The 144,179-nt window shown below is 35.4% G+C and overlaps 2 protein-coding genes across 3 annotated transcripts; one reads left to right on the top strand and one right to left on the bottom strand.

The window, feature by feature from the left end:
• Positions 1 to 51,351: 51,351 nt before the first annotated feature.
• On the bottom strand, positions 51,352 to 103,715 carry C4H17orf67 (chromosome 4 C17orf67 homolog). 2 transcript variants are annotated; one of them, XM_051994243.1, is made up of 4 exons: positions 86,193 to 86,297; positions 85,323 to 85,423; positions 57,321 to 57,455; positions 51,352 to 51,807 (listed from the first exon to the last, which is right to left on the bottom strand). In XM_051994243.1, exons 1-3 carry the CDS (start codon positions 86,245 to 86,247, stop codon positions 57,339 to 57,341), a joined length of 273 nt encoding a protein of 90 aa, XP_051850203.1. In that variant the 5' UTR covers positions 86,248 to 86,297; the 3' UTR covers positions 51,352 to 51,807; positions 57,321 to 57,338. The 2 variants fall into 2 exon arrangements, 1 of the variants encoding a protein (XP_051850203.1); XR_007953250.1 differs by lacking the exons at positions 51,352 to 51,807; positions 57,321 to 57,455; positions 86,193 to 86,297 and adding exons at positions 103,010 to 103,062; positions 103,165 to 103,715 and having other exon boundaries at positions 85,076 to 85,423.
• On the top strand, positions 102,650 to 129,720 carry DGKE (diacylglycerol kinase epsilon). Its single transcript, XM_051994240.1, has 12 exons — positions 102,650 to 102,764; positions 104,938 to 105,409; positions 113,674 to 113,830; positions 115,270 to 115,389; positions 116,541 to 116,684; positions 117,843 to 118,000; positions 119,543 to 119,594; positions 119,898 to 120,011; positions 121,752 to 121,823; positions 122,950 to 123,077; positions 123,353 to 123,464; positions 125,396 to 129,720. Exons 2-12 carry the CDS (start codon positions 104,952 to 104,954, stop codon positions 125,591 to 125,593), a joined length of 1,713 nt encoding a protein of 570 aa, XP_051850200.1. The 5' UTR covers positions 102,650 to 102,764; positions 104,938 to 104,951; the 3' UTR covers positions 125,594 to 129,720.
• Positions 129,721 to 144,179: the final 14,459 nt, after the last annotated feature.

The raw sequence follows: 144,179 nt of genomic DNA, 5'->3' as shown, positions 1-144,179 counted from the left end.
CTGGTAGATTATTTCAATTTCTATTTTGCCTTCCAGTTCTAACATATCTGGGCATTTTTCTTTGATAATTTCTTGAAAGATATTATCTAGTCTTTTTTATCCTAGTTTTCAGGTAGTCCAATAATTCTTATATTATCTCTCCTGGATCCATTTTCTAGGTCAATTGTTATTCCAATGATTAAATTTCATATTTTCTTTTATTTTTGTTTTGCTTTTTCAATTATTTTCATCATATGTCTCATAGACATATAATGTCTCATAGATGACATCATTAGTTTCCACTTGTCCAGTTCTAATTTTTGGGAATTTTTTTCAGTGAGTTTTTGCACATCTTTTTCCCATTTGGTCATTTCTAATTTTTCTTCTATATTTTTTTCTATAAATTTTTGTATATCTTTTCCCATGCTATTGACTTTTTTTCATGATTTTCTTGCAATGCTTTCATTTCTTTTCCCAATTTTTCTTCTTCTCTAATTTGCTTCTTAAAATCTTTCTAAAGCTTTTTCAGGAATTCTTTTTAGCCTTGAGACCATTTACAATTTTTCTTCAAGGCTTCACTTGTAGTTATTTTGTCTTTTAAGTTTATGCCTTGATCCTCCTTATTATTATAGTAACTTCTATAATCAAGTTCTTTTGTTATTATTGTTGGTTTAATCATTTTTCTCCCCTTTTTTGGTGATTTGGTCTTTTTATATGAGAGTAGGGCTCCAGTCATATACTTACCTGTTATTGTTATTACCTCATGTGACTAGATACACCAGGGCACTGAGAGAAATGATTATTTTCTTATATATTAATGACTCATTATTAATTAGGATCCAAGATTTTTTATTTCAAAATTCAGGGACCAGCCCCTGTAAATCAGCCAGTTTCTGAAGGACAAGGCTGATAGCTGAAATTACTCTACCATCTTGGGCAAACCACATCCAACTGGGTAGTTGTTACAAAATAGATGTAAGATCTATTTTGAATATAAACAGAATCTAATATATTTGAATTACAGCTCCAAAGCATCAAGTCTATGCCCTGGTACTCCTCCAGCGAAGTTCACAGTAAACCAATTCATGAAGAAGAAAAATAGCCAGAGTGGTCTGAGTAAAGATGGATTCCTTTGTCCATATAGCTAGAGGCTGCTAAGTCTAATGATCAAGTCACATTCTCAGCAGGAGGAGCTAAAGACATTTAGTCTACCTCTTCATTTAGATGCAATCCCCTCATTAATTGTTCACCAATCAGGGTTGATTTCTCCTGTCTGGGATATTCCATTTCAACAAAATATTTAAGACAATTGCTGTCTTTAGTTACCAAGAGAAACCACCAACCATCAATTTGTTAATTATCAACTAGCCTAAATAATTGATTGATTATTAATTACCCAGAAATTCTATCTCAGATTTGTCATTCATTTCAACACCTAGACTAGCGTCATGTATTTAGGATTAGAGATAGAGCTGAAAGGCCACTGAGAACACAGACTAATGTCACTAAGTCATATAGAACAACTTCTTCATTTTACAGAAGGGAACACTGGGATCAAATGACTTTCTCATCTGGCATATCCCACTAGTATGTCAAACATAATACACACTTTTCTCCTAAACATGCTCCCCTTCCACCTTCCCTATGTCCATTGTTAGCTCAATCATTCTCCCATTTTTCCAAATTTCAGAATATTCTTTGATTCTTTCCCTTCTCTTCCCCATATCCCCCCATATCCAATCTTTTGTCAACCAATCAATTATTTATCAAGTACCTGCTATGTTCCAGGGGTCGTATTAGGCATTGGAGACACAAATCCAATGAAAAAAAAACAGAGTTTGCATTCTAATGGGAAAAATAACAAGGAGATCCATATATGCATGCATATAGAATCAATTTTGGACGATAGACAATAGATAGATGATTGATAGACAGACAGCCTTCATTAATAGCTTGCTATGTTCCAGACACTGCATAAACACTGGAAACACAAATATAAGTAAGCAAGATGATCTCTACTCTCAAGGAGCTTACATTTTAATAATTCATATAACCCATAGAATAAAGCTTGAAGAAAAGAAGAGGTTCATATTCAGTGTAATAATTTAAAACTAAGGACTAGAAATTAAAGTGAAATCTTCATTCTGGGTAAGACAAAATGAAAGCCTTCCTATCAGAGAACTAAGTAGTTCTAGGGGCAGAGTCCAAGATTCTAGTGAGAAGAAGGAAGAGATGATCACCAGAACATTGACACCCTGGTTTGGAGCGAGCATGTCCTTAGTACTATTTCCACTAAGAGCATTAACATCTCTAAGTTAACCAAGCATGTAATGGCAGAACCATATTTGATCTTTCTTTCTGTCTCATTCTCCTTATCCAATCAGTTGTCCAATTCAATCAATTCTATTACACTGTTCTGTTCTCCCCATTCACATGGCCTCTTTAGATCAGACCTTCATTAGCTCTCACTTAAATTATTATGATGCTCCTAATTGTTCTGTCTACTTCCAGTCTCTTTCTTCCTCAAGATGCCTAAACAACGTTCCTGAGATCTAACCAGGGCAGCTTGGGGGCATAGTGAATAGAATGCTGGGCCTAGAGTTAAGAATGCTCATTTTCTTGAGTCTAAATCTACCCTTAGACACTTAATAACTGTGTGACAAAGATGTAATTGCATTATTGCCCTGCTCAAATACAAATTCCTGAGCCTGAAATTTAAAAATAGATAAATATAATGTAGTTTGAGAAGAAGACTCTGGAAGAAAAATGGATCTAGAAAGGTTTCATGTAAAAGACAATGTGAACTGCATCTTGAAAAATAGAAGGATTTTGTGGATCAGAGATGAGGAAGCAGTATATTCCAGCAGGAAAACAGCCAGTGCTAAGGCAGAAAGCCAAGTTGGAGATCCATTTTTTTAGGATGTAAGTAAGTGAGAAAAGGCCTGTTTGACTAGATGATCAATTATTGGAGGGAAAGTAATGTATGATAAGATTGGAAAGATAGGTTGGGTCAACTTTTAAATATCTTTAAACCCTAAAGAGGTTGTTAATATTTGAGTCTAAAGACAGTAAAAATTCATTGGAGTTTATTTAATAGGAAAGTGACACAATCTAGATCTGCCCTTAGCAAAGACAGATGATGGCAGCAAGATAGAGGATGGACTAGAGTGAGGAAAAAATCTTGAGTTAGGGATACTAATTAGAAAGCCTTTGAAATAATTTAGCAATCATTTTAAAATTAATTATTTAAATTAATTTAAAATTTAATTTTTATTATTTAAATTATTTTATAATTATTTAAAATATAGAATGCAATACAAATCACAAAATACAAATATATAAGACAAAAATATAATCCAATTATTTAAAGTATAAGACAAATGATATAATATAATTAATATCTAAATATATAATATATGTAGAAAACACTTAAAATTAAAATGTAAACATCAAAATTTTTAATTAATCTAAATTTTAATTTAATTAATTCATGTAATTTTAAATTAGTTTAATATCAGAATATTATCAGAAGTCATGAAGGCTGTGTGAGATGGGTCTGAGAGACAGATGATGTGGAGAAAAAAACAGCAAGATTTGGCAATTGATTTGAATATATAGGATGAAGGAGAATGAGGAACAAAAGATAACAGCAAGTTTACAAATCCAGGAGTCTGGAAAAGTGGTGGTGTCATTGTCATAAGGAAGTTTGGAAGAGGAGTGTAGGAGGGAAAAGATTAAAGAATTCTGTTTGGGACACACTAAGTTTGAAATGTCTCTAGGACATGTTAAGTTTGAAATATCCAGTAAGTAATTGGTAATGTGAGACTAAGGTTCAGGGTAAAGACTGAGGCTGGATACGTAGAGAACTCATTGACACAGAAATGATCATTAAACTCAGGGGAGCTGATAAGATTACCAAGCAAGAAAGTCAAGCCAAATCAACAAACATTTATTGAGTGTTTACTATGTGCTAGGTACTGTGCTAAGCACTAATTATATAAAGAAAAAACAGTGTAAAGAAAAAAGCCTTAGGAATCCAGTGTAGAGCATTGGTGGAACTCTAAGTGAGGGAAAGGTATCTCGGAAGAGCTACTCAACAAAGGTCAAATGATGTAGAAATGGCAAAAAGAATAAGGATGGAAAAAAATCATCAGATTTGATGAGGTTATTTCTTTTGGAGAAAACAGATTGGGTTTCATGATGAAGTTGGAAACCATCTTCTAAGGAGGTGAGAAATCAATTCTACTTCCATAAGGTTGAAGGCAATATCAGGCCTGGTCAAGAAGATCTGAATTCAAATCTGATCTCAGAATACTTACTATTTATAAGTCATTTAGCCTCTGTTTATCTCAGTTCCTCACCTGTAAAATGAAGATAACAATGTCTACCTCATAAAGTTGTATTGAGGATCAAATGAGATAATAATGTAAAACATTTTACACTGTACTTGGCACATAGTAAGTGTTTAATAAATGCTTATTTTCTCCATTCCGTAGGATACTTTACATCCAGTGACCTTTCTATACTCATATTGCACTACCCTAGCTCAGGTTCTTACTGTTTCTCACCTGAACTATTATAAAAGTTTCTAACTGGTCTTCCTGCCTTTAGTATCTCCCTTCTCAAATCCTTCCCACCCTGACAAAATAAACTCCCTGATAAACAGATCCAACCAAATTATTTTATTGCAAAAATAATAATAATAAAATTCTATAGTGATTTTAAATAAAACAGATTCTTTATCTTAACCTATAAGTTCTTTATAATCTGGCTGCAGCTTTATTCCCTCATTATTTCCCACTATCTCTTTCACACATGCAATATTCCAGTCAAATGGGACTCCCTGAACTCATACCACTCTCTTCTGCCACATTCACATGAGCTGCATCTCCCCCTTTCCTGGAATGTTCTGCCTTCAAGTTTCAGTCCTAGACTCCCATGAAGTTTCCTCTCATGTCACAGGGAAGGGTTACAGCCATAAATGTCTCCAGGAAGACTTAGGCTTTGGTCCATGAAAAGAGGGAAAAGTTGTTGGTATCTTTACAAACTGTTAAGTCATTAGAGTTGATAGAGACAAATAATTATCTAATTTAACATGGTTCAGTATCATTGATCTGATCTTACAAGGAGATGTTTTGGGCCAGGACCTGAAACAAGGTACTAAGTAGAATTAATAGAAACAGTGCTTGTGTTCACACCTTTAGAGAAATCATATAAGCAAGAAGTATTTAAGTACTCATTGGAGTTCACAAGTGTGGAAGCTTCACAAAGTAAACTATGTAACTTTGTGAATTCACATCTCCCCTGAAGATCTTAGGGCCAGAGAGCACTATGGGAGAAAACCCATAATCCCTCTCTCAAAGAAGGAGCATAAATAGAGCTTCAGTGAGCCCAGTCAGGGAGTTCAGCTGAAGATTGAGAGGGGAGCATCAGTTCAGTTGAGGAGAAGCACTCTCTCAGAGGCGCAACCAGATTCATCTTCATCTCACATCGCTGTGGTGGCTGGGCTCCTGCCCTTCCCCCACTGAGACCAAGCTGGTCTGAAAGGCTCTCCAGAAAGCTAGCCGAGCCCCAAGTGAAGGAGACAAGAGATTCATTCCATCTTTGTGCTGGCTGGAGGCTGAAGAAAGCAAAGGACAATCTGCAAGAGCTCTTGGAACCAAGCAGAGAGATAGGCCTCAACTAACCAAGCTATTTTGGAAGGAGAAAATAAACATTTGAACTTTTATCACCTGTCTGCATTTGGGTGATTATTACTTTCAACTGAAACTAAGACTGCCTCCAGAAAACCTCCCTGAGAGACCTGCTTTCTCCCAGAGAGAACTATTATATTTTAAAGAAGAAAAACACCACAAAAGTTCACAGTGGTCTTATGAGAAGTGGTTGTATTAAATCTCCAGATGAAACTGTTATTTTCCTCCTCAAATTTTATAGCTAGAAAGACTTGGATGAAGACTTGGAATGGAACCCTAACTGCTAGTTCTTCACTAGGTGATCTGAAACAGGACACTCTCTCTTTCCAAGCTTCAGTTCTCTGTCTGTTTAAAAAAAAAGGAAAGAACAGGGGCTAGATAACATCTAATATCATTCCATCACGATTATAGATTATAGAATCATTCCACTCATGATTCTATGATTCCTAGAGCATCTTATTTGGATTTCTCCTCTTTTCTTGTTGTTGAATCTTTTTTCAATCACGACCAAGTCTTTGTGACCCCATTTGGGGTTTTCTTGACAAAGATACTGGTGCAGTTTGCTATTTCCTTTTCCAATTCATTTTACAGATGGGGAAACTGAAGCAAACAGGGTTAAATGATTTGCCCAGCTAGTATCTGAGGCTACTTTGAATTCAGGAAGATTGGTCTTTTTTAGTCTGATTTCATATCCAGTACTCCATCCACTTAGCCACCTAACTATCCTCAGCTTACTCTACCTTTTTAATAAGTTACTTTAGGATTAAAAAAATTGTAATTATTGATTTTATCCAGGACACCTAATCAACACTTACCCATTAGGCATTTAGTAAATTCTTTTGAATCAAATTGCTTTAACTTACTCAAATTCACATAGTTAATAAGTAATATCAAGAATCTAGCCCAAGTATTCTTACTTCTAATCCAGTGTTCCTTCTACTACACTACAGTGCCATCCTTATGTAATCAATGCTTGTTACATGAGCTATGGCATAGAGGATAAAAAGATCACCTCAGGGCCAGAAAAACCTGGTTTCAAGTTCAACGTTTGACACATACTGGCTATGTGACTCAGCATGTCAATGTTCTAGGTAACTCTCTAAGGCTATACATTGCAAAAAAAAAAAAAAAATGCTAGCTCACACGGGTGAAGGGAGTTACCTCATCAGAATTGCTTATATAAATGAAATCACAAGCCCAATCCATTTCTTTATATTCTAGAGGCCTAAAGTGTTAGCAAAAAATACATGTTAGAAGAGGTGAAATTTGTGATGGGAAGGAAGTATAACTGGGTGAAAAGCATTTTGAGTCCATTTCCAGTACTAAAGAAACCTAACAAAAGAATTAGTTGCACCAGGCAATGCTGAAATATCTAGATCATTTAATATATCACATTTAAGAGAATCCCAAGTAACCAAATTAGAGACATCCAAAAGAATATAGATAGAGAGGCTAGAACAAGGCAACAAAGGAAGGATCTCAGGGCATTCCCATCAATAGAGGGAAGGACTGACACTTAGGGAAGATATTTGATAACCTACACGGGGACTAGGACTAATCTTTACAAAGAAGAAACAGGAAAATCAGAGAAAGGCTACAACCAGTAATGTTTACAAAGAATGGAAACTGAGTGGATGCCCATAAATTGGAGAATGGCTGAATAAATTGTAGTATATAAATATTATGGAATATTATTCGGTAAGAAATGACCAACAGGATGATTTCAGAAAGGCCTGGAGAGACTTAAAACTGATGCTGAGTGAAATGCTCAGGACCAGGAGATCATTGTATACCTTAACAACAATACTATATGATGATCAATTTTGATGGACGTGGCTCTCTTCAACAATGAGATGAACTAAAACAGTTCCAATGGAGCAGTAATGAACTGAACCAGCTACACCCAGCAAAAGAACTCTGGGAGATGACTAAACCATTACATAGAATTCCCAATCCCTATATTTTTGCCTGCCTGCATTTTGGATTTCCTTCACAGGCTAATTGTACAATATTTCAGAGTCCAATTCTTTTTGTACAGCAAAATAACGGTTTGGACATGTATACTTATTTTGTATTTAATTTATACTTTAACATATTTAACATGTATTGGTCATCCTGCCATCTAGGGGAGGGGATGGGGGAAAGGAGGGGAAAAATTGGAATGAAAGGTTTGGCAATTGTCAATGCTGTAAAATTACCCATGCATATAACTTGTAAATAAAAGCTACTAAAATTTTAAAAACTGTTTACAAAGAAGTTTAGTCTTTATTCTATGGCCAAAAAAAAAAAAGGAATCCAAAATGGTCTTTTGAGATGATACATCTAGGGTACAATAAACGGTTCTACCAAGATCTTCCTGAAAGTCCTAAATCCATCTTCATCCCACATACCAAGATAGTTGAGAAATCTGGGCACCTCAAATATTTTCCAACAATGGTGGGTCTAGTTATTTCCTACCCTTAAGATACAGAGAATTAGTGATCATTTAGAAAACCAGAAGTTTCTAACTTTGAAGTTTCCCTTTTGACTCACTCACTCAATCCCCCTCCGTATTGAACTGACAGATTAGATCCCCAGAAAGTAATTGTCTATTCATCTCCTCAGGATTATAATGCTAATATTGAGGGATTGGAAATTTTTAATATTATAATTTTCAAAACTCTATTGGGTATATTCCTTTAAGGCTATTTACCGAGAAAGTATAGCAAGGACAGAAAAAAAAATAATAACTAAAACATGCCTTTAGATTTATGCACACTTTAGCTTTTGCACATACTCAGCCCTAGGGTAATTGACTTAAATTTAAATTAGACACCCTCCTATCTGAACTCAGTATATACTCTTTCTCTTGCACAGACATAAGATCCTTTGGGAGAGTGGGCTCAGGCTTAAAGAAAAACGGTACTCTATTAAACATACATTTAGGAAATGCATGTGGCTGAGGAGTACCTCTGATCATGGGAATCATTTCTTCCCTTCAGAGAGTTGTGACCAAATTTATTTCTAGGTGCAGTACAGCTGAAAAACAGGAATCTACCTTTGCCAGTGATTTCATTATAGGACTTGACTGCTGTAGCTACCTGCAAATTTCATTATTATCTGCCATTGCTAAATCTCTAATGACTGTTCAGAATTGACACAGAATAATCTAGTCCATCTTCACATATTACCTGACCAAAGATCAGGAAAGAAAAAAATATATGAGACATAAGAAACATGCACTATGTATTCATGGACCCATGGCAATCAGATAGGAGATATGACCCAATATCCTCTCTTCACCTGGATACCTACAGCAATTCTTCCTTATCACAAAGACAGCAGGGAAGAAAATAAGACATTGTCTCCTAAAATCTTTGATTTGCACCCTCTATTTCAGCTCTTATGGAAATGCAATATGCCAACAAAAAATAGTCAAAGGACATTTTGGATGTGGTCTGAAGTAAGATAAAAGAATTCCCTATTAGACATTCCCAGCAGCAGATTCGCCAAACTTTCATGGGAATTAGAATCAGGCAGGGAATTTTTTTCATGCTTTTGAGTCCAAAGTTCTCAAAGATAGATTTCAGATGGGGGCTTCTAGAAAAAAGGCAATAGGATACCACTCATTATACAGAACTAAAGCTACAATATGGACAGTTTATTGAATAATTATTTATCTCCAATAATCACAAGTTTTCTGAACCATCACAAAAGCCATGTGGAATAGTGATAGAGTAGTTATGTGAGTTCCAAACCTAAGTAGGAGTAGTATGAAGAAATCTGTCTGATGGATGTGACATTGTTTCCTGGAAGACACTGTGTATAGCCCATCTCTAATCCTTAAATAATCATATTCACAGAGTCTCAGAGTTAGAAAGGATTTCTAAGGCCACCTAGTACAAATAATACTTGACCAAGAATGCCCCCTACAAAGTACTCATCCATTGACTATCTCCATTGAACCTATTACCTTCTTAAGCAGCTCATTCCACTTTTGAATAATAAATCAATCAATAATACATTTACTAAGCACCTACTATGTGCCAAGCATTGCTCTAAGTGTTGGAGATACAAAAAGAGGGGAAAAAAGTGTGACCTGCAGGAGTTTACTATCTAATGAGGAAGACAATATGCAAAGGAATACCTACCAAACAAACTATATACAGAATAAATGGAAAATAATAGAGAGAAGGCACTAGAATTGAGTGGGTTTGGGGAAGACTTCCAATAAAAGAAGGGGTTTTATTTGGAACTTCAATGAAGCCAGGGAAGTCAGTAGCCATAGTAAAAGAAGAAGAGCATTCTAAGCATGGGGGCAGCCAGAGAAAATACCTGTTGCTGAGTGGGAATGTCTTGTTCATGGACCAGCCAAGAGGCCAATGACACTAGATTGAAGAGAACTTGGAGAGTTTTATTTTGTATTTGGTCCTGGAGTCAACAGGGAACAGACCACTGGAGTTTATTAATTAGGAAGTAATATGACCAGACCTTAGCTTTAGGAAAATCCCTTAAGTGGCTGAATGGAGGATGACTAGAGTGGAAAGAGACTTGAGGGAGGCTGACCCAATAGCAGACTATTACAGTAGTCCAGTTATGAAGTGATGAAGGTCTGTATTGGAGTGCTATCTGTATAAAAGGGCATAAGAAGGCTTATTTAAGAGACGTTGCAAAATTGAAATCAACTGGCTTTGACAACAGATTGGATATTGGGAATGGATTCCTAGCTATGAGAATGGTATTGCTTTCTATGTAGTAATTGGGAAGCTAAGGGGGTTGAGGTTAGGGGAAAAGATAATGAGTTCCATTTTGGATATATTGAGTTTAAAATGTCTACTGGACATTCAGTTTGTGGTGATTGAAAGGCATTTGGAGATGCAAGATTTGGATCTGATGAGATCATCAAGTAAATATTATAGAGAAGAAGAAAAGAGCTATTATTGGAAACTAGAAACACCTGGCATAAAAAAGTGACAGAGTGAAACAAATTGAAAAAAAAAGAATGCTCTGAATGATTATAATAAAAATAAAAGAGTATCAAAAACAACAAATCTTTTCCTCTTTAGCAGTAATTCCAGAATTACTCATTTGTATCTTGCTAAATGATTTTCAAAATATTAGGACATGGAAGGCTCAAGACTGCCCATGTACAATATATTTACCCTGCCCTATATCCACTGTTTATTCTTACTTTCAACTTTTTTTTTTCAAACTAACTGAACTTATTTCCCCCTGGAAGGTAATTGAAGAAAAAAAAAGTCAAGTCCCCAAATTTGAATTTTTATGAATGAACTATCAGACCAAGAAAACTTTTCCTATCTTATTGGATTAGATAAGGAAAGAAACCAGGATTATAAGTAAGGTAGTACACTCAGGAGAAGAATCAGCTGGGTATATCCTTAGAGTGCTAGGCACTAGGGAGGCAATCCCAAAGTATCAGCCAGGCTGTGTCTCAATTAAAAATGCATCTTGGTTCCTGAACTTTTTTGGGGGGATTGGAAGAGAGTGGTTTCTATGACTCTTTGTTCAGTCACAAATCCCAGTAGTATAAAGGAACCCTATCACCTTGCAATTTATAAAGATCCTCCTAGATCTTTCCCTCTTCCTCATCCCTAGTCTGTAATGATTCATGGCAACTCATGATATTTCTTTAAAATTTTTTTTTAAATTTCTTTTTTTTCTCACTTACATGTAAAAACAAACTCATCATAATTCAACATTTCCTCTAAGTCCCTGTACAATGCTATTCTTACCTCTATCAGTATTCTCTATAATCTAGACTTGGAAGAGCACTCAACTCTCTTTCCCATTGTGTGTCACTTTCTTTGAGAAGCCCAATAGTACATTTAGGTGGGTTTATTAAAATTACCTGGGACGGCATCTTAAAACTTCTAAGAGATTCAGCTGGAATCAATTTAGGTCAATTTTATTTGGTCAATTTCATTTCTATCCTAGGAAAAGATTTAGTCAGATGTTACCTTTTTTCTTCCCAATAAAATGGCAAAGTCAAAGTATCAATTTGCTTACTCTTTCCTGTTTCCACAATCCTACTATGAATGCAGTAGAGATATCAGATTAGGGCCTTTTGGTATGAGGGAGAAACTAAGTAGGAGTCAGAAGATTCTATAATGGCATTCTGGACATCTGGGTTCAAGTCCTATTTCAGTCAATAGCCTTATGACCTTGAGCTTGTCACTTCCTGATAAAAGGTACTTTCCAGTTCTGACTTCTCTATCACTACTTGTATGATTTTGAAGCAAAATTTTTTATTTCTCTGGTCTTCAGTTTTTGAATCTATAGAATAAGAATGGGAAATAGAATGGTGTAATGAATAAGAATACCAGGACTAGAATCAGGAGTTCAAATCCAGCCTCAGACACTTACTAAATGTGTGACTCTAGACAAATCACTTAACTCTGTTTCCCTCAGTTTCCTCATCTGTAAAATGAGCTGGAGAAGGAAATGGCAAACCAGTCCCATATCCTTGACAAGAAAAACTCAAATGGGGTAACAAAGAATCAGGCATAACTAAAACAACTGAATAGCAATAATAGAATAGGAACCTATAACATCTCCTCCTAACTTTTTTCCTAGAGTTGTTCAAAGGGATCATAAGTTTAGAAGTGATACAATCATCTCATTTTGGATATATGGACACTAAGACTTTGACTTATCCAAAGTCACACAAGTAATAAATAGCAGATGAGATAGAAAATGAGAAAGTACTTAGGGAGAAGGGGAGTGTAAAAACATTCAAGCTTTAAAAATAATTAAACTTTAATTAATTTAAATTTAAATTAATTAAAATAAAACATACTTTAAAAATAATTAAACCTTCCAAAATCTCTCCCTTCTAAAACATACCACAACCCTCACTGCCTTGGAATTCAACAGCTGTAATCTAGGTGAGAGGGAAGCTCAGCCCACCCATGCAACTTAGCTCTCTCAGAAAACGGACATATAAGTTGTCAGTCCAAAGCCAATTCCTAGGACTAGTGCTAACTCTTTTCTGCAATTTTTATCCCAAAAGTTTCTTATTTCAACTCTATTTTTTAATCTTTTTCATCCCAGGAAGATTGTGTTGTAATAAAACTCATCTCTAAGGTCTGATCATTCTCTTGCAAGACTGAGAAGTTTTGTTGTATTTTGTTTTCTACATGGGATAATTTTCTGTGGATTACATGATCTTGCAGTTTACTTAACTGTTTGTTGAGCCAAGAGGATGATGTGACAGTGTGACTCTCACTGCTGTAAAACTGATGTTACAAACTAAGAGAACATTGTATACAGTAACAGCATTTGCTGTTGTATGTGTGCTATGAGATGACCATTTGCAATGGACTTGGCTCTTCTCAGAAATGCAGTGATTCAAAATAATTTTAATAGATATGGGATGGAAAATGTCATCTACATCCAGAAAGAGAACTATGGATTGTGAATATGGATCAAAGCATAATATTTTCACGTTTATTTGCTTGCTTGCTTTTTCTTTCATGTAGTTTTTTTCCCCTTTTGGTATGACTTTTCTTGCACAACATGACAAATATAGAAATAGGTTTTTAAAAATTGTACATTTTTAAGCTATATCAGATTGTTTGCTGTACCATATGGGGATAAGGAAGGAAGGGGAAAAAACTGGAACTCAAAATCTTACAAAAATGAATGTTGAAAACTGTCTTTACAGGGTAATGGAAAAATAAAATACTCTTGAGGGGAAAAAATATTGCCTCAGAAAATATTCTCCTTAATCTCAAAGAATGTATTTTCCCCTGTCAGGCCCAGTTTAGGGCATACAAATTTCAATTTAGTTAGCATATATTAATCATCTATTGTGTGTCAGGCAACATGGTAGAATGCTCTTCTCAAGAATCAAGAAGACCTCAATTTATATCCTTTCTCTGACCTACACTGGTTTTACAATTCTGGTCAAGTCTCTTAACCCAAACAAACCATCCAGTCTATAAATTTCAGAGAAGGTTTTGATCTGTATTAGTAGATGGAATTAACTGGAGGAAAAGAGATCTGTGTTCTGACTCAATTTGTAATGTTGGACAAGGATCTGTGGTGCTCTAGGAATTAGTTTCCTTCTAGGCAAGAGCTCTAGCATTCTTTACTGTCGTGCATAGTTGAGTTTCTAAATCTAAATAAGGTTAAGGGAAGGTGTTATCATAATCCCATGGGATTCTGAGAGAAGACTCTCTTAAGGGCAAAAAGATGCAAAAATAAGTTTCATTGCAGTACTTCCTGTGAATTTTCTCCATGGATGATAATCACACCCTGCCCATTCCTTCTCATTTCATATAAGTCTTGTCCATATCCTTTCACATATTATCCATAAAGGATTTACCACTGCACAATATTTCACAATCCCAGAATAGCACTGAGCTATTCACCCATTATCCCTTCTCTTTCCTTACAACTGATTAATTTCTTTTGAATATTTGTTCTTGATGACTTCATCAAAGGCAAGCCATCATTGAATACATTTCTGTCTACTTACACTCACCATGTATTTTTTCACTGCCCTTTGGGTCACCTGCAATTTTTATTTCTCGAAACAAACACAAATGATTGGAAAATACCCTACTTATGGGAGAAAGAGCCAAAGTGAATCTCAAATGGAGGAAAACTTTTAGTTGCCTCCATCAGAAGGAATGCTATTTCCTGCAGGATTTAAACTCCTGGCTCCTACTCCAATACTCTTCCTCCCTTAGAGTATAGTTGATTTAAAATGTAGGAGACTTTATCCTCATTTGTATCTGAGAAAACTGACATAGAAAAGTTAAATGTCTTGCTCAAGATCACAAAGCTAGTAATTGTGTGAAGTCATATTTGAACCCAGGTTTTTCTCACTTTAAGATTAGTACTCTATCTGCTTCTTGTATCCTCTCCACTCATGAATTAAAGGGAAAGAGGAAAGAGCATAAGTTAGACACAGACAAATAAATTGGGAGAATTTTTAAACGACGGACATAGGCAGAGGCAGAGGGGAGAAAGTCAGAGTTAGACAGTAACAGAAAGAGATTCAAAAATCCAAAACTCTACACTTTGATATTCAAAGTTTGTAGTCTCTATTTGAAAGGATCATAAATTAATAAGCACTGTTAATAGAACAAGGCAGGTCTTGTGAATAGATCATTTCAATGTTCCCTTGAATTGTTAATTCAGTAGTTTCTTCTTTCAGAAGAAACTCTTTTGGGGAAAGTTTTGTTTGGTGAGAGTTTGAGGAAGGGAAGGGAAAGGAGAAAGAGGGCAGGAGCTCAACTAAAAGTCAAGTTGCTGTTACAGATAGACTTGGGATGGAACCTCTGTTGTTTCTTGCCTATTTTGTCTTATGAGATGGATCAAAGCATAGTGTGTGTGCCAGGGAAGGAGAGTCATTAGACAGCCTCAAGAAATGCTGTAGAGAAAGAAACTTTCTTTTGTTTAATTTCCTTTCACCACGTAGGCTGATATTTGGTTCCTTAGCTGTTCCATTTTGTCTTTTCATTGCTTATTCATGGCCCTTGTAAAAGAATGTCAAATAATTTCTCCAAGTCCAGGAGTTTATGTTGTTACATTTTGTTCTGAAGACCAGACTTCAAAATACCAGGGTCCATGTTAGGGAGAGGAGAGGAAAAGTGGAGGGAGAAAAAAGATAGCATTGTTGGGGAGGTGAGAGAGAAATGTGATGCTTGTGATATAAAACTTAGGTTCAAGATCTCTTTCATAAGATTATAGTGTTAGATCTGGAAGGAATCTTGGAAGATTATTGAGTCTAAGCCTCTTACTGCATAGATAAGGAAACTGAGGAACTGAGAAGTTAAGGGGGAGGTTAAATGACTTTGCCAGGTCACATAACTAGAAACTGAGGCAAAATTTGAACTATTGTATGGTCTTCCTGACTCCAACTTTATTCCCCTATCCATTATGTCATGCTGCCTTTTAAATGGTGTTGCCACTTACTACCTATGTGATTGTGGGTAAACCTTTTCCACTCTCTGGACCTCAGTTTCTCTTTCTATAAAATGATAAGATTAGACTAGAAGAGAGTCCGTAAGTTCCCTTCTACCAACAATTTTCTAGGATATCCTACTGCTAGAAAGGGAAAAATAAGGGGAGTCATTTGAAGCAGCTATGTGGTGTATTAGCTATATTTAGAGTTAAGAAATCATGAGTTCAATTTCAACCTCAGATACTTACTATGTGACATTGGACAAGTCACTTACTCTCAGTCTTACTTTCCTCACTTATAAAGATCATAATCACATCTACCACAAAGGATTGTTGTGAAGATTAAATAAAATGTTAAAGACTCTGCAAACTCTAAAATATTCTATTATCATTATCACTATTATTATTATAATTAAACACAACCAGCCTCTATTTCCAATATTTATTAATAATTCCAAGACAACAAAGTGTCCTTTCTTTGTCTTTAAAATAGAAGTCCTGCAGAAGCCACAAATGAGTTACACTCTCTCTTGAGTCCAGTAATTTTTATTCTTGAGTGTCTGGACATAAAAATTTATGAAGAATCAATGTCTGCTATTAAACATTACACTGGCTTGGTACAACCAGAACAAGAATCAATTTTATCTTCCTATCCTGTTTTGGCACATTACTAAAAAGAATAAACCAGGATTTGTTCACAATACTTCTGTAGATTCCTTGCTATCTCTTTGAGATCCAAGAAAGTCCCTGATCATTCCCTCTGCTCTTTTCTTTTTAGATGGGATTTGGAAATTTGGTTGAGATGAGAAAAAAACTGAAATCTAGACAGAGAAGCAGATGAAAAGAAAAATTGCTAGATCACTCTGTATAGAAATCCCTCTCTTAATGCATAAGATAGTAGCAGAAATTTAAGTTAGACCTGGAAAAGCATTTCTGGACCCTTGCAAATTACTAAATGCTCCAGTGGGTTATTGAGGGGAGCTGAGAAATCTCCATTTCTAGAGTTCTTCTCAAATAGGAGAAAACTTCCATCAGTCTGAGTGTTATGTAGAGGAAGGGGAGATAACAGAACTAAAATGTCTATCACAACCCTTACTCTATTGAGAAATCTTTTGAAAAAATAGTGAATTCCCATTCCCTTAGGAAGGAAGGTTGTCCCAACTTATGGTGCAAATGTTGCATTAGATATTAAAGTAGTCCTTTGGATGAACCAAATCAGTTCCATTTGTGTAATAATGAAGAATGTGTAATACACCCAGTGAAAGAACTCTGGGAAATGAGTATGAATCACAACATAGCATTTCCACTCTTTTTTTTTTGTCCACTTGCATTTTTTATTTCCTTCTCATTTTTTTTACCTTATTTCTAAGTCTGATTTTTCTTGTGCAGCAAAATAATTGTATGGGTATGTATACATATATTGTATTTAACATATACTTTAACATGGTTAACATGTATTGATCTATCTGCCATCTAGGGAAGGGGGGAGGAGAAGGAGGGGGAAAGTTGGAAAAGAAGATTTTGCAAGGGTCAATGCTGAAAAATTACCCATGCATATATCTTGTAAATAAAAAGCTATAATAAAAAAAGTAGTCCTTTGCATCTTGAGACAGTATCCAAAATTCATGGAGCATGTGGCACAAAGTGTACCTTTATTTATTAGAAATAGGAGAGGGAAGCAGACAAAGCATTCATGCCAGCCCTCCATCTTTTAGCTTCCTATTTTAATTGATCATTCTTACTAACTAGGTTCTAAACACTATTGTTTTTAGAGTAATACTAGATTGTGGCTGCTCTTGGCACCTTATTAAGATATCACTCTGGAGCAAAAACCTATTTATCTTTTCTTAGTTATAATTTCAATGGTAGTGACCATCTATGTAAACTGAACCTCAGTTTCCCTACTTGTAAAATGGAGGTAGGGGGATGGGAGGCAGGAATTAAGTTTTCTTTCAGTTCTAAGTGTTGTAGCTCCTTTGAGCCTAAACCCAGTGTGAGGACATACTGCTGCTAATAAAGTCTCTGCAGTAAGGTAATGATCCTTTGGAAGAACAAAATGTAAAGGCCAGGTTTTAAGAAAACTCAATGAAGCCAAATTCTTTTTTGAAGATGGTTCAGCAAAACTGCTGCTTTATTCATTGGAATCCACTGGGATTAGTTCAAACCATGTGCCTATCTAATGGAATTTTTGAACCCATAAGACCAGAGGATGAGCATTAAAATAATGCATTAAAGACTTAGGGGGAACATAAGGAAAATTTAGAAGGATTGTTCAACTAGAGAAAGTTATCATCCCAGTAGACATTTTTTCTAAATGTTTCTGAAGTTCTTTCTCTAGAAAATGTGGATGAAACCCAACATTTGGGCACAGAGTTGGGAGAAAAATCCTCTTGATGAATACTCTAGTGAGGAGCCTACCATTAAAGGTTTAATAACCAGCTCTCCAGAAGAAAGAAGAAGGAGGAGGAAGAGGAGGAAAAGAAAGAAGAAGAAGGAGAGAAGATGCAGGTTCTTATAATTCTTTTCCCTCCTCACAGTTCCATCATCATATGCTTTTTTTTTCTTTTCTTTGATAATAGGACAATCATCTCAGGATATAATAGATAGATGAGCTGGTCATAAGTACTTACAGGGGATAATACATTTTCTTTAGTTATTCTTTCCAATTTCTCATACAGGCAAAGTATTGGGTTCATTCCTTTTTTCCTGATTTTATTTTTTAAAGATGAGTAGCTGAGTAGCAAGCTCTGCATCTTCAAGTGCTGAATAAGAAATATTCTCAGCCCCAAAGCCATCTTAATATGTTAAATGTGTGTGTGTGTGTTTTCTCCAGCTTTACAACAGCTGTAGGATGTAAAATAGAATCCATTTCTCTCTCAGTCCCTGGGCAACACTGAAGTATCAAATGATCAGTCAGGGTGGTGGATGGATAGGCGGGGGAGAAGGAGAAGGGGTGGGGATTGCATTTTCTTCATGTTATGGAACTTTTCTAAAATATCAGATATTAACCCCACAGGTTCCCTTGAGAGCCATAGATTTTCGATTAGCAGGACTTCTTGGATCACCAAAGAGCTTAGGGTAGTTCCAAGATTCAAAAACAAGTTTCTTGGGTGACACGATAAGGCTCTGACAAACTCTGCCTTTTGACAGCTGAATACTAAAGTTCTCTAGCTCAGACCAGAGAAAAACCATTCACTGGAATTATACTCCTTTTGTATTCTGTTTCGGGACAGTTCATCCCCAACTGGGTCATTCCAAAGAAGTGTTAGAACAAAACAAACACCATACTGAGTTGGAAGCATGAACACATTTTGTTCCTAAGGTGGCACCTGACAATGGCACTAAGAGGACATTTGTGGGGAAACTCTTCCAAGTTCTTATGATAATAGAATCTAGAGGAAAAAGAAATCTTGGAAATCTTACAATTATAGATTTGGACCTGAAAGGAATTTTAGAAGTCACAAAGTTCAAGCTCCTCATTTTAGAATTGATAAAAATGAGGTACAGAAAACTGATGGGATTTGCCCACATTCATACAAAATAATAAACAGCAGAGCTAGGATTTAAGCCCAGTGTTTCTGACTATAGAACCATACTTTTGTCATTATGCCACACAAGTTGCTGCCTTCAGATTTTAAGAATGTTCTCTGACATGATTCCCAGAAAGCCTGGGAAGACATATAAACTGCTGCAGAGTAAAGAGAGCAGAAACAGGAGAACAAGATATACAATAATAACATTGTATGCACATTTTAAATTTTATAAGCAATATAAATATTTGCAAAGTGTTTTGCAAACTATAAAAGTGATATGTAAATGCTAACTATCAGGATGGTGGTGATGATGATGATGATGGTGATGAAGATGATAATAACAACAAAAGACCGAAGATGATGTGGTAGAAAAAACCCTAGATATACAGTCCAAAGAGCTGAGTTCAGATCTAAACTCTACAACTTTTACCTGTGTAATCTTGAGCACTTCTATTGGCCCTCTTTTGGATTTTAGTTTTTTCATCTATAAAATGAGAAGGGCAAACTAGATATTCTCCAACTATGATATAAATGAAATGAGAAAGGAACTTGTCCAGATAGTCCTCATCCCCTTGCCAACATTTATTAATGTAAGTTTATTAACTTTTTTATCTTTACACATGTAAAGTTTTTTGTGAGTTATATGCTCTCAGTCTCATTCCCTACTGAAGATACTGGACTAGAGTCTCTCCCGTCCTATCCTCCCCCAGAAGGATAATGATGCTTAGGCATCAGCAGGACTTTTTTACATTTCTCAAGGGATGTGGAGCAAGCAGAAATGAACTCAGTTCCTTAGCAATTCTGCCTAGTGACCTAGCATCCTAGGAACAAGCCCAATCTGCTTTGGGAAGATCACCAGACCTTGACTATGAGACTGTGGAGCATGGAGTTCCCAGTCAAGAACTATGCAAGATTTTAGGTCACTTGCCTCTTTGGCCTCCCTCCCCTTCCTGTTGGCAGGCCTGAGATTCAGTCATCTGAGAAACATGGTCCCAACAATGGCACTTTGTCATTTCAGACCATTGGAAGACAGGCTGAGGCCTGCCAGAGCTGGACTTGCTCTGAGTGTGGTCACACTCTTGCTTTGGGTGAGGTTGGTTGCGGGCAGAGTAGAGCCATGATCTATTCGGGCATGGCGGCAGTCCTTTTTCTGATGACGCTTTTTGTATTTTCATTATCAAACCAAAAACTGGATCTGGGAGAACCAAGAGGCAATTGGGGTTTGGCAGAGCCTCCAAAACGGGCTTTTTAATGTTTTGGGTTCAGCAAAACTGACAGTGCACTTTGCCCTGGGCTCCTTCTTTCCCTTCATTTCCAAAGCCACATATATTTCAAGGGAAATTTAATCAGTCTGGTTTTGATTCATTTACACTTAATTCCTCAAGACTCTGTTTTGTAAGATGCGGGGGATGTCCAAGATGCCTCCTGTGTCTCTCTTAGACAGTGTCTTGTTTTGAATCAGGAAATCGTACTTTGCCAGGACTTTATGTTCAAGTTCAATATTAATGTCAGAACCCACGAAATGTGAGTGGGTTCTAAATTTGGAAAAACATGTTCTCCCATCCCTTCCCAATGCATTCCTTCTGCTATTGACTTTGGATGTGGCTTCTCTATATCGTGAGGATTTTTGATGTTTGCTCAAAATGACACTCTGATACCTAATCCATGCAAGGAGTTGTTCACAAATCAATACAGAAGCCCCCAGCAGACCCGCACCCTTACCCCTGGCCAGCTGTCAACTCTGGAAGAATTCTGCAAAATAAGATTGATTTATATCCAACCAAATGACCAGTTCAGACTCTGGGTAAAAATGCACTATTAGATTTAATTTCTGTGCAAGAGGTCTGCCCTGACTTAAACTTTAACTACCTGCCAGTGTCTTTCCAGGCCTATTTGCTCTGTGAACATAGAGCTTTAAAAGATTTATTAAAAAGTGGGGGAGGGGAGAAGCTAGCAAAGTTTCATTTTTAGAAAATGCGAGACACCCAACACATCCTACTCTGAGTAGCCTTCTTTGATGGCCCGTGATGCTGCATGAATGGTAAATATACCCTCAGACTCAGAGTAAATAGTCAATGGCATGTAACCTGGGTATAAAAGCGGAAATTTTACACAACTTGGCCACAGACGCCTTGTCATTTCCCAGAAAATTAGAGGGTCTTCCATGGACCCTGTAAATTTATCACACTGTACTCTTCCATGACTACAGAAACAGATGAACCCTGTTTTGATAATGTTTTTCAATCCCCATAGATAACGAGTCCCCTACTATTTGTATGCATGTAAGTATGACTGCTGTGGTCTCCATAAATTGATAGCCTAATATTTCTGCTCTTGGTCTCTGTGTGTCCCTGTTTGACTAAATACTCTTTCAGAACAAAATCTCATTGCTAAGGGAAACATTGGGTGAATAGTGATTCGTATTCGCAGTAACTCCCTCACCTAGGAACAAGCCTAGCCACCAACATGTCAACACAATTTGAAGGCACTGAGAGCCATTTTCAGGGCATTGAAGGAACTTGGAAAAAATCTTGGATCCTGAAGATTGGAAAAGATCATGGGCCTGATTTAAGTCAATTTTTTACTTCCAGGAACAAGCCCAATCTGCTGACATATCCTAGATCATTCTGGCTCTACGAACAAGATCCCACACTTCTTGCTAACTTTTTTCAGAGGTTTTGTCAATTTGTTAAAAAGTTCCTTCTGATAAGAAATTCATGCTATTTCTGTTTAAAGTCCTCCTTTTAGTCTGTTGCCAGGGGAAATGGAGGAAATTTCTTTAGCATCATTCACATACCAAATCATTATTACTTGAAATCAAGTCAAGTCAATAAGCATTTAATTAGTACTTATTATATGACAGGCATTATTCTAAGGACTGAGAGTACAAATAGAAGCCAAAAAAGACATCTTTCCTTCAAGGTACTTACATTCTATGGGGAAATTATAAATTTCCTTCATAAAAAGAAATGGAAAGGAAGTTCAGAATGGAGAATGTTTCCAACCACAGGAAATAGTAGAGTCAGGAGTAGAAATAAAGACATGGATGGCCTGAGCACTTTCTTTAAAATGAAGATTCTGGAAGAAGCCAATCAATCAGAGTGAAGGGAAGCTGCAAACTGAGAAGGCCAGAGGGACACAGACCGTCTACCAAGATGAAAAATTTGCATTGTGTAGAAAATCCAGAGACCTAGGAATGAAACTGGAAAAATTAAGATCATCCCTTAGACTTTTCTACTCTAAATTCTGAAAATAAAATCCTAATTCCATTCATTTTTCTAGTGAATCACTTTTTCCATCTCTATTAAGTCTTTCAACTGTCCAAAACTGAATTCATTATCTTCCCTTCAGAAACTGCCTTTCTCCTTTCCCCTTTCTGTTGATGGTACTACTATTTTTCCAGTCACCTTCTCTCAAAATTTCTTGAGTCATCTTTGACTCTTATTATTTACTCAGAACTTTTGAATCCAATCAGTCCATAATCACATTCAAATCATCATTCTAAGTGACCATACCAATCTTGGTCATCACCATCATCATTATTATCAACATCATGAACACCATGCCTTTAAAAGAGCTTATTTTGTAATAGTATCTACTAAGCCCAGGAAACCCTAATACAATACAATGAAAATATATCGTAAATGGAATACTATGTACAATTTACTCTGCTAAGCAGTAGGGTTACAAAGGCGGAGATGCTCTATTAGACGGTTACAACATTACCCCAAATCATTTGAGGAGGGAAAGAACACAAATAACTAAGAGTATCCTGTAGGAAATAACATGAGTTGATCATTGAAAGAAGTTTGAGATCTGAGGAAGGGGAAAAGAAAAGAATGCATTGAATGCATGGAGGACAGCCTTTATAGAGGCATGGAAATAGCAGAGAGGAGATGGGCTCTCACATGTGAGAAATAGCAAGTAAGTTAGATTAGTTGGAATGTAAAACATTTAGGAGTATCGTGTGTGAACCTAGGAAGAGAGAGCATGAGAACTTTAAATACCAAGTGGAAATGTGAGCACAATAGAGAAAATAAGAGTCACAATAGCCAGCCTTATACTTCTAAAAGGTAATTTTTGCAGGCATATGGGGCTTAAAAAAGGACTTTTACTTGCATTATGACCATGTAAGTATAAAAGAAAAGAAATCGTACAAGAAGGATTATGGAGATAAAATTGGCAAGACTCACTAAGTGACTGGTTATGAGCAATGAGGTATTTTGTTCATTCTTTGTTCCTGAAGAGGACCAGTGACATCAGGAGGGTGATGACTTGAAAGTGAATTGGATTTGAGTGAAGAAGAGCTGTACAAAGTCATCAACCTTACTTTCTCCTCCAGTCATCAGAGTCCAATGGCAAGACATGAGTCAGAAAAACTGGCAATGGCCCCGGATGCAATAGGAGACCTTGATCTTTTTGAGCTTTGTCTTTCCCAGGTCACAGTTTGTCTGAGAACACTATTCATTAATTAAAGGCAAGATAAGAATGAAAGCAAAAGAGGGCCTAGACTGACTTCACTAAAGAATCATTTTGAGAGAGGAAAACCCCAGAGTTTCAAATGAAGAAGAATTTATAGTCAAGGATAGCCCAAGGCTATGGTTAGCTGAAAAGACATTCTCAATATAAAGAGAGAAGTTCAGAAAAGGAATGAATTTATTCGGGGGAAGAGAAAAGAGATAATGATTACCATTTGTTGAGGTACCTATGGGTTATCTAATTTAAGATGTCTAAAAGACAATTAGTGTTGTGGGACTAGAACTCCAGAAAGAGCCCAAAACACCATAAGATTCCATAGATGTTAGCCCTATCCCCTTTATTTTCTAAAACAGAAAACAGATATTCAAATATTCATTCATTCAATAACTAAGTATCTACCATTTGCAAAGAACTGGGCTGGACCCTGTGGAGAAGACTAGATAATTAATAATAAATTAATCAAATTTTTTACTTTATTATAAAGTGTAATATGATGAGAATATGAGAAAAGTATTTTGAAAATTATCATGAAGATTAAGAGGGAAGGAAAGATTTTGTCTAGGAGGAATCTTGGACACATCATCAATACTCATCCTAAAATTTTCTATAGCATTTGACTATTGGCCACCTACCCGAATCCCTAGACTTCCATGGTACAATTATCTCATGGCTTTTCTCCTTTCTAAGAAATCTTTCTTCCTGACTCCCTCTTCCCTTTTCTTAGATTTATGTGTGCCCTCTTCTCCCCCAACCTCAAAATGGTTCTGATGGCTACTTCTACACAGAAAACTCTCACTTCTGTAGCTCTAGGCCCAACCTCTTCCCTGAGTACCACTCACATATTTCCAACTGCCAAATGTTGTTATTGTTGTTTTTCCCTTCCATTCCTACATTCTAATTTTGTCACCCAACATCTTTTGCCTAGACTATTATAATGAACTCATAACTAGGCTCCTGGCTCTCATTCTCTCATCTCTCCAATCCAAAATTCAAATTACTATCAAAATAACTTCTAATCCATAGCAATATTCATACTACTCTCCTATTTTAAAAGCTCCTTATTATCTATTTAATAATATACAATCTAATTCAGCTAAAATTTCAAGACCTTTCAAACTTAATTTCCCATCTACCTTTCCAGCTAATGTATTTCCTTTCATACATTATATACTTTAAGCAAACTAGACTGTTCACACACTGTTCCCTGATCTCACTCTGACTTATTCTGCTTTCTGACATTCTTTATGAATTTGGATATTCTGATATTCTTTATGAATATCATCCTCCTTTCCATCCCATCTCTTCCTATTGACATTCTTTCCATCTTTTCTTCCTTGGTTAACAATTTTCCATCTTCCTTGATGTCAACCAGGTATAATTACAAAATAATCAGAAGATGTTGCATTTTAATATATTTAACAGATGTGTTCAAAACCCACTGAAACTCATTTGGAAAATTTTTAAACAGGTTGAAAATTTCCATTTCCATGTTCTTAAAAAATACAGATATGAGGTTTTTATTAGGTAACACAATCACATTATTTTTAGTAATCCAGAGAGGAAAGAGTAGGTATCCAGGAGATAGTAGTCAACTGGGTCACTGTTTCAGAGAGGTCAAGAAAGGTGAGGGTTGGAGACAAATTTAGCAATGAAGAGATAATTGGCAAGTTTGAACAGTGTGTTCAGTTGAAAACTTAAAGATAATATGGAAGACTGGAAGCATGGTGATATTCTATACAGAAGAGGGACAGTTTGGAAGAAGGGTAGTTTTATGGGAAAAGATATAGTCAGGTCCAGATTAGTAAGAATTAATGAATCCCAGAAAGTTGTAGCATATATTCAAATTCACACTATTTGAAATTGTAATTATATAAAATGTGGTAACTTGTTCCATCCCATTGGAAATATGTAGTGAGAATTTGAATAAATCCTATTGTTCGCACTAATTGGGACCTGACTGTAATATGACATCTGCAATGCAAATCATAATCCCTCCATACCTGCTCATCCTGTATGACTCTATCCCACTGAAAATAAAAGGGGGAAAAGAGGTATTATTTTTAGCTGCTCCTGTCCCTGAGGACAGAGGCTGCCCCACTAAAACTCATCTGTCACAGCCATGAGATAATTAGATGGGAAAAAAATGGGGTGTAATGGGGAAATGGATGGTTCCAATGCTATAGATAAACAGGTTGTGGTTCCTCTGGATAGACTCATTTCCAACTATCCAGACACAGGCAGAAAGAGGAAGTTTAGGGGACTTTTATAGGGAAATGGATAAAAAAAGATAGTGTAGTTATATTTGCAGAGCTGTTCAGATGTGACCTATCTTTTCATCCTCTCATTGGTTAGAGAGGTTGTACTCTGGTTGTACTACTGGCTTGGAGAATTACCATAATTCTTTGTAGCTCTGACATTCTATGGTTCTATAATTCTGTAATATGCAGGTCATAGGCTAGTTTTTAGGTTTGGAAGAAACTATCAGAGTCATCAGGTTTGGTTTGGTTTTTAAATTCTAGATCACCATGCACCCTAAGTAAAAATATAAGAACAGACTTCCGTAACCACTAAGTAATTGCAAATGAGATAGATTACAGATTTAGAGCTGGAAAGAATTTTAGAGAGCATCTGGTTCAATCCTCTCATTTTATAAATGAAATTGAGATCAAGAGAGGTAAAGCATCATGTCCAAGGTCAAGAGTTAGAACTTGAGCACAGGTCTTTTGTCTCAAAATTTAATTCTCCTTCCTATATAGTTCACTCTTTGGAAAGAAGGATAAAATCCATGTCTATGGAAATCTCATAGTAGAGTAAAGTAGAGCAATCAGGGAAAAGTCAAGTCTAGACTGGGACATGGATTGTAACAAGACTCTAATTAGTACATGATATAGCAAGAAGAAACTTGTCCCAAAGGTAATTTTCAAGGTGAGCACATTTCAATGTGACCAAGCCACTATATAAAGTTATCAGAAGCTCAAACTATTGCTAATTCCTTCCATGTCCCTATGAGTTCAAAGCATGTAGTTTAACTCATAAAAGTATGCAGATTAACCAGGCAAAGTTCCCAGGGCCCTCCCAAGGAGGACTACCCTGGGCTCTAGCTCCATCCAGACCTATTCAACCCATCAATCAAACAATATTACATGTGGAATGTACATTCTATACAAAACATTATACTATTCTTACCATACTTCCAGATCCATGAATGTCATTTAATCTCTAATTTCTCCCAGGCTTTGACATTTACTCTCAGCCTGTGATTTTTTTCTTGGCTCCAAAGAATCTGGGTTATTACATCTAATCTAAAAGTTTTTAATCCTTTCCCCCTTCAGCTTCTCAAAAAAAACTCAATTACTTCCTTCCTGATCTTAGAGAAGATGGTGCTCCAATACAATCAGGAAAAGTGGAGAATTTTGGACATAAGTAGGCCTACTAAGCAGTCTTAAAGAAGAGCAAACATCAACCCATGAGCTAGTGCAAGACTAAAGGTAATAAGTGAGCTATCGTTCAATTGCATATGGCTTTGAACATCGCCAAATTTTCTTTATTCTTTGGTTTCTTTTCTTAGACTCTTTCCATCCACCCAGGGAAGCCAGCTAGATTCATTAATTGCAAGCGTATGTCTATGTGCATCATAGATTCACTGAATGTATCACATACCAAGCTTCAGATGGACATGTGTTGTTGATTTATATATTGCTAATATGTTATATCACGTGAGTGATTGTTGTGGGATCCTAAATGTTTGTCTTCATTTGTCATTTCATGGATATGAGACATCTTTAAAAAGAAAATGAATGGGGAAAGTATAGTCATGTGATTGGTAAGATGCATAGTAATTGTTTAACACAAGCCACTCCAACATAAAAACCTCAAAAAATAAATTTACACGAGTTAAAATAAAAGAACTCAAATTCAATATGAGAATTATAAAATGTAACATAAGGTAAAAGCTTCATGAAATAACATCGGAGAACTTGAATACATAAAGGTGCTACTCACTGTCCTTACTCCTAGCCAATGCTATATACCAGGATTGGCTAGCAAAAAGTGGAGCAAAAATGTAGGACATGGAAACAGAAAATGATAGAGCAAAGATTTTGCTGCACACACAGAAACAGCTAGGAGGGGGAAGGCTCTTATGCCCATAGGAAAAAGGACTGGAAACCACAAAGGTTTGTGTCTCAAGGCTTGATTACTGGGGTCCATGACCAATTCTCCCACAGTACTAGTTTTCTTTTTCTTTCTTTTTTTCTTCCTTCCTCTTCTCTCTATCGCTTCCTTTTTTCCTTTCTCTATTCTCATCTCTTCTTTCTCTTCTCTTTCTCTCTCTCTCTCCCCCTCTTCCTCTCTCTGTCCCTCTCATTCTCCTTCCCTCTATCCTTTTCTCTCTCTTTCTCCCCTCTCTCTCTCCCACATACATACACCCATACACACACACTCAGGAAAAAATACAGTAGACAAGTCTTACCAGCCACAAAAAGGAAGTGAAGCAAAAATGTGGGCTATCGAAGCAGGAAAAATTGTACATCATAGAAACAGCTAGACAGAAAGGGAATTTTATGACCATGGGTAAGAGTAGTGGAAATCTAGTTAAAATCAATCCTATTCTCACATGTTTTTTTTCAATGCAGAAAACCAATTAAATTCCCACAATCCCCAAACTAAGCATTTTGAAGATGATCAACCTTGGGAATCTGTGAAGACTGGAAGGAATGGAATGGAATTATGGAAGAAGGAAAAATTAAAGTATAAGGTATAAAGTATAAGAAAGACACATTAATGGTAATACAAGAAAATGACTGAAAAGAAAAAAAAAAGTCCAAGAAAGAAAAACTTAATGCCCAAACAGATAAAGTAACTGTGAAACCTATAAAGTTAAAAGGAAAAAAAATTAAACCACTAAAATTAAAGTCATAATACTTTGAAAAAATTTTATAAGTGTGAAGGAATATGAGCCAAAAATCTTCAGTTAAAAAAAAAAAGAGAGAAATCTGTAGAATTTTAAAAAGATGAAGAAGAAAAGAAAAACTCTGGTATGGTTCAAAAAAAGAAATATAATTTTTAAAGGAAGCTATTAAGATGGAAATTATATCCTAATTTAATTGATTAATTGTCACCATTTTAATATCAAATTACCAATTTTGCAAGTATCCAAAAGAAAGGATTTTGCAAGTATCCAAAAAAAGGATTCAGTTATGAGCATCGATTCCAACAATCCAAGATGACTCTGTAGCCATAAGAACTCAAAAAATATTGCAATACCCCCCCAAAAAACCCATATCTTGAAAAGTTGATCCTCATAATTTATTTTTCTGTCTCAAGTTCCACCCTATTCCAAATCATATTTTTTATAGCTAAGAAAGTTATTTTACTTAAGTACAGGTCAGATGTCACTCCTCTACTCAATAAACTTTGGTGGCTTCTTACATCCCCTGATATAAATAAAGATTTTTCTGTTTGGCTTTTAAAGTCCTTCATAAATTGTGTCCAACTTACCTTTCCAATCTTCTTTTACATGTCTTCCTTTTTATTCTACTGTTCATCCAAACTGACCTTCTTGCTGCTTCTCACACACACAGACACTCAATCTCCCTTCTCTTCTCTTTGGTATGATTGTCTATTGGGTCTGGAATTTATTCCCTTCCCATCTCTGCTTCTTAATTTTCATTACCTTCTTCAAAATTTAATTCACTTTTTACATGAAACCTTTCCTGGTCTTCTCTAAATTCCCTTACAGATATTTTGTATATATTCTACATATACTTAGGTATGTATGTACATAATGTCTCCCCGAATAGAATGTAAGCTTCTTAAGAGTAAAAACAATTTCACTTTCATTTTTGTGTCTTCAATGCCTTGCATAATGACTAGAACATAGTACACTTCTAATAAATGTTTGATACATAAATGGATAGATAGATAATTAAATTTGATGAATTTGAAATATTGAAGGCAAGTAGTGGCCAAAGATTGAAGGGAATAGGACCCTGTATAAAAAGACTAGCATCCAAATGGTGCAAATGGGAAGCAGATCACCTCTCCAAGAGTTATATATATGTGTATATATATATATATATACACATACATACATATATACATATATATGTATATGTATACATATATGTATATATACATATATATGTATATATGTATATGTGTGTATATGTATGTATGTATATATATATGTATATTATGTATGTATATATATACATACATCACATTTTTAAGTTTAAATCTGCATTGTTAACATTTTCTCCATGCTTTCTTAAGTCTATTCAATCAACAAAACAATCCCTGATTTGTATTGCTTGCTGATTTCTGAGATATAAATACTCTCACCAAAAATTTAACAGTCAGCTCTCAACCACACCCTTGTTTGTAGTCCACATGGATTGGGTAGTGTCCCATCAGCTTATTATTTGGCTCAGCACTATTTTCATTTTCACTATGCTGATTTATAATGTAATTATGGAGAGGTATTCTATCTACTCCTATTCAACTCTGGCTACTTTTTATCTGCAATATTCCAAATTCATTTAATTTAATTATCTATCTGTCTGTCATGTCAATATGTAGATATTTCTTAATCAGATTACTAAAACTACAACCTCTATCAGAATGTTAGGGGGAAGGGAATAAGCATTTATATACTGACTACTGTGCTGGGTCTAATCCTCACAACAACCCTGTGAAGTAGGTGCTGCTATTGTCTCCATTTTACTGTTGAAGAAATTACAGCAAGCAGAATGCTTTCCCAGGGTTATATAATTAGCAAGTGTGATTTAAACTCAGACCTTTCTGACTCCAGGTCCAGTACTCTATCCACTTCATTACCTAGTTGCTTCCATCATTAATTAATCAACTAGATCTGAGTTCCCAACATATTTTATTAAATAAATCATATTTAATAAAATGGAGAAACTTCTGCCATAAGCAGTTGCTTTATATATATATATATATGCATATATACATATAAATATATCTACATATGCATATATATACTATATACATATATATCCCTAATTAAGTAGATATAAAAGTTATTGGTTATTCATTTTATTAACAAGATAATAAATCATTGCAAAAAGACACAAATAATTATTTACAATAGTTTAGCAATGATCAAAGTCCCAGCTAAAGTCACCTCTAATTTTGGCTTCTATTACACCTCTCCTCACATCTGAAATACATATTTCCATCATTCAGCTTCCCCAGATAGCAGCCAAAATCTCTCAAGAATCCTCTTAGTGTTAATTCACAATATAAAGATTAACCTCAGCCTTCTCACAGAATAATTTCTTTCTTTGTCCTTTCAGTCTCTCTCTATAGCTCTGACAAGTCACTATCCAGAATAACAGTTTGATACTCTCCAGGATTCTCATTTTTGGTACTATGGGATTCCTCTTTATGATACATCTTCATACAATTTGAATTGACATATCAGGAAAGAAGTTCCTTTCATCCTCTTTTTTCTTATTACCTAATTTAATGTCTCTTCAGTCATTAATAAATTGTGACTATTAAGACTATTCAAAAGCCTTTCAAAAAGACGGTTATATTTCCTATGATCTCTGTAGGAGAGTAATTTGAAACTAGTGCTATAATTGTATAAGCAAAAACTAATTATGTGAAACAAAGTACTGACATAATAGAAACAGTAGCAAAAATAAACAGAGGGAAACAAATATAACAATTATAATCTTAAATGAGAATAAATTTTAAAAGCCAATAAAATTGGCTATGAAAATTGGATATGGAAACAAAATCCAACATTTGCTGCATATCAAAAAAATAGATCAAAAAAGAAGCTTCAGGTTGTTTCTCAAAGCTCTGCCTTATAATAATGTATACATTATAATATATGTAATTAATGTAGATTTGATATATCTCCAAATGATTTGGGTACTGAAAACTTTTGTATCTGGGGAGAAATGTATCACTAGTTTCAATAGCCTCTCCCACAGAGAGTATGAGATACTTTAATGTGTCTTTAAGAGGCAACAAACTCTTGAGGGACTGGCAATTTAGTTGTCATTCATGAGAGACTTATCATAGTTGAAGAGAGACTGAATAAAGTACAAAGAGAAAGAGTATCAAGATAATTTCTTTCCTGAAAGAATTGTTTTAACTCTTATCTTAAAAAGAAACATTATAAAAATATTCATGAAATATTTGACTCTATTTCAAGAAAGCTGAATAGTGTGGTTGTGTTGCCAAAATTGATGAAAAATCAGCACTTGTCATATGTTTGGGTATAATCTTTTAGCACTTTATGGATTGCACATAATCTTTCTTTTGTTTTTGTCAATTAACACATTTTAAAAAGGAAATATAAGATAAATGATAGAGTTCTTTAAAGTTCCTGTATTATCTGATGTGATCTTTGCAACAACCCTGTGAAATCTCTAAAATAGAGGTTGTTATCTCTATTTTATATATAAGGAAAATAAGACTGAGAAAGGTTAAGGGACTTGCTCAGCATCACAGAAATAGTAAATTCCTCAGGCACTTACTGAACAAACTGTTGGAGAAGTTATATCTAAAAGACTTGTGGTATCTTGGGGATGACAACATTAAAGAGTACATATACCTGTCAGCAACACAAGGTCCCTTGACAAATAAATACCATATACTAGGGCAAAGAAAAATTATAAATAAATATGAAAAGGCATAAATAATAAACATATTCTTTTGTAGAACATAATGCAACAAAAAATTCAGAGAAAAAAAGCAAAAGTTACATTTGCAAATAGACTTAATAGTGATAACCCAAAGAATGAGTGGGACAAAGAACAAATCATTGAAATAATCAACAATTACAAAAGAGAATGATAATGATAAAACAAACAACATAATTTGGGCGATGCACTGAAAACAATACTCAGAAGAAAAAGTATCCCTTAATACATACATTAGCAAATATGCACAATAACTAAAAGTCAGTCTTTGAAAAGAATAACAAAATCAATACATTTTGAGCTCTACAATATTCAAATGGATTGTGGTCTCATCAATTTGGTAGTGCTGTTCTTCAGTGAAGATCAGATCCCATGCATGCCTTCCCTTACTATGTGTCTCTTGTCCATGTGCTAGAGGCTTTCTTTGTTTCCCAATCTCATGATTTATAGTCTTAGAAATACTGAGAGCCACTGAGAGATTAATCAAGATGCCCAGGGTTAAACAGTCAGTATGCATCCAAGGTTGTTTTTGAACCCAAGTATTTCTGAAAGGAGACTGACTCTCTTAGCCATTATTCCAGGCTGCTTCATAATATGAAAGCATTGACAACATGTTGGTTTAATTTAGAGAACCTAGTTGAGTTCTTTGCAGAATTTCTCTGCATCTCCTTACTATGCAACAGAGGTTGAAGCATAGACTATAATTACTTTCATGCTAAACTTTTTGTATATACTTGTCATGGACATTGCAATGAAATCATCTTAGTCAACTCATTTTTTTACTTCTGAAAGAAGAATCTGTGATCTATACTTCCATATGCAAATAATCAAATCTATGATGTCACCTATTTAAGAGTTTTCTTCAATATTGCAAATTACAGTCCATCCATGCCTGCCTATCCAGTGTGGTTTTTATCCATGTCTTTCCATAAATTGGTTACAGGGCATTTACACAACATTTTGGATTCTTTCTCAGCTTCTTCCTGACACAGGAAATGGAGCACTTTGACTATCTACCAATTATTTCTTACCTTTGCAATCTAGCCAAATCTAGCCAATTTTTTTTCCAATGAATAATTTCCTTAATAATCTCTGTTCTTCCTTGAAGTTCCTTAGTAGTTGTATGTTGAAGTCTGCTCATTTTCACCATGCAACTCTCTATTGCCCTCTGTTATATTCATTTTTAATTATCCATGTATTGTTATATTATTCCATATCTCATTGCCATACTATTGTACCCTTAAAATATTAGTATTTTTATTAAAGTTTTTTTATTTTTCAACACATATGGACAGTTCTTCAACATTATCCCTTGTAAAACCTTGTGTTCCAATTTCCCCCCCGTTTCCCCACACCCTGCCCTAGATGGCAAATAGTCTAATATATGTTAAACATGGTAGAAATATATGTTAAATCCAATATATGCATACATATTTGTACAATTATCATGCTGCACAAGAAAAAAAGAGAAGCAAAATAAAATGCAAGCAAACAATATAAAGAGCGAAAATGCTATGTTGTGAAAATGCTCAGTTTGCACAGTCCCTCTCTCTGGGTGTAGATGACACTCTTCACTTCATCATTACAATTGGAACTAGTTTGAATCATCTCTGTTGAAGAGAGCCATGTCCATCAGAATTGATCATTGTATAATCTTGTTGTTGCCATATATAATGGTCTCCTGGTTCTGCTCATTTCACTTAGCATCAATTCGTGTAAGTCTCTCCAGACCTCTCTGAAATCATCCTACTGATTGTTTTTTACAGAATAACAATATTCAATAAGAATGTTAATATTTTTAAAAGCCTTTGTTTCCATGAGATGCTTAAAGTCATTAGGAATTTTAAATTTCCTAAAGACTATAGAGCCTTCTCTCTTATTATTTAACATGGCCCAATTCATGAACAATTTGTTCTATTTGTCCAAAATATACATGGCAATGAATAAACTTGATGGGTTATCTATCCAAGCACCCTGCCATAATCTAGGAAATAAGTGATCTTCATTTAGTCTTTCCTTAGTGGCTGGTCAGATCAAACTCTTTTAAATAATTATAGACCTTTTTTTTTTTACTAAGTTTGACAATGTTTCAGGGTTTGATACAATTATATAACATCATCCCTAAACTGGATACATCCAGAGAACTTCACCATCTTCCCAGAATACCTCTTCAATTTGGACTCTGTATGAAATCTCGATCACAATGATAATACCTTCAGTGAGTATTCAGATAGCTAATGAACTGAGTTATATCTGTTATGTCATTCATAGAGTCTATAATGATTTTGACACATGGAATTAAGAAATACCTTTTGGGGAATGAGCTTTTAAAGAAGCATTTTGCTCCACCAAATAAAATGACAACAAATGGCAAATACTGTGATGTCTTAATACTCGTTATATCTTTCTGTCAAATGTGAAATAGTAAAAATATATTCCATCATTGAATCTTGCCTGTAAAAGTCTTTTATCCCTTAAACATACTTCATCAAGTATGTTCCCTGATTAGTGTAAAATCACTCACATTAAAAAAATTGAATAGGTAGGAGAGTAACAGTAATTGCTGATGTTGTTGAAGTCTCCTTTTTTAAAAGCAATAATGAAGACCAGGATTTTTTTTTTTTGCATTTTACCCCTCCTTCAAATATTTATGTTTTTATCCATCAGGATGCTTATAATTGTATCTTCTGCCACATGAATTTTTTTCTGCATATATTTGATACAATCCAAGTATTTTTCACATATTTTTTCATTAATGTAATTTCTACCTCCCTTATAAATACACCCAATACTGTGATGTTGAGGTCCAAGTGTGGAGATTTCACTGCCCTTTATAATTAAAATAATTTGTCTCAGTATTTAGATATCTTTTATTTTTTTATTTGTTGTCTTTTCATTTTCAACCTATAATGCCCTTGTGATGACTTTGCTAAATCTGATTTCTTGCCAAACTTATTTAAATTGATTTTACCTTCCATGGCTTCCTTTTGCTTTATGAGACAATATTCTCATAACAGTTGTTGTATTTCTGCATGAATGTAGTCTATGGTTCATAATCCACTTGCATAAGATTCTCCTCATTGGTGGAGATGGATTACTCAGTGCTCAGCACCTGCATGAATGATAGAGTTGGCAAAAGCTTGAAAGAAAAGAGATCTTGGTCTTCTGTCTTCTAGGTTTGAGGGGGGGAAATGCATGTAGTTCCAGATTTTTTTTTTCAGGGAGAAATTCCAGAAGGGAGAGGAGACTTTGAGAAGAAGATGACATGTAGATGAAATGGCATTTTGATCTTATCACAATGCCCAATTTAGTATGCTAAAAACTCCCCCTTGAGATGAGATCTAAGATTTTCTCCTATAGATGAGATAAGATATCAATGCTCCCAGCAGGAGAGCTCACTCACTGTGTGTATTCACTCACTGTGTGTATTAACCAGTATATCCTCATATGTATACCTTCTTTGATTTCTGTTTGCTATTGGCTTGGATAAATGGGCTTATTTGCTATTTGACGCATGTGTTCTTTGTGGAACTGGCGTTTGGTGGGAAGGGAGCAAAACCTTGGATATATAGCTTGGGGCACTCATTCCCTGTTCAGAGATAGAAATCAGGAGCAGAATTTACACCTAAAAATTATTTTCCCTAGATATATAATATTTAGGGGGTAAATAGATACAATCCTAGCCCAGTAACTTTTCTCTCCGAGGAGAGGAAAGTGGCTAGCCTCTGGCACAAATCCCCTGCCTCTCCGTCTGGCAGCAATCAAAGTCTCCCTTGGAGAGGAGTAAAGGAAACTCAAGAGATATCTATTCATGTTTCCCTGTAAGCATAGGCCATATCTAGACAGACCCATGTGGACACACATAACCTACATGGTCAACAAAACACACACACCACACACCTCCTACATAAGACTTTATAAATGAGTTTATATTCTAAATCAGTGTTGCCTTTGGCCACCATTTCTCTCCACCTAGCAAGTAAGTCAAATATTTGCTGACTAAGAGTCTTTCTGGGCTCTTTTGGTCTGCTTGTACATTTACAGAAGTTAAATTTCTGTGCAAAATTATTGTATTCAATGACAATGTCATTTGTATTATCTGATGGTTATTTCTCATTCCTATTTACTTTTCAAAATAGTCCAAATTTGAATTGTTTCCATTTTATATCATTTTTCTTATTATTATTCTTTCTTTTTTCTTTGTGCTGTTTTTGAGACAAGTCAATGATCTGACTATATGTAGAAATTTGATTCAACAATAACTGCTACATATATTGTGAGCCTTTTCCTGTCTGTAGGAATTTAATCTATTTCATTTTTATGATGTATTGAGACTTTCCTCCTCCAATGTCTATCAAATCTTTCCCTACCTTGATCAAAAGATGAGGAAAAATGAGAGACACCCATAGAGGAAACAAATCAGCAAAATAAAAATTATGAATAAGGTAAAATCACAATAAGAATCAATCAATAAGCATTTATTAAGCATCTACTATGTGTCAAGTCCTGTTCTAGAGGCTAGAGATATGAATACAAAAGTGAAACATCTGTTTACAAGGAGCTTACATTTTAAGAGAGGAGAAATATAAAGAATTATCAGAATCTACTATGCATAATTACATGCTAGCAAAACTTAGAATTTGAAGAAAATAAATAATTGCCTGTACAAAATAAAACATCTGAATTAAAATACAAGAAATTATGATCTCAAACAATCCAATATCAGAAAATAAAATTGAACAAGCCATAATGGAATTCCTGAAGGTAGTTGGTCATTAAAAAAGCAAATAACCACAAAATATATAAAATAATTGTTTTTATGACAATGTTGAATTTATACTAGATATGTAAGGTTTGTTCAACATTAGCAAAACAATTAACATAATAATATTAAATATTTTTTAAAAGTTTATGTTTAAAACCAAATATAAATGTCTAGAAACATTATTTATAATAAAGAAGCAACTAGAAGCTTTGTCAGTAAATACAGAGGTAAAACAAGGATATTCCCTCTCCTCAGTAATGATTGGTATAGTGCTAGAAATGTTAACAACAGTAATAAAAAAAAAGATGGGAATTAAAAGCACATGTATTTGGATATGATGTTACAAAGCCTCCAGAGAATCAGCTAAAATATTAATAAGTTAAAATAGCAAAATGCCAAGAAACCCTAAACTCCTCAATATTTTATATAACAATAAAAAACCTCAGAGGAAATAGCAAAAAGAAATATATTTGAAATGCTACAAAATGCATAAAATATCTGGAATTTATTTTAAGACAACTACTCAAGACTTACTTATATGCATAAAATTATAAAACATTTTTTTTATAGAAATAAAGGCATAGTGGAGAGTGCTAGGCCTGTAGTCAGTAAGATTCATCTTCATGAGTTCATATCTGGCCTCAGACAATTCCTAGCTGTATGACCCTAGAGAAGTCTCTTAAATCTGTTTCCTTTATTTTTTTATTTATAAAAGGAGCTAGAGAAGGAAATAGCAAGAAAACTCCAAATAGGGTTATAAAGATAGACATAACAACAATATTCATTTAAGCCATACTAGTGATAATATAAAAATTATAATTTTACCTAAATTAATTTTCAGATTTAGTGTTATATCAAGTTAGTTATTCAAATTTTAATTTATAGAGCTAAACAAAGAAAATTTCATTTGTAAGAAGAAAAGATAAAGAATATCCAACATAAAGAAGGGGAGAGGAGAGCGAAGGAATGAAAAGGATCATCCAGAACTTAAATTACATAAACTATTATATATAAACTATATTATAGAGAGTGATATTCAAAATGTTTTTACTAGTTAAAAAATGGAAGAGTAACTATTTAAGAAAGAATCAAAAATAATAAAACTCAAGAACCCAATATTCCATTAATCCAAGATCATAAACTAATTAGGAAACAATTCCCTAATTAACAAGATCTACTGGAAAAACTTGAAAATAATTTGGCAAAAAAAAAAGCCCACATCTTTTAGATCAGCATCTTACATTATATACTACAGTTAAGTTTCAAATGGATATTTTAATTAAGTGAAGTATCATTTTTAAATTGAAAGAAAATGAATGGAGATAACTTTCAAATCTATAGTTAGCAGAAGAATCAACAAAACAAGGAAATCTAGAAGTAAAAACTAAAACAAGCAATTTTGATTATCTGAAGTTGAATTTTTTTTTGCATTAATGAATTCATTATTATAGAAACTATTATAGAAAATAAATCACCAACTTTGGAAATTGGCAATTTGGAGAGAAATCTCCACACTAAATATCTATGATATTCTAAGATAAGTGGGAAATTAATACAATGTATTAAATCAATAATTCATTCTTAATAGGTAGGAAGTCAAAGATTGTAAACAAAATGTTTTTAAAGGATTTAGAAACTATTCATCTGAAAGATTATTCCACATCATCAATAATTAGAAAAATTCAAATTGAAAGTGCTCTGAGGTTTTATTCATATATAGTAAATTGACAAAGATGACAAAAGATGGAGTCTATTTTGAAAGAACTATAATAAGACAGCCATAGATTGATAGAACTGTGAATTATTCCAAACATTATGGAAGGCAATTTGGAAGTATGTTAAAAACAGGTCACTAAAATGTCAGTACACCTTGGGTTAGTTATAAAGACATTACTAGGTATTTAACTCAAATAAGTCCAAGACAGAAAGTAAGGTCTGGTGTATATCAAATTCATAGCATTGCTTTTGGGGATAAACAAAGTAGACACCCATCAATTGAGAAATGACTCAAAAAACTGATACATGAATAGATTATTACTATACCTTATAAAGTAACAAATAAGAAGAATTCAAAGAAGTATGGGAAGATATAAACTAACATAGAGTGAAGTAAGCAGAAATAGGAAAGTAATACATGTAATTGTTACAGTATAAATAAACAATTTACAACTAAGTATAATTATAACAATCTTGACCTTTAAAAAGAGATTGGAGAGGTCAATATAGAATGTAATATATGCTATCAGTTGTTTTGATTGGTTTAAGAAAAACTCTTTTTCTCCATTTTTATTCATTGCAACAAGGGAAAAGGTATTGGAGAGTAGGGTGATATTTGGAGATATAGATGATTTGTAAAAAACTAAATGTCATAAAATAATATTGTAAAGCAACAAACGTTAGAAAACAAAAAATAGAGAGGGTAGATCCCAGATGTATAATGTAGCCTGCTAGTAAGACTGCCTGGATTAGGGTGGCAGAAAGTTTGGGTAGCATCTGTTGGTATAAATATGCTAGGCTTGAAGTTAATCAAGATGAACTTAAAAGGAATAAGGCTACCAGAAAGTAGATTTTTACAAAAACAGGAAGTATGGTCTTATACCTGCCCTGACCACAGCTCACAGTTTCCATCCTTATGCTGTTTCCACCTGTTGTAAGACAGCCCAGAGCTGTGGGGAAAGGGGGTTTGGTGGTAGGTGGTGGGTTGTAGTGTTGTGTTGTTGTTCTTTAGTTGTTTTCAGTCATGTCTTATTCTTTATGACCCCATTAGGGGTTTTCTTGGCAAAGATACTGGAGTAGTTTGCCATTTCCTTCTCCAGCTCATTTACAGATGAGGAAACTGAGGCAAACAGAGTTAGATGACTTATCCAGGATCATGCAGCTAAGAAGTGTCTGAGGCCATATTTTAATTCAAATCTTCTTAAATCCAGACTCAGCAGCACCTTATCTACTGCACCATCTGGAATTAAATCCTGCTTTGGTTTCCTGTATGTCATATGTGATATTTTCTCTCCATGGCTTGTAGAGAGCTGAAACTATTGGGTTGATGCACTGAGGTCGGGACTGCTGAGCGCTTGAGGATAACTACTGATTGAACAATACTCTGTGGGCATATGCTTGGAAAATAGTCCTTTCCACTATCCGTACTGGCTCAATGATTGGTGTATACAAAGGATTGTAGGAAGGACTACAGGGTGGAGTAAGACTAGCAGAGACACAAATGATGTGGAGGGAGAAGGCGGTTGTGGAGAATCTGCTTCCATTCTGTTCAATCCTGCGTCTGGGGACCAAGAATAAAGATTAAGGACTTTTGCTTCTCCTGACTCCAGCTGATTCTGGGGTGTCCTGGGTGCTAGCATGGTTGTTACAATGGCCCTCAGTTTCCTCTTCAATCAAAGCATCCCAGATATACCTTTCACCTCTTGAGACACAATGTGGTGAATAAGATAGGACATTGGAATGAGAATTGGGAAGCCATGGGATTGAATCCTAACTACCTATGTGACCATCAACAAGCTACTTAATTTCTCTGAGTCTCAGTTTCCTATCTACAAAAATGGAATTAAAAGCATAGCTGTAGATTTGGAAGGAACCTCAGAAAGATGTTCAGAAAGCATCAAGAGTAATTTCCTTATTTTATAAAGATGGACACAGGCACATAAAGCTATGCCTAGAACAAGACAAAAAGAGAGTAAAGACTCGATGTGGATTTGAACCTTTCTCCTCTGACTCTGGAGTGAATGTTTTCTCTATTACACCATGATATTTCCCATAATTCCTACTTCATAGGGTAGTAGCTAGAATATTAGAAAATCTTGAAGATCTGTATTCACGTCTTGCCTAGTCTGTGTGATTACATGCCAGACGCTTAACCCCTCAGCACCCCCACACAACTCTCTCAGACTATAAGATAAAGAACAGTTGCCCCTCTACATATAGATAGGAGTTTCCTCTCTGCAAGTGAAATCACAAATCCAGACCAAAGACTACAACAGCAACAAAATTCATAGAAATGTTATGGAGCTTAAAGATATTTGAATTGTAGAAAGGTCCTTAGAGATCTTCTAATAAAACCCCTTGGGGGGCAGCCACAGTGGGTAGAGCACCAGCCCTGAATTCAGGAGGAGCTGAATTCAAATTTGACCTTAGACACTTAACACTATCTAGCTGTGTGACCTTGGGCAAGTCACTTAAGCCCAATTGCCTCAGGGGGGAAAAATCCTTCATTTAAAGAAGAAAAACCCCATTTATTAGCTGTGTGGTTCTGAGCAAGTCACTTAACCCTGACTGTCTCATGCAAAACAAGCAAATAAACTACAGCATAAGATGAAGATCCCAAAGGTCAGAGAGATCCCTGGATCAGGAAATATCAATACTTTCATCAAAATTTTATTAGCATAATTCTAACTTCCTAGAATGAACTCCAGCAGATATATTTGCCACCTTGCACAGTCCCTCCCACACTGCCTATTCCCCTCTTTTGTCTTTGTTAAGGTCTTTAATCTATCCAGGGTTATACAAATATTAAATAATTGAATAGGATTTCAGCCCAGGTCCAATGACTCCAAATCCAGAATTCTTTTTATCATATGCAATTTACAAACCTTAATGTGCTATATAAATGTCAGCTGTTTTTATTATTCTTAAATCCTGGAAATTTATGGTTGATTCTGAAACATTAGCACATTGGGGAAATGGCAGAAGACAATTTTCCAGGCCGGTCAAGATGTTCTCAAGTGGATAGATTTCACTCCTAGTGGTTGAATCTACCTGGGAATCTAGTGATATGGTTGCCACTTCAAACATCAACATTCAAAAAGGATATTTGGAAGAGAGAAAAAAAGCCAAATACCTTTGTACCACTCCCACTTATCTGCTAGTTGGCTGAATGGAAGATAGAGTTGCACATGGGTTCTCTCCCAAGAGGCGCTGGAGAATAAAAAAGACACAGTATGAAGTTGGGTTTGGGACGGTTTTTTTTCCCCCAAGTGTCTCCTCAGCAGGACCCTGCCAATCCGTCTCCTGGGGAGAATTTCACCCTTCAGAAAATATGACATTCTGTTTCCTGCCCTTGTTTGTTAACACACCCCATTGCTATCCATCTCAGTTTCTAGCAACTGCCAGACTACATTAACACCCTCCTCCTCGGTGAGACAGAAAATAGAAAAGAAATAATTCAGCAGATTTTATTTTCCGTGGCCCACCGAGTGGCACCACGATAACCAGAGAGGAGGAAACCACAATTGGATCCTGATTGATGCCGCCCAAGACCGGGAAGGGAGAAGACGGTTTAACCACCTCCTGCATTTCCTTGCAAAGAACATTGGCTTGTTATTTTAGTTGTCTGGGCTCCCCTTCTCTGCTAAGGAGAGATGCAGTAATTAAAGGGCAGAGGGAGGGAGCCCCCTCCCCCCCAGGAATGCTACAAACTGTCAAAGTGTCACTCAGAGCCCATCAGAACGGGGTGGTGGTCATTTGTGCAGACACAGTGACACCTAGTGGTCATCTGAGCAACTTACACCCTCTCTAAAACCCTTGACCTTAATGTGTAAGGAAAAGACTAGATGTGTGTGTGTGTGTGTGTGTGTGTGTGTGTGTGTGTGTGTGTGAGAGAGAGAGAGAGAGAGAGAGAGAGAGAGAGAGAGAGAGAGAGAGAGAGAGAGAGAAAGAGAGAGAGAGAGATGATAGATAGGTAGAGATTGGTAGATATATGTAGATACAAATAGAGATAGAGATAGGTAAGTAGAGAGAGAGAGAGAGAAATAGAGAGATTATATAGATAAGTATAGATAGGTACTGTTATGATAGACAGATAGATAGAAAGAGAGAGATTAGATAGAAAGACAGAAACAGAGAGAGAGAGATTAGATGAGAGATAGAAAGATAAAAAGAGATTGAATAGATAGAAAGATAGAAATTAGAAAAAAGAAAGATAGATAGGTGATAGATAATAAAGAGATAGAAAATAAATAAGAAATAGAAAAGAAAATAGAAAGAAAGATAGAAAAAAAGAAAAATAAATAAATGGATAGATAGATACAAAGATAGAGAAAGATTAGACAGGTAGATACAAAGAAAGAAAGAGAAAGATTAAAGAGAGATAGAGACAGAGAGAAAGAAAGAGGGAGATTAGATAGAGATAGAAAGAGAGAAAGAGATTAGATAGCAAGAAAAAAGGATTAGATAGATTGAGACAGAGAAAGAGATTTGAATGAGAGGAAGTTAGCAAGAGAGAGATAGAAAAAGATAGATAAATAAATAGATACAAAGAGAGAAAAGAGAGATTAGATAAAAGAAAGAAAAAATTAGATAGATATAGATAGATAAATAGAAAGATGAAGAGATTGGATAGATAGATAGAGGTAGATGGTACATATATACATACATACAGTAAAGAGAGGGAATAGAGAGAATAAAGGGAGAGAAAAGAAGAGAGAGAAAGAGAGAGACAAAAATAAAGAGAACATTAAAATTTTTCCCATATGCCAGGCACTATGCTAAGGACTGAGGATACCAAAACAAGAAAACAACATGGTCTCTATTCTCAAGGAACTTATGTTCTAAAGGGGATCTGGAAGAGGGGAGAAGAAAGGAGAAAAAGAAACTAAGAAAGTGAGACTGGTTTGTTTGTTTGTTTGTTTTTTGCATAGAGATAAAGATCAGAAGTCATATGATCATAAATTTAGAAGTGGAAGATATCTCAAGTGCTAGTAAGTGTCTGAGGCTGGACTTAAATTCAAGCCTTTTTGACTCCAGACCCAGCACTCTATCTACTGTGCATCCTGGATGCTTCAAAATTGATGACAACTCTATGGGACAAGTAGTGCAAGTAGTTGTATTCCCATTTTACAAATGAGGAAACTGAGGTTCAGAGAAATAAAGCACTTGACTAGGATTACTGCTGGTCAGAGTCAGAGTTGAGTCTCAAGTCCCTGTCTTTATTCCCACATACTAATATTCCTACTATCTCATTGCACTAGTTCTAAATAGTAATGCCCAATCCTATAGATGAAGATGCCAAAGTCGAACGACCTGAATTAAAGCAGATGTCTGTGTTCCAAGGGGAAAGACCTGCATCTACCACCAGGTGGTGACTCTCCTGAAACTGCCTCTTCTAGTTAACAGAAACCCAACAGAACATCTAATCCAATAATCCTCATTTTGTCAGAAAGGAAATTAAGCTCATATAGCCAGTTAGTGACAGAATTAGGGTGAGCTCAGCTCTCTTGATTCCCAGTAGATGGGAAATAGTGTTCCATTTGGAATCAGATGACCTGGATTTGAGTATTATATACTACTTATGTGACATTAGACACAATCCTTTGGGGATTCAGTTTCCTCATTTAGAAATTGAGGTTGGACTCAATGGTCTCAAAAGTCCCTTTCATCACTAAATCCTGGGCTATAAATGCATTTTCGTCACTTAATCACTGTGTGATCTTGGAAGTCCAACTCCATAATCCTAGGACTCCCAGTCCAATGCTTTTTCCATTGGGTCAAGCTTCCATTTCAGTTACACTTCACTTCCCATTTTGCATTTCATGGTCCACCCAAATTTGTCTCCTTGATATTCCATGCATAGGATGCTACATTTTCTATCTTGGTGTCCTTGCACAAGCTAAATTTCATGCCTAGAAAATACATCCCACCTCTTCCTCATCTCAGAATCTCTAGATACCTTCAAAGATCCATTCATGAGCCATCTCTTCCGTTAGATTTTTCCCAATCGTGTCAGTTGCTACAGCCCTTTACCAACTTCTATATTGCTTTATATTCAGTTTGTATTTAGTTTGTCTTTGTTTAATCTGTGTACATGTAAATTTCTTAAGAGGAAGAACTGATTTTCTTTATATCTTTGAATAGTTGTTGAACAGTATTTCTTTCTTTTATCCTCCCTACACCAATGAAATCATAGGTTCAAACAAAAAAATTCTAATCAATAAAATTCTTATTGAGTACCTCCTCCCTTCCAGGCATTGTGTTAGATGCTAGAGATAAATATATGCAAGAGAATGATAATTTCTGACCTCAAGGAACTTACTTATTAGGAGGATACAACACATTTTGGAGAATGGTGGCCAAGGAATGAATTTTTTGTCTAGAGAGTCACAGGAATTATGAGTAGGGATATAGAGCAGTAGATTATCCCACCTTTCCAGCAGCAAGAGCTTTTCAATACTATGTAAGTAATGTCAAGACAAATATACATGATGATTAACACCTGTTGCTGGATCCAGTGAGATGATGCATATTTGTAATCATTGTTGGTGGGGAAACTAAAGCTAGTGGATTCCCTGAGTTCAGGAGTTTTGATTTGCAGTTGGACTAAAAACAGTTGTGTTCATTCTAAACCTTACATCAATATGGGAAATCTCTGGGATGCTGTTGTTATTATTATTACAGGAGGCTTCCAGTCACCAGACCTCTCCAACTACACTCTTGCTAAGCTCAAATTATTTTATGGAGTAAGATAATGATGTCCTGGTAACTGTTTAATAAATGGAGGGAAATATACATACATAAATATACACATGCATACAGACACATACACACTTTTAAAATTAATCTGCCTTACCAACATTTTCTCAAGCCTAGACAACAAGCCACAAAACAATAAATCAATTCCTAATTTGTGGCAATTGCTGCTTCTGAGGTATAAGAGAAACTAGATGGCACCATAATTCATAGAGTGCCAGGTTGGGAGTCAGAAAAATTCATCTGAGTTGAAATCTGGCTTCAGACACTTATTATCTGTGTGACCCTGAGCAAGTCACTTAAATTTACCTCAGTTTTCTCATTTATAAAAATGAGCCTAAAAAAGATAATGGCAAACCACTCCAGTATTTTTGCCAAGAAAACCCCAAATGAGGTCATGAAGAGTTGGACATGGCTAAAAGAATTGAACAGAGGTGTAAATACTCACAATGAAATTTTAACAATTAGTTTTCACAAGGAGATATATATATATATGTATATATATATATATATATATATATATAGACACACACACACACACACACACACACACATAAAACTGTCATAAGGATAAAGATTAATACTTATTTGGCAAAGGTGGCCCTGTCCACCCTCATGCTAAACAGTCTTTCATGTAGGAGAAGTGTTCTGGGGCCAAGATGAGCAAATAGGAGCAGAATGATATTGGGTTAGCTAAGCTGTCTTATGTTGTCATGAAAATTGGCCTTTAACCAAAATGTTTCTCGGAACAAAAAGAAGCTTTTAAAAGCAGAATGAGTCTTCCTTCAGGAAAAAGAAGGGAAGAGAAGGGTTGGCATATGAGAGGAAAATGAGGATTTGGTAACTTTGGAGAGAGCAGTGTGATAGGGTCAGAAGTAAGATTGCTAACAGAAGAGAGATTAGTAAGAGGAAAGAATGGAGGCAACAAGTAAGAATGGACACCTTTTTCTGGGAGTTTGACTATGAAAGGGGGAGATATATCACAGGGGCTTGAGGGGAATGGTAGAATCAAGTGAAGAGTTAATATATTCGTAGGCAATAGGGAAGGAGCCACAAGAAGTGGAAAAATTGAAATCTACAGAGAGAAAAGATGTGATTGTGATGGCAATTAGTTGGAAAAGACTGAAAGGAATAGAATCAAGAGCAAAAGTTACAAGGGAGGGTTTTTCATTTTACAAAAAAGGGTTCAATAGAGGAGGACAGGAAGGATTGGATGTAGCAGGAAATAACTGATTTAAAAATAAAAGGCATCAATAAAAAATGAAGAAGCAAACAATTTCTGTAATAAAATGATAGCAAAATCAATCACATAGGGGCTAGTTGACTATCTTACCTAAGATCTGCCCTATAATACAGTAAATAATTATTGGTCACTAACCTCTTAGTGTGAATTACTTTACGAGATTCTAGCTTCCCTGACTGCTAGCAGAGATCAGGGAACCAAGGAAATGGGAGTTTGGGTGGTTTTATTGTTACCCAATAATCCAGGGAGAAACATCCCTTGATCTCCTATAGTGTGACAGATTACTAAAAAACAGCAACCCTGACAGAGTGGAAAGAGTGATGAATTTGGAATGAAGAAATCTGGTTTTGAATTTTGCTTTATTTATCAAATGAGAACATTGTGCAAAGAGCTTTACAAAACTCAAAGTGCCATATAAATGTCAGTTTTTCTATGCCCAAAGAGCTATAAAATCATGCATATCCTTTGACCTAAAAATATCACTACTAGTCATGAATCCCAAAAGAGATTTGAAAAAAAAAAAAGAAAAGGATCTATATATACAAAAATATTTATACTAGCTCTTTTCTCAGGTCAAAGAACTGGAAATTGTGGGGATACCTATAGATTGGGGAATGGCTGAATAAATTGTGGTATGTGATTGTGATGGAATGTTATTATTTTATAAAAAATGATGGGCAGGATGTCCTCAGAAAAACCTAGAAAAGTGTTCCATGAACTCAAAAAAAGTGAAATGTACTGTGTATATAGTAATAGTAATGTTGTAAGATGATCAGCTGTAAATGAATTTGCTATTCTCAGCAATACAATGATCCAAGACTACTCTGAAGAACTTATGATGAAAAATATTATCCATACCCAGAGAAAAAACTGATTGTGTCTAAATACATATTGAAGCATATTTTTTAAACTTTATTTTTCTTGAGGGTTTTTTGGAGGGAAAGTAAGATTTGTATTTTCTTTCACAACATGACTTTTATGGAAATGTTTTATATAACTTCACGTGTGCTTTTTCAATGGGGAGGATTGGGATGAGGAGGAAGGGAGAGAATCTGAAACTCAAAGTTTTAAAAACAAATGTAAAAAATTGTTTTACATGGAACTAAAGAAAATTAAAATATTAATTTTTTAAAGTCACTTATCCTTATTACTTTTAATGATAATGATGATGTTGGAGGAAGCTAAGTAGTATAGCTCACAGAGTTCCAGGGATGGAGTCAGGAAGATCTGAATTCAAATCTGACCTCACATACTTACTAATTATGTGATCCTGGACAAGTCCCTTAATTTCTGTCTGTTCAATTTCCTCAATTGTAAATGAAGATAATAACCTTTATCTCCCAGGTAATTGTGAGGATTAAATGAGATAATATTTGTAAAGAAGTAGCACAGTGCCTGACATAGAGTAGCCACTTAAGAAATGTGTGTTCTCTTCCATTATCACCATTATTATTACTATTACTGTTACTGTTTATGACTTTCATTTCTCTGGACTCTCTGGGAATCTAAAAATGGATATCAGCTCAATGTGTCCTTCTAATTCTACATCTACAGTCTGCTATAAACTATTAACCTCTCAAAAAATACACATTTCAGAATTCACAAGCTCTATACTCTATACACACAAGCTTTGGATTATATGTCCAAACTGGCCAACTAGTCACTCCCAAAGTTGATATCTTCTCCCACCTCCATTATTTTCTACAAGTCATCCTCTATTCTGGGAATAGGACTCTCCCCTCAGTCTTGCCTCAAAATATCTTGTCTTCCTCCAAGATTTACTTGCCATCTATTCTGTGATGCCTTCTCTAATCTCCCTAGTTATTCCTACTCTCTCCCTCTTCATTTTTTTTTTTTGCTCTATACTTATGCATGTAGCCCTTCCTGCAAGTTTCCAAAGAACTCTCCTTGGAAGCTGCCCTTCTCTCTATAACTAATGGGATTGTTCAATGGAAATTTACAAGAGGGTCTGGCTACATGTGTAGATGTTGTAAAGCAAATTTCTCCCCTCCCCTTTCCCTCAGGAAAATGTAAACTCCTTAACAGCAGAGACTTCACTTTTGTCTTTGTAGCTCCAGGACAAAACACAATATCTAGCATATACTATGCTCCTTAATCTATGCTTAGAGAAAGAAATAGAAACATCTTTAGTATCCTATGTTGAATAAGGACAAATTGAATGGGATGAACCAAGCTCAGAGAAAAGAAAGGCCAGGTGGAGTCCCAAGGTTGGCTGTCCTGGGACACTGGGGACTAGAAAAGAGACACAGAGATATGAAAATAAAATATTAGAAAATATCTTGGGGCTAATGGACTGTAACTCCCAAACTTATCCTGGCTCTCCTTCCCACATCCACTCCCCCAAAAAGAGGTGTCAAAGACATAGTAGGTAGAGGAAGTAAGAACAAATCCTCCTTCCCTCCTTCTGCCTTAGTGATCTACCTAAAAAATAAAAAAATTCAACAATTAATTTAAAAGAAGATATGGAGAAAGGAATTAGGGAGATAGTAGATTAAGAGTGAAAGTACCTGAGTTTGAATCACAGGGAAACTGAGATTCAACAATATCAAGATCAAGGCTATAGGTGTATTAAGTAGCTAAATGAGCACTACAATTCAAGGCTCCTGAACCTTAATCATTGGTTTTTGTATTATGTTGAAAAAGAAAGCAATTTGAGGGAAGTGTGTCAGAAATATGTGGTGTTTTTTTTAATCTGTAGCTATGCTAGAGATTCATGCTCTGCAGATGGAAACACATAGAATTCATTAAGTTTTTCACACACCATTTTCCCAAAACTGTACCAGTCACTAAGGTGACTAGAGAGCCTCCTTCTAGAAATAAAATCTGCAGTTGGCTAATAATGCTTTCTCTATATACCCAGAAACCTCCAAGACGGAAGAGAGGAGAATATAAGCTCCCTGAAGTCAGTGGCTTTCGTTTTTTTGGTCTTTGCATCCATTTCTTAACAATAAATGCTTATTGGTAATTGTGAGAATATGTATAAAAGAATTGTACATGTTTAACATATATTGCTTGCTGTCTAAGGGAGGAGGGTGAGAGGAAGGGAGGAAGAAAAATTTGGAACACAAAGTTTTACCACGGTGAATGTTGAAAACTATCTATGAATGAATTTTGAAAATAAAAAGCTGAAAAAAAAAAACAATAAATGTTTGTGAGTTGAGTTAAAACCCATTCCCTAGCTGTCCATTTGCTAGAAACATTGTTGTTCAATCATGTTAGACGTGTCAGATTTTTCATGGCCCTATTTTGGTGTTCTCTTGGCAAAGATACTAAAGTAGTTTGCCATTTCCTTCTCCAGTTCATTTTACAGATAAGGAAACTAGGGCAAACTGGATTAAGCGACTTGATTAGGGTCACACAGCTGGTAACATAATACAGTGCCAGACTTTTAAACAAAACTTGCTAAATTGATAAAAGTTCCTAGAAGAAAACTTCCACACATGTGTAACCTAACCCTTCAAAATGTGGATTGAAAGACTATCGGCCAGCCGATGTGGAGGAGAGGAGTTGAACTCCTTGCTGCACTTTGGTCATAGCACAGGTCACTGGTTGGCTGGGGTCAGTGCACAGGAAGTTATAGGTGAGAAGAGCTGTCAGTTAGAGTTCAGCATATAAATGGGTCAGTTCAGGTTCAGTAGATTAGAAAATTAATGAGCCAGAGAGTACCTGGTAAATCAGTGGATAGAATGTGTAATTGGGAATGGTCAATAGGTGGAGAAAAAGGATATTATGCAATGGATGGAGTACCAGGACTGCTGTCTGCAAGACCTGAGTTCAAATCTCCTCTCAGATGCTTACTACATGTATGATCCTAGGCAAGTCATTTTGTCTGTTTTCTTACCTGTAAAATAAGAATAATAACACCACTTATCTTGCAGGATTGTTATGAGGACAAATAAGACAGAATTGTAAAATGCTTAGCACAGTGTCTGGCACACAGTAAGCTTGATATAAATTAAAATTATTATTATTATTATTATTATTATTATTATCTTTCTACCTGTTGTATCTACCCAATGGAATGTAAGTAACTTAAAGATAGGGGCTATTTTGTTTTGGTCTTTGTGTTCCCAGCACCTCTCCCAGACACTTGCACATAGTAGGTCCTCAATAAATGCTTGTGGGTTGAGTTAAAAACCCATTCCCTAGCTGTTCCGTTGCTAAAAATGCTGTTGTTATAATTCAATCATTTCAGGCATGTCAGATTCTTCATGACACTATTTTGGAGTTTTCTAGGCAAATATACTGGAGTGGTGTCCCATTTCCTTCTCCAATTTATTTTACAGATGAGGAAAATGAGGCAAACTGGATTGAGTGACTTGCCCAGGATCACATACCTAGTAAGTGTCTGAGGCCAGATTTGAACCCAGGAAGAGGAATCTTTTTAACTTCAGGTTTGGCATTCTGTTCACTATGGCGTCACTTAGCCGCCCTTTGTTAAACATAGTTCCTAGTTGTACCCAAAGCCAAGCCTGGCCCCATATTCTTTGCTGATCCCCCGGAGTTTTCTCTTCCATTTGTCTGTCTATCTTTCAAAGGAATCAAAGCATTACCAAAACAGATTAAATGCCAGTATTTATTTATTATGATAGGTGGGGGGGAAAGAGATAGGGCCCAGAGAATGCTGGTAGAATATAACTGAAGCAATCAAAATACTAACACAACACAAGAGCTGTGCTTCACTACTATAAGCAATGTTTTCACCCAAATTCTTAAGTCCAGAGACCTCTTGGCAGCTCCTTAACTAGAACCTGTGCCTTACCTGCCCTGCCTCACTCTTAAAACTAATAGACACTTGTGCTTCAAATTACTAGTAACTAGGATCTGAGCAGGTGGACAGCACGAAGCAGCAAACAAATGGATTCTCCATCCCTTAAGCAACCTTTGCAATTGGTGCATTGGTAAGATGGCACCAAATTCCACAGGTCCTGAAGACACCCATTCTTATAGTCAGGAAAAAAATGCAGGTGGACATTTATACTGATTAAATGCAATGTGGACTGTTTCCTCAAAAAGCACTTGTTGGTATCTGCAAGAGAAGGAGAAAAGACCTTTTAGAACCAAAGTGAAGGCAGTGCTAGAAAGTCACTAGAGGCATGGTAGGGAAGGTATATGACTTGGGAGTCAGGAGATCTGGACTCAATCCCCAGCAAATATCTACTAGCTATGTGACCCCCAGCAAGTACTAAGATGGGAGATCTAAAACTGGAAAGAAGCTGAGGTCTGTGGTAAAAATCACTCTCTTTCAGGGTCCTTCTCCCCCATTTAGGAAAAAGCCAATTCTTTGCCTAAAAGTGAAAAGAAAGATATCCCTAAATTTTGACTGGCGCAATGCATAAGACTGAAACTATGTTCTCCTGGTGGCCTTTGTCCCTTTTGATGTGACATAAAAAGGCCTGCCCATGTAGAGTTAAACTTTTAAACTTGGTAGATATCCTCAGGGCATGAGAATCATCATAACCTGCCCTGTTGACCCAGTCTGAATTAAGTGCTATAATATCCTTGTGAAGTATCATTTCTAGCTGATGACTAAGTCTACTTCCTCTTGTCAAGCACAGAATGACCCACAAGAATCCCCTTTTGTTCCAATATAGAACCTAGACTAAGAGGATTGGACTGAGTTGGGTCCATTCATTAAAATCCTTGTATTTTGCAAATGAGGAAACAAACGCAAAAGAATTGAGTGATTTGTATAAGATCACACAAATATTGTCAATAATAAGATGTAAACTCCCGTCCTCTGCCTCAAGAGCCAGTCCTCCTTCCTCTGTGCCATATATTGTATCCCAACTATAAACTGTCCATCACAATAAGAGCACTACCTGTCTCACAGAATTGTTGTAAAGAGAGCACTTCATCAAACCTAAAAATGCCATAGGAAGGTGAGCTACTCATCAATATTTACTGATAAGTTCCTTTGAAAGAGTTAGGCAAAGATCTTAGTCTGATAGCCACCTGAGAGATGGGTTGTGCCATTCTGGAAATCTCAGACCCAGTGTATCCATACTACCCATGAATCACATAGCCATATGTGTGTGTGTGCTTAGAACAACTCTGTAAACTTTGGGAAATAATACGTTAGATGTTAAGGCATTTTTTAAAGGAAGCTGTGATTTTAAAGTTTGATTTCTCTGAATCAAATTTATGAGAAACTATTAGGAAAATGGGTATTAAAAAAAATCACTTAGGGGAAGAAGTTTATCCCAATAACAGAATTCAACATTATCAGGTCTATTGCAAAACAATATTCATGACTTCCTCAATAACAAACATAATCATTCATATTTCTATAGTGACTTAATATTCTCAAAGTACTTTCCTCACAACTCTGAAAAGTGAGCAATGCAAGTATTACAAAACCGGTTTTACAGATAATAAAGCTGAAGGTCTGTAAACCAAAAGACCATTGAATCCAAAACTCAATTCTCTAAGTCTAAGGCTTTTTCTAGCATACATCATGCTTCTTCTTCTGGCCCAGAAGTTCTACTTGGACCTATATGCCCTTGTGAGAAGGAAATCTAATAGTGCTAAAATAGTTCACCTGAAGGAAGTTCGGTGTAACTGAAAGTATACTGATTCAGAAGTCAGAAGGCTTGTGTTCAAATACCACTTCTGTTCCTACTTATAGTTTCTGGGGCAAATCACTTAAATCCCTGGGCCTCAATTTCCTCATCTGTAAAATGAGGGGATAGGCAATAGAGAAATGGTCAAAAAATATGAATGAAATCCAAGATGTCAATAAACAAATATGAAAAAATGTTCCAAATCACTAATGGTTAGAGGAATATAAATTAAACCAATTCTGAGATTATTAAAGATAACCAAAAACATGGCAATTGTTTAATAAGCTATAGAAAAATAGGCATATTAACTCACTTTTGGTGCAGCTATGAATTGGAAAGCAATTTATAAATAAATGAAATCTATTCACATTCTATGATCCACCTGTATAACTAATACACAGGGGAAAGAAAAAAAAGAAAGAAGAGGAAAAGAAGAAAGAAAAAGAAGAAGGAAGAAAAAGAAGAAAGAAGAGGAGGAGGAGGAGGAGAAAAGAAAAAGAAAGAGGAAGAGGAGGAGGAGGAGGAGGAAGAGAAGGAAAAGGAAGAAGAGAAAGAGGAGGAAGAGAAAGAGAAGGAGGAGGAGGAGGAGGAAGGAAGAGGAGGAGGAGAAGAAAGAGGAGGAGAAGAAGGAGGAGGAGGAGGAGAAGGAAGGAGGAGGAGGAGAAGGAAGAGGAGGAAAAAGAGAAGGAGAAGGAGAAGGAAGAGGAGGAGGAAGAGGAGGAGGAGAAGAAGAAAGGAAGAGGAGGAGGAGGAGAAGGAAGAGGATGAGGAGGAAGAAGAAGAAAATTCATAGGGACAAAAAATATTTCTGGAAGATCCTTTTTATAATAGAAAAGAGTTAGAAATTTAGGGGTGATCATCTGTTAGGTAGTGGTTAAACAGATTGTGTTGCATAAATATAATAGACTATTACTATACTATAAGAAATAATGAAATGGAAGTTTCAGAGAAACTTAGAATTTCATGTTTATGTTCAATGTTTTTCTTCTATTAAGTATATAGAAAATATTCACTTAGTGCATGGTTTTAAAATTCAAAAATTAAAAAAAATTTAATGAAGGGATAGAATTAGAGGGCCTCTGAGATTCTTTCCTAGCCTTAAATCTGTGATCTTTTAAAAAGGAATGACTTGTGGGAATAAAAACATGAGAGCTGTCATCAAATATCACAAGGCAAGAAGTAATTAATCACTTATTCCTTGAAAACTCCAAAAGAAAAACTAATGCCAATGTATAAAAGCCACAGGTTTCAGATTTTGCTTAAATATAACAACTTTCTAACAATCAGAACTATTCAAAAATAGAATAAATTGCTTTGTAAATTCAGCCTCTTTAGAAACATTCAAGCAGCGGCTAAAAGAATACACTAATCAGAAATAACGTAGATGGGAATGTAGCATTTATTTGGAGGCTAGACTAGATGGTCAAGATTAAGATAAGTGATTTTGTATTAGTGGGACCTCAGTCATCTATACCCACCTCTCGTTTTAGAAGTGAGATTACTAGGACTCAGAGGAAAGTGATTTGTCTAAAGTCTTACAGGTAGTTAATAGTAGAGTTGGGATTTGAATTCTCTGTCTCTCAATCTAGAATTACTTTTTTCTGTACCTCACCTCACTCCAGTTTCATCTTTAAAGTCTTTAGAGGCTCTAAATCCAAGTCTTTAGAGACTCTAAATCTGAAGTAAAAACCAAGTTCATAATTAAAATCGCCTCCTAAATGCATATTACTTCTAATGGGTTTTGCTTTCTTTTAAATCACATCAGATTTTCCCAAATTTAAGTTACCTTTAAAATGATGCCTAAAAGAACCCTACTCCTCTTTCATTACTTTCTTTCTCTTTTTTTCACCAGTTGTTCCCTTCATGATTCCTCCACTTCAAAAATGGATCCACTCTGTACTTTCTCCACACATCTTTTTATTTTACCAAGATGTTACTGACATCTGGTGGTAAAATAGTTAACTGCAGGTTTAAATTTAACCACAATTCTATGTAGACCTTTCTCCCCACTCTGCTTGCCATCCCCTAGTTTCTAGGAATGCATTAGGGGGAAAATAGGATCTGCATGCATTGTATACCAGATCACTTACCATCTCAAGAAGGGGAACAAAAGTAAATAAGGGATAGAATTCGGAACTCAAAACCTTTTGTTAAAAAATTAACATGTAATTAAGAGGAAAAGAAAATATTATTTTTTAAAAGGGTTCTTTAAAATCCAGATTTCTTAAAATTAACAATCAGCAAGTCATCTTTGTGGCCACTAAAAAATTGCTTCTGCTATGGACCAATGCTGGGTTACTCCTTTCCTTCCATCCACTTTGGATGAGAAGTCCCCACCCACTTTGGGGATAAAAATTCTCCTCCCTAGCCAACTGCTCCCTTTTCTCTCACAACCACCACAATCCCCCCATCAGAATGTAAGCTACTTGAAGGCAAGAATTGTCTTTAATTTTTGTGTTTGTATTCCCACATAGTCCTTGGCACATAGTAAATTCTCAATAAATGCTTTTTATTCATCATTCCTCTGTGGATCTGGTTTAGTTCTAGCACAAATTTAAAATTCATTTTCTTGAGTTCTGGAGTTTTTCCAAAATCACCCAAAGCAAATAGTCTAGTCTATTTTTAGAGCCTTCCGGAAAGAGAATTCTACCATCAGGCAAAAATCAATGGACAAAAGCATTATTTTTAAGTGTCGAATTATAGGTTCAACAGAATATTATTCAATTCAATAAACATTTAACTGCTTTGCTGTATATCATGCACTGTACCAAATACTGGTAATCCAAAAATAGACATAATCCTGATCTTCAAAAAGTATCCATGCTAATGGAGGATACAAAATGTATCTAAACAATGTAATAAAAGATAAACCCACTTAGAAGGAAGAATAAATACACTAGAAATCCGGGTGTACAGGAAAGCTCTCTAGAGAATAACTTTCTTTAAGTTCCAGGTAAAATTCCACCTTCTACAGGAAGCCTGTCCCAATCTCTCTTAACTCTAGTGCCTTCCCTCTCTTATTTATTTCCTATTTATTCTGTACATATCGTTTGTATGTATTCTTTTGCTTATTGTCTCCCCCATTTAGATTATGAATTCCTTGAGATCAGGGACTATCTTTTACCTCCTTTTGCATCCTCAGTACTTAGCACTGTACCTGACACCTGGCACTTCATAAATCTTTTTTGACTGACTGACTGACAATGGAGAAAGCCCTAAAAATGGAGTTTGAGAAGGTGGGTTCTGATGTCTATTCTCTGTAACCACGGTTAAGTCATTTATCACTCCCTGGTTCTCAGTTTCTTCACCAATAAAATTAAGACTCTAAACTAGATTCCCTCTGTATCCCTTCCAGTTCTGGAAGTGTGATCTAATGATCCTTAGAGGAAGGTCCTCGAAAGGTTGAGTTGAAGAAAGTATACATTCCTAGCATGGCAGATAGAGAGCCTGTACAAAAACCCAGAGAAACACTATGTGTATACTTTGACTGGAAGGTAGAAACTGTGAAAGGGAATAATGAGAAGTGAGATTGGGAAGAAAGCAGGGAGCCAAGAGCTTCCTTGGAGGGCTTCAGATTCAAGGCTGAGGCATCTGTATTTTCTCCTCAAAAAGATAGGGAGCTACTGATCCTGATCAGAACTATTTTATATTTTTGCAGCTATATAAAGAAGGATTAAAGAGGGGAAAAGATTGGGAGTTGGAAAACAAATTGAGTGTAATACAAATAATGCATATTTTCTTTTTACCATCCAAGGTAACATAAAAGATTCTACAGGTCTTACCTACTCAACAGAATCAGAAAACAGGCACAAAACATAACCAGTTGCTGGCTCACTTTGCCCTCCCACGTATCAATTCTCCCCTATCTTAAAGCTTTAGGAGAGAAACAGTGATAAGTAAAAAAAAAAAAAAAAGACAGAGGAAAATTCACCTAAATGAATCTATTTTACAAGGGAAAGAATTCTGGGAGAGAATGTACCTGATCATTCTGGACCTATTAGACAGGATGGACCAGATTCCTATCACAATGAGGCTTGCAATGTGGATTCAGCCAGTGCTCCAAAAACTGCTCCTCTGCTCTCTGTTCCAGCTGAAGAAGGTATAGCATATACTCCTATTGAAAATAAAACATCACATTATGGGGTAGGGAAAATGAATTCATTTAGGCTTATCTGTTCACTCAATCAATTGGCTTGTTTTAAACACTGTTTTAGGCAATGGATTTACAAAGAATAAATATGAAATATCCCTGAAGGAAATTACAACTTATCAGGGAAGACAGCATATATACATATGACTAACACAAAATATATGTGAAATAAATACAAGGAGGTTTGGTGGGGAGATGCTAGTCTTTGGGAGAGATCAGGAAAGACCATATGGAGAACGTAATGTTTGAACTGGGTTTGAAGGCAATTAAGGGTTCTAAGAGACAAAGATGGGGAAGGAGTGTATTTCCACCATTGGAGATAACAAATACCAAAGTATGGACATAAGAGAAATGGAGTTTTGTCTCTGAGGAACACTGAGGACAGTCATATATATATATATATATATATATATATATATTATATATATGAAATTACAGGGACACCTGGAAGTTGTCTATTAACATGCTCAGATCTGGACTTTAGGAAAATCACTTTGGAAGCTTTCTGGAAAAGGAGAAAGATCAATTAAGAAGTTATTGCAATAGGTCAAGTGAAAGGTAGGGTGGTAGATATATAAAATATTTTTTTTAATTTGCATAGAAATCATCTTCGAACCTATACAGACTAATGAGATCACCAACGGAGAGGACAAAGAATGAAGAAGGCCTAAGATGGAATTTAGGAGAAAAAATAAATGACTCAGCAAAGGAATCTGAGGAAGAATGTCATATAAGAGAATGTAAAACAGAAACATAAGGGGCGATGTCAATTTCAGAGTAAAAATGGTATAGACTTATGAATGAAGACTATGAAGACTCAAGTGGTGCTATAGAATAAGTGGCTGAAGACTCATTTGAAATGTGATTTCTTTTCAGTGATTTAACTAAGACATAATTTTACTAGTGTAAAAATTGCATCTATGGTATAGCAGATAACCATTCCTTTTCATAAAAATAGTCTTTACTATAAATGGATTTCCTATAAGGACTATTAACTCTATACATTCAAAATAGAATTCATTATCTTTCCTTCCACCCATTTCACTCCTCTTCCTAGTTGCTCTATTTTTTGAGGGGTCGTTGTCCTTCCAATCACCCAGATTCACCTCAAATTCATTTTATACTCCTCATTCTCTCTTACTGGACATATTCAATCACTTAAGTCTTATGGAATTTACTTCCATAATATCTATCACATTTTCCTTTTATCTCCAATCACAGGATTACCCTAATTTAGATCCTCATTCAATTTTAATCTGGATTACTGCATAGCCTCCTAATTGGGTTCCCTGATTCAAATTTCTCCAAAACGTCCTCCACACAGCAGCTCAATTAGTGTTCCTAAAGCACTGGTTTGACCATGTCATTCTTCTACTAAACAAATCCAAGAGGCTTTCTTTAATTTCTAGGATAGAAAAAATTCTTCTGTTTGTCATTTAAAAGCATTCATAAACTTACATAAACTGATACAAAGTGAAGTAAGCATAACCAGAAGAATACTATACCCTATAAAAAGCAATATTGTGTAATGATCAGCTGTAATTGACTTAGCTTTTCTCAGCAATAAAATAATTCAAGAATAATCCAAAAAGCTTATGATGGAAAATATTATCCACATCCAGAAAAAGAACTAATGGATTATGAATGGAGATCAAAGCATATTATTTCCATTTTATTCTTTCATGGTTTTTCCCCCTTTTATTCTGTTTCCTCTTTTACAACATGACTTATATGGAAATATGTTTTACATGATTGCATGCATATATATATGTGTATATATCCATGTATATGTACCTCATATCAAATTGTTTATGGAGGGGAAAGGGAAAGGAAAGGAGAAAATTTGGAACTCAAAATTTTATTTTAAAAATGAATGTTCTATAAAGGACTGCTTGCCATCTAGGGGAGGGGGTGGAGGGAGGGAGGGGGGGAAAAATCGGAAAAGAAAGGAGTGCAAGGAATAATGTTGTCAATATAAAGTAATCATTAAATAAAAAATAAAAATTTAAAAAAAAAAGAAAGTGAGGATACAAAGAAAAACAAATAAAAAAAATAAAAATGAATGTTCACATAAGTTTCTTAATAGAGGATTGGGGAGAATAAAAAAAAGAATGTTAAAAATTGTCTTTATATGTATTGGGAAAAAATACCATTTAAAACAAAACAAAAGCCATTTATAACCTAATTCCAATCTACCTTTTTAGCCTTATTCCACATCCTTCTCCTTCAAACATCCTTTAGTCTATCCCAAGTGACCTTCTTGCTCTTCCTCACAAATGACCTTCCATCTCTTGCTTCTGTTTTGTCCCCAGTGCCTAGAATGTACTCCCTTCTCACTTTCCTCATCTTGGAATACCCAGCTTCCTTCAAAGCTCATTTCAAATCCTACCTCCCACTTCCTAATCTCCCCAACTGAAATGAATGTCCTGCAAATTCACCTTACATTTTTGTATATACTAAGATTGTATAGCTGTCTCATATACATTCAATAAAATATGTTTCATTTTTCATTTCTGTCTTTGTATCCCCAACATATAACACAGTAACTGATGCCCAGTAGCTTTTTAATAAATGAGCACTCATTGAATGATCCATGAATTGCAGTGGCCAATTTCCTTTAATCTGGGAGAAGAGGGGGAGGCATTAACAAATAGAGTCATTAACAATGCCAGAAAAATCATAGCATCAAAATGGACTTTAGACATTCTCAAATTCAACCTCTTACCCAGGACAAAAAATCCTTTCTGTGTCAACCATCCTCTGCCTAAGTTGCAAGTAAAGAGCTCATTCCTTACTTGCCTTAACCCTACCTTACCAATGGGTTTGAAACCTGTCTGTTATCCTCAACCTGATTTAGCCCTTAGGTGGCTTACTATGGTATGTGGTCACTGCATGTGCTACAGCTTCTTAAAGCCACAGATGAGAGTTGGATGAGAGGTAGACATCCCAAAGGGTTGAGCATCCCAGAAAAGGGTTCAGCAAATCCTCACATCAGTAATGCCAGTCTAAATACCCCATATACTCTACACTGGTAATAAGTAACAGAACAGCATTCAAACCAATTCTTCTGACTGCAAATCTATCAGTTTTTCCACTGCTCCATTTTTCCTTCATTTGAGACAACATCTAGACCTCTCACCATCATGGTCATCCTCCAATGAACACAAATTGTATCCATTCCTCTTTTAGTCTTGAAAAAACTTTCATTAGATGCTACCATCTCAAATAATTATCATCTTACAATTGTCTCTTTTTCAACTAAATTCCCTGAAAATGTCATCTGCACTGTGATTCTATTTCCTCTCCTTTCACTTTTTTCCTTTTCATTTTATGCTTCCAATCTCATCATTCAATTGAAATTCTCCCTCCAAATTTACCTTTGTATATCTCTTAGTACTGACTGCATAGCAAGCACTTAATAAATGTTTACTGATAAATCTAATTCTTCTTTCTCAATTCTCATCCATCTTCACTCTTTGTAGCATTTGACACAACTGATAGACTTCTACCTGTATTCTATTCTCTGAGTTTTCATGGCACTGCTCCATCGAGTTTTCTTTCTCCCTAGCTGGCCATTTGACTTCAATCTCCTAATTGCTATATGATAGCTATGCTGATGTTGCTATACACCCAGTCCTAGTCTCTCTCTCTGCTGAGTTCTAGTCTTGCATCACCAACTGCCTAATAGACATCTCAGGGGAATCTTAAATTCAGCATGTCCAAAAATGAACTCATTATTCCTCCTTGCCCAAAACTTACCCCTCTTCTATAATTCTTGATTACTGCCAAGAGCTTCACTATCTTCCTAGTCATCTATGTTCACAATTCCAGTGTCATCATTGATTTCTCAAATTAACTCACCCTTTGCATTCAGTCAATTGACAAATTTTATCATTTTTATTTCCATAACATCTCTTGCATATGTCCTCATTTCTCCACTCACACAGTCAACATCCTAATTCATGTTCTTATCACCTCTTGTTTGAATTATTGCAACATATTTCTCATTGGTCTTCCTGACTCAGGTCTCTCCCCACTGTAGTCTGTTCTGCACTTAACTACTAAAGTTGTGGCCCTAAAGTATAATTCTAATCATGATACTCCAAATCAATAAACTTCAATGCCTTTCTATTACCTCTAGGATCAAATATAAAATTCTCCATTTGACAGTAAAAGCTCTTCATAATGTGACATCTTCCTATATTTCCCACCTTCTTATTCTTTTCTTCCCATAATTGCATCATATATGTCTATTTATTGCTTTTCCCATTGTCACTCCATCTCCAAACACTATGCCTTTGCTTTGGCTGACCCTCATGCCAGAAATACTCTTGTCCACATTATTGTTCTTCAAATTCCTGGGTTCTTTAAATATACTGTAAGTTGATATACTTACATAATTTAATATAATTCTTCTTAAGTTGTTCAAATGCTACTTTTTTTCAGGAAGCCTTTTTTCTTTCTCCCAGCTATTTGCACCTTCCCCTCTAAGGTTATCTTTCAGCTACTATACTGAATCGTCCATTAGAATACACTATCTTTAAAAACAGAATTTTTTTTGATTTTTTTCTTTGTATTCCCAATGCTTAGCAATGTCTGCTACACACATAGCAAGTACTTAATAAATGTTTATTGATTGACTAATTGATAGATTCTGAATGAAAGAGATGGCTTCTTCAGACTACTATGAGACACAAAAGAAGTGATCTATTTTGTTTTGTTTTTCCAACTAAGACTTATCCATTTCAGTGATGACATCAAAAGGAAAAAAAATTAACTGGACTAAGAAGTTTTTTTCTTATTTGTTTTTTATTAAGTAGCCAGAAATGGATCACCAAGACAGTCTAAAATGTTTCTAATTTATGTTTTAGATGTGAAAAGTCTCTTATATTCTGTCTGTTCCTCATCCCTCTGCTTCTGAGGAAGCATTTCTTCTCAATGCTCCTCAGCACAATGAAGATATAATCATCAGAATGAAGATATAATCACCAGGGTGAGCACAGTACCTAACTAAATAGCATCATATTAGTGGATATCAGTACTATCTACTGATTAAGGTCAGGAGTTGAAAAGAAACTTAAAGAAGAAAGCCTAAGCATAGCAAAATATCTACTAGTAGTTATTGGTTATCTTACAATTATTAAATAATAAGAATAATATGATAAATAATAAATAATAAGAATAGATTTAAGATCTATTTTATTAATTCTCTTAGGAGAAAGATCTCTAGATTAAAAGTCAGAAGACTAGTATTCTAGTTCTGGTTCTGCTACTAACTAGCATGTGACTTTGAAGAATGTAACACAAAAAACATTTTTAGAGATTACATAGAGAGCACCATAGCTGCTAGGGGAGATACAAAGTTTGGACAAGATACAATCTCTGTCCTCAAAGACTGATCACTTTACCCTTCCTGGACCTCAGTTTCCTCATCTTTAAAAGTTAATTGTGTAACTATAAGATCAATAAGGTCTCTTCTGTTTCCATGATTATTACTGAAAATGGTTTTTTTTTAATCCATTGGCTTTTTCTCTCCATTCTACATCCTTGAAATTTGATACCAAATCTCTTACACACAGACATGTAAGAAGAAAAACGTAATGATGTTATTCATGTCACTATTTAAGTATCTCTTGGTGAGAAGGAAGAATAATTGTGTTGAAGTACAGATGCTTCATTGTAGGTAGGATAAGATTTGATACTTTTCTACAAGACTTCTATCCTGTCTTCCTGCTTCTACCCATTATTTTTTTTTTTTTTGGCTAAGGCTGATTGGCTGAAGCAAGTCTCTCCTCAAAGCCTTTACATATTTTCAGTAAGAAGCCAAGGGAGCCATTGTTCAGACGCACAAGGAGCTCCCTCTTCCCTACTGGAAGTTTGGTGCTGATTGAAAAAACTGCCTACTGGTGACCTAGAGACTAGGACATCTGTTGCATTCTGATTAGTTTGATTAAAACAACAGTGATAACCAAAACAAATTAAAACTGCATGGTTCCCACTGAAAAGCAAAGGAACTCAGTCAAGTTGGACATTACACAGTTCATTCTTTTGAAACTTCATGTCATGCTTTCTTTCTTTAAAAATGAAACACACTCAGTATTGAATTCAGACTTCCTAAATGTCTTTCCAAAATGTTTAGTAATTTCTATTTGCATAATAATTAATACCTCACATTTTTATACTATATCAGCATGGTGTAGTGAAAATAATATTGTATTTAGAATCAAGGGACCTGGGTTCAAGCCACAGCCCGTCCACCTGACCATTTAGGTGGCTTTGAGCAAGAAAATTTATTTCTCTGGGGCTTAATTTCGTTATTTGAAAAATCTGGACTAGACAATCTTTAAAGTCTCTTAGAATTAACAAAACATTTTTTCTCACAACAAACATGGAATAGATTTTACAAATACTATCCTCCTATTTTACAATTAAGAAAACCGAGTTTAAAGAGGTAAAATGGCTTGTTTGGGGTCATACAGCTTATGAGAAAGGATACAAGGATATGAACAAAATCTCCTGACTTCAAATATTTCTATCACATCATGTTGTATAAATATTTCTGTTTATTGTATAAATGTTAGTATTACATTAGGTTTTTTAAAATTTTATCAATGGGAGGTGGAGCCAAGATGGAGTAAAGGCAGAGAATTCCCTAAGTTCTCCCCTAAGCCTCTCTAAATAATTTTAAATAATGACTCTAAACAAATTCTAGAACAGCAGAAGCCACAAGAAGACAGAGAGAAACAATTTTCCATCCCAAGATAACTTGGAAAGTTGACAGGTTTCTCCAGGGTGAGAGTGGAACACAGTCCAGTCACAGGCCATGCCAGCAGAGTTGGCCCTAGCAAATCAGAAGCCAGTCTTGGGAGTCAACCAATCAGCAGGAGCAATGGTGATTTCTGGCTCTCAGGCCACAGAAGGTAAGGTGGTCAAAGAACTGGTCAGAAGGAAATTATAGGGGGTCTCTTTGCTAGCACTGTTTGTTGCTTTGTTCATACTCAGATCCTCACAGTCCTGGGTGTTAGTCCCAGGAAGAGGAGGAGTATTAACACACTATACTTGCAGTCATAATGGACTTCCTCATAGTACCAGGACAAAAAAGAGTAATTTTAGTTGCAGACCAGAGCACAGGCCAGGAGAGTAGTAAACATGTCTCACCTTAGATCATATCTTCTTGGAAGAACTGAAAACTTAGTGATCCCTAGAACTATCTCTGAAAACAGCTACACAAAACCCCTGAAGCTTAGGACAGTGCACACTCCACTCTGGAAGCAGAAGAGTTAAAAGTCAAGTAACAGGCTGAGAAAATGAGCAAACAACAAAAAAAGATTCTGACCATAGAAAGTTATTATGGTGACAAGGAAAATGAAAACACATCCAGAAGATAACAAAGTTAAAGCCCCTATATCTAAGCCTCCAAGAAAAAATTGAATTGGTCTCAGGCCATGGGAGAACTCAAAAAGGATTTTGAAAATCAAGTAAGAGAAATAGAGGAAAAACTAGGGAAAGAAATGAGAGTAATACAAGAAAATCATGAAAAACAAATCAACAGCTTAGTAGGAGACCAAAAAATGCTGAAGAAAAGGACACCTTTTTAAAAAAGACTAAGCCAAATGATAAAGGAAGAACAAAAAGCCAGTGAGGATAAGAATGCCTTAAAAAGCAGAATTGTCCAAATGGGAGAAAAAAATCCACTGAAGAAAACAAGTCTTTTAAATAAAAATTAGGCTGGTGGAAAAGGAGATATGAAAACTCACAGAAAATAATTCCTTAAAAATTACTGCTAAGGGAGGACTCTGGGAATCTGGTGGAGTAGGTTGACAAATTTCAAATTCTCCCAATTTCCCCTACAAATAGAATAAATTTGCTTTTGAACATAGATTGGTGAAAAACCAAGAAGACTTGGGGCAGAACGGGGGTCCTCTTGATACAATTCAACAAGATCTGAAGAAAGACCCTGGGCTGGGGATTAACCTGTCTGAAGTGCAACCACCTCTAGGTTAGCTCTGCAGAAACATCAAGTGGGGATTCCCCAGGTTAGCTGGCTGTGGCTGGAGCCCTAGCAGGAACCACAGACACTTTCATCTCCCAGACAGTTTGTTGAGTGAGGGTTTGAATCCAGGAAGACAGAGTGACTCTCCATTGATAGGGAATGCCAGATCCTGCTGTGCTGCTGGTCATCTCCCTTATATATTCCCATGTGCTGCTGGTGAGAAGGAACCAATACACCAGGAGTGCAGAGGCAGTGAGGCAGGGATGCAGCTGGTTGTGGAAACTTGCAGGAGGCTGGAGCTCTTGGTTTGGGGTTCCTGGTCAAAGTGGAGAGCTGAAAGGATGCTTGAGGCATCATCTCCCCCACCCCATGTTTATAGGTACTTACACTAATGCCTCTTACTTAAAAAAAAATGAGCTGCCAAGAAGAAAGAATCTCACCATTGAAACATATTATAGGAACAGGGAAGATTGGGATTCATCTTCAGAGGGAGACATTTTAGTTAAAAAAAAAAAAAAAAAAAGCTTCTACCTCAAGGAGTACCATGAAATGGCTCCCTGATCAGAGAGAATTTGTAGAAGAATTCAAAAAACAAATGAGAGATATTGAGGAGAAACTAAAGAAAAAAATTAAAAGCATCCAAGAAAAACAAGATTAAGAAAAACATTTAACCAATTAGAAAAGGAGGTAGAGAGTCTCAAAGATAAAAATAATTCTTTAAAAATTAGAATTGGGCAAAGGGAAGCCAGTGAAGCTATGAAAGATCAAGAAATAACAAAACATATTATAAAGAATGAGAAAATAGAACAGAATGTGGAACATTGTATAAGAAAAACGGCTGCTCCTATAAAAGACCACAGGTCTTAGAATCCTTTCTATAGATAAATAAAAGAATTAGGGCTGTGGCCAAAAATATCAGCTCTAGCAAAATTAACTATAAGATAAAAGAGATATTCAGTGAACTTGCAGAGTTTCAAGATTTTCTATCAATCAAACCTGAACTTAGAAATTTTAACATATAAAAACCAATGTCAAAGAGCAATTTTAAGGACTTCACCATGGACAAACTGTTTAAATGTGAACAAATTGATTATATCTTTTTTACATGGGAAATATACTTTATGTTTAAGATTTACATCAATAATAAGGTAAGCTCAAAGATTGGCAGAGTAAAGATAAAAATAGTAATCAAGTAATTATATTAGTAATATAATAGTAATCAAGTAATATAATATAATAGCAATAATAATAATATAATAGTAATCAAGTAATTATATTTAGCAATACCACTACTGAATCTCTATACCAAAAGAGACTTAAAAAATAAAAAGGAAAAGGACCTATATGTACAAAATAAATAGTTATAGCAGTTCTTTTCTGGTGGAAAAAAAAAGAAAATTGAGGGGATGCCCATCAATTAGGGAATGTCTAAATAAATTGTGGTTTGTGATTATGATGGAGTACTACTATGCTATAAGAAATGATGAGCAGGATGTTTTTAGAAGAACCTAGAAAAATTTCCATGACCTGATGCAAAACGAGATGTCCTGTGTACATAGTAACAGCAATATTGTAAGATGATCAGCTGTGAATGACATAACTATTCTCAGTATACAATGATTCAAGAGAACTCTGAGGAACTTATGATGAGGAATGTAATCCATATTCAGAGAAAGAACTGGTCATGTCTGAATACAGATTGAAGCATATTTTTTTCATTTCCTTTAGTTTTTGATCAGATTGTTTTAGTCTGTTTTCTTTCATAACATGATTGTTATGGACTTGTTTTACATGACTATATATGTATATATATCAAATTGCTTGCATTTTCAATGAGGGGGAGAATGGGGAAAAATAAAATCCTAAATTAAAAAAAATTAATTTCATTAATGATATTCCCCCTTTTGAGAATGGTTAGCCTTCTTACACCTCTGACTTTTTTTCTATTTTTTGTGTTCATAAGTTTTTAAACTTTCACTCACTCCCTAATATCAGAATGTAAGCTTCTTGAATACTTTTCACCTTTTTTATATATTCCCATGTTTTAATATAATGTCTGGAATGCATTAATAAATGCTTTTGATTAATAAATGATTTTGATTAAAAATGCTTCCTGATTTGATCAAATGATTTTGATTATTTGAATTAATACAATTCATATTTCATCAATAAGATTCTAAAGTTTTTGTGAGTTATTATTGCCAAATAAGAGTAACTACCAACCCATCTGCATTCTTTCTCATCCCTATAAAATCTTTATGAGAATATTTTATGTACATATTGGGGGTTTCCTGGATGAAAAGATGAGGAGGCTTTTGCAGACATTTTCTATTGATTTCTGATACAATTTGCTAGAAGGTGTTAGATAATACAAAATTCTACTACGTAAATTGCTCCTTGATAATTGCCCCAAAATTTTAAACTAAGTTTGAGTCACCAAAGAAAAATATACAAAGGTAGCTGTATGGCACAATAGATAGCAATCTGGGCCTCTGATTAAGAAGACCAGAGTTCAAATCCAATCTCAGATATCTACTAGCTATGCGACCCTGCACAAATCACTTAACCATAATTTCTTCTTATATAAACTGAAGATAATTAGTAGAACCTACTTCCCAGAGTTGTTGTGAGAATAAAATGAGATAATATTTGTAAAAAAAAAAAAAAACTTTATAAATCTTAAAGTGTTGAATAAATGTTATCTATAATTGCTTTATAATTTATATTTCAACAAGTCTCTTTTGCCCTTATTAAATTCTTATACTTGGAAATCAAATCAGTTTGTGACAATCAATATTTATGCCATACATCCTGCACAATTATGGCATAAATACTGATTGCCACAAATTTATTTGCAATCTAATTTAAGTATGCAATTTCATCAATGGAGGAAACTTATTGAGGCATTTTACCCTTTTCTTAACAAAGCAAAGCATTGGAAGGTCACTCAACTGTGTAGTGGTTATAGTACTAATAAGGATCTTCTAGAAGCATGTTTTGAATTATGTCAACAAATGAGTAAAAGAGAGAAAGGGAGAGAAAACAATCCCCAGTACCTACTGCTAGTAAACAAAGTCTAATCATGAAGACAATTGAGCAAATAAGACAGGTAACTATTTTCCCTCATAAAGGAGGAGAATTTTATGCAGAGGAAGGTCAAGATGCAATTGCAAAGGAAGCTTTGGCCACTCGAGATTAGAGAGGTTTGGCAGAGAATGAGTTCTCCAGGTATGTGGAGTCAGGACAGGAATAATGCTATCTCCAGTTATCCTAATCTATATCTGGATACTGGAACAGATGGTTCTGGGAGGAGAAAGTGAGACTGATGACTTTGCTCAGCCTTCCTTCACTTAAATCCAAATCACTTCCATGTCACAGCATCATCTCCCTGATATTCTCTTCAAAAAGGGAAAACAAACAAATGCTAGTTTGAATAACTTTGTTCACCAGCACCACCCAGAGGTTATAGAAGAAAAGACCCATTGAAACATTTTAACAGATTATAAACAAATGTGACCATAAATCATAAATGGCCTTAGAGGCTACTGAGTCTAACCCATTCATTTTACAGACAATGAAACTGAGATCTGGGGAGGTAAGCCTTAAAGAACCTATTTAAACTCAGGTTCTCTAACTTATTCTGCCTGCCCAATATTGTATTCTAATGCAATAAGTTCCTAACCAGAAACATCCAAAGAATACAGTAAACAAGGTTACAAGAGACCATACAGTAAAAGTACAATGGTACATTTGCTTTGTATCATTTGTCTATTTGGCAAACTCTAGTAAAATATTTCTTTTAAGCAAAAACCAAAAACTGACAGTTTTGCACTCTCTGTACTCTTGGCCAGGCTATTTGAACAAAACAAACAAAAAAAAGTTCAGAAATATTTCCCCCCAAGTTGAGTGAACAAAAAAGAAAGCAAGAACAGGGATTCTTATATACAAGCAAGTACTTTCTATCAGGGAAGTATCTATCTGTTTATCCTTAGAATCAGGGAATTGCTGTTGCACCATTCAATAAGAATTAAAGGGAAAACTAGATCTTCTTAACTAAGGCCATAGGCAAATATGCATATATGGATATCATAAGTGAGGCAAGTATTATCATAGAGAAGATAAGGTGGGCATCTTTACTTATTAAAAAGAATCAGTTTTATTATAATGGAAGAGATTTAATTCTTAGATTTTCAAATACTATAGTAATTCCCCATCTGTAGCAATAACAGTTCTTTGCTGGGAAGTTTCTCTCCAAGTCATTATTTTATGAGAGAAAATATCTGAGATTTTAATAAATAAAGAAAAAAGATTTGGAATACTTGCTCAAACATTTAAATATTTCAGTAAACAAGATAGCTGGAAAAAAGAGCCACAGATACACATAACAGTTATCCTTCCCCCCCCCAAAAAAAAATGTACTTTTTACTATTGTCCTTAAGAGGTAACCAAAAGATAGAAGGCCACAGCCACTTTGAGTCCTTTCCAAGGGGAAAGTTATCTAATTAATTATTCCTATATGTTAAGGTCACCAGGTAACATCACAGTTTCCTCACTCCACCTCCAAATTAGGAAAATACAGTACTAGATAATAGTGATGAGAACAAGAAAAGACAGGGTTATATGGAGAATAATTGATTTCAATGTGTAGGGAATCTTGATGAGAAAATCATCTCTATCAATGAAGGTCAGTAGCTTCTCTGCAAGTTACAGTCTTGGACAGTTAATTGGAACTCTGAGAGGTTAAGGGACTTGTCCAATGTCACAAAATCAGTGTTATTATTATAATTATTGAGGAAACAGAGGCAGAGTTTGTTTACCAAGATTGTACAGTAAATATCTGAAGATGGTTTTCAATTCAGGTCTTCTTGATTCCAGAGCCATTCCACTGAGGTACCAACTGCCTCTCCATTACTGTGTGAACTGACTTTAGTTTTGCCACCAATGACCAGAAACATGTCAGAAAAGGAAATGGACCAATCATCTGGCAAAGTCAATAGGCCACCAGTGTATAGTATTGATTTAAAACTGACTTAATGGTCAATTGATGTAAAATGTTAAGAAGACATTTAAAAGGCAGGTTTCCAAAGCATCATGGTAGGACATAAGTTGAAAAGGTAAGGTTTGTTGCAATCTTATAGTGAGATGGAATAATCACATTAATGAGATCATAGACCCCTTGAAGTATCAGTGTCTTTCATTAAGCATTGAACTGAATACCTAATTATAAGCACAAAAAAAAAAATTTATATACTATTTTATTCTTTCTACTTTGCCTGCAAACACATAAAGCAATCTTTCACCTTAAGCACAGAGGAATTCCTGAAGAAAGAAGAACTGTTCTAGACTTCAGTTTATTTTTTCTTTGCCAAATGAGTAACTCTGAGTGACTCACTTTTCTTCAATAAATTTAGAAGCAAAACTTAAAAATTAATGAAGGTCACCATGGGTGGTAACAGACCAACACAGAGAACTTAAGATCATACTGGAAAGTTCCTCAAAGATCACTTCATCCAAACCCTCCTTTCACAGCAAAGGAAGCTGAGACCTAGAGAAGTTGAGTTACAGGCCAAAGGTTGTGAGTGATAAGAGCTGGGATTCAGACTCACATCTCCACTCCACTTCCACTTCACCACATTTGCCATCATTTGCCCTTCCTTATAGTGTCCAAACATTATGGAGGTAGAGTGGAAATTGGTGAGTAAGTATATGTCTCTGGGCAAATCTTCTCTCATGTATCCTTCATATTGATATTCAATATATGATTGGTTGTCCTGAGCAAGCTATTCAGACTTATTTGACCAGTGTTACCTAAGTTCTAAAATCAGGGGTTTTTAACATGGGGCCCATGAATTTGGACCTCTTGACTCTAGGGCTAGCACTCTATCCACTGCACCATCTAGCTGCCCCCATGAATTTGGGTTTTTATAAAATATACATGTACATGGACACATATATGTATATATATAAATATCTGTATGTGTCTATAATTTCACTCTAATTGGTTTTATTTGTAATCCTATATATATTTTGCATTTAAAAACCATTATCCTAAACTTATATGTGAGTTTCACCAGATTATCAAAGGGGTACATGACATAAGAAAAATTCTCTGCAATCTAAACCCATATTTTCCCTTTCTCTATTAAAAATCTGCTTTCAGCTAAGATTTCTACTCTGAAAAGGGTATGTTCATGTGTTTATAACCAATTGCTACTTATTCAGTAATCTGCTCTCCTATATATTTGCATTTCAATAAAAGATCCTTCCTTGACCCAGAAGGCAAAATTCCTTTTTTTTTTTTTTTTGGAGATAAAAATCCTTTTGAGTTGGGCTCACTTTCTTTTTTTTTAATGTACTGTATTTTTCCAAATACATGCAAAGATAGTTTTCAATATTTACCTTTGCAAAACCTTATATTCCAAATTTTTCTCCCTCTCTCCTAGCCCTCCCCAAGATAGCAAGAAATCCAATAGGTTAAACATGTGCAGTTCTTCTAAATATATTTCCATATTCTTCATGTTTTGTGAGAAAAAATCAATCAAAAGGAAAAAAAACATAAGAATGAAAAAAAAGCAAATATACAATAACAACAAAAAGATGAAAATACTATTATTTTGAACCACATTCAATCTCCTTAGTTCTCTCTCTGGATGTGGATGGCACTTTCCATCATAAGTCTATTGGAGTTGCTTTGAATCACCTCATTGCTGAAAAGAGACACAAGATTAATTTTCTAATATCTTTATTTAAAGCTTTGGAGATGCGGCCCTTCAGGTTTTGCATCTTAGAGACCATTTCGTATACTCAATCCCATTTTACATATAAAGAGCCTGGCCTGAGAATGGTGAGATAGCTTACCCAGGGTCACACAGCTACTGGAAGATCCAAGGCTGGAAAAACCTGAATCTCCTAATGCTCATTTGATGCTCATTCGTTAAAAATAATAAAATAGCATTCATATGATGGTTTAAAATATGTATTTTTACATAAACTATTTTATTTGATCCTCAAAACAACCCTATAATTTCTCATTTTAGAGATTAAAAAAAGTGAGGCACAGAAAGTGAATTGCCCATAAAAACATAAAGAATAAATGCAGTAAGAATCAGAAGTTCTTCCTGACTCCAAATCTATCATGCAAATCTAGTATTCTGTTTAATGCTCTACATAGTCTTTGAGGCCAGGAACAATGAGAACATAAAAACACTTCAAAGAATAGTCAGTACATAGTTCCCTTTCCTAAAGGCCAGTTGAAATCATTGGTGCAGAAAAAACAAGCCCAAAGCCTGCAGGAGTTTCCATGGTATTTCATTATTTATTGAAAATGTTATGAAAATGAATCCCCCACAAGGCTGAAAAATGATCATTGTTCAAAGACGAAGAGCCAAATGTCCAATCTGCTGGAAACCACAAATTCAGCAGCGTCACCCAGTCTTAATGATTGACTCAAATGTTCCTGGACTGAGAAAGAAGGGGCAGATGGAAAATCAGTTTCAACTACTATAGGTTAATTGCTAAAGAAAAAAATAATAATAAGGACCAGAGTCCCACCTCAGATGTCAAATGAAACTAATTGTAACAGGCCTTTCATTATGGCATGTAAAAGGTACAATAATCAAATGACTGACCTCACAAGGAGCTAATTAAGTCAGAAAATAATAAGGATGATAACACATTTCGTTGATACATTAAGGATTTTCTCATTTCAACTTTATGGAGTACGTAATATAAATATTTTAATCCCATTTTATGAATTCAATTCAATTCAAATACTGCTTAAGGCACTAAAGATACAAACAGAAAAACAAAATGATCCTGTCCCACAAGACTTACATAATTTTGGAAGCAAAACAACGGGTACACAGATAATGACTATAAAATATGCATTAAATAAATATAATAGTGTGGGATTATAGGGGAGCAATAACAACTAAAATAATCAGATAAGGCCACTCTTGTAGGAAGCAGTGTTTGAATTCAGCTTTAAAAGGAGCTAAGGGTTCAAAGAGGGAAAACATTTGAGTCGTGTAGGAAAATGTCTATATAGACACAGAGAGAGAGATAGAATATCAGGTCTAGAAAACTGAAAGTAGATTAATGAGGAAACAGGTTTAGAGAGACTTAGTGACTTGTTCAGGGAAATGTAGTTAGGGTACAAGATAGATTGGAAACTAAGCATCCAATTCAAGTTTACTTTCTTTTACGTACTTATAATATACAAGGCATCATGTTAAGAGCTGGAGATACACACACACACACACACACACACACACACACACACAAAAACAAGCCTCAAGAAGCTTATATTTTAATCTGAGTGGAGGAGATGTTATGATATATAAACAGATGTATATCTCTGTGTGTGTGTGTGTGTGTGTGTGTGTGTGTGTGTGTATAAATTGTTTGAGGAAAAGCAGAAGACCAGAATGCTTTCTTGTCAAATAGCAGTCAACATCGCAGCAGAAACTTTTTTTAGAGTGGTTAAATCCTTCCATTGCAATCTTCACTAGGAGGTGGGAGTTCAGGGGAGAGAACTGTTCCATCAACATTTGGAAGAAATTTTGCTCATTAAATAAACTAAAGGCAAGTTTATAGGCAGAGGAGTTATTTGATGGTCAATGAACTGTTTCCCAAAAAGGAAAAAGTGAATATGTCCATCATCCAAAAAATACCATAGATTAATATTTTAAATGATGAAAATCTCAATAGCCTTGACTCAGGCTTTAAGATCACAAGGAACAAATGGATAATGAAGTTACTATGTTCAACAGGCTGAGTGTGAAGGGATATTTTAGGATTATTTACAACAAAGCTACTATGATTTATATACCACCATGAAGAACATTCCTTGAGGGCACATGGACCAAATCAAAGAATATTTGCTTAGAAAAGAGGTAGTCCCAGAGCACTTGAGCACTTAAACATGTATTCACAAAGGAAATAATTTATACTTGGATGTCATCTTTCTAGAGATTTCCATTGGTCATCCTGGCAACAAAACCATTTTCCTTCTTAAATTGGGGCTTTCAGAGAAAACTTGAATTTGGTCGGTTTAGATGAGGTGATGGAAAAGACCTCTTAAAAACAACCCAAAAGTTCCAAGAATTGTTCTCTAAAAGAATTACTCTCCGTAGTAACTAACCTGTGCCACAAAGAATGGAATTTCTGGATGTAATGGTGAACTGGCCAAAGATATTCAGTCACCTTAGATCAGGAAAGAATCAATTTGGAAAAAGGAAAGAGCAGAGCCATTTATTCGTGATCACATGGCAAGCCAGGTCCGGAGATAAGGCAGCTTGAGTGGCTACCCCTCTCTCCAGCTAAAGGGCTAAACAAGTTCTTCCTCACTCATTTGAAAATAGTTGGAGAGAAAGAGAGATTTCATTTCTTCTTGCTCGGTTCCTTCTCCCCTCTCTAGCTCCTTTGGATAGAAAGTGATAGGTTGTTTCAGTCCTGTGGAGATGTCCCTCAGATTTGCTTGGTATTCAGGGGCTAGAGATGCAAATTAAATACACACACACACACACACACACACACACATACCCCTGATAGCACTTACAACAGAAAAGAAAAGGTATGGTTATCTGGATGCCTATATCATTGTTTGGAATGGAATAAAATAAAATGGAAATGTATTTATTAAATGGTTATTATTAAATGGTGCTACATGCTGGAAATACAAATATAAGCAAGTAAAACAGTCTTATGCTCAGGAAGCTTGTATTTTCATAGAGGAAATTAACATATAGATGATTGCTGGTGAAGGAGAAGTATTTTGGTAGTTTTTATTTGATTACCATTTGACTACCATTCCTATAATTAGGAAAAGGGCATTCAAGGACAGAGGGAAAGTATAATATGGTGGGTTTAAGTGCTTATACAGGGTGCTGATGGCTTCCCTGAGGAAAATTCCAGATGATAACATTGGATTCCACTTGCAAAATGATGAAAAGCAAAACAAAGAATTGAGAGGTGTCAGAGGATGTCGAGACCTTTTATATCAGGAGGAAGTCTTTGACACAATTATAAGTATATTAAATGCCAAATGAGAGAAATAGATAGTCAGTGACTGCAGAGGAGTGACTGCCAAAGGGTGGGGAAGTTGAGGAAGCTTTCCTAATTGAGATAGAATTTGAGCTAGATCCTGAAGAAAGGGCAATATAAATTGAGAAGACAATAAAAACCATTCTAGGCAGGAGTAACAGCAGGAGCAGAGGTAGAAAAGAGAAAATACATGCTATCTAAGGGGAAAACTGTGATTAGTCTAGTTTGGTTAAAGAAAATGGCTCATGTATAGAAATAATCAGAGCTACGATGTTCCCAGAATAAAGCTCACTTGCGGGAGCTTCAAGGAAGCCATTCCAAACAGTAGTTATTAGTATGGCACCAGCCTTTCTCCCACACTTTTAGACAACACATAAAAACTAGGAGAAACATAATTCTTGGCTGGTATTCATAAAGGCTGGCCGATTATACTGTTATTTCAGAACTGATTATCTTGGAAGAAGAAAGATTCAATTAGCTATTCTGCTTCTTTGTGGCAGGGCATCCAGGAGGCTGAGTAGTTTCCCTGTACATCCCTGTGTGTGACCCTAGGAAAACCTAGTGTGCTACCTTGGACTGCCATGTTACTAACAATTTTGGGCCCAGAGAAAACCAGGGCCCATGCTGGCCGGTCTTCTTAGCTGTTTTGGACTTTCTGGACCATATCCCTATATGGGTCTCTTCCCCTTTCTCCTAAAGCTTTTCATGAAATCTTGTTCCCTATTAAAATAAAAGCTTCTCAAGGGAAGAGGTTGTCTTTTTTATTGTTTATGTATCTTCATTCCTTAGCACAGTGTCTAGAACATAGTAAACATTTGCATGCTTGTTGCCTTGCTTCCTTATCAATTGACTCTCAAGTGAGAGGGAATAGCCATTATCAGGTCCTTTTCTGTTTTTAAAAGCATCAGGGAATGAAGAAAAAATAAAGATTTGGGATATCTGGAGTTAGGAGGGAGAAGGAAGGCTGAATAACATGGAGGGGAAGAGCAAAAGGTGACATTGGAGATATAGAAGTTTAATCAACAGACTTCATATCTTTATTGAGAGGCAGTACCATTTGCTTTCAACTCAGTGAGAACAAATGAATGTTTCGTGATTGTGGTCATCAGATTAAGAGTTTTTAAGGGATGGTGCAGGCTAAGAAGGCCTAGGACTGATACCTGGCTCAGCCTGGTGGTACAGGGGGTATGTAGTGCCAGTAGAAGAGATCAGTGCTCCAGGGTCACTTGATGTATAAAGATGGAGCTATCAACCCAACACATAAAACTGAGATCTGAGTAGGAGAAGGGTACAGGGATCAATAGAGAGAGAACAAGGTGAAAATAAATTGGAAGGGACAGACCTAATGCAGGGTAAGAGGAGGCAAATCAGGTAGCTGCTCAGTCTCTAGAATGAACAGGATGGCAAAGGCAGAAGCAGTGCAGGATAGAGGTTAGAGCACTGGGCTTGGAGTAATGACATTTTCGAATACTGCCTTAGATGTTTCCTAACTATATGACCCTGGGCAAGTCACCTTATCTCTCTCAATTTCTTTATTTGTAAAATGCAAGTGTTCTAAAGAAAAATGAGATTACATACATAAAGCATTTTACAAATCTTAAAAATTTTTATCATTTGTTTTATTTTGTTACATATATTATATTATATATCACATTATATGTATATTTATTATATGTTATAAATAAATTATATGTTATAAATTATATGTTATAATTAAATGTTATAAATATAAATATAAATTATATATGTATAAATATATACATATATAAATATGTAATAAATAATGTTATAATATTTATTATATGTTATAAATAATTTGTTGTTATTATTATTAAGCATTATTAATCCAAGGGTCAAAGTGAGCATGAAAGAATAGGCAGAATAGAAGGAAGAAAGCAGAAAAGCAACATTTTGCTGTCTGGTGAAGGGGAAGGAGTAGGGCACCTAGAGTAACTAGGATAGGATTTGTTGTTGTTCTTATTGTTGTTACTGTTGTTGATGCTGAATAATTTCAGATGTGTCCAATTCTTTGTGACCTCACTTGGGATTTTCTTGACAAAGATACTGGAGAGTGATTTACCAGTTCCTTCTCCAGCTTGTTTTACAGCTGAGGAAACTGAGACACACAGAACTATGTGACTTGCCTAGAGTTACACAGGTCTGAAATGCCTGAGGCTCCAGGCCTGGCACTCCTTGCACTATGGTGCCACCTTGCCATCTTCAGGGTGGGATTACAATTATTAGAAGTAGAATTGAACAATGAGGTTCAAGTCCAATTCTCTCCTTTTATAAAAAAAGAAACCAAGACCCAGAGAGAAATGATTCACTAAGGCCATAGTGAGTTAGTAGCAGAAAACAAGACAAAACTCAGGTTTTGACTTTAAGTGGTGCAGGGTTGTTGACTCTTAAATTAGTTTTTTTCTTACTATTTCATAATTCTTCTCAGTGTGGATGGAGGAACTGTGGCAGGTGGACTCCACTCCCTAGACTCAGTAAGAGTTCTTAGCTGCTGAATACAGGACCCACAGAGTTAGAGCTTCTTGGAAGTCCTTCAAGTTCCCACATAAAGGAAAATATTTTGGTCATGGGCTGCAATGGAATGTATGCAGTGATCTTCAAATGATCTGGGAAGAATTTTTTTTCCTTTTTTTAAAATAAGAATTTCATTATAAAGGATCTTACTCTCAATGGATTTGTTCACTTAAATGTTGTTGTTTAAAATAAATCCATGAATTGAAAACAAAATAATTTTTTAAAGTGAAAGGAGTGGAAAGACTTGCACAAAGTAATGAAAAGCAAAATGAACAGAACCAAAAGAACTTTGTATACAGAAACAGCAATTTTTTTAAGAATGACTTTGGACAACTGAGTCTTTTTGATTATCATAAATACACAAATTAAAAATAAAGGACATATGAAGAAAACAAAGTAAAATAAAATAACTGAATGATGCTACTGTAACAATTTATGATCACTACATTTGTAAGTGATCCATAAAATTCCTCCTTTTTTCCTGAATGAGTAAATCACTTCCCCCTCTCTCAAATCACCGGTAAAATGAAAGGGTTAGACCAGGTAATAAAAGTTCTACATCTTAATCCCTTCTAACCCACAGGCAAGCATAGGGCAGGGAGTAGGTATGCAGCCACAGCTGTCTTGAACATCAAAATCATTGACCCTTTTCCCAGGGGTATTTAGGGAAAGGAGAGTAGCAAGCAAACATTTCTCCCATAAATTTGATGGACATTCTCCCTTAGATGCATACAGCATTTGCAAGAAGAGTCAACGCAGGAAATACACATGAAGGGGTACACACATAGGGAACACATGAATCCAGGGCACACATAAAAGGGGAACACACCCTTTTGATGCTGAAGGGTCACTGCCATCTTGCTGCTGCTCTTATCAATCCTGCTCCCTTCCTGCCTCCAGTCAACCCCTCTGTGATGCTGTTTGGCCAAATAGAAGCTGCTCAGTTGGATGCAGCAATCAAAGCTCAGCAAAGACAAACACATCCAGCTGACATTGGGCATTGGGCAGAATGCAGGAGATCACAGGGTCTGCAAGATCATGCTGATGATATCACTAGAAGAAATCAAAAGCCCTGTACCATTTAAAGTCAAAGTTGTCCTAGCCATATGTTTAAAGTCCACTTATGCATCTTATATGGAAGAGTTGTGTATGTCCCAGATGTATAGGAGAAATTTTTTGCTATTTTTCTTACAATTTCATTTCACTAAATTGAATTTTGTGGCTTTGAAATAATTATTTTCTCCATCTGAGCATCAAAGGTGAACATATAAGTGGAGGTTCGAGAATTAGTTTGAGGGGGGGAATTCAGTATATCTTGAATTTGAGGGACATACTCTGAAAGTTGATGGGGAAAAAGGAGTGTCATTAAATAATTATATTATTTGGCAGCCTATCATCTGTTGGGTCTTTTTATTCCCTATTGACTCAAGCCTTTTTGTGCCTCAGTTGTTTCAGTCTTATTCATCTCTTTGTGACCCCATTTAAGATTCTCTTATCAAAGACACTGAAATGGTCTGCAATTTCCTTTTCCAGCTTGTTTTACAGATGAGGAAACTGAGGCAAACAGGGTTAAGTGACTCACCTAAGGTCACACAGCTAGTAAGTATCTGAGGTTAGATTTGAACTCAGGTCTTTCTGACTCCAAGCCCAGTGCTCTATCCACTGTGCCATCTGGCTGCCCCACACCAATCCTCTTTGTCTACTATAAACATTTCTGATAAATGGGGTAATGGAAATCATAGATTTATAGGGGTAAAGAAAAAAGATCTCCTAAGTTCATAAACTCATATACTTAGAAGGGACCTTAAAAGTCATCAAATCCAAGTCCCTCATTTTATAGATGAGGAAACTAAGACCAGAAAGTTGAAATGAATTATATAAGATGTAAATGACAAAGTTTCAGAGATATGTTTTAATGATTACTTATAAATGCCATTAATAATCAATTGTCATAGAAGTATATTTCAGTTATGCAATACCAACAAAACCTCTGGGGAAAAAAATCACAAAATTCTTTGAATTGAATCCCTTAATTTTGCAGATAAGGAACATAGAGTTCATTTGCCCAAGGTCACACTTAATTAGTAGCAGAGTTGGAGCTAATACATTAGCATAATTCTTTAAGAGGCTTTTAACCAAGACGACAGATTGTTCAGCTCCCCCACACCTACTTCAGGAAGAACCTGAAACCCACACCAAAACAAGCTGATCATGAAACACTATGAGAAACTTAGAGAAATTGTTTCCACCTCAAAACTGCACAAAAAGCCACCCAGAAATTTTCAAATAAGAGAAGTAGGTGCTATCGGCAAAACCAGGACCAGCAAAGGCAAATAACCCAACAGTCTCCAAACATGGAAAATACTGGTCCACCAAAATGTGTAGCCCACATGTCTCCATGTCTGGAGGCAACAAAAGCAGTGGACTTGGAATACCAGACGGGGTGTTCCAGAGCCAGCTCTTACCAGCTCCAGAAAGCTGATTGTCAGCAAATGTTACAAATCAGGGTTTGACATTTTGACAATAGCCAGTGTTTCTGATAAAAGCCTCATTTCTAAAATATTTACAAAACCAAAGCAAATTTATAAGAATACAAGTCATTCCCCAATTGATAAATGATCAAAAGATATGAACAGACAATTTTCAGATGAAGAAATTTAAGTTAGTTATTGTCATATGAAAAAAATGCTCTAAATTTCTATTGATTAGAGAAATGCAGATCAAAAACTCTGAGCTAATACTTCACACTTACGAGATTGGCTAAGAAGACAGGAAAAGATAATGATCAATGTTGAAGGAGATATGAAAAAACTGGAACACATGCATTGTTGGTGGAGTTATGAACTGATCCAGCTATTCTGGAGAACAATTTGGGACTATGCCCAAAGAGCTATCAAACTGTGCAACAGTGTCCAACAGTGTTTCCCCAACAGTGTCACTGCTAGAGCTGTATCCCAAAGAGACCATAAAAGAGGGGAAAGGACCCATATGTGCAAAAATATTTGTAACAGCTCTTTTGATGGTGGTAAGGAACTAGAAAATGAGTGAATACCCATCAGTTAGAGAATAGCTGAATGAGTTATGATATCTGAATCTAATGGAATATTATTGCTCTATATGAATTGATGAGCAGGCTGATTTCAAAAAAAAGCCCGTAAAGACATAGGTGAACTGACACTAAGTGAATTAGAAGAGAACCAGGAAAATCTTGTACATAACAAAATTATGGGATGATCAACTATGATAGACTTAGTTCTTTTCAGCAATATATTGATCTAAGACAATCTCAATAGACTTAGAATAAAAAATGCCATCTGCAATCAGAGAGGGAAAGCTATGGAAACTGAATGTGAATCAAAACATATTATTTTCACCTTTTTTTGGTTGTTTGCTTTTTCTTTCCCATGGTTTTTACCTTTTGTTCTGATTTTTCTTTCACAAAGTGACTAATACGGAAATACGTTTAAGATAATTGTACATGTATAACCTCTATCAGATTTCCTGCTATCTTGGGGAGGGAACAGGAAAAAGAGGAAGGGAGAAAAAAATTGGAACTCAAAATTTTACAAAATGAATGTTGAAAGCTATCTCTACATGTACTTGAAAAAACAAAATATTATGTTATTCAAATAAAAATTTAAAAGGGCTTTATTTACTGTTTTATTAGCAGTCTAGATTTAAGTGATTAAGGAAATATTTATAATATATATTAAATTTAAAAGTATGTCATATGCATGCTTTTTTGGAGACGTGGTTGTTTAACATTTAATAACATAGACTTGAAGCAACCAGTGCAACATAGCAGTGCCTAAGGGAGAACAGTGCTCAAACCGAGAATGTCCAGATATTCAGAGACTTTGAAGTCCCAAGCAGTCTTTCCTGAGTAACCATGGAGGTCTCTAAAGATCCAGATGATACCCAAAATTCCACCTTATGGAGTTGTGAACGAACCCAACCATTCTGGAGAGCAATCTGGAATTATGCCTCAAAAGTTATCAAAATGTGCATACCCTTTGATCCAGCAGTGTTTCTATTGGGCTTATACCCCAAAGAGATACTAAAAAAGGGAAAGGGACCTGTATGTGCCAAAATGTTTGTAGCAGCCCTGTTTGTAGTGGCTAGAAACTGGAAAATGAATGGATGCCCATCAGTTGGAGAATGGCTGGGTAAATTGTGGTATATGAATGTTATGGAATATTATTGCTCTGTAAGGAATGACCAGCAGGATGAATACAGAGAGGCTTGGAGAGACCTACATGGACTGATGCTAAGTGAGATGAGCAGAACCAGGAGATCATTATACACTTCGACAACGATACTGTATGAGGATGTATTCTGATGGAAGTGGATTTCTATGACAAAGAGACCTAACTGAGTTTCAATGGATAAATGATGGACAGAAACAGCTACACCCAAAGAAGGAACACTGGGAAACGAATGTGAACTATTTGCATTTTTGATTTTCTTCCCGAGTTATTTTTACCTTCTGAATCCAATTCTCCCTGTGCAACGGGAGAACTGTTCGGTTCTGCAAATTTGTATTGTATCTAGGATATACTGCAACATATTTAACATTTATAGGACTGCTTGCCATCTGGGGGGGGTGTGGAGGTGGAGGGAGGGAGGGGAAAAAATCGAAACATAAACGAGTGCAAGGGATAATGTTGTAAAAAAAAATTACCCTGGCATGGATTCTGTCAATACAAAGTTATTATTAAATAAAATAAAATTTAAAAAAATTCCACCTTAGAAGACAAGAATAATTCCATAAAAGTTGTGAGCAGAGACCCATAGGGAAAAAAAATGGATTTTCCACAAGGACTACAAAGATTCCTAAAAGAAATGGAATTTAAAAAATTTTAAAAAACAAAATAACATCTCTAAAGGAAAGAATTGGAAAGAGAATAAATAGATTAGAAAATATAGTGATAAACCTTACCCAAATAACAGAATCCCTAAAAACTATAATACATCAAACAGAAACCAATGACTTCATAATGCTACAAGAAATATTAGAATTAAATCAAAAGATTGAAAAAATAGAAGAAAATATAAGAGAACTGATATCAAAAGAAAAAAAAGACCTTGGAAAGCAATAGAATTTAAGAATCATTTAACCAAACCACTCACCAAAGCCAGGACACTATATTTCCAGAAATCAGAAATGAAAATTGCCCTCATATATTAGAACTGAGAACAAAGAAAAGATGGGAGGAAATTCCAAAAGGAAAAGTCCCAGGAATGTCATAGCCAAAAACCAGAGCTCCCATAGTGAAGAAAAAACACTATGAGCATCCAAAAAGAAGCAATTCAAGTACCAAGAAGCCAAGTCAAGATCATGAGACTTGGAAGTATCTGCTATAAATAAGAGGGAATCTTAGAATACAGTATTCTGGAAGGAAAAAAGATATTGCTTTACAACCAAGAATAACTTCCCCTACAAAGTTGAGTATAATCCTGTACGGAGTGGGAAATAATTGATTTTTAATGGAGTAAAGGACTTCCAAGTATTTCTAATGAAAAGATCAGAGTTGAGTAGAAACTTTGAAATGCAAACACAAGATTCAACAGAAACCTGGAAAAAAATTTTTTTCCTCTTAGGACAGAGTGCTCAAGACCTCAGAGTTCCTGTGTATTTGGGCTTCTTTTCAGCAATGGAAGAGGCTAGACCAGTATGAGATGTTAACATTCTCACAATGGAAAAAGAAACAAGTATCTTTTCAGAACCTTAATATCTTCACAAACTGTGAGAATTAAATAAGAAAAACAAAGGCCCTGTATTGCTTCTATTCTAAGGGTTTGAGGGGAGAAAGAAAAGGAAGGATGCACACAGAATTTGGTGTAGAAATACATCAAATTTGTCAGAAAAGCAAGCTGGGATGGAGGAAGGGAATGAGGGAAGTAGGGCATGTTAAAAGAGAGGAAAGTATCAGAAAGGCAACAACCACAAGCAAAACAAAGTCAGTCTTAAGGAATAGATTTTTAAAAAATTAAAGAACTAGAATCTAGAGAGTCATCTATCAAGTAGGGAATGACTAAACAAATTGTGTATATAATGTAATGGACTATTATCACACCTTAAAAAAATTTTTAAAGAGATGATTTCAGAGAATATTGGATATTCTGTAATATGAACTAATGCAAAGAATAATTTCTACAAAGACATGAACCATGTTAAGAACAACAACTTTGAAAGACTTGAGAACTTTAATCAATGCAAAGGCTAACTTTTGCCTCCAGAGGACCTGTGATGAAATATTACCCACCTCCTAAGAGAGAAATGATAGACTCAAGATAAAAAAAGAAACATACATTTTTGGACATGGTCATTGTGTGCATTCATTTTGCTTAACTTGACTTATTTGTTACAAGATAGTTGGTATTGAAAGGAATGGGGTTCTCTCAATTTTTAATGGGATTTTGGATATCCTGATGAGGAACACTTAAGACCACATTTTAGTAATACTGAAGCCTAAAATGAGGGGCTATTGAAACATTTTCTTTTTTGAAATATACAGAAAGAAGTTTAGAAGAAAGCCCAGACAAGCAGGACAATTTTGAAAGAAATATGGACTTTATTTCATAAATAAAAAAGCAAGCATTATGAAATGGAGAGTCACAATTTCCCTTTTTTGGGTGTTCTGCTGGGTAGGTAGAAATGAGAATGAGAATAAAAACAAAAAAGGAGAGAAGAAAATAGTGTTTTAAGATTTTTTGAATCTTTTTGAATACATTTTATGAATATTATCTCATTTGAAACTCATAACAATCTGGGATCTACAGAAATTAATACTGCAATTTTATTGATATGGAAACTGAGTCCCAGAGAAATTAAATGATTTATCTCTTATCATGGAACTGGTATCTTGAGCAGGATTTGAATCTTGGCATTGTGATCTAAGTCCAGCATGCTGCCCACTATCTGAGAACTGAGCCCAGTAATAATCAACAAGTACTTATTAAATAGTCCTTGCTATAGGCCAGACATAGTGCTAAGCACTGAGAATACAAAAAAAGGAAAAAATAGTCCCTTAGTACTTGTCCAGTGTTCTTGCCCCTCCCTCAAATTCTGTCTCTCAGTAAGAAATTGATAAATAATAATAATAAAGATTTAATAGATGCTTGGTTTTAAAATTGTAATATTTGGCTTAGGAATTGCCCCAATTTGATGTTTAAATTATCTTTCTTCAATTGGAGACCTTGAATAGTTATGATTAAAAATGACCTTATTTTCTTTAAAATTGATTTTAAAAAGCATTCACCCGCATTGGCTCATCAGGAAAACCAGGTTTGCTGGGCCGATCTTGCCTCCGACTTCTTAGGAGTTGCTTAGCTTGTTTTTCTGTCAGTATGGGGGAAGAATCTAAAGGGGATGAGGGAGCAGAGGGAGAGATGCAGGTATTAAAGTTAACAAGAAGTTGATTGTTTAGCTCACCATGAAACAGCAAAATATTTGCAAGTGTGATTTGGGTTAACATACAAGAGTGTTCTTTCTTTGAGGGCCCCATCCCAAGAGACAGTGCATTCCAGGAGGTTTGGAATGGAATTTTGAATATTTTTAAATATATTTGTGATGACAATAAAGGAGATCAGCTCACCTGAAAAAAATAATGTAAAATATCTTCCTTCTATATTGTAAGTAGTTCATTCTATTAAAAATATCTGTTAATTTGGAAAGTTTGCATTTTTTAAAAATATACAACATTTTTCTATGTCATGTTTAATTTTTCTGATGGCTTAGATATCATTTCTTAAAAATTTAAAAATAATACTTTATGCATCAACTCTAAGCTAGTGCTCAAGACTAAAAAAGTTATTTCATTTTTCTTGGGAGATGTTTCCAAGAATGAGAAAACTATGGGCAATTTAAATATTCCCACATAAAAGAGATCTGTCTAATAAAGCAACATTTATCAATTTTTTTTCAAATAATTAACTCACAATATTAATTTAAAAATAAAGCAGCTTATTCTATTTCCAATGGTATTACAAGGGATTCTAGAAAGATGTTATGAAAGAGTACCAAATATTGGCTTTATCTTTGCAAAATGCTACTTTGAAACCAGAATAACAAAGACACTATTCCCATCTTAGAAACAAATACTGTGATTTTTCATAAATTGATCTCATACCTGAAAAGATGGTCAGGGTGAACAAAAAGAGGAGCAGGGCCAGTAGCATCTTCATTTTGACCTCTCTCTCCCTCTGCCCCTTCTAAAGTGAGCTTCTAACACTGAGGTGCCAGCCACCTACTTGAAGGAAGCTGCATCAGGCACAGATGTTTGTTTTTGCACTGTCCAATGGGACCCATGGCATGATTTTTAATCCATCTGGTCATGAGTTTTCCGGATGGTTTTGATTAATAGCTCAAATATTTCCTTCCTAGTTCCTCTAAAATTTTATCCTGAAATATGTCTCTGATGGGTCTCTCAGTCCTAATTATCGTGGCTTTCTGATATGTATAAATGAGGCAGCATGACCAAGTTCATAAAATAGCAGCCCCTGGACTCTTACTCAAGAGAACTGAGTTCAAATCCTATCTCAGATATTTACCAGCAGTGTGGTCATGAAAAAGTCCCTTAAATTTTCAAATCCTTAATTTCCTCATTTGCAAAATGACGATAAATATAAAATGTTTATTTTGAGAGACTTCATGCCATAATAGATAGAGAGCCAAACATGGAAACCTAATTTAAGTTATGCCTAAGACACCTAATTGTTTGGTGGTCTTCAGCAAATAAATTAGTCTCTCAGAGCCCCAAGCAACTCTGTAAGACTATAAGTTGTACAATGAGATAATTTAAGGCAATTCCAACAGAAGTGATGGAAAGAGCCATTCACATCCAGAAAGAGAACTATGAAGAGTGAATACAGATCAAAACATAATATTTTCTGCTTTGTTGTAATTGTTGTTTGTTTGCATGGTTCTTTTTTTCTCTTGTTCTTTTTTTTTTTTTGATCTGATTTTTCTTGCACATCATGTCAAATATGAAAATACGTTTAAAAGAATTGCACATATTTAATTTATATTGGATTGCTTGCTGTCTAGGGGAAGGAGGAAAGGAAGGAAAAAACTTTGGAACAGAGATTTTGCAAAGGGGAATGTTGAAATCTATCTTTGCATGTATTTGGGGAAAAAATTAAAAGCTATTTTGAAAGTTTTTAAAAGACTATAAATTTCAGAGAAATTATTGTTCTGCACAAGTGGAGAGAATTTCCTCATCCAGGAATACCCTACATCAATGAAGTCACAAAGACAGAACAATAAAAACAATACCTGTGCTACCTCCATGGAATGGAGTTCCTCAAAGTGAGATCAAAGTGAGGTTTGTAACTCTAATCCAAAATACACTACTTTAAAAATGTGTAGTTTAGAGGCAGCTAGATATGGAAATCGATAAGAAGATCTAAGTTTGAAAATAGCATCAGACACTTACTAGTGGCGAGTCCCTGGGCAAATCACTTGACTCTAATTAACACCAAAAGGTAGATAGTTTTGAAAATCCAAAAAACATTAAAAATATGGATTTTTATTATTAAATCAATATTTCTTTTTCACATTATTAATAATTAAATATTTAAATATTGAATTAATAATAATATGTTTAAATATATAATAAATATAAATATATTATAAATTATAAATAAATATAAATAATAGAATAAAATAAAATAATAATAAATTAAATATTAAAAATAAATAATTAAAAATTATTCATGTTTGTTGTTAATATTTTACTAAGACCTGTGTTTCTGAGAAATGTTGAGTAATAATATACACAGGAGATTTAATACCTACTATCATCACCATCACCCCATCAAGAATATGTTTGGTTTTTTTTTGTTTTTTTTTAAGGCAACTGGTTGTCTTTAAATGACTTGTCCATATTCACACAGCTAGTAAGTGTGGATTTAAACTCAGGTCCTCCTGACTCCAGAGCTAGTGCTCTATCCACTGCACCACCTACCTGCCCCAAGAACATAATTTTAAAATGATTCAATAAGTTCATTTAATTCTTTTCAACTCTAATCAACTTTAAAATAAAAAATTGTGAAACATCCATTATAGATAATGCGGCAGATGGTTAGAGGGATGGCCTTGGGATCAAAAACACTTAAATTTAAGTCCTGCCATTGACACAGTCCTTCTATACCAGTAAAATGGAAATTTCCTAAGGCCGATGTGGTGCAGCTTCTAGGGGAGATGTCCCAATAATCCTAAGGTCTCCTGGCCTTGGGAGTGACGAATTGGAAATGATATATTTCTTCCCATCGGCTATCCTGCCCCAGTTTACCCTATATGACCAGGATGCTATGGCTATCCAGGAGGCTATATTGCTGCCTGTCAGATAACAATCTATTGATTAATGATAACAAATCAATAACTAATCAACAACATCACTAATATTACTAATGAACAACAATAATGAGGTACTTAAAGTTGACACAGGTGCAGAACAAATTTAGCTGATTACTTGGGCAATTACTTACTCTAACTATATATATACCAAAATATGGTCACTTTCTATTTTAGTTATTCTTTCCACAGAGGCAGTAGGGGATACATCTTGGAGACAGGAAGGCCTGGGTTCAAGTTTTCCCTCTGCTATGAATAAGTCACTTAGATTCTTATTATTCCCCCTCCTCAGCTTGGAGTCACTGTCCAAGACTATAAGTTCTTCTTCATTAATGGAAGGAGTTTCCCTCAATAAAATCAAAGGTATGGACAAAAAAAAAAAAAAAAAGGTGCTTACTTCATGACTGGAGTTAGGTGATCCTGTGAATTCAGCATTAGGCCTGAAATTCAGGAAAACCTGAATTCAAATTCAGCCTCAGACCCTCCTAGCTATGTGACTCTAGGCAAATCACTTAATTCTCTTCGCCTCAGCTTCCTTAACTATAAGGAAACCTCATAGAGTTGTTAGGATCAAATGAGATGATATTTGTAAATAGCCACAGAGCCTGGAATATAGTAGGTGATATAGAAAAACATAAACATATTCCCTCCCTCCTTTCACTGCTGAAAGAGTGTATGTGTTACTTTTTTTTTTTTTTTTGCTTATCCCTTAGTCAAAGTTCTGTTTTTCTCCTTGCAGGACCAATCAAGAGAACAGTCATTTTTCTGAAGCCAGGATACACAAACAATTTAGGTTTCCTAAAATAAGTCTCTTCCCATCAGTTACATAAGCAGTAGCATTTTCTGGTGCAATCCAAAGCCACATAGTACTTGTCCCTTTTTTCAAAGGAATTCTTAACTCTCACAAAAGTTGTCAAGATCAAGTCTACCTGTTTCAGAGATGACATTGGAATATAATCATCATTATAAACATCATTTAATATTTTCTGAGCAACAGAAAAAATTGTGTTAGTTCACATAATAACTTGGATATTGAAAGGGCATAATGGTGAGGGAGATGGTTGGGAGAAAAGGTGTAGTGGTAGTAAATATGGCAACAACCCAACTCAAATTTTGTGGGCCAAAGAAAATGTTTTCAAACTAAATTTTTTAAAAAACCAAATGAAAGATTATTAAATATTTCCACTACTTTATTCAACCAAATTACCATATATATTTGCTAATTCACAAAGTAAAGTTGATCAATTAAATCAGCAAGCATTTATTTAGCATCTGTTATATTCCAAGCACTTTCCCAATTGCTGGGTGTACAAAGACAAAAACTGAAAAAAAAAAAATCTCTGCTTTCAAGAAGCTTCCTTTCTTCCAAAAGAGATATGTTTACCCAAAAGTATATACAAAAATGTTTGGATTCTATCCCATTTTTTTCTTTGACTCTGGAATCAAATAGATCAAATGGAATCAAATTCATTCTAATAGGGGACTGATTCTAAAAAGGGGTTTGATGCTAAGCTTCTCTCTATGTCCTTGATTCATAGCTGCTATCCCAAAGTTACTCATGACTTAGGAGCCTTACAGTCTCCTCAAAAAGTGAGGGATTTCCCAAAATGGGGACTTTTACAAAGATAGTCATTGTAAATTATAGGGATTAGTAAAAGATGCCCCAGAAAAAGATATAAAATACAAAAAACGAATAAGCACATATTGATGAACAAGGAGAACACAATGTTCTATTGTTAATAGTAAATTTGAATTTTACTTCTTATACTAAAGCATTGTTTTCAGAGGAATTTGCCTAGTGTTGTAGACATGAATAGAGCATAGATGCTATGAGTCAATATGTTCCACCCATACTCTATGAACACCGATGACTACAGTATTTTTCATCATCAGTTTCTTCTTTCTTTCTGTCCTAGGAGGGCATGGAATGGGATTCAGGAGATCTGCATTTGTGCCCTAGCACTGTCTCTACTCCTTGGCCCATGTGATTTTGGACAAGTCCCTGTTGTTGGACTATATACATGCACAGGTCTCCCTTGTTCTAATAAAGTCATTTCTCAAACAATGAAATCTTTCTTCAATCTCCTCCCATTGCTCACTAGCCTTCATAAGAGTATACGCCTCCTCTAATTCCTTTAGTTACCCATTCATACATTAACCACTTGTAAGATGAATTGCTCCCATCATGCTATGGAGACAATTCCTTCAAAGGCCATCAATGATGTCCTACCAATCAAAACAGATTTAGAATTGTCAGGTTCATTAGAGTTCATTAAGCCCAATTCTCCCCCCTCTCTCTAGATGAGGAAGCGACTTGTAAGAGAAATGATGGTGAATTCACATCTTCCTAACTCTTAACTCTGCTCTTGATCTACTGAACTATCTGACTCCCTAGGTCTTTTCTAATAGACTCTTCCTATCCCTTCTTCTTCTGTATCTGCTACACTTAACCTTATTAATCACCCTCTCCTTCCCAAAACTTCCCCTTTATCTTCCCATACTCCATTTCTTTTCTCTCACTAAATGCTACTCTGGATGTGGTGCAACTCTTAAGGAGGATGTAGAATAACCCCCAAGTTCGTCTGGGGAAGTTATCTAGTTTAAAACAATATATTTCTATCTGATCCGGATGCTGAGGTCACAAATATTAACGGCTGTCAGATAAGAGCCTGTTGGTCTGTGATAATGCATTTTCTAAGACTAATGAGCAACAATAATGAGGTGCTTAAAGTTAAGGCAAGTGTAGAACAAAACTAGATACCTCACTTGACCTAGTAATGTTTCAATCCTGAAAACTCACCTCCAGAAGGTTCCCCCATGAACTCTGTCCAGTGAACTATAGGTATTGTACCTGCACAAAAGATCAAAACCAGATCCCTTCTCAAACCATAACCATACAATTAATGTATCACTGACATGAAGTACCTAGTCCCTCTCATTTTTCCCTATAAATTTACCTTCCTACTCCTAGTTTTTTGCTAACTTCTTTTAGAATTTAGTCCAGTTTAATTGGCATTACAATTATAATAAAATTTGCTTCTTGACTTGGAGATAGTTTTAAGCCTGGAAATTCTTTTGAGATAGCTCATGGCACTGGTCTGGAGCTCCAACATTTTTGGGGTCCCCCTTGAACTGTAATATTCTATCTTTTTTATTGGCTCTCCTTGATTCTCCCAATCTCTAAAAAAGATAATTCACATTTATTTAGTACTTAGATCCAGGTATATGCACATGTGTGTACAAGTACTATAGAAATGGATGTTGAATTGCTAATTAATTTTTGGAATAAGGGACTGGGATCACAAAGGGGTCCCTCTGGGTTGAATAAGGGGCAGGAATGCCAGGTTCTTTTACACTTACTTGAAAAGATCACAATGGCTACAAGTGGGGAGTAAGGCATTAATCCCACTTTAATAAGGCTCAGGAAGTAATAAGGTAAAAAGTACATTATATACAGAGACAAATGGGAGGGGGAGGGGAGAAGATTCAGAGGCAGACATCATGAGGATGGGATTGTAGAGGAAGACAGGCAGTATAGGGAAGGTAAGGAGGAAAGGGAAAGACACAGAAAGTAACTTATGTAATTATTGGAGTCAGGAGCACTCGCACAGCATGGATCCTTAGGAATGGGAGAGTACTTGGGAAGCATAAGTTTGGTTCCTTATTTGTATAGGATTTTGTTAAAGCACAAACTAATTTTTATTCATGCCACCTTGGTCTTAGTTCATTAATATATTCATATCATCTCAAAATTATGAGCCTTATCTGGTGTTTTGCAGCTGTTATTGCAGATATCTGGAGCTTATCTAAGGCTTACAGACCATGAACAGTTAGCCAAACTAAAAGACCCTTACAATAGTTCCCATGATTTAGCATGTAGTCAAAGAATGCGGCTTTTATTTTATTTTATTGCCTTCTTATTAATTATTTATTTGGTTTGTTCTTAATTATAAGTTTTTAAATATATTGTAATTTATCATTTATTATTTTTTTATTTTAATTTAGGAGACAGTTTGCAAGTAACCATTAAACTCCTTTTATCAACTAGGTAGTAAAGGGATAAAGTGCTGGGCCTGGAGTCAGAAGACTTAACTTTATGAGGATCTGGCCTTCCACATTTACTAGCTGGGTGATACTGGATGAGTCATTTAACTCTGTTTGCCTCCGTTTCCTCATCTATAAAATGGGCTGAAGAAGGAAATATTACTCACTATCAAGAAAATCCCAAATGGAGTCCCACTTGACTAAAAAACAACTGAACAAAAACAAGCACTTTTTGAATTCACGGTCCTTTTTCATGAAGTAATTTTACACAACCCTGTGTCAAATCTGAGCTCATGTGTTTCTGGCAGCATTCACACATGAACAGTGCAAAGTGTGCATGTTATGTGTTCAGAACCAAGGCTGCAGTGACACCGAATAAGGCAACACAAGCAAGAGTTGCCAGAAACTGCTCAGATTCATTACGTGTTAGATTTTGAATTAATAAGCTAAAATCCAGAAACCTACTTTTGCCAAATTTTTCATGATCCCCATATTCAGTTATGTGATTCCATATGAGGTCACAACCCATAGTTTAAGCTTTGTCCTCAGGGACTAAGGATAATTCCTACAGAGGATATACAGTCTTTACTGCCATTCATTGTATTAGTTTCCCCAATGCCTAATACAGAGCCTAGCTCATAAGAGGTATTTAATAAATTCCTATTGTTTGAATTAATTGATTCAATTGAATTAATTGATTTCAATTGAATTGAAAATTCATTTCAATGAATTTTTGATTGATTGGGGAAACTAAATTGAGTCTAAAAGATCATTTTTAAGATATTTGACATTTTTTGTATTTGTTCATGAAAATCTCTGAGTTCTTTATATCTTTAAACATTTTTCTAGTGGGTAATGAAATAAAATTTATTCTATATCTGTATGTATATTGAGTACCTTTATGAGAGGGGATGCTGTTACCCCTATTTTGGGAGGAAATTTTAAACATAATCCATGTATAAGAGATAGAGCCAGTAAAAGGCCTCAAAGATAGAGTCAGAGCTAAAGAGAGAGGAGCCTGACCCCCTAGTAAAGTCAGTAGTCCCTGATTTTGTTTTTCAGTGCTGTCGAATTTTTTTGTGACCCTATTTAGGATTTTCTTAGCACAGATAATCGAATGTTTTGCCTTTTCCTTCACTAAGATATTTTACAGATGAGGAAACTGAAGCAATCAGGATTAAGTGACTTGCCCTGGTCCTAGGTACAGATAAGCTAATAACTGACTTGTTTCCTATACCAACAGTATCACAGGCCCAGTACAATTCCCTCCTCTCCTTCTCTACCTGATTGTTAACTCCTTTTGAAGGCAAAAACTGACTGAGTCATCAGAAAGAAACTTCATCATAAATGCCCTCACTGTGTGGGAAGATTTTTCTCAGATTTTATAGAAATGGAAAAATAGTCATATGGTCAGAAGCTATTGTTATTCTTTCAGTTGCCTTTTTTTTTAGTCGTGATAAAATCCTCCCTCAAGTATTTTGTATATTCTTCACATTAAGACAGGTTGAGAATATTGATATCCTAACAACTTCTAAATTGTGTCCCCTCTAGCATGGACCCATTCTATGGATAACTGGTCTAATCCAGATACTCTTTTCATCTTTGTTTTTTTAAGAGCCATTCCTGTTTTCTTTAATAACACATTAGGGACTAATGATATTAAAATTCAATTGCAGTGGCTATGCTGTCATTAATGGGAAAAAAAAAAACTTGTTCTAGAAATTTAGATAGATATTTTCCATTTTCCTTCAGTTAAACACACACAAGATAATCTTTCTATAGACTATTGCTAAGTTTTCCATTAAGATTTTTCTGAACTCTACTTCTCATTGTTTCATGTGGTGATATTGTTCTTAACCTTCTACCATCATCCTCCAGAAGTTTTTAAAAGCATAGTTGTATTCTAAATCAGTGTTAGCCTTAACTACCATATCTCCCTTTTGGACAAAGAGATCACAGAAAATAATTAAGTTCTTCCAGACTCCTCATTATGGTAAATGATAAATGAAAGATCATACTTTATGAGAAAAGGATTATAATCTATATCATGGTCTATATAATATATGTGTTTTCTAAATTAATTTTCCACTTTTCACTACCAATAGTTTGTTTATATAAATTGTATCTCATTTTTATTCATGTTTGTATCATATCACATTTTTACTCTTTCTTCTACTTTGATATTGATTTTAAGCATTGTTCTAAGAAGTTAATGGTCTAATTATATAAATGACTTGTGTATGACTTTCATGTCAATAATAAATCATTTCCTATTCTTTAAAATATAGCTATTTTTTATTATTTCATTCAGCATTTACAATATCCACCTCTCTAAGCTCTTCTTGAAAAAATGTATTCATGACATGTGGTAATAAAGCTTCTGAGGAGTCTTTAATTTTCATATTCTTTTGCTTCTTAATCTTGAACCATACTATCCAACACAATTTTTGCCATCCTTCCTCTCCTTTTTATTGAAGTCACTGAGTACTAAAGTAAATTAAAACTGATTTCAGTCAATCATTCAGTCTGTCAGTAAATATTTATTAAGTGCCTACAATGTTCCAGGCACTGTACTTAGCACTGAGAATACAAAGAAAGACAAAATATATTACCTGCTCAGAGAGGTTGCAATCAACAGGAGAGAAAACATGCAAACAACTATGTACAATCTATAAACAAAATTAATAGGAAGGAATCAACAGTGAAAACATTAGAATTAAAAGGAGATTGGTGGAAAGAGGCATTTTAGCCAGGACATGCAGCCAGGAGTCAAAGGTAAAGTGGGAGAGCATTTATGCATAACCATCCTAGGAGTTAGCCCATCAAAGTTCTAAATAAAGGACCGGGGAAGAAGAAGAAAAATGGAAGACTAGTAATGGTGCTATTCTAGCTATCACAGCTAGAAGAAACAATGATAAATGAAATAAAATAGAAATAGCTTGAATTTAGAAAACTTTATCAAATTCTTTAAGAACTTCTCTATTACTATTCATTAATCTATACTAAACTCAGCTTATTATTCATTAATCTCTACTATACTCTGATTATTACTTATTACTCTCTACTGAACTCTATTGATTACTCATTACTCTCCACTATATTCATTGTCTGCAACAAAAGGGATTGGTGAGGGGCAGTGTTAAGAGAGCTGGATTTTAAAATGAAAGACATGCATTCAAAGACTGGCTCTGGTATTTAGTACCTGCATGAGAATTTTGTTGATCTGTGATTTTCTCATCCATTAAAATGAAGCAGTTGGATTGGATAGTTTCAAAGGGCCCTTTTATCTCTAGATCTATGCATGATCCTAAGTTGGTTCATAAACAATTTTCTTTTGTTTTCAAGAGCTCATCATGACAATCAGGGAAGTGCTATGAAATGATGTCTCTTGTTACTTTTGAATTTATTATCAAAAATAATTCTTCCATTTCTTTAACTTATCTCTCCCAGGAGAAACTGTGAGCTATCCCAAATAGAGCTTGTTCAAAGAGTTTTTTGCATGTTGTCTATCTCTTTTAGATATTGGAGAGCAGGGACTGTTCTTTGCCTTCCTTTGTATCTTGGATCTTAGCACAAAGCCTGGAACAGAGTAGGGACTTAATAAATATTTACTGATTGACTGATTAGTTGTAACTTCTGTCTTCTGGTTTCCCTGATAGCATGAATGTCAAGATTGATATAATTCCATTCTTCCAATAGAAGGATGATTAATTGGAATACTAAAACTACAGAGCCTGGAACAGAGTAGGAACTTAATAAATATTTACTGAATGACTGATTAGTTGCAACTTCTGTTTTCTGGTTTCCCTGATAGCATGAATGTCAAGATTGATATAATTCCAATCTTCCAATAGAAGGATGATTAATTGGAATACTAAAATGAGTATATAGAGATTGATCTCACATTTAGAATATCAACAATTAAGTTAATGTATATAGATCACCTAAAAACTAAATTATTTATAATACTCTCTGCCTATTTTTCTACCACTCTTCCAAAACCATTTTATATTTTTCTTTGTTTCATGGATTTCCTTAGCGAAAAAATTCATCACATTGTGGCCACTCTCCTAATGATAAACTATTCTGTAGGAAGCTAAGCTAGTTTAAGCATAGTCTATTATCAGGACCCTGCTCAGAAGGTTACCCAGATTAGTAAAATCTGCTAGGATTTATAGTCCACTGGCATAGCTGTTGGAAACCCAAGGTTACCTCCATATCATAATGACACTTTAAGTAAGATCTGTGTATGTGTGTGTGTGTGTGTTTGACAAAGAGAATGTGGCAGAAATGCTTATTGGAAGTTTGTAAAAAAAAAAAAAAAAGCAATCTATGACAGGGACCCACCAGGGCCACAGCAAAGGATGCGTTAATTCTCAGTTTGGGACTTTGCAAAAAGAAGGAAATTGAAAAGGGGCAAACCTAAAATCCAAATTGGACCACTAGGAGATGAATCCAGAAGCCAGAGTTTCTAACAAAGCCCTAGCTAGCTGATCCAGAACTGCAATAATTTCACTTCTGGCACCTAGAGCCTTTAAAGAAATTGTAAGCTAACATACTAGCAACTTGCCAAACAGGGTCTACCCATCCAAGTTTACAGGAAGGAGTAGAATCTGGTCCTATCACAAAATCCCATTGTAGAAACCAATATGAGTAAGCAGAAAAGATTGCCAAATATAATGAAAAGATATTATGGATTAAGAGAAATGCAAGTAGTAAATGCAAAAGAAAGTAACCCTGAAAAAAACTCAAGCAAAGATCCAGAGGATTTTTTAAAAAGGTCCCCACAAAGACTTCAATAACTATTGAAAGAAATGAAGCAAAAAGGCTTTTTTAAATGAAATTGGAACTGAAGGGGGTCAGGGGAATGGAAGCAGAATTAACAGTCTTGAATAGAACAAAGAAAAGTAGTTGATTCATAATGTGATAATCAATTGTAATGGACTTGACTATTCTCAACAATGTGGGAATTCAAGACAATTCCAACAGACTAGAGAGAGAAAATGCTATCTACATCCAGAGAGAGAACTATGAAGACTGAATATGGATTGAAACTTAGTATTTTTCATCTTTTTTTGTTTGTCTCTTTATTTCTCATATTTTTCCCTTTTATTCTGATTTTTCTTTCATAACATGACAAATATGAAAATATGTTTAAAAGAATGGCGCATATTTGACCTATGCCAGATTGCTTGCCATCTTGGGAAGGAGAGGGAACGGAGAGAAGAAGAAAAATCTGGATCTCTAAATCCCTTTTCAAACTCTAAAACTGTGGGTTTCTGATTCAAAGACATTATCTGTAGTGGAAAAAAATTTCTGGTATCAGCAAGTCAAGAAGGAATAGCATTTTGGGGGCAAAGGAAGTTTTGCTCTTTCTGAAATCACATATCAGCTGCCACTTAATCTTTGATTAGGAAGCAATTGGTAGCATTGCTAGCATTGCAATTACAAAGTAATGAGCCTGAACCCATGAACCAACCAGTCTTATCACTTTCAAGTTACTGATCATTTTTTAGGCTTTAATGATTAAGGGATGTGATTTGTTAACCAGTATTTCCAAATCTGAAGAATCATAATGAGGGTTTTTAATAGGTTTTGTTGTTGTTTGCTTCTTTCTTTCTGTTTTTTTTTCTCTTTTAGTCTGATTTTTCTTTTTAACATGAAAATATGTTTAAAAAATTGTTGTTGTTTTTGGTTGTTATTGTTTTTGAAAGTCTTGTCCAACTCTTTTGTGACCCCTTTTGGGAGCAGTTTGCCATTTCCTTCTCATTTTACAAATGAAGGAAATGGAGGCAGAGTCAAATGACTCAAGGTCACACAACTAGTAAGTGTCTGAAATTAAATTTTTACTCGGGAAGATGATTCTTCCTGGGTCCAGAGGTCTGGCACTTTATCCACTGTGTCATCTAGCTGCCATCCTTGGTTTTAAAGGGAAATCTCAAGCACCAAGAGGTAAAATTATTTCCCTAGGTTCCACAGGTGGTTGTGGCAGAGGCAAAACTAGAACCTAAATCCTTTCATCACAAACTTAAGCATCCTTTCCCACCGTGCCCAGTTGGCAACATAAAAGAATCTGACAGACAGAGGGAGGGGCAATGTGGCAAGGGAGAAAGGATGCTGGATCTGGCATCAGAGACCCAAGGTTCACAATCCCAGCTCTGCTCGTTACTGCTGCTGTGATCATAGGCAAGTTATTTCTCATATAACTCATTTTACTTATTTATAAAATGAGGCAATTAAATCGAATTACTTCTGAGGTCCTTCCCAGCTTTAAATTTCTGAACATGTGATCTAATGGGTCAGAGTTTGGAAATAGGGGTAGGCTATGTGATTTTGCAGATCACTCTCTAGCATAGTAGGCAGCACCCAAGATATATTTATTGACCTATTGTCTTTCCTATGTTGGTCTGACTATGGACCAATATATAGGTTGTATCTTTAAAATCTCTTTGAAAGGAAAAAACCACATAGTTATGTGTGAAAAGTAATTATTTTTCCCCAGTTTTAGATGCAAAGAGGAATTACTCTCACGTACTTTCCCTGCTGGGAGAACATAAACAGGTTTTTCAAAGTAAGACTGACACAGACGGATTATTCTCTGCCCTGCTTCACTTGTCTTTCTTTTGTCTTTCTACTTCTAGACCATTTCCTGATCCCAGTCCAATTTTGGAAATCTAGTGCCTCCAGGGAATCAATCAAGCCCAACTTTCTTCTCTCTATTTTTCTGTAAGATACAATGAGTCCCAAGGAATTATCATCTATAGACAGCTCTCTCATCTTAGCTCATTTAACCAGAAAATAATGATGATGATGATGATGTTGATGATGGATGATGATAATGGTGGTGGTGGGGATGGTGGTAATGGTGGTGATGATGATAGCTAGGATTTAGATAGCCTTTCTCATTTAATCCTTAAAACAGTACTTTGAGGTAATAAGTGATTTTATCATCCCTGTTTCACAGGGATTAAAGGGACTTGTCCAGAGTTACACAGCTAGTAAATATTAAGATATGAAGTTATATCTACCTAACTCTGAGTCCAGCATATTATCTATTGAACTATTTAGTTATCTTGGAGAATAGACTCTCACATGGGATAAATTTCATTTTGTTTAGGGAAATGGACTCCTAGGGTCCTCTTCAGCCTCAAGGACTAATAGAGATTGAGAGAACTGATGACTTTTGAGGTGAAAGCTGTACTTCTAAAGGGCAGGGATACAGACTGTTACTAGTAGTACATAGACAGAAAGAATCTCCATTTTCTTACAAAACCATCTGGGAAAGCATCCCCACATAGTCTCTTCCAGAGGGTGTGTGGGACAGTGAGGAAGATATTCCTACTAATTCCAACCTTCATAATTCATAGAATTAAATGCAGGAAAAGATTTTAAAAGACATTGTTACTGAGATTTGTGAATTTTAAACGTCTGGAACCATGAGATAGATTATAGGTTACATACAAGTTTTTTTTTTAAAAAAATAGGTTTTTATTTGCAAAATATACGCAAAGATAGTTTTTAATATTCACCCTTGCAAAACCTTGTGTTCTGAATTTTTCTCCCTCCCTTCCCCTAGAAAGCAAGTAATCCAATATATGTTAAACATATGTCACACACAAGTCTTAAACATGCTAAATTTGAGACCATGTAGCTCATATTTGAATCAATACAGTGTACCTAAATTTCTTAAATAATTCAACCTGTCTCCTTCTATAAAATATGTTTTTTTTTTAATTTTCCTGTACTTCTTGAAAGTCTGCTCTTAGGCAGAACACAGATGATTTTTATTAATTACAACTGACATTTATATAAATGGTTTAAGTTCTTTGATTCACTTTACTTCAATTATTTCATTTGATCCTCATAGCAGTACTGTGAAGTAGTATTATATCCATTCTACCAATGACAAAACTGAAACTCAGGAAAGTTTATAGAGCAAAAGAACATAGATTAAAAGCTGGAAGGGACTTTAGAGTTGTTTAGTTCAGCCCCTTTATCATAGACAAGAATGTGATTTACAATATGACAATGGGCAGATTATTTAGCTAGAATTCTAAAGTAGGAGTTGGGAATAACTTGGTTCAAATTTTACCTCTGACACTTACTAGCTGAGTAACTCTTATAACTTCAAAAAATAAATAGATAAATAAAAATAAAATGTGTAACTAGTCTTGTCAAATCATCCCACTCAATAATTAACTCCAAGGGCTTCCTGTTGTCTCCAGAGCAAATAAGAAATGAAAATTCTCAGTATGGAACTCAAACCCCTTTTTAACCTAGCCCCCTTCCTGATTTTCCAGTCGTTTCATGCTTTATTCCCTAATACATACTTTTTGATCCCAGTGACAGTGGCCTTTTGGCTATTCCCAGAACACACCTCCCAAGTCTAGAACTTCCTCCTCATCTTTGACTCCTGACCTCCTTGGCTTCCTTCAAGACCCAACTTAAAGCCCATCCTTTATAGGAAGGCTTCTTCACCCCTTTTAATTGCACTGTCTTCCCTGTTTTTCCTATTTGTCCTGTATATAGCTAGCTGTGTATATATGTTGACATGTTTTCTCTTTACATTGTAAATTTCCTAACTTTTACCTCTTTTTGTATTCCCAGTACTTAGTGTGTGGCACATAGTAAGCAATTAATAAACGTTTACTGATTGATGGAATCCAGGAGTTCCCAAGCCCAATTCTAGTCCTCCAGATAAGGAATGATCTCCCCTTTGTATCAATGTTTGGCCCAGGGCCTAACACATTCATAGATGGCTGCTGACTGTCAAGCGCTCTAGTTAAACAAGTCTTAACAAAAGCTAATAATAACTAATATTTACTTAGTATGTGTGTATGTATATATATGTACATATACATGTGTATATCTATACATATGTTGCATAAACTGTGTGCCAAGCACTTTACTAGTATTTTTTTATTCCATCCTTACAACAACCCTGAGGTAGGTACTATTATTGTCCCTATTTTACAGATGAGGAAACTGAGGCAGAGTTAAGTGACTTGCCCAGGGTCACACAGCTAATAAGTAACTGAGGCCATATTTGAATTCAGGTCTCCCAGAATCCAGGTCCAGTGCTCTATCCATTAGGCCACCTAGCTGCCTCTGATGTTCGAAACCCTTCATGGCCCGCCCTTCCTCCATTTTTTCCACTCTTCCTAAATTGTATTCACCCCTACACACTCCGGATCCGGTGACTTCAGCCACTTTGCTTCTAGAACGAGACGCTCGATCTCTCCCTTCCAGTGCGGCTTCATTGTCCCCCATCTCCACAGGCTTCCCTGGCTTCTTTCAAGTCCCAGTTAAAAATCCCACCTTCTACAAGAAGAACTCCTTTGCTAATATTTTATTTGTGATTTTTGCATCAATATTCATTAGAGAAATTGGTCTGTAACTTTCTGTTTTGCTCCTTCCTGGTTCAGGAAGCCGCACCACACGTGTGTCACAAAAGGAATTTGGTAGCACTCCTCCTTCTCCTATTTTCCCAAATATTTTACGTAGTATACATTAGAACTCCCTATTCCATGCAATGCTGATGCCTTCGCTGACCTTCTCCCCATGTATCCAGCCTCTAGCTTGTATGTCCTGGGCTGGTTGCATATTGTCCCGCCCCTAGCCTGAGCTTCGAGAGCAGAGAGTGCACGTTGGCTTTCTTCGTTCTCCTAGTGCTTATTGCAGTGCCTGATGAATAGTAAACACTTATTCATCGAATTACTTGTCGGCTTGATGTACACTGCCAGGGTACACAGCACTAAGGATCAGAGAAGGGATTTGAATCCAGGACTTCTGATCCACGTCCAGGACTTTATCCCCCGCTTTGGCACCCTGCCTTTCTTTGTGGGGGCTGCTACATAGGCAAAAAACAAACCTCAGCAACAAGGACAGAAAACAGCGGCGGAACGGCCCGAGTACTCAAGAAGTTTCAGTTCTATTACGTATAATGATATCACCTCCTCAGCCCCACCCTGAACTCCCGCCTTTCTAAGTTCCCGCCTCTCCCCTTCCTTCCCCTTCCAATCTCCGCCCCCATTCCCACCTCCTTCCACTCAGTCCCTACCCCTTTCCCCGCCCCTGGGATGAGCCCAGGACTGTTCGGCCAATGATCAGCTCATTCTCCACAATCATCCTGCCCTCGTGATGCCACTTCCGCTCCTGCGCCCTAAAGCCTCCTTGGCCCCGCCCCCGCCTCCGGGCTCCGGCTCCGCTTGTTGAGCCCCTCGGGCCCCGCCGGGGCCGAGAGGGAGCGAGCGAGCCGGGTAGGAAGCGAGGGCGGGAGCGACCGAGCCTGCGTCCCCAACAGGTAGGGAGGCGCGAGGTGGTCGGAATCAGGCTTTAGAACCGGGAAGTCGTAGCCCAAGCCCTGCCTTGCTTCCCTGGGTAAACTGAGGCCTGCCCCCGTCCTCCTTTGGGGAGCCCCGGCTATTTCCTTTTTGTCCCCGTATCCCCGTAGCCCGTGAAAGAACCGGTCTTTCTATCGTTGATTCGAATGGAGGCGGCAGGGTTTGGAAACCTTGGGACCTGGGTTCAAATTCTGCTCACAGCCACCTTCTGTAGGATTTCAGGCAATTCCTTTCCTCTGTGGGCCTCAGTTTCTCCATCTGCAAAAAGAGGTTTGAGAAAGGATTAAATCAGGAATTTCCACCCTGGGATACACAAGAAACAGCTTGTCAAGGGCGTGTGGGGAATATTTTAGCAATCACCTCTATTATCCTATTGCATTTAATCGTTTATTTCCTATGTGTATTTGCACGGTTTCCTTTTGTAGGAATTAGTGCCTCGGGAAGGTTTTATGTATGCGTGGTAAACTAGAATGTCCTAGATCAGAGATTTCGAGCTGGGAGGGACTTTGAGGTCCATTAAATCCACCCCCACCCCCTTCTCATTTTACAGATGTAGATAGGAGCCTGGTTTTTAATTTACGGGGTTATGGGAACGTTTTCTTCCATGTATACGCAAGGTGTAATCTTGAATGCCTTAGCATCCTAGATTGAGAACTAGAAAGGATCTCAAGGCTTACCTCCCCTTCTCCCTATATTGCAGGCTTAGAAAATGAGACTGATTATTGAATTGGGGGTATGAGAACATTTTTTTTTTACATGCATGGTAAACTTAGATTTTAGAACCCTCTCATTTTAAAGATGAGGAAGCAGGCAGAACATTGAATTAAGGGACATGGGAAAGTCTTTATTGTAAATGTGCTTAGTAAACTTTAGAATTTAATTCCTTTCATATTGAATAGAAAGTATAGGAAGGTTTATTAAGGTCAAGTGGTATGGATAAAAAAACAAAGTTGGGAACCCCCAGACTAGAGGACCTCTGGGGTCCCTTTCAGTTCTAATGAGGGGGAGATTGGCAAGACCATCCTGTTCCTCATCTACGGTCTGTTTGTTGAGAGGAAACTCAGGATTTTGAGGTTGTTTGTCTTATTGGAGAAAGTAAAGCCATAGCTAAGAAATGATCTCTTACCTCTGAGAGAGACATAACATAATTGGACTTGGCTGGTTGATAACAGATCCCTTCAGGCTCTAAATCTTATGACACCTTGAGAACGACTTGCCAAGATAGTATTCAAGAGGTATTGAGATGAAAATGGTTTTCATGGAGTTCTTTGGGGGAAAGGGGGAGGAGGTTGGGAAAACAGGGTTGAGGGAAAGGATGCTGAATTTGACCCAAGGTGGTTTGGGGGTGAGTGTTTTGCTGTAACTTCCTTGACAGGGTGTCCTAACTATTGCTGGCAGAAGAGCAGTAAGACTGTTCTCAGAAAGTCAGAGAGGAAAATTATAAATATTTGCAGCTCTGGACACTGCAGGTGGGGTGACAAATGGGTCCTTCTGGTGTTTAGTATAGTTTAGTGTGTATATATATATATATATGTATATGTATATGTATATATATATATAGTATAGTTTAGAGCCTAGTATATATATGTATATATATAGTATAGTTTAGAGCCTAGAGGACCTGATTTCAAATTCTATCTCAACTTACTACTTGTGTGACCTTAAGCAAAGTGCCTGATCTCTGTGACCCTTAGTTTCCTCAGCTATAAAACATGATGGTTAGACTAGATGGCCGCTGAAATCCATGATTCTGTAGTTCAAGTTCCCCTAAACCAGTGGTTCTCTAAGTATGGTCTAGAGAATCCTGGGGATCTCTGAAACCCTTTTAGAGGGTCTACAAATTTAAAAATAGTTTTTATTTCCAATATGGTAAATGTCTATAAATATAACCCAGATAAACAAAAATGCTTTGGAGAGATCCTCAATAATTTTTAATAGGATAAAGATATTGAAAACAAAAGTTTGACAACCACTGCCCTAAACTATAAATTATAGTTTATATATTCTAGAATATATTATGTTATATATATAAAATATGAAAATATTATTATATATCCTAGAATATAAGATGGAAGGGGAAAGGAACAAAAAACTATCATTAATCCTTCTTATTTCTTTTTCTTGTTAAATAAGCGTAAACCGAAAACATGGAAGAGAATAAGCAATCGTTTGTCACCCCTACTACTATGTTTGCTGATAAGAGTTTGATCCTGTGGACTCTCTGCTCAGTGTTGGTACCTGTGCTGATCACCTTGTGGTGTAACTACCAGAGATCCCGGAGGCAGCTTTACCATAAGGACATTTTCTGCAAGAGCAAACACAATTGGCAGGACACAGACCTTTTCAGCCAACCGACCTACTGCTGTGTGTGCTCCCAGCACATCCTCCAGGGTGCCTTTTGTAACTGTTGTGGGCTGTGCAGTGGGGAAGATTGCCTCAAGAAAGCAGATCGCAAGTTCCAGTGCAAAGAGATCATGCTGAGAAGTAATGAGAATGACCAGAATGGCATGCCACACCATTGGATCCGTGGCAATGTCCCTCTCTGCAGTTACTGTCTCATTTGCAAGCTGCAATGTGGAAACCAACCCAAGCTCTGCGATTACAGGTATTGCAGTTGAAAGGTACAAGGTTAGGATGATTGCATAATGTAGATTTGTAGGCCTGCTTTGATCTCTCCTAATATTCCAGGCTTGGCTGCTTTTGTGAAGCAGGCTAATTAGCATCACTAGTATGACTCATCTCACCAGCACTGACAGTGGACTGCAGTGACAAATAAGGGAATCATACAGTGAATGTACAGTATGTGCCTTAAGCTTCCAACATCCACTTCAATCCTAGAGCAGGAGTTGAGAGAAAAAAATCTCAGGATGGTAAAAGTAATTTACTCTTAATTCAAAAATCTACAAATCACATAGATCAGAAAAAATATCCATATTCTAAATGACATTCTTAAGACAGCCCTTTAAAGTTCTTGAGAACCCCAATATAGTTATTATTGTGAGCCTTATTTATTTGCTTAAGAAGGCCACACAAAAATAGTTCTTTTGACAGGTGATCTTTAAGTCTGCTTAACAGATTTCACTGTATTAATAATGAGTGGCTTTGGGGCAACTTGGTGGCACAGTAGATAGAGCACTAATCCAGAAATCCGGAGAACCTAAGTTCAAATCTGGCCTCAGACACTTAACACTTCCTACCTGTGTGACCCTGGGCAAGTCACTTAACCCCAATTGCCTCAGAGAGAGAAAAAAAAAGCTTACAGAAAATAATAATAAAAATGAGTGGCTTTGACTAAGCAAAAAGACCTTGGAATGAGTTTTGTGCACTAGTACTAGTTAGCCACATTCTCATTCTTATTCTTTATTGCTTGATTTTCTGTGTTGGGGTTTGATTTTATGAATACAATCTGAAAGAAAGAGTGAAAGTAGTTTACCATTATCATCTAAAAGTAAATTTGCTGTTAGCATTTAAAAAAAAACAAATATTTTTGTAGTAGAAAAGAGTGCTGGACTAGTCAGGAGGGATCTGGATTCAAATTATGTCTCAGATACTTATGTGACTGGGCAAGGCCCTTGATTCCTTTGAGTAAGAGTACTCTATTTAAAAAAAAAAAAAAATGACTATAAATAGTATTTCAACAGATGTTATTAAACAACTGCTCAATGGTAAGTCCGGAAGATTCAAAGTTAAACCTGTTATAGACAGGCCCTGCCCTTAGGAATCTTCCCTCTTGTTGCATCTCTTACTCTTACCTTCTCTATAACCAAGGCATTCTGAGCAGGAGAGAAAGAATGAACAGGCATCCTTCTCCTGAATGGGGAATTTCTGTCATTCAAAGATCAAATATGTATGGTGCTTTGCAAACCTTAAACACTGTTTAAATATCAGCTTTTATTAGAGTAGGATATATGAAGAAACAAATTTAGACTTATGGTAAAGAATAACTTCCTAATGATTAGAGGTCTCCAAAAGTGGAAGCAGTAAATCTCCTCCCATTGGAAGGATGATTCATCACTTGTCTGAAATGTTTAGGGAGATTCAAGTTCAGGTATATTTTGGATTAGATGCTACCTTTCTGCTGTGACATTTTATGACAGCAGTTACATTGTGTTAAATTCCTAATGCTCTTTTGATCTTATAATTTTCAATAAGAAGGCCAGTTAATGTATGCTACTAGAAAAGATGAAACTTCTAAATGTCACACTTCTGGTTTTTGTTTTTATTTTTTTTTAAACCTCCTCCCATGCCCTAGGAGATTTGTAGACTTGTGTGCTGGCTTTCAAAGAGATAGATTTGGACAGTTGTATACCCTCTGTCTTTTCGGATTTGGTAGTCTATTTATACTTTATCCTTTTATTCTCATTGAAAGCTAGATAATACTGATTTGAAATAGGTTTTGTAGCTGCTTGTAGGCAAACTTTGATTCCAGATAATTGGGATTAGATTATAAAAAAGAGAGTCACAAATATAGTGGTGTGACTTTCCCAGTCTTTGGTTCTGAGCAGAATTAAATAAAAGAGGTTTTCTTGAATCCAACAACTGATTAGGTTAGCATAAAATTCTTAATTTGGGATTCTACATAGCAGATGAACCTAAGGCTCTTACACTGTGGACATTTACATTTGAATACATAATAGATTTGTCCCTAGTAAATTTAAGATTCATTCTGAAATTATTGCCATTTTTTTCCTCTTTTCCAAAAATGTTGATTCTTCAGTAGTAACTTCTAGGACATTTTTCATCTACCAAAATAAACTAAAAAAAAGATTTGTTTTATGTAATTTACTTATCTGTATTTAATAATCATTGATAAATAAGGGTTCCTTTTTCAAGAATTTCTCTCTTTTTTTTTTTTTTTTTCTGAGGCAATTGGGATTATGTGAATTGCCCAGGAAGTGTTGTGTCTAATGAGGTCACATTTGAACTCAGTTCCTCCTGATTTCAGAACTAATGCTCTACCTACTGTACCACCTAGCTGCCCCTACTTTTTCAAGAATTTATTCTTAAAGGTCACTGAGAGTAGCCTGGTTTGTTTCTAGTTAGATTTTCTTTTATCCTTTAGGTGTTTTTATAGTTCCTGAAGGAAAGGTTACATTACTTGGAAGGGCCATGCATTTAGTAATGTGCAGGCAGATTTATTTCAGCCAAGAATTTTATTCAGTATTATAATTTGTTATGATCATCTGTAAGAGTGAGATGGTTCAAAACTAGAAAAAAAAGGAATACATATTTAGAACCTTTGAAAAAGACCTAATTAGTTCTCAGCTTGATTATATATGACCCTGAAAAGGCAGTATCTTCTAATTGTAGCAAGTTCCCCAAAATTTTAGTTTAAAGAATAGCTCTAAGAATCTGAACTGTTTAAGTGATTAAGTGATTCATCATTGCCCTTTTTTTAAATGTTACTGTGAAGTCAAATGTCCAATTAAATCCAAGTAAATAAGGAAGTTTACTTTCTGCCAACCCTGAACCTCAGGACCTTTGTGTTTAATCAGTCAATAAGCTTTTATAGCAGATGCTGTGTGTCAAGTGGCTAAGTGGCCTGGATGGAGTGCTGGGGCTGGAGTCAGGAAGACATCTTCTTAAGTTCAACTCTGACCTCTGACATGTACTATCTGTGTGACCTTTTACCCTCTGTGTCTCAGTTTCCTACCCACCTACGTGGGTGTTCAGAATGAATTCCTTGGTTTAGGGAAGGAAGTATTAGCAGTAATCAGAAGAGGCTGCAGGTACAAAAATGATGTTTGAGCTGAGTCTTGAAGGAAATGGGAACTTTGCAGTGGCAGGTGGAAGAAGGAGAGTTCTCCAAGGATAGGGGAAGATCTGTGTGAAGATGCAGAAACAAACCCAGTAGAGTGGGGGAAGAATGAGGTAGAATGAGGCAAACAACAGGGAAAGGATGGGAACTAGCTGCAAGGAACCACAAGGGACTTCTGTTTCATCCTAGAAGCAATTGAAAACCACTTAAGTTGGAGGGACAAAGTGACACGATCTGGCTTAAACCTAAGAAAAGTCACTTTGACAGCTGGGAGGATTTGAATAGGAAGAAAGGACTACAGAAAATCAGTTCGGCCATTGCAGTGGTCTGGGGGAGAGGTAATATGGGGAGGACAGCAATATTTGTGATGTAATGAGGGGATTCAAAGAACTTGATTGACAACTGATGCGATGGGTGGGATGTATAAGAATGGGGAGTTGAGGATTGCACCAAGGTTTTGAATTTGTAATCAGCATAGGAAGAGGGATGCATTTGAGAGGAAAGATCTCATGAGTAAAGGTTTGATATGTCTGTAGGACATGATATTTGAAGGGTCCAATAGACATTTGGTGACATTTGATTAGGACTAAAGAAAGAGACTAGGAATGGAGATGAGATGTCTTAGAGTCATCTGTGTTAGAGCTGATAAGTTTTTTTTGGCCAAAAGCTTTCTTCATAGTAACTTATAAAGCTTTCATCAAAATATTCCTAGCTATCTTTAAAGTGCTTATAAATTTATTCATTTTATCTTAACAACCTGGGGGGAGGAGGGGTGTTCCTATTTTTAACTCAATTTTTCACTTGAGAAAACTGAAACATGAGGAGGTTAAATGACTTGCCTAGGGAATCACATAAGCTACTTAAGTATCTTAGGTCAGATTTGAACTCAAGTCTAGAAATGGTAAATAACCCATGAGAACTGATAAAGTCACAAAATGAAAGAGTTATGGAAAAGCACAAGACTGGGAGTCAGTCCAAACTCTAATAGTAACTTATTTGTGTGACTTTGGCTAAATCAGTACTCTATCCTCTGGGCCTCAGTTTCTGTTAAAAAGAAAAAAAGAGATTCAAAGTTCTATATTCTAGTGTTCTGTAGGCCTATGTTCTGTATTCTTTTTCTTAAAAGCTGGTGAATTGAACTTATCTGAACACTTTTTAAGTGTAGCTCATTTTCAAGAGACTGTGCTGAGTGTTTGGGACACCAATCAAAAATCAGAATCTGTGCCCTCAAGAAGCATACATCTTTAAGAAAAAAATAGGACCATACAAGAGTAAGTATAGTAGAAGGAAAATTGAATGAGAGACTAAGGAGTGGGAAGGAGTAATCGAGGGAGAGCCCACAGACAGTGGTAACTTAATTGGCCATTGAAAGAAAATAATGATTCTGGGAGATGGCATTGAGAAGAGAGGGCACTCAGCATCAGGGATGGGTTCTATGGTACAGGTATATGGAAGGAACAGGATATGGAATGTCACCTTTGGGACTCAGCTAGAAATTCTGTTTTGCTAAAGCAGCAAATGAATGACTGAGTATGCTATGAAACAAGGCTAGAAAGGTAGGAACCAGATAGGGGAAAGGTGGCTTTAAATGCCTAGCCAAGATGACTACATTTTCTCTCAGCAATGGGGAATCCTTAAAGAATTTCAAGCAGAGTTTATCATCCTATGCTTTAGATGGAGTATTTTGGCATTAAGGTAGAGTTTGGAATTGGAGAGGCAAAAGATTTGAAACAATTTCATCACAGTATTTCATAGAAATCCCATTATAGTCCCTTAGAAGGTGTGGACTAGGGTGATGTCTATGTGAGTGGACAAGTAGAACCAACACAACTGATTTGGATTGGGAAAGCAGACCAAGTAAAAGCTGAAAACCTGGGTTATTGGGAAGATGGTACCCTCAAGTTTGGTGGTAGATAAGATCTAAGGACTGGGTAATCAGTTTTGTTTTGGATATATTGAATTGACTATAGGACATCTAGGATGAAATATTTCTGCAGTCACAGACAATTGGCAGTGTTCTATTGTTTGTTTTTAAAATACATTTTTTTATTGATATATTTGGCTTTTATAAAATCATCTAAATTTCCTTTTACATCCCTCCTTATTCCTTTTTCCAAAGAATCATCTCATAAAACAAAGAATATACATTCTAAAAGAAAAAGAGGAAAAAATAATCAAAACTGATTATATGAAAGATCTCTCAATATATACATAGATGGTTTTCTTCATTCTGCTTACTTATATATTGCCTAGCATCAACTGATCTCTTTCCATGCTTTTCTAAATTCATTATATTCCTCTTTAAGTGAAATCTTTGGATTATATGATTCATAGATGGACATTTTAACTACTTTATTTATATGATTCTAAAAGCAATTTGGAATTATGACAGTGCTTCTAAGCAAAAAAAAATCAACTTGCCTTTGACTTCAGTGTCTTTTTTTTTTTCTTCAGTGCTTATTTTTTCTGCCTTTAAAGTCATAGAAAAGATTCTGTTTCCTAAAAAGTGATTTTAATTGGCCTTCTTGATTTGGTCTTTGATTTTGTGTTTGTTTACAATTAAAATGTTTTTAACATTTCATTTACTAACATTCATTTTTGAAATTAAAAAAAAAAAAAAAACTACCAAATTGTCTTCTAGTGTTTTTCAGAAGAATAGTCTGATGTAAAGTGGTAGTTATTTTTAGACAGAAGAACAAATAACATTGCCAGAAGTTCCTTTTCCTTGTGTTAATGTGTTTGTGGAAATTAATGAGAGTCAGAAGCAATTTCCAACTGACATCAACATTAGGATTCAGCAGTTAAAAATGCACATGGACATTAGATTCTGTTGTAACCTTGTGTCCTTTAATTCTATTTGTTTTTCCTTGGTATGCTTCTGAGATGAGTTAACAGATAGATAGTTTTAAGTAACTCGATTAATGGTGAATTATTCATGAGTTTTGTACTACTGATTTAAAGTTATCCAAGAAAATATGATTTTCTTGGTACTGATAGTAGTATTATATCTTCTCTAAATCTAGAACTGATTTAGGGGTTTGATTTTGTAATAAAATCATAGATTTAAAGCTGGAAGAGATCTTAGAAGTCAGAGTCCAAGCCCTTCATTTTGTAGATGAGGAAACTGAGGCTCAGAGAAGTTGTTACTTGCCTGGTCTCACAAGCTACTACATGTCTGAGGCAGGATATGAACATAGGTTTTCTTGTGTAGTACCTATTAGGTGCCAGACCTTGTGCCAACTGTTGTACAGCTATTATCTCATAATTCTCACAACCTCGTGAAGTGGATGCTATCCCATTTAATAATTCAGGAAACCAAAGCAAATAAGCTAAATGACTTGGCTAAGATCACAAAACTAGTAAGTGTCTGAGGCCAGATTTCACTCAAGTCTTCCTCTATCCCTTACTGCCTCTAATTGTGTGAGCTTTTAATTGGTGACTGACTGCTTTTATACTAATTTATCAGACTAATATAGTATAGTTTGACCTTTTAGCTCATCAGATAAATGGAAGAAGGAGGTGAGAATGGGTCTTAATTTTAAATACATGGTGAAAAGATCCAGAACAAAATGTAAATGATTATAAATTTAACAGAAATTTTTAAAAATTTTAATTGAACCTCAAGAATAATTTTCCTAAAGTACAAACCTGACCACAGCATTCTCCTGCCCAAAAACCTTCTTTGGCTCCCTGTTATCCAAGTCCTTTTATCACACTTGTGGCTTCCTTGTACCTTTCCAGGCTGATTGCATATGTACTCCAGGTATTACTCTACCATTCAGCCAAATTGACTGACTTGCTTATTTAGGCCTTGCCTTAAGCTATCTACCCATCTATAGGCCTTATCCTCACCTGCAGCTCAGAATCTCTCCTTCAAGGCACAATTATGTGCTGCCTCCTACGGAAGCCATTTCTAATTACCTAATTATCCTGCTTATATTGGCCTGTTTACATGTTGAATTAGTAACTACTTAGGAATGGGTGGAATGGGTCTGAGGCAGCACTTGAGATCTGGCTTTGGTGACTGATAATATGCCCTCTTAGTGCATTAAAGCTACACTGCCTCTCACTTTACGTGTAAAAGGCAATTCAGATGCTTGTTGGATTGAAGCAAGTTGTCATGTGCATAATTGCTAAAAAGAATTTATAGGAATAGACACTTAAAAAGAAGATAATTTATATCAGATGAAAAAGAAAATGCTTGTTTTACATATTTGAAAACAAGCATTTTCTTTTTCATTTTCAGTTAATTTTACTATCATTGTATTTTGAGAGTTGACAGTTTATTTGCATTCATAAGGCTGAAAACTTCTCTCATTTAATAGTAGGTAAAATAGAGGGTGGTTTTGTATTTTCAACTTACAAGAAAAAGCTTAAATCTTTTCCAGAAGTTTCCCGAACCTTGCTTTCACTCGGATCAAACACAAAGCTGTTTTAGAAGTTATTCCCAAATTTCTTCTTTTTTCAGGTCATAGAAAATGCTAGTTCTCTTCTATGAGCAATAAAGATGGCTTCTTGGTCCCACTGTTCCTGATCTCATATTTCTGGAATTCTGATAGAAAAAAAAGTCAAGTTATATTCAGGGTGAAGCCAAATTGTTCTTTTTATCACCACTAATTCTTAGGCCTCTCTTTGTAGAGTTCAGTCCATTTTGTGATTTTTGTGAGCGGAAATCATGGCTATCTGGGACCTTCATCCTATTAGCTTAGGGTTCTAGATCACAATAGATGGGACGAACTTAGGATAGAATCTTTGTGTGAATTTCTGTCTCGTTTTACTTTGCAATGTATTGAAGATGTCCTATTGTTTTTAACTTTCCCATCATCTCTTTCCCATCTTTGCATATCCAAAAGTTGACTATTTTCTTGCTCTCCCTAGATTGATTTTTCAGTATCACAAAGGCTGAAATATGCTAAATTTCAAAGTATTTCTATGTTTAGAAGTTGCTGTTCTTATAATAATTTATACTGATTTAGTGATGGATTTATTTTGCTTTTAATTAGAAAAGACATAGTTGATGAGCAAAATTAATTGTCTGTTAAATTAAATGAAAGTTTTTGAACTTTTTAAAGCTTCTGCCATTAATTTCTCCCACATATTCTCTTCCACAGGTGCATTTGGTGTCAGCGCACAGTACATGATGATTGTTTGGAAAGCCTAGAGGGTGAAAAGTGTGATTTTGGAGAATTCAAAAGTCTCATCATTCCCCCAGGTTATCTGAATGACATCAGTGAGATGCATAAGAACAAAAATATTGATTATGGAAAGGTACTTAAAGTTCTGGTGAAATAGCTCTTTAAAATATCCTACTATGAGTTCAGTATTAGGATAAATGTTCAGCATCAGACTTTATACTCTTAAGTGCCTGGCCACGTTTCAGTCTCAGCCTGAGGACCAAAACACCCAGTCTTTTCAATGTATTAAGTTTTATTACATCCATTAGGAAAGATACAGTCACAGAACAATTTAGCATCTTAAAGAATTACCTAGGTGCTTAAGTAACCAATAAGTATCAGGGGCAGAATTTGAACGCATATCATCTCAATTCCAAGGCTTGTCCTCTTAGCAACCACAAATACTACAAAATGTATGTATGTTTATAAAAACATATTTTTTTGCAACACTCCTTGAGTTAACTAGAAATGCCCTAGAATTGGGGCAACTCAAAGGTAAGATTTACTGAACAAAACTGTTACTTAGAGTCATAGTAGATACATCTCTGAAGAAGAGAAATAAAAAGAGGAAAAATGGTTAATCACAAAATATAAGAGTATGCTATTGTATTTGCATCAGAGATAGTTAACCTACAGTCCATGAACTTTTTTCCTCCCACATTTTGGCAATTTTCAATATGACTAATTTCTTAGGTAATTTCCCTGTATTTTATTTTATGTATTTAAAAAACAATATTCTGAGAAGGGATCTGTGCACTTCACGTGACTACCAGAATTGTTTGTTGGCATAGCAGTCATGATACATAAAAGCTTAAGAACCTCAGTTCTTTGTGGCAGCCTTTCAACCTCTAGTATATTATGTTCAGTTCTAGTTGGCACATTTTAAGAAAGGCACTGATATCCATCCAGGGGAAGAGATGACCAAAAAGATGATTGGTCTGGAAACCGTGTTGTGAGGAACAATTGAACTGGGATGTCCACAGTGGAATATGAGAAAGCCAGAGGAGTAACAATAAGGCTAATGAGAAAAATAATATAGCAGTCTTTCTTGTTTGAAGCACTGTTGTATGAAAAAGGAATTTTTCCCTAAAGTTCCTCGAGACAGAACTAGGACAGTGGCTAAAAGTTAGACAGAAGAAGCTTTGGAGTCACAATACAGAAGAATTTAACAATTCAAATTATCTAGTATTGAAACACAATGACATGCTAAATAAATCCTTTTTTCATTCATTCATGAGCTACATGTCTCCAGAATATTCCAAGGCTCTGGAAACCATTTAGTAGGGCTAATTTAGATGTGATTTTTTTTTCATTATCTGGGAGACTGGAGTAAATCACTTCAGGACTTTTCTCCTTCTAAAATCTATGCTGATATGCTGTGATGTTGGTACTGAGAATCCCATATCTGTCTCTTAGCACACTGTGGCAATGATCATTTTTAAAACATGGGTTTTATGATAGAAGAGAATAGAAAATTAAGTTCTTACTACTTATCTGTTACACCTGTTTCTTTGTGTATTTTTCTTTCTATAGCTAGCCTTGCCCTTTGGAACTCACTGGAGCCCAATAATCATCCTAGCCAATACTCGTAGTGGAAATAACATGGGAGAAGGCCTACTGGGAGAATTTAAGATGCTACTAAACCCAGTTCAGGTAAATATAGGGAAAATGTTAATTGTTAAATTCTTGTTTTCAAATACACTGTTACTGTTTCTAAATCTTAGTCATTTCATTGTAGAGATGAACAGTGAATATAAAGGAACTATGCCATTAATTTTAGAGTACTGAGTCTATTTGTATTTACATGCTCCTATCCTTGGTTTTGAAAAATCACAGAGCATTACTCAGAAACATAGCTTTTTGAATGAAGACACTGAAAACACAAAGTCGCAAAGTTGGTCTTTGAACTCATCTTATGTTAGTGGAAAAGCTCTTTCCTCAGTGAGGAAGCTCTTTTCAACAGAGCAAATGAGATATCCACACCTCCCATGTAGCCTCTCAGAGGGCCTTGGCACTCTCCTCTCCATCGTTGGTCATAGGATGGTGCTGGTGGAGTTCCCAAGATAATTGCCATTGATTATCCCTTGCTCATACTCCATGGCCACCCCACCTCTTTTTCAGGATTTAGATCTTTCTGTTAAAATCTTTTGTACCAGTTTTTCTGCACAATGATGACAGTTCCCCTTGCCAATGTGTTTCCATGTTACCTATGTCTACCAATGTCAATCAGTCTGCTGATGACTACCATACATCTTTCATGTCCTTTAGAGGCCTCAAAACTTTCATTCTTCCCATACTGCAGTATTTTATGACTCAGCTGCATGGTAACACTAGAAGAATGTTGACATTTAAAAGGTGAGTCTTTTTTTCATGGAGAAGCTGTGTGTCATTAAATCCCTGTTCAGTTTCCCAAAAGCAATCCGTTATATTTCATTGCTCTTAGTTCTGGCCCAATTCATTTTCCATTCATGATTCACGTTTCTAAAAACTATATGAATTGTAGTCTAAATATTTCCTGCGCCCTGAATTACAAGTCATATCTCTAAAATGAAATATTTTAGGAAAAGGAAAAATTATACTGGCGTAAGACAGTTTTATGAGCAAGATTTGGGCAGCAGGTGAGGAAGTGGGTTGTATTTTATATCAATAGTGGCAGTTACAATAGCTGTTATAGTTCATGTCACAAAGACTTTCTTTTCAGCTACATCTGGACATATGAACATAAATCACTATTAGTGAGTCATCTTCAAATTTGAAAGATACTGATTCATGGAATCATCTTTTTGGTATTCCTTTCTCTCAAGGTTTTTGATTTGACTAAAGTTCCCCCTGCCAAGGCCTTGCAGCTTTGCATTCTTCTTCCTGATAATTGTGCTCGAGTCCTTGTGTGTGGTGGGGATGGCACCGTAGGCTGGGTCCTGGATGCAATTGATGAAATGAAGATTAAGGTATTTAACTATTTTTTGAGATGCTGAGACTATTTGATCTCATATCCTACTATAATGGGACTCCCCTTTACTCCTACCAAGGGCAACTTTAGTAGCATAGATATAGAAGTTGATATACTGATTTCCTATCAGAATATGGATCATCCTAAATAAATAAAACTTATTAAAGGAAAAGGAAATTTACAGTCCTATTGATGTAGGATAGAAGAATAGCTTTAAAATGAGCAGGGCCAGGAGATCATCATATACTTCAACAACAATACTATATGATGACCAATTCTGATGGACCTGGCCATCCTCAGCAATGAGATGAACCAAATCAATTCCAATGGAGCAGTAATGAAATGAACCAGCTACGCCCAGGGAAAGAACTTTGGGAGATGACTAAGAATCATTACATTGAATTCCCGATCCCTATATTTTTGCCTGCATTTTTTATTTCCTTCACAGGCTAATTGTACAATATTTCAAAGTCCGATTCTTTTTGTACAAAAAAATAACGGTTTCGTCATGTATACTTATTGTGTATCCAATTTATACTATAATATATTTAACATCTACTGGTCATCCTGTCATCTGGGGGAGCGGGTAGGGGGAAGGAGGGGAAAAATTGGAACAAGAGGTTTGGCAATTGTCAATGTTGTAAAGTTATCCATACATATAACCTGTAAATAAAAGGCTATAAAAAAAATAAATAAATAGCAAAATAAACTGATGGATAACTGAGAAAAAAAGAGAGAGAGAGAAATATTCCTACAAATAGACCAGTTCGAGAGAGCAAATTGTTAAAATTTCAGTATGTACATTTACATCTTGGAAATCAGCAAACACTTCAAATCAGGGCCTAACATTACTTTATAGATTGTCTAGACTTAAGAAAGAGGAGGACTAAATTTTAATAAAGCATATTATACTTTAAAAAAAAAGAATAGTTTTAGTTTTAAAGGACATAGGTGAATTTCTGAAGTCATTGTTAACTACAAAAAATTAAATTGAGTTTTTTAAGTTTTTTTTTCCTTTGTTTTCTCCTTAGTATGTGTTTTAGCAAAGTAATATAAAATATTATTAATCTTATCATTTTGGACTTTGAATTCTATTAAATGTGGTGACCAAATAATCTAATAGGAATACCTAAACTCTGTCCAATCTAAATTCTAGGGACAAGAACAGTATATTCCACAAGTTGCGATCTTGCCTCTCGGGACAGGCAATGATCTGGCCAATACATTGGGTTGGGGCGCAGGATACGCTGGTGAAATTCCAGTGGCACAGGTCTTAAGAAATGTAATGGAAGCAGATGGAATTGAACTAGATCGGTAAGTAACAAAGGACATGTAAAATTCCTAAGCTTTGGGAATAGTTCTACATTCAAATCTGAAGAATTGTAGCCTTAATAAATAAACCAGTTTCAGACTGAGCAGCAGCATACCTGGACATTTTACCTGTTAAGATTTGAGTGTGTTTAAAAGGAATGCCAGAGAGATAAGAATGAATTGTTAAGATAAAGTTTGCATTCAAAATACTTTATTTCAAAAATATGAATAGAAATACTGCCAACTTTGTATCACAGAATTGTTGTGCATGTTGAGACATTTATTGAAAACCTATATTATTTTCTTGAGACATGGAAAATTTAGATAAGACACGGGACACAGGCTCACCATGGAGCTTACAATCTAATAAGCAAGAAAAGACAAAAGCACAGATAAATAAAATATAAATATTATTTTTTTAGTCCAGTAGAGACTTTTCGAATTTGGTGCTATGTGAAGTCCATGAAAGGGAATTGTTAATTGCTTAGGGTTCAGAGAGTGTCCTTTGAATTGGACTTTCAAAAGATTAATAGGATTTCTATAAGAGGGAATAGAATATATTCTAAAAATGGGACTGGAATCTATTCTGTGGAAATAATATTTGAAGGAACCAAAGAAGGGGACCTAGGAGATGGATGTGATGGTTTGAGTAATTTAAGAGTTATTATGGAAAAGGGGGATCAGATTTGTTTTTCCTTGGCTTCAGAGAGAACTAGGAGCAATAGATTACAGTCATTTAAGTTTGAAGTAAGGAAAAATAGCATCTTAAATTCAAGCCATGCAATAGTGTAATGAAGTGCCCTGAGATATAGTTGGTTTCCCATCTTTAGAGGTCATCTTGCAGAGACTGGTTGACCACTTATCAATAATATAGAAGAGATTCTCAGCCTGGTATTAATTGGACAAAATGACTTTGAGGTCCCAGTGGCTCTGAAGAACATTCACAGAACCACCGAGATAAAAGAGCATGTGGGGAAAAGTCACCAGGGTGATTAGACCATAGAACTTGTGAAGGGAGTATGAGCCAAAGCTTGAAACAGAGAGTGAGCCCAGTTTCCTTTAAAAATCAAGCAAAGAGGTGTCTGTTTTACCCAGAAGAGAGCGGAGAGGATGGGGCTGAGTGGAGCCTTCATTATGACTATTTAGGGTCCCTCTTGGGAACAGCAGGAAGAAGGGAGGAGTGGGTGCTGAGCCAGAGCTTTGAGAAATGGAAGAGAAACGAGAATTACAGAAATCGTATAGTGGAAAGAGACAGAGACATATGGAGAAAGTGTAACAACAGAATGTGTGAGAGCATTTTGATGGAAGTTTGGTGGAGAAAGCTTGTCAAATAGCAGTGAAGGCCAGCCAGGGTCATGTAATGTCATTTGTACGTCTTCATGTCTGAAAATGGCTCTCCCTGATGCAGAGGAAGATGCCATGAGTGTTGGGGCTGGGGGAAGAGAACATTTAGAATTGGTGGGAAATAGAAGAGATTTCACCCTGTAGTCTTCTGGATAGTTGTGGGTAAAAAGCTTCATGGCCATCTCTTTCTCTCATTTTTAGATGGAAGATCCAGATAACGAAGAGAGGATATTATAATTTAAGGAAGCCAAAGGTATGATTTTGATTCTTTAAAGATGTATATTAGGTGATCGTCGGTTTTTGAACTGCCATTGGGAAGCCTCTATTTAGTGTCATTGTGGTCTTAAAGAGGGGGAATAGACTAGACAATGCCAAAGGTTCCCCCCAGCTTTTAAAATTTTATGATTCACTATACATAAATCTCTAACAAAAGTCAAATATTTCAAGTATTACTATTTTCAGCAGGCATGAAGAAGAAAACCTCACATACTTGAGTGTGTGACAGAATCTTGGGCTGAAGAACAGTATGTTACTATTCCTCATTTTTTTTTGGCAGGTGTTCACAATGAACAACTACTTTTCTGTTGGACCTGATGCTCTCATGGCTCTAAATTTTCATGTTCACCGTGAGAAGACGCCATCCCTGTTTTCTAGCAGAATTATTAATAAGGTGTGTTGGATAAAATAACATTTCCTGCTTATTGCTGAAGGTACAGTAAAAATAAACAGTTCCATTCTTTTTGGCATCCTTTGAAGTACTGAATTGACTTATAAAAACATTTGTACATATTCTGCAATGTGTGTGATCATTTAAAATTGTCAAATTGAGTGTATAAATAAAGGGGAAAATTTCCATCAAGTCTAGTGTAATTTATAGCAACCATTCAATTATTTAAAATGAAAAGTTATCATATTTTGTTCCTAACTTGTTCTGACTAGATGCCAACCAAAATCAAGAATAAATTTTATCCAAAAGAACTTTTTAGTGAAGTAACATTTACTTTACTGATGAAAAAAACCCCACCATTTTTGAAGTGACAAAAATTTCACAGCAAAATTAGAGACAGCTTGTTTGTTGTGGTCGTTAGCCAGAAGTATTCAATTTCCTCATAGAATCAATTCCTTTGGAAATTTTCAATTTGACTTTCAAAGACTGATCAATAGGAGATATAAAATAAATGCAAAATAATTTTTCTTTGTCTTGTTTCACATTTCTAAAATCTCTTTTAAAAACAGAAAATCTTTTGGTATTTTATTTTTACCTCCCCTTTGTTTCCCAATATATTCCATCCTCCTCTCCCACTTAGAGCTATCCATGTAAGCAAAGGAGGGAAAAACAGCAGTTAAGTAAAACTTAACTATCATTTCTGTCCAGCCTGATATTATGTGCCATGTCCCAGCTCTGCCAAGAAAGGGAGGGAAGTGCTTGTTCATAGCCCTTCTTTGGGGCCGACTTTGGCCATTATAATTTTAGAGCATTTGATTTTAATGGTTTTGTTGTAGTTCCATTTTCATCACTGTAGCCTTTGTGTTTCTTGTTTTCTTGGTTCTAATTGTTTCATTTTGCATTATAGTTCATGTAAGTCTCCATATGTTCTCCCTTTTCTTTATATTCATTGTTTAACCCTTTCCTTTAGATAATTTTTATTTAAAAGGTGTTTGTGTATTTGCAAGATTTTGAATTATTTCACTTTCTTGGATACTTCAGCTTTTTACCTTGAAAATCAATGACAAATTTTCTGGAGAGAAATGATTTGATAGTTCATTTAAAATGTAGCTTTATTCATAAATTTAGATGTGTCTTTTGGAGGAGAAAACCAATTTAAAAATTATGAGTCAAAATATAGTCATTCAGTCAGTAAACATTTACTAAGTACCTACTGTGTTCCAGAAACTTGGGATACAAATGCAAGGAATGAATGGCCTGTACTCCTAATGACTATAAAAGTGAAGTCATGACAACAACCAGGAAAAGTTAAATCAATGTTTTACTAAAAGAGTGGTTATTTAATCTGCCATTTCAAAGTTTTATAGCATTTCTAAACTACCAGTAACATAATAGAATAAAACATAACAATACATTAAAATTTATTTCATCTTTCTATCACTTCATTCTAAGCATATGTTGAAGACCTTAATTAAATTCTTCATCCAGAATCTCTTCTTTTTAAAAAAGAACAGAGTCTTGAGTTGATTTGAGGGATATTTTTTTCCCTTAGGGAAATGGGGAGGCAGCAATAAACTGGAATTACACAGAAGTCTCAGGGTATGGCACAGAAAATCTTTCATTTAGTATCTCCTCCCTTTCATCATACATTTAAGAGGCAAGATTAGTGTAGTGTTTTACTATTTGAAAGTCTTCTCATGTATTTAATGTTATATTGTTATATTCTCTTTCATTTTTTCATAGGCTGTTTATTTATTCTATGGAACCAAAGATTGTTTGGTGCAAGAATGTAAAGATCTCAATAAAAAAGTTGAGGTAAAGCATTCACATTCCTTCCAGTTCTTACATTTCTAATTTTTTTCCTTAAAGTCCTGTCCACAATTGAAAGATATATCCAGTATATCTAGATTTCAAGGGACCAGATTACAGACATGGGTATTTTTACTTTTTATGAAGTTAAAAAAAAATGTAAACAGTTTATTGTCTGTAAAAGTTGTTAGTAATTACTACAGCATAACTGAATCTATTCTCTAATGAGATTTTTTAAATTGTCATTTATCTTCCTTTTTTCTGAACATTGATGGTTCTTTGTAGCTCAGATCACACAGTTTGGCACCTTGTTACATATTACATGTATTTAGATTGTTTCTAATTATTGCATGTGTTTAGTGTTGTAGACAGGGGTATGCCTCATAGAGTTTGTAATAGGTGCTTAATAAGCCCTTACAACTTTTGAAATTAGATCTAAAATAAGCAAAGAAAATCTATTAACAGAATTTGAGAGTTGGAAGGAAGGTAATTCTGCTGTATCATACCCAACAAGTAGTGTAGTCCTTAAACATGCATTCACCTTGAGTAATTGTAGTCAAGAGATATCCTTAGACTAGTTTTGATATTCCAAGTGTTAATTATAACTACTGACCAATTGGAAAGATGTGCTTTGCACATAGATAGGACAGATAGTAAATATAATCTCTCCCTCTCCTGAATGTCTGTACTTCCCAAATTAATTATAGATTGAATGTAATACTGATGAAAATACCCATGGATTTCTTTATAGACAGGGATTGGAATTGGAATTGCACCTGTGATTTCATTAGTATCAGGAACTCCCAGTAACAGGAAATTCTACCAGTTCAGATTGGCATTTTCTTTGTAATTTACAGACTAAGAGAATTGCCTTGAGCACTTAGAGGTTTGCCCATAGTCTCAGCCAATATGTATTAGAAACAGAAACTGAACTCAAGTCACCCTGGCTCGGAGACCAGTCCAATGTCCCATCTTCTCCGTGATCGCAATAAACAGTAATCATACTATATAACCATGGACAAAGATTTTGTATTTTGTTTTGTTTTGTTTTTTTTAAATATGAGTCTTAAGCAGGTACATCTGGGGACCTTTTATTTCTTAATTACTCACTACTTGTTGTATCTCTTTAAAGCTAGAGTTGGATGGTGAGCGAGTAGATCTGCCTAATTTGGAAGGAATCATAGTTCTCAATATTGGATACTGGGGAGGTGGCTGCAGACTGTGGGAAGGAATGGGAGATGAGACTTATCCTCTCGCCAGGTATGTAAGCTCATCCTCCATGTTACCTTGTCGATGGCGTTTAAAGAGTTCTCCCTGTGACCACCTTAAGTTGAAAAAATATTTTCCCTTATAGATTTCTTTTTCCATTTTGTCTGTCTTGTTTATGACTAGAGGTAGATTAATAGCAGTGGTGGGTTGATAGAATTCTGTATGTTGCCAACCTATTTAAATCAGGCTTTGCCTTGAACCATAATTGCCAAAGTGGACTTTATTTTGTAGTTTTATATAATCGCTGTGTGCTTTTCCAATTTTAGACATGATGATGGGTTATTGGAAGTAGTTGGAGTGTATGGATCTTTCCACTGTGCTCAGATTCAAGTGAAATTGGCTAATCCTGTCCGAATAGGACAGGCACATACAGTTCGGGTGAGTATAACAGAATAGGCTTATCTAATTATCTCCCTATTAATTTCTTAATTGTTAGTTCAAGGTCACTCTAAAGTGTGTCAGTGATTTCTTTGTTGTAGATTCCCCTGTTGCTGGTCTTCATGAAGTTTTAGCCAAATTCTACAACTTACTCCCCAGGAGTGAGCTTGCTGCCAAGCCCTTGTAAGCACTGCCCATTTCCCCTTATCTTGGTCTTCAGAAACCAGGGTTGCTTCTCTCCTGAAAGGAGGTGGCAGGCTTAGGCCTCCAAGAGAGGAAAATAATTGTGGGCTTGAAAACAAAAGTTGTGGTTCTAAGTGACTGTGGCTACTTAATGTTGACTGGGCATGTGACCCTGCACTGCCCGCTAAAATAGGAGCAGAGCTATAGCCCCTGCCCTTGAAGGGTTTATACTCTAATTACCAAAATAGCATAACATATGTAGGGAGGGAAGGATTGTGAAAAAATGAATAAATAAAATGAAGAATATATACAAAGTAAATATCAAAAAAAAAAAAAAAAAAGGAAATTAGGGGGAGGATAGTTACTAAAAATGGGAGGAATCCAAAAAAGCCTCTAGGCCTCTCCTAGAAGGTATCTCTGAGCTAGAGGGCCTACTATGTGCTGAGCACCATCATAGACTGTGGAAATATAGAAACTAGAAGGAAACAGGCCCTTATCCCATAGAGTTTACATTCTGTTGAAAGAGATAACAATTATATATGTGAACAAGTACAAAAAGAAGAAAAGGTGATTTGAGAGTGAGGTGGGGGCAGGTGAGATCAGTAACTTATGAAAGGCAGCATGTTATTAAATGCTTTAAAGAAAAGCTACCATTTTAAGAGATAGAGGCGAGAAGTAAATGTATACCAGGCAAAAAAAAAAAGGGGGGGGGGGAGGAGACAAAAGGGTTGGAGACAAGGAAAATGGGATATCAATCATGGGGGGACACTAAAGAGGTGCAGTTTGGCTGGATTATAACATGTATGAGAAAGAAATGTCTAATAAGGTTGGGAGGAGGCTGTAACGGTTAAGGGCAGGTTGAGAAGGGTTTTCCATGCCCAACAGAGGGCTTTATGCTTGGTCATAGAGCTAAAAGAAAGCAGTTGAATAGTGGAGTTCTGGGTCCAGACTGTGCTTTGGCAGAAAAGTGAAAGATGAACTGGAGAAAGAATAGAAACCATGAGTGGCTGGTGCAGGCCTTCAAGCAAGAGTGTGGTAGGGTCTGAAGTAGAATGGAGCTTTGTGAAGAGAGAGAAGCCAAAGACAAGAGACATGGGGAAATAGAAAAGACAAGATTCAGTGGCTGGGGGGCAGGGGGAATTGGATCTAAGAGGCAGAGATAGGAAGGGAGAGCTTTCTAGGGAGTGTAGAATAAGCTCCCTCATCCCCTAACAATAGAAATAGGACATGGAATGTCATGTACTGAAAGTTCAGCAAAGCCAGTGTGACCATGACCCAGATTCTGGAAAGACTCGCTGGAGCCATTTAGATGCCAAAAGTGGGTTGTCTTTTGGTCTAGAAATATTAGAGAACTACTGAAATGGGTTTCATTAGAACCACCTATGGACCCATTTGGGCCCCCATATGATTCAAAATTGGGGAAATATGGCCTTTATTTTCACTAATCTCTAACAAGGTTGTTATGAAGTTCAGTTCATAAACTTCAGTTATGAATGCTAAGCAACAAATACTCTTTTGAGAAGGAATCCATGACTGTGACACAAAAAAGGTTAAGAACTTCTGCTGTAATCCAACCCCTACCTAACTCATAAATTCCCTCTATGAAAAGCAGTTAACTAGCTTCCTTTTAAACAGATTTATTGATGGAACAATTCACTATAGTTGGGCAAGCATTGGTTAGTAAAACCTTCTGTGGACTGCAAATGGTTACTTATTCTTTTCTACTTCTGTCCCCCACTTCGATCTAGTTGATTTTGAAGAGTTCAAAGATGCCAATGCAGGTAGATGGAGAACCTTGGGCCCAAGGTCCCTGCATTGTTACCATAACACATAAGACACGTGCAAAGATGTTGTATTATGCTGGAGAGCAAACCGATGACGATGCCTCCAGCACATCTGATCAGGAACACACCCGAGAGACTGAAGCTACAGATGAGGACCTGTGATTGTCTACACAAGGCCAGCCAGCAAGATCTTAATCCACTCATCCACTCTTCAGTTTCTTTAGAATGGGGTGTGTGTGTGTGTGTGTGGGTGTGTGTATGTGAGAGAGAGAGAAAGAGAGAGAGAGAGAGAACACGAGAACAAAGAAAGCAGAAAAAAGCAAAAGAAAAGAAAAAAGATTGAAGAAAGCTAAGCTTTTAATTACTTGCAAAAACTCAATCTTTAATTTCAGCAAAATACTTCCATTGTATGCTCTTCAACTAAAAGTTATAGGAAGTTATACTGTTTGCAGAAATGTATTTTTATTTTGTTGTATGTTTTTCAGTGAGAGTCACTCTTAAGTCTATACAGTTTTGTTCTATTTCTTCTTGTAGCAAGTGTATGCTGTGCACATTTATGTGCATCAAGGTGTGATATAAAAAAAAAAACAGAATTCTTTTCCTTTATCATTTTAAATTGATAGCATTGGAACATTTCAAAACTTATCTATGACTTTTATGGAAATGCACTGATTTAAGCTAGGACTGCATAAAATTTTAAGGAACTTCTAAGCACTGATTAAAATGTCTATCTACTTGGCTACACTCTATGTTAGCTGAAGATGCCTGTATTCCCAGACTAAAGGTTCATCCACAAATAGTAATTCTAAGAAACTAAAAAAGGATTGCCATTTAAGAAGAGTGGCACCTTTAAATTTTATTATTGGAACCTTTTCAAACAAGCCAATGACCATGTTTTAGTTGGTTAACCAACTGATGATAACTTAAAAAGCTTGGTTTGAGAATTACTGAAACATTGTCATAGCCAAAACAAAATAAATTAGGAGAAAATCAACAATTTTAATTGAATACTTTGTGTGAGCATTGTTTTAAAACCCATTGAAAACACATCAGAATCTCTGCTTGTCACTAGACTTTCTTCTAGATAGTAATTTGAAGAGTCATTGAAATTTTAAGTTAGAATTTAAAATATGCAAGTGAAGTTTGTTAAATAATCACTGTCCAACAAGAACAGTTGATGCATGCTACATGCAGTAGCAAGTTTTAAGAAAAAATACAGGAGTGTGCTAAGTAGGCATTTTTAATATTCTTAGATATCTTAAAATAAATGTTCTTGATTTTTTTCCCCTTAAAAAATGAATGTTTACATCTTATGATTCATTTGAAATGAGAAATATGTATACATATATTTTTTTTTACTTATTTATTTGCCTGGTATGTGTGTTTGTGTAATGCACATCAGTTTGTTTAATACACTATGGTAGCTGCTTCCATTGAATTGAAATTTATCCAATTGAAATTAAATCCAACCCAGTGACTGCTTAAGGAAACTCATAATCCTTACTTGGATGGGTAACCATAGCTTACCTAAATATTTTTGTTCTCCAGTTATACCCTTCCAGAAAACTCAGAAAAGAATTAAAAGCATTTGCAAGTGACTTTGGAATAACCGGTAAATCTGGAAACCATGTTTTGTATTGTATTGTGTCATCTAGCCTTTGTATTGCCTATCTAGCCTGACAGATTCCTGGGAGGACATAGTAAAAGACTGGTCCCAGGGTTGTCCAAGAAGGAGCACGCTTTGGTGATTTCCAGCAGGCCAGCCTTTCCTTTTTCCATCCAGCCTTTTGTGTCAGGACAAAGTCTTGACAATTTTTAGAAGAGGGATGCTTGTTTCTCTTTGATCTCAGCCTCAGAGTATTAGGAATGTACCTTGGAAACCCAAACACCTTGGCTTCTTTTAGTAATTGAGCATGAGTGTCTGTTTAAACCCTTTCTGGGACCTATTTATATTTCCAGCCTGACTGATTTTGAGGGAATGTGAGCTACGTGTGCCCTTTTTATTTGTCCTAACTTTATCTGTAAAGATCTCCCATTCTAGCACTGGAAAATTTGGTGAAGGACTTTTATCATGGTGGCAGTAGAATTTCACAGATTTGATTTTTTTCTTTTGTTTTATTTTCTTGAACAGATTAATCATGTTATGAGTATAATAAAATTTGGCTTATGACCTGTTCCATAATTAAAATTCTATCCTGGGCCACTAGCACATTTCATGATTGAAGCATTCTTTTCCTGGTGTTTATAGTGCAAAGGGTAGAGAGCAAAGGAACTAGTTAGTTGAATGTTTTTCTCATTTGGCAATCTTACATTTATAATTTTCTCTCAAACAATCGTAATTGAAACTCAAACCACTGCATAAAATAACTTAAGAACTGTTTATTAAACAGTCATTTGGTAGATTTTGAAATAGTCCTGTATCTTAACTAGTTCATCCATTCATTCTCTTTCCTTACATATACCATTTTCCAGTGTCATTTCCAGTGTCACTCAAGTGAAGATTTTAAACAAAATTTGTTATTTAAAAGGTTATTTCAGGATGTCATTGTGTATTAAGGAGAGAAAATGATCTACAAAAAGTATTTCTATCTTATTTCAATAAAATATGCCTAAGTCTCTGAACATACACCAAGCAGTATAATTGTATATAGAGGTGAAAATACACAAGAAAATCTGATTAACAAAGTTCAAAATGGCATAGCCTGGTCTTAAGAGAGTGATTATATCACAAGGAATGTTTTCATTTCACAAAACTGTTCAAGATGCACTCTTTGTACATTGGAAAAATGCTTTTATATACTCCTTATCCTCCTAAAAAAAATCAACTTATAATTTCTCAGGAAGAGAACATTTGTGCAAAATTAGTATATATTCAAATTCCTCTCATCTTTCACTGTCCTGATACATCTCTAATTCCCAGTGAGTGTAATTACTTGAAAACTTTTAAGGCACTCACACTTCCCTTTGCCATGACCTTTAGTTAAATAGGACTGTAGTCATTTAAAATTGTTTTTTTTAAGTTGTCGGATTGATTTAAAAAAAAAATTACCTGATAATAAAAGTACCACCAGCTTTTATTTTATTATCTGAAATGTTTGTTTTCTGTAGTTATTAGCATGATATTTACTAACATTTTTAGAATTTTTATAGTCAAAGTGGTTTATTTTTTATTGCTTTACAGTCCATCATAGAAATGTATAGTAGTTGTATTTTGAAATACCATAGCTTACTTGGTATTATAAAATACTGTGACTCAGAAGCCAAGTCCTCTTTGCCATGTAAACATAGAAATTACTAGCATGTCAGAAGTGAAAACATATTCCTTTTTTTTGGAAATACTTTACAGTTGTAATATAAGTAAATTTTTTATTTTGATATGTAGTATGAAATTCTAATATTGCACTAAATAGAATGGCTTTTAAACCTGTATCATTTCAACAGATTACAATAGATCTGAATGCATAACTTTTGTTTGTCCCAAATGAGCAGTGAAAGAGGTGAAGTTTCCATACCCAGCACTGTTGACAGAGAAGAGAGAATTGGCACTTTATTTAGACATAAACCTTTCTGGCAAATCTGAGGAGATAAGAATGTGGCATAATAGAGTTTAAGAAAACTAAGCTGAAACTTTAAGGAGGATGGGGAGGGGGGCAGTTTAATGCCCTTTTTCTTGCTCCAGCTCGAGCTCTGTAAACCATTCTGAGACACAAGTACCAAAAGTATGATTTGTTTTGCTTTGTATTTTAAGGAAACTGACAAACTTGCTATGGTACTTGCCCTTAGAGCTTATGACCTCCATATCTTCTGTTCCCATAACTGCAGAAGGACTGCAAAATCTAAAAGCACATCAATTGTATTTAAAATCTAGTTGAAAAGCTGACTGATTTTCCTTTTTCTTAGACACTGAAATCATTCTTTCTAAGACAGGGTGGGGAAGAAGAATATGCTTGATAGGAAACATAAAACATTGTATGATTGGTAACTTGTGATTTGTATACTATTATTTTCACTCTTTTATTTGACCTTGCGTTTTTTATTTATATTGTTTTCCCTCTTTTTTGCTTTGGTTTTGTTTGGGATTCTCTGGAGCAGTGGAAAGCTAGCCACTTCGTAATGTTAAGATATTTGTTGAGTAGTAAAGCACTGGCTTTAGCCTATTCCCTTCTTCCTTTGTTCTAGTAAAGTGCAGGAGGGATTGATTCATTTGTTTTCTATTATTTTAGATATGTAAATTAATAAATATTTATTTATTTAAAACACCAGTGACAATAAACCAGTTAACTGCTGCATTCTGCTTTTGTTATGTTGGGTCTGTACTGTTGCATTGTATGAGTAAGACAGCAAAAATGTGAATTAAAACATTTTAATACACATCAGATATGAATTATTTCTTCAGAAGAATAAAACTGTACCTTTAAAAAAAAGTTTGATCTTACAATATATTTTGATATCTTTATAGACAGGTAAAATTGTCAAAATGGTTTGGATTCTCTTAAATTAGTCAAAACTTTAATAAGTATCCATTACCTATAGTGATGAGTTCTAGATTACCTATGTTTGAGAAGGGATATAGGTTTGTGAGACTTGTGTGAAAAGGAAGAAGACATGGGAGGAAAAAAAAAGAATATAAAAGCCTGCCCTAGGAAATTCTAATTTAATTGGCATCATACTACACACAGACATTGAAAGGACACTTATAAACCATCATGTATGTAGACACAGGGGGCAGCTAAGTTGTGCAGTGGGTACAACTCCAGGCCTGAATCAGGAAGATCTGAATTCAAATCTAACCTCAGGCACTAGCAATGTGACCCTGAGCAAGTCACTTATTTTTGCCTCAGTTTCCTCATCAGTAAAATGGGGATACACTAGAGAAGGAAATGGCAAACCACTCCAATATCTTTGCCAAGAAAAATCTGTAGGATCACAAAGAGTCGGACACTCAAGAACAATACAGATACATATAAACTGGCTGCATTCTATAATGGATAAAGCACTGAACTTGGAATCAGGATTCCTTACTCCGATACTTAGTAGTTTAGTGACCCTAGGCAAGTCAATTGCCTGCTACTGTACTTGCCCATAAAGTCTGAAGCCCCTGTATATTATGTTTTCACAGCATGTGCCAAGGGACTAGAGAATCTAAAAGTACATAAGATACGGTTAAAATTTGACTTGGAAAGCTGACATTCTTTCTAAGTTTGGGGGTAAGTAGGAAAGAGAAAACGATATTCTTTCTCTAAAAATGGGGTAAGGGATGGGCCTCAGTGGCCAATAAGGTCTCTTTCAGCTGTAAATCTCAGCTTGATCCTAATGTTTAGTACAGAGTGGACAGGCTTTGAATTCAATCTTTTAACTAGCCTTTTATTAATAACCCAATGGTTTGGGTTATTTCGTGGCATACACTAGTTTGGCTTTTGCTTACCATGTGGTCTTGACCATTTCTAAAGACATTAGATGCTTAAAGCCATTCAGGAAAAACCGTAAATAGAAGACAATTGTCCGAGCTGTGATAGGTAACCAGGATTGGATAGAATAGGTGAAATAACATTTGGAAAAACTTCACAGTATTTTCTATCATCCTGACACAAAAGCTCTCCTTTTTAACATAGTAGTTCTCCCACTGATGAATCCTATATAGCTTTTGAATCTTGGAATATAATTCTCTATAAAGAAACAAAATTGTGGGTGGCCCAGGGAACATGGTGGACATAAAGTCTATAACATGCTACCAACGACAATCATACACAAGAAGTGAAATAAAGCACTTCAAGAAAATGTATGATTAGAATAAAATCAAAGGGCAAAGCTGAGGAAGGAGAGCTTAGCAGTCTTGGGGAAGTGAGAAAATTCTCAGTTCCTAGAAATGGAGAGTCTTTGTTCAAGGAACAAATTTCCTTGAAATGTGTCAATGAATTAAAGCGAGTGGGAAGTAAGATGTCAGAAGATTAGACTATTCAGCAAAACAAATTTTGGCCATGCCTAAAAATGGTATAGTTATCTCTCCATTTTAAGTTCATCACCTCTCTGGCAGGAAATTTTTTGAATTTGTAATTTTTCATAATAATATAGTTTTGCTTGCATCCTTTTTGATAAAATATCTGAAATTCTCTGATAAACAGATTTTAAAACTAGTAAGAAATATCTCTACCCAATTTATCTGATGTTAAACTTTCACATGAATCTTATGATAAAAAAGCTAAAAATGTAATGTACAAGGCAGAGAAAGAATATTCTCATTCCTATGACAATGAATCCATCAGTCAAATTTCTTTTACAATGGACAATAAGCAATATGGCTCTTTTGGATCCAGGTCCATGACAAAAGACACAAAGAATCATAATGTCCAGAAGGTAAAGATGGTTCGTTTTCACAGTGGGCCATGCTTTTCAAGCAATGTGAAGATGCTTGCATCAACTAAATATATATATCTTGATGTGACCCTATTGCATACCCATTCCACAAAAGTTCCATTTCTTTTTTAATTTTATTAATGAGCAGTTTGCTTAAGGGCCAATAAGTTCCAACTGGTCCATTACATTAGATGCATTAGAAAAATTCATTGGTCTTAACTCATTCATGGCTTTCATTTTTAGTAGAAGAAACCTACACATGTGGAATAGCTCTTTGGTGTATCCTTCATTAAACAAAATGGCCCATATAATCAATTCCTAAATATAATGAAATAGTTTTGCTTTCACCTAAAAACTGAAAGCAAAATGTCTCAGGAAAAGTGTTGTCTAACATCCCCCTCCTACTGAAAATTATCAGAAAGACTTAAGTATAATAATTCTGTGGGTCTTGAAGCTTTCTTCTGCCTTGACATACACACACACATACATATATATACATATATAATCATGGAAGATTGACGAGATGTATGGTAGAGTACATACCATGTTGGGACAGAAAAATCAGAGCAAAAGGGGGAAAAAATGAAGATTTCATGCCAGATGACTCCTAGAATCTCTTCTACCCTGAAATACATAGGTATTATCACAACTGCTCTGTCCTTATACGAACCACTCATTTTACCCAATGCCAGAAACCCCTTACCTGTCAAGGCTACTTTTCTTTGTTTTTGAAGTATATTTTCTTTTTTTTTTAAGTAAAGCTTTTTATTTTCAATATATTTACGTGGAAAAATTTTGACATTCTCCCCTACAAAACCCTGTGTTCCAAATTTTTCCCTTCCCTCCCCTTTGCCCAAGTCGACAAGTAATCCAGTGCAAAAAAAAGTTAATCATGTGCAATTCCTCAACATATTCCCACAATTATCTTGCTGCACAAGAAAAATCAGATTTTCCCCCTTTTGATCTAAAAAAGAGAAAGAAAAAAAACGTTATCTGTTATTAAGCAGATAACAAAAAAGTGAAAATACTCAGTTGTGGTCCACACTCAGTTCCCACTGTCTGCTCTCTGGGTGCGGATGGCTCTCTTCATCACAAGACCATTGGAACTGGTCAAGCCTACTTTCTCCTTGGGGGCATAGTGTCCCCCCTTCTCTGTGTGGCCCTACTTAGCCTTAGACCAATCACTTCTCAGATCTGCATAGCTGAGACCATTATAAGAAGTGAGGCTTCTCACTCAGCCCCACTTTCACTCCAGGCCACATGTCCTAGCTGACATTTCACTTGCCCTTGGGTGTCCCTAGCATCAGAGATAGCTCATTCACCCCTGCCCTGAGTTCTGACTGCTTATAGGGCAGAAATTCAAACTAGATGACCTTGAGTCTGACATCTGTGTAGTATACGAGTCACCTCTCTCTATTGGCCCCTGCAGAGTTTGGGTTGGATTTTTTTAGGAACTTCACGTTTTCACACAGTTATGTAAAAGCAGTGGTCAGAGTGCTGAATGGACTTAGATCCTTATGTGACTGAGGGAAAGACACTTAATCTACCTCCCTCAGTTTCCTTAACCATAAAATAGAGGAGATTACTAATAATAACACTTCACAGTAATTTATATTGATCAAATGAGATATTTGTTAAAATGCTTGGGATAATTCCTGGCACATAACAGATACTAATAAATGAGTTTCCTCTCCCTTGGGGAAATACAGTCTGTAATTTACAATTACAATGTCAAGGCTACTTTTTGTTTATTTTTGAAATATATTTTCTTTATTTTTTTTAATTAAAGCTTTTTATGTTCAAAATATATACATGGAGATTTTTCAACATTAATCCCTACAGTTTTACTTACTTTGACATTAGAGTCAGAGTGATTTGGTTTCAGCCCTGCCATTCACTAATTGTGTGCCTTTGCATAAGACATTTCTATACAATATGTCTATTTCTAGTCTATAGAGTAAGTCTAAGTCTATTCTATTTTTATATAACATAATGCAAGGCCCATTTCTGTTTTTGTATCCTTGGAATTGGTAGTAATCTAGTTGTTCCATTCCTTTCAATCATGCCCTACTCTTTGTGACTCCATTTGAGATTTTTTGACCGTGATATTAAATTGGTTTGCCATTTTCTTCTCTAGAAAGTACATACTAGATGCCCTAAAAAACACTTACTGAGATGCTTTTCATGTTTTAGAATTTTTAGAATCATTTCCATCAGTGAAACTTCTAAATTTAGTTCCTTTATTTCCTAGTTCAAATACCTTTTGGGGGTATGGGAATGAGGGATAGTTTATTAATTTTTTTTCCCTTGGTAAAGATGGTAATTTCCTCTTTTAAACTGTAGGCATGACATCTGTCCTCTCAAAAATCAATGAAAGTACTGTTAGTCGATAATTAATTTGATAATTGATTTGTACCATTTGTTGTTGAGCATCTTGTTTTAAGACACTTTGTATAAATGGAATATGTAAAGATAAAATAAGAATGAGGTACTTTACACTGAAAATAAATGTCTTTCAAATATGGAAATATGTTTAGAAGAATTAAACATATTTAACCTATATCTAATTCCTCGCTGTCTTGGGGAGGGAGAAGAGGGAGAAAACTTTGGAACACAAAGTTTTGCCTAGATGAATGTTGAAAACTATCTTTGCATGTTTTGGGAAACATAAAATACTATTAAAAATTTTTAAAAAGAAAATAAATACCTGACTTTTTTTTTGAAAGACACATTGAATTAACACCATATACCAAGATAAGATCAAAATGGGTCCATGACCTAGGCATAAAGAACGAGATTATAAATAAATTAGAGGAACACAGGATAGTTTATCTCTCAGACTTGTGGAGGAGAAAGAAATTTGTGACCAAAGATGAACTAGAGACCATTACTGATCACAAAATAGAAAATTTTGATTACTTCAAATTAAAAAGCCTTTGTACAAACAAAACTAATGCAAACAAGATTAGAAGGGAAGCAACAAACTGGGAAAACATCATCACAGTTAAAGGTTCTGATAAAGGCCTCATTTCCAAAATATATAGAGAACTGCCTCAAATTTATAAGAGATCAAGCCATTCTCCAATTGATAAATGGTCAAAGGATATGAACAGACAATTTTCAGAGGATGAAATTGAAACTATTACCACTCATATGAAAGAGTGTTCCAAATCACTATTGATCAGAGAAATGCAAATTAAGACAACTCTGAGATACCACTACACACCTGTCAGATTGGCTAAGATGACAGGAAAAAATAATGATGAATGTTGGAGGGGATGCGGGAAAACTGGGACACTGATGCATTGTTGGTGGAATTGTGAACGAATCCAACCATTCTGGAGAGCAATCTGGAATTATGCCCAAAAAGTTATCAAATTGTGCGTACCCTTTGACCCAGCAGTGTTTCTATTGGGTTTATATCCCAAAGAAATACTAAAGAAGGGAAAGGGACCTGTATGTGCCAAAATGTTTGTAGCAGCCCTGTTTGTAGTGGCCAGAAACTGGAAAATGAATGGATGCCCATCAATTGGAGAATGGCTGGGTAAATTGTGATATATGAATGTTATGGAATATTATTGTTCTATAAGAAATGACCAGCAGGATGAATACAGAGAGGACTGGCGAGACTTACATGAACTGATGCTAAGTGAAATGAGCAGAACCAGGAGATCATTATACACTTCGACAACGATATTGTATGAGGATGTATTCTGATGGAAGTGGATTTCTTTGACAAAGAGACCTAACTGAGTTTCAATTGATAAATGACGGACAGAAGCAGCTACACCCAAAGAAAGAACACTGGGAAACAAATGTGAACTATCTGCATTTTTGTTTTTCTTCCCAGGTTATTTTTACCTTCTGAATTCAACTCTCCCTGTGCAACAAGAGAACTGTTCGGTTCTGCAAACATATATTGTATCTAGGATATACTGCAACCTATCCACCATATATAGGACTGCTTGCCATCTAGGGGAGGGGGTGGAGGGAGGGAGGGGAAAAATCGGAACAAAAACGAGTGCAAGGGATAATGTTGTAAAAAAATTACCCTGGCATGGATTCTGTCAATATAAAGTTATTATTAAATAAAAATTTTAAAAAAAAGAAAGAAAGAAAGAAAGAAAGACACATTGAATTGAACTGAATTTTACCTTTCTGAGTCTCGGTTTCCCTATCTGTCAAATGAGTAGGTCATCCTAATGATTCTAAAGGCAGCTTCTAGCTCTAAAACCTTTGTTCCCGTCACCTCAGGAGAATGAAACTCTGAGTAAAAGTTTGGGAAGTTCCACCTTTGTTCCATTCACTGATCTGGCTGCTCAGAAGCCTCTTTTTTTAAACTTCATAGTTCTCAGCTATGGTTTATTTACTAGAGCCACACTGATCTTGCTTCTCAAAACCAAGAGTGACTTAAAAAACCAACGAGTTTATATATGGATCACTAGGTGGCACCATAGTGCACAGAGTGCCAGGTCTTGGAATTAGGACGACATCTTCCTGATTTTTTAAAAATATGTTTTAGAAATGAGATCTTTATTTAGAATTAGAAAAGAGAATGAGGAAATAAAATTGTCACCCTATCCAGTTGATAGGATGGTAAACTTAGAGAATCAACTATTAGAAACAACAATTTTAGCAAAGTTGCAGAAAACAAAATAAATCTGCACAAATCATCAGCATTTCTATGTGTTACCAAAAAAGTCCAGCAGCAAGATTTACAAAGAGAAATCTCATTTAAAATAATTATAGATAACATAAAATATTTGGGAGTCTGCCTGCCAAGTCAGGAACTATATGAACACAATTACAAAACACTTTCTACACAAATAAAGTCAGATCTAAACATTATCAAGCACTCGTGGGTAGACAGAGCTAATATAATAAAAATCACAATTCTGTCTAAATTAATCTGCTTATTCAATGCCATAGTAATCAAACTGCCAAGAAACTTCTTTACAGAGCTAGGGAAAAAAAATAAAGTTCATCTGCAAGAACAAAAGGTCAAGAATTTCAAGAGAATTAATGAAAAAAATTCAAATAAAGGTGGCCTAGCTACACCAGACCTACAATTATATCATAAAGCAGCAGTCATCAAAATCATTTAGTACTGGCTATGAAACAGAGTAGCTGATCAATGGAATAGGTTAGTCAGTGACTATAGTAATCTCGTGTTTAATAAATCCAAAGACCTCAGTTTCTGGGATAAGAACTCGTTATTTGACAAAATTTGCTGAGAAAATTTGAAAATAGTATAGCAGAAACTAGGCATTGACCCACACCTAACACCCCTATACCAAGATAAGATAGAAATGAGTTCATGATTTAGATATAAAAAGTGATATTATAAGCAAATTAGAAGAACAAAGGATAGTCTTCCTCTCAGATCTGTGGAGAAAGGAGTTTATGGCCAAAGGAGAACTAGAGAACATTATGAAATGCAAAATGGATCATTTTGATTATATTAAATTTAAAATTAAAATGTGTTTGTACAAAACAAAAGTAATGCATAGAAAAGTATAAAGATAAGCAGAAAACTAGAGAAAAATTTTTATATTCAAGGGTTCTGATAAAAACCTCATTTCTAAAATATAGAGAGAATTGATTCAAATTTAAAAGAATACAAAGCACTTCCAATTGATAAATGATCAAAGTATGTGATTAAAGAAATTAAAACCATTTCAAGTCATATGAAAAAAATGCTCTAAATCGCTATTGATCAGAGAAATGCAAATGAACACAACTCTGAGGTACCATTACAGACCTCTCAGATTGACTAAAATGACAGAAAAAATAATGATAAATGTTGGAGGGAATATGAAAAAACTGGGACACTAATAGATTGTGCGTGGTGTGAAATGATTCAATCATTCTGGAGAGCAATTAGGAACTATGTCCAAAGGGTTATCAAACTGTCCAGCAGTGAGCTCTACTAGGCTTATATCCCAAAGAGATCTTAAAAAAAGGAAAAGGACCCACACATGCAAAAATATTTGTGGCGGCCCTTTTTGTAATAGCAAGAAACTGGAAACTGAGTAAATACCCATCAGTTGGAGAATGGCTAAATAAATTGTGGTATATGAATGTTATGGAATATTATTATTCTATAAGAAATGATTAGCAGGATGATTCCAAAGAGACCTAGAGAGATTTACATGAACTGATGCTAAGTGAAGTGAGCAGAACCAGGAGATCATTGTACATGGCAATAGCAAGATTATACAATGATCAATTCTGATGGATGTGGTAATTCAAGGGAGATAATTCAAGCCACTCCAATGGTCTTATTTTTAAGAGAGTCATCTGCACCCAGAGAGAAGACTGTGGGGACTGAGTGTGGACATAGCATTTTCACTCTTTTTTGTTGTTTGCATTTTGTTTTCTTTCTCATTTTTTTTTCTTTTTGATCTGTGCCCATGTGCAGCATTTTCTTGTGCAGCATGATAATTGTGGAAATATATATAGAATTGCACATGTTTAACATGCATTGGATTGTTTGCTGTCTAGGGGAGGGATTGAGGGGAAAGATTTGGAACACAAACATGTTATTTTCCAGTTTTCCCACCAATTTTTGTGAAATAGTGAGTTCTTATCCCAGAAGCTGGAATTTGAAGGTTTATTAAATACTAGATTATTATAGTCATTGATTATCATGTCATGTATATCTAACCTATTCCATTGCTCCACCTCTCTATTTCTTAGCTAGTACCCTATGTTTTTGATGACTGTGCTTTATAAAAGAGTTTTAGGACTAGCATAACTAGGCTACTTTTATTTGCATTTTTTTCATTAATTCCATTGAAATCCTTGACCTTTTATTCTTCGAGTTGAATTGTTATTATGTTTTCTAGCTCTATAAAGTAATTTCTTGATAATGTGATTGGTATGGCACTGAACAAGTAGAGCAATATAGGTATAATTGTCATTTTTATTATATTAGCTCAGCCTACCCATAAGTAATTGATAGTTTTCCAGTTGTTTAGATCTGAATTTATTTGTTTGAAAAGTGTTTTGTAATTGTGTTCTTAGTTCCTGATTTTGTCTTGGTAGGTAGACTCCCAAATATTTTATTTTATCTACAGTTATTTTAAATGGAATTTCTCTTCTATATCATGCTGTTGGGCTTATAGAAATGCTGATGATTTGTGTGGCTTTATTTTATATCTCCTACAACTCCATTAGTATTTCAGGAAGGTTTTGGATCGATTCCAGGAGGCTCTAAGTATACCATCATATCATCTGCAAAGAGTGATAGTTTTATTTCTTCATTTCCTATTCTAATTCTTTTGATTTCTTTTTTTGTTGTTGTTGTTATTGCCAAAACCAACAATTCTAGTACAATATTGAATAATAGTGGTGGTAATGGACCTCCTTGTTCATCTTGATCTTATTGGGAATCCTTCTAGCTTCTCTCCATTACAAACAATGGTTGCTTATGATTGTAGATAGATGCTGCTTATCACTTTAAGGAAAACTCCGTTTATGCTTATGCTCTCTAGTATTTTAAATAGGGATGGGTGTTGTATTTTATCAAAAGCTTTTCTGTATCTATTGAGATTAGCATGATTTCTGTTAGTTTTGTTATTGATGTTGAACCAGTCCTGCATTGTTGGTATAAATTCCACTTGGTCATAGTATATTACCCTGCTGATAAGTTGTTATAATCTCTTTTATTTAAGAATTTTGCATCAATATTCATTAGGGAGATTGTTCTATAATTTTCTTTCTCTATTTTGATTCTTCCTGGTTTAGATATAAGTACCCTATTTGTATCATAAAAGGAATTTGTCAGGACACCTTTTTTTTTTTTAACCAATTTTTCCAAATAGTTTACATAGTATTGGAATTAATTGTTCTTTAAATGGTTGTAGAATTCACTTGTAAATCCATCTGGCCCTGGAGATTTTTTTCTTAGGGAATTCACAATGGCTTGTTCAATTTCTTTTTCTAAGATGGGACTACTTAAGGAATTTATTTCCTCTTCCATTAATTTATATTTTATATTTATATTTTTGTAAATATTTTTGTAAATTTTTGTAATTTTGTAGATTGTCAGATTTCTTGGCATACAGTTGATCAAAATAGCTCTTCCTTCTTGCTTTAATTTCTTCTTCATTGGTGGAAGTTTACCCTTTTCATTCTTGATGCTAGTAATTTGGTTTTTTCTTTCCTTTTTCTAATCAAATTAACCAAAGATTTATCTAGTTTGTTGATGTTTTCATAAAACTAATTCTTAGTTTTATTAACTAGTTCAATAGTTTTCTTAGTTTCAATTTTGTTAATCTCTTTTGATTTTCAGAATTTCTCAGTTGGTATTTAATTGGGAGGTTTTAATTTGTTCTTTTTCTAGCTTTGTAAATTGCATGTCAAATTCATTGCTCTCTTCTTTCTCTATTTTATTCATATAACTATTTAGAGATATAAAATTTCCCCTAAGAACTGTACCATAAGTTCGGGTATGTTGTCTCATTATTGTCATTCGTTTGGATGAAAATATTGATTGTTTTTATATTTATTGTTTGACCCACTCATTCTTTTGAATTAGATTATTTAATTTCCAAATGGTTTTTAGTCTATCTTTCCCTGGTCCTTAATTGAATGCAATTTTTATTGCATTCTGAATCTGAATCTGGAAGTATTTATTATTTCTACCTTTATGCATTTGATCGTGAGGTTTTTATGCCTTAATACAGGGTCAATTTTTGTCTAGATGCCATGTACTGCTGAAAAAGGGCATATTCCTTTCTATCCCTATTCAATTTTCTCCAGAGATCTATCATATCTAAGTTTTATAAGAGTCTATTAACTTCCCTAGTTTCTTTCTTGTTTATTATCTGGTTGGGCTTATCTAATTATGAGATGGGGAGGTGGAGAGCCTCCACTAGTACAGTTTTGCTATCTTCCTATAATTGGCTTACTCTTCTCTAAGGATTTAGATGTTTGGTGTATATATACATTTAGTATTAATACTACTTCATTAGCTATGGTACCCTTTAAAAAAATGTCATTTCCTTCCTTATATCTGTTAATTATACCTATTTTTACCTTTGCTTTATCTGAGATCACAATTGCTATCCCTGGTTTTTTGTTTGTTTCTACTGAAGCATAATCAATTCCGTTCCGGACTTTTACCCTTACTCTATTTATCTCTCAGTTTCAAATGTGTTTCTTGTAAACAACATATTGTAGGATTCTGGTTTTTAATCCACTCTGCTATTCAATTCTGTTTTATGGGAGAGTTCATCCCACTCACCTTCACAGCTATGATTGCCAAGCTGTATATATTCTTCCATCTTATTTTCTCCCCTATATATATTTTTCACTTTTTGTTGTTACTTGCTTACATTTTATTTTCTTTCTCATTTTTTCCCTTTTTGATCTGATTTTTCTTGTGCAGCATGATAAATTGTGTATATATGTATAGAAGAATTACACATATTTACATATATTGCATTACTTGCCATCTAGGGGAGAGGGTATGGAGAAGGGAGGAAGAAAAAAATTTGGAACACAAGATTTTGCAAGAATGAATGTTGAAAACTATCTGCATATGTTTTGAAAATATAAAGCTTTAAAAATATAAAGAAAAAAGCCTAAATATGACTAAGCTTATAAACCAATAAAAAAGAAGAATCTATTTTCAATATTTTTGCAAATAAACAAATAGGCTATAGTGCTTAAATGACTTATTCAGGTCACACAGCTAGTATCTGATAGAGGATTCAAATGCAGGTCTTTTTAAATATAACTCTAGGATTTAACTATTACAAGCTATTATGATTTGACAAATTCTTGTGAAGCCTTGTTAAAAGTACATTTTCTTTTCTTGTAGTTGGAATATAGAGTCACTGTAAATAAGCTGTCTGAACACAGACACTGATCTGCTTCTATACAATTTGAGGGAAATACTTCATTTAGTAGTTCAGCTTAAAATTACAGGAAAATTAAAATGGAAAAAAAAAAACTATAATCAACTTTAACATGTTCTCACAATTCAGTTCCTTTGGACTTTCCTGCTGTTTTCCTCCTATCACTTTCCAATTGTCAAAGAAAAATATTAAACTAGGCAACTATGTGTTATAGAGACCTGAGAGCAAGAACCAGGAATATTTGAGATCAAATCCTAAATCAGACATCTAATAGCTGTGTGACTTTGAATAAGTCATCTAAATTCAGTGTGAGTAAAATGAATCATGGGGAGCAAGAAACTCATAAATATCCTGGCTAGACCAAGATATGGCTGGCAGTCAAGTACAGCTTTGTTGAACATTTATACATCCTATTATTTCAGTCACAGTACCCTGCATATCCTGCAGGAATGACTCCCTTTTTGAGCATTTTCAGTAGAAAACATATAAATAGCTTAAGAGTAAAGCCCCTACACAGAGCAATCACTGGTTGCTTGCCATCCATTGCAAAGTGCTACCACTGGTGGAGTTCCTGTAAGGAAATCCTTAATAAAGCTTGTACTAGTCATCCTAGTCATCCTAGTATGGGGATTAAAATGATCCCACCTGCAATAAGAGGGACTGAGGCAGAGGTCTGAGCCAAAGGCACTTTATTAAAGGATCCAGGATGCCCTCTAATGAAGTAGACCTCAGGTCTTCCTCACAATCTGGGATGCCTCCTTCCAGGGCCCTATTCATAGGTCCAGTCATTCAGAACAGCTATACCAAATACAGAAAAATTCCATTGATTGATATGTGACACATAAGCTAAAATAAGCAAAATATATGTGAGCAGGGTCACAAGTTGGGCAAAGTAAGAAATATCTCTTCACAAGATGAACAGACTTCTCCTTAGGGTGGGGCAGGAGGAAATGGTACAAGTTATCACAGTCAGTGACCAAAACCAGCATAAGATGATCACCTGCTCTTACTGGACAAGAGATTGGTGTAGAGGTACAAAGATACATGGATTTTCCACACAGGGCTTGGTCACCATGACAAGGAAAAAGAAGGATGGAGACTACTTAGTTAACTTCCTATAGTTAAGCAAGTGAACTTAGAATCTGCAGTTTGCAGCTCTGGGGCCTTATATATCAAACTTTGATAGGATTCTATCAAATTGATTAATACTGACTGGAATAGAATAGAGGTCCAAATGAATCATCTCTCTCACAGTAGTTTTGTATGTCTCTTTCTACAGAATTTCTGGGTCATAAGAAGATGCAACTGGGCACTTCAGTGTCCTAATTCATAATATTTATGTATCAACTTTATCATGTACAAGATGGGGTCATAATAGCACTTACTCCCAGGGTTGTTAAGTTAAAATGTTTGGGGACAGTGGATAGAGAGCAGGGCCTGAAATCAGGAGGACCTGGATTCAAATCCAACCTCAGACACTTCCTAGCTATGTGAGCAAGTTACTTAACCCTGTTTGTCTGTTTCCTCATCTGTCAAATGAGCCACAAAAGGAAATAGCAAACCATTCCAGTATCTTTACCAAGAAAATCCCAAATGGAGTCACAAAGAGTCAGGCACAACTGAAATGATTGGATAACATTTATAAAGCACACAGTGTTATATAAGTATTCATAATATTGTACTAAAATTCTGAAGAGTTTTAGACCCAAGTCTACTAGAAAAATTTTTTATTATTCTATACACATGTCATTTCTAGCTTAGAAAGTGAGAGCTTTCCAAACTAGGATAGTTTCTCCTTATCCTCCTATACCTACCACTCTCCAACCCCATTGTGGGAACTATTTATAAGAATCTTGAACAAGGAAAATGGTAATTATAATACATTTTGGATTGATGTTCCAAAATAGTAGAGTAACTTTCCCTTCCCTCTTGGACAACTTCCCGTCAACAGATCTATGGGACCCCTAGAAAAAATACTAGGACTACCTGTCATCTCATCGATACCAGAATCTTTTCTCAAAGAAGAGGAGAAGAGGGAAGTCCTAGAACCAAGTCTGATTTTCACTATTAATCCAGTTCCCTAAGAAAAGTTCATCTCCCAACTTTCTAAGAGACTTTTGCTAGAAATTAGAAGACTTTAGAGAAAAATATTTCTTAATATTTCCAGTTTTTAATTTCACTTCCATTCAAGGTATTTTCAATACATCTAATTAGCCTTTTGTTTTTATAATAATAATTCTTGACCTTAGAAAAGCATGTCATTGGCACAAACTCCCAGAAGTTGTCCTCAGAATAAGGAAGATTTGGATTTCATGTTCAACCTCAGAAAAATACTGGCTGTGTGACCTTGAGCTAGTCACCCTCTCACCTTTCGTGTTTCAGTTAATTGTCTCATATATTGTCTATAATTTGCAGAGCTGATTCTGATCTATATGTGGGTAGAGGGAATTCCTTACTAGATGCTCATCACACTGATGAAATGATAGCAGTGGTCCAAAAAAGGTTTGGAGATTACATATAATTGATCC

The sequence above is a fragment of the Antechinus flavipes genome, chromosome 4 (assembly GCF_016432865.1).
Source record: "Antechinus flavipes isolate AdamAnt ecotype Samford, QLD, Australia chromosome 4, AdamAnt_v2, whole genome shotgun sequence".
Taxonomy (NCBI): domain Eukaryota; kingdom Metazoa; phylum Chordata; class Mammalia; order Dasyuromorphia; family Dasyuridae; genus Antechinus; species Antechinus flavipes.
The sequence above is the reverse complement of the archived record's forward strand: the minus strand, read 5'-3'. Positions and strand labels throughout refer to the sequence as shown.

Excerpts from the sequence above, each read along its gene's own strand:
- DGKE (XM_051994240.1), top strand. The coding sequence starts at position 104,952 with ATGGAAGAGAATAAGCAATCGTTTGTCACCCCTACTACTATGTTTGCT. Across the intron at positions 105,410-113,673 it reads CCCAAGCTCTGCGATTACAG|GTGCATTTGGTGTCAGCGCA; the intron begins GTATTGCAGTTG and ends TCTCTTCCACAG. Across the intron at positions 116,685-117,842 it reads TTGATGAAATGAAGATTAAG|GGACAAGAACAGTATATTCC; the intron begins GTATTTAACTAT and ends TCTAAATTCTAG.
- C4H17orf67 (XM_051994243.1), bottom strand. The coding sequence starts at position 86,247 with ATGAAGATGCTACTGGCCCTGCTCCTCTTTTTGTTCACCCTGACCATC. Across the intron at positions 85,424-86,192 it reads CACCCTGACCATCTTTTCAG|ATTCTTCCCCCATACTGACA; the intron begins GTATGAGATCAA and ends CATCCCCTTTAG. Across the intron at positions 57,456-85,322 it reads TTCCTGATGAGCCAATGCGG|GAGTATATGCTATACCTTCT; the intron begins GTGAATGCTTTT and ends TATTTTCAATAG.